Here is a 144179-nt window from a genome sequence, read left to right as displayed (position 1 = left end):
GAAGAATGACTATTCAGTACTTTTTTCACCACTGTACTTAAAGGGGAGAGAAGCCAAATGTGAGTTGGCTTGGGGGTGTGGTTTGATGTGAGTGTTTCTTAGGTGTCCTAGCCACCACCAAGACACGCCCATCTGTCAGAACCTTTCCTGCAGCTGTTTCCCCCCACTCAATGCCAACAAACAAACTTCAATAACTACAGGCAGATGCATGATGAGATGCCAGAGGAAGAGTTGAATAGGTCAGTAGCCTACATAGCAATACGAGAAGAATGCAATTGCTGAATTTATGTAGATATTCTATACTAAGTGTTTTGATAACTTTCAAATGTAGAATAAACAATCCTTCACAAAATACCATAGAAGCAGTGTTCTGCTAATATAGAGTACAAGTGTAATTCCCAGCCGATACAGATACTGTACCTAACAGCATTCTTCTTGTGGTAATGGGGCTACCTTGGAAAATATGTCAGAATGGTCATGCATTCCAGTGTGGTGTCCCGTGTACAACAGGAGTTCCCTGATCCTGGTGCAGAATGCACAGGGTTTCTCCCTCCCCACATTGACTGATACAATCGAATAGAGAAAAATACAATACAAGTAAAAGTTGGGTCTAGTGACATTTTTATGCCGTGTGCCAGGTCTCTCTCCATTCAGAGACATCAGCATCAAGCGTGTCTGTCAGTCTGGACTTCATCACAGCATCTTGCATCAGAGAGTCAATAAAACTCATGAATGCAACTGTTTATGTCAACTTGTTTTGTGTTCTACTTGTAGCCCTGGTTGTCCTGAAATGAAAATGATAAAACATTTCATTGTGAGGCTAAATATAAGGGCTGGGCATGCAGCTAAATTAAAGTCAGATAAATGAATAGCCATTTTTTTCTGGAGTCTTGGGATTGATAGGGTTAACAAAGAGACACACCCTTCCTCCCTTCACCATAAGGTCTTGACGATGCAGCAATCAAATGGTAATCAGTCAAGAAAAAACCCCAGTGAAAATGTGTATCTTAAACAAAAATCAACACGTTTTTTCCCAAACAACTGCCATTTATGCAACTTCATAATGAAGAGACAAAACATTTTAGAGCATAATGAGTCTTCTTAATTTTGTAAGGATTGAAAATCTGAAATCGAATAGTAATACCTTTTACTGTGAATGAGTTACAGCCTTTTTAGTAAAGTGTTATTTTTCTAGAATTCTATGGAATGTTCCGTTATCAGACACTTTCTTATGGGGTTTGTATATTAAACACATATCTGCGTTGGGGGCGGAGCCTCTGGCAGAGTTGATAAGGAGCAATCCAAGTATCATGGGTGTTTCTGCAGGTGGCCTGCAGCACAAGATTTCACTTTACGCTGATGTCTTGCTCTACATATCCAACCCTGAGAAATCCCTCCCATTTTAGACACAATTGCTCATTATGGCAAGTGTTCAGGTTATAAGATCAATTTGAACAAATCCACTGTCTGCCCTCTCATTATTACACTCACCATCTCTATGAAGACACTATGTCCATTCCAATGGAAGACACAGGGGTTTCAATACCTTGGGATCTTCATAACACCAGATCTGAATAGCCTTTTCAAGGAAAATCATCTTCCACTCCTGGATCGAATCAAGAACGATCTCCAAACCTGGATCTCCCAATTAGCTTAGTAGGAAGAATTAATGTCATCCGTATGAACATCCTCAATAGACTGAACTATTTATTTCAGATGCTCCCATGCTATCTCCCAGTTTCCTTTTTCAAAACAACTAACCAAAGCATCACCAAATTGATATGGGACAATAAAAAACCTAGGATCAAGTTCTCCACTCTATCGAAACCTGAATCTAAGGGTGGTCTTGCCCTTCCCTCCCTTAATTGTACTACTGGTCTGCCCAAATCCGTGACATCATCAACATGTGTGGCGTGCACAGCCCTGCCTCCTCCACAATGCAGAAGCTAAATCCTGCCCATCCAGAAAATACAGAATCACTGTGCAATCTGCTTTTCAAGAGGTAGAAACATTTTATTGGCATTTTCCTTCTCCGTATGCTGGCCTTCTAGTCAGAGTTGCAAAGAAAAAGTAATATCTCAGACTGGCCAATTAAAAGAAAATATTAAGATGGGCAAAATAACTCGCCTCTTCACTATTGACGTTGAGACTGGTGTTTTGCGGGTACGATTTAATGAAGCTGCCAGTTGAGGACTTGTGAGGCGTCTGTTTCTCAAACTAGACATTCTAATGTACTTATCCTCTTGCTCAGTTGTGCACCGGGGCCTACCACTCCTCTTTCTATTCTGGTTAGAGACAGTTTGTGCTGTTCTGTGAAGGGAGTAGTACACATCGTTGTGCAAGATCTTCAGTTTCTTGGCAATGTCTCGCATGGAATAGCCTTCATTTCTCAGAACAGGAATAGTCTGATGAGTTTCAGAAGAAAGTTCTCTGTTTCTGGCCATTTTGAGCCTGTAATCAAACCCACAAATTCTGATGCTCCAGATACTCAACTAGTCTAAAGAAATCAGGACAACAGTTTTCAGCTGTGCTATCGTAATTACAAAGGGTTTTCTAATGATCAATTAGCATTTTAAAATTATAAACTTGGATTAGCTAACACAACGTGCCATTGGAACACAGGACTGATGGTTGCTGATAATGGGCATATGTACGCCTATATAGATATTCCATAAAAAATCTGCCGTTTCCAGCTACAATAGTCATTTACAACATTAACAATGTCTGCACTGTATTTCTGATCAATTTAATGTTATTTTAATGAACAAAAAATGGCTTTTCTTTCAAAAACAAGGACATTTCTAAATGACCCCAAACTTTTGAACGGTAGTGTAAGTATTCCTGCCCCTTTGCTGTGAAACTCGAAATTGAGCTCAGGTGCATCCAATTTCCTTTGATCATCCTTGAGATGTCACAACAACGTGATTGGAGTCCACCTGTGGCCAATTCAAATGTTTGGACATACTGTATAAGGTCTCACATTTGACAAAACATGTCAGAGCAGAAACTATAACCACAAAGTCCAAGGAACTGTCCGTAGATCTCCGAGATAGAATTGTGATGAGGCATATATCTGCTGAAGGGTATAAAAACATTTCTAGAATGCACAGTGGTCTCCATCATTGGGAAATGGAAAAATATGGAATTACCCAGCCTGGAGTTGGCCATCTGACCAAACTGACAGCCAACTCTGGGTTGGGCAAGAAGAACCTTGGTCAGGGAGGTGACCAAGAACCGAACGACCACTCTGACAGAACTACAGAGTTCCTTGGCTAAGATGGGAGAACCTGCCAGAAAGACAACAGTCTCTACAGCAGAGTTTTCCAACCTTTTGTTTTTGCACATTTAGTTTTTTTGCCCTAGCACTACACTGCTGATTCAAATAACCAACTCAAGCTTTGATTATTTGAATCAGCTGTGTGAAGGGAAGAGTCGCTGCACAAGACTTGAAAACTGCTGTTTACCCATGCTCCCCAACACCTTGACAGAGCTTAAAATAATTTTAAAATAAATAATTGGCAAATATTGCAAAGCTCTTACGGTGCCAAAGGTGTTTCTAACATGTATTGACTCAGGGGGGTGAATCCTTATCTAATCAAGGTATATTAGTATTTTGATTTTTCATTCATCTTTATTTTTTTGTTCATCAAATGTGTCTTCCAGTTTGAGATTACAGAGTATTTTGTGTAGATCGTTGACAAAAAAAGACAATTAAATCAGTTTTAATCCCACGTTGTAATAATAAAATGAGGAAACACTGTCGAACTGATGACCAAAGTCAGCTTGCAGGCCCCTGCCCGCCACAAGGAGTCGCTAGAGCACGGTGAGACAAGGACATTCCGGCTGGCCAAACCCTCCCCTAACCCAGACAACACTGGGCCAATTGTGTGCAGCCTCATGAGTCTCCCAGTCTCAGCCTGTTGTGACACAGCCTGGGATCAAACCCGGGGCTGCGCGCCTTTGCACTCGCTGTTGAATTTGCGATTTCCAACTTGTTGTGTAATGTTTATGTCCAATGGCCGATGAGCACTGATACGTTTTATCTACAGTTTCTCTTCATATGACAAGGATTGAAAAGGATTTGTCAGTAGATTGCCGACTTGATGCATGATGATGACTGCTTGTCTAGCTTGCTAGCTAAGATTTTGAAAGTATGATGTTGACATGATCTGTCGAATCACAGCTACTGTAGATATAATGTGATTTGATGTAATTTTATCTGTGGCCAATGACCTTTAGCCTTCTTGGATGGGCACTTCTAATGTAAGTCTGTGGCAGCAACCAAGGGGCTTGAATTTTCGAGCTCTCCATGTTGATTTTGTGGTGAAGTACTCCTACGCTCTGTATTTTTCGCTGGCTACCCAACCACCACAGAAAGCACTGAGCTAGGCTGAAACACCTGTATTTTGGAGGTGCCTTACTCAAGAAAACAAAAAAGAGACCATGTTTGTATGCTGCTTTATTAACACAATGATAGCATTTTTTTTCTACATTGTTTGCAAACTGATATGTGATACATATTAATGCCAAAAAAACATGCAAAACAGAAGATAAATAAATAAATATATATATATATATATACATATATATATATACACACAGTACCAGTCAAAAGTTTGGACACATCTACTCATTCAAGGGTTTTTCTTTATTTTTACTGTTTTCATTGTAAAATAATAGTGAAGACATCAAGATTATGAAATCACACATATGGAATCATGTAGTAACCAAAAAAGTGTAATATATATCAAAATATATGTGTGAGTGTGCAAAGCTGTCATCAATGCAAAGGGTGGCTACTTTGATTCCATATGTGTTATTTCATTTTTTTTATATAGCTAAACAGGTGGGGCCCAAACCAGGTGGGGTATGCATGGTTGATAAATAAACCTTGCACATGTACAAAATAGACCCAAAATAGACCCAATGACAAATGTTCATACACCATTTTTCACGCAAAAGTTGGAATTTATCAAAACTGAACTTAATTTGAGTCTCACAGTTTCTAGTGGTTGAAGTTTTGCATTGCAAGAAGGTAAAATCAGCCTAGTAGCCTTGTGCAAAAGGGGAATATATGATGACACTAATATTTCATATATAAACATTATACATATAAGCCTTTAACCATTGCAGAATAAATTCCTCACCTTTTCTGGGCATGATGAGTTCATATTCCTGAAGTAGCCATACAACAAACTACCGTGCATCTCTTATTTAATTGGGCCTATTTGATGGATTATTATCATTTCTAGTTTTTGCTCTATGCATCTGAAAGGGAGCGCGGTTTATAAAATACTGTAGAATTTAACAGATGAACAGACATTTGATATTTTGCATTGAAGTGTGTAGCTGACCACTGTAAGTAGGCCTACTGTAGTTTCATTTCTTTCTGAGTAGACAATGTATCAGTACTCACGGGCAGTCTAACATAATTGAATTCTTTTTACAGGTCCACAACAATTCAGAAACAATCGGATACAGCTAACGTCACTGCAAAATGAAACATTCTGCCAACACCTCCAAAGACATTTGACCAAGTTTGACATTGCTATTTCCTTTAGATACGGTCTAGGCCTAATTCCAATAATTCCAAACTATAAAGCAAATAAGGGCGTTATTGTCACCATAAAAGGTGAAGGATGGGAATTTTATAATGCTCATTCACGTGAGCACCATTTTTCGCTAGGTCTGATTTATAACAGTGTTTTATTTAAAAAAAAATATTTAACCTTATTTCACCAGGTTAAACCAGGTATGGCGTGCGACAAATTGATGAATCTCTATAATTTTGTACATGGCCAGACTTTTCAGGAAATGGCTCAAGCAGATATTAGTGTTAAATTTACCCAATGGTTATGAATGAGGCCCCTGAACTGCCACAATCGTCCTATGGTGATCGAGGGGAGACACACTCCTTTGACGATCCAGGACCGCCACAGTCATGACAATCCAAGACCGCCACGGTCTTATGACGGTCCAGGACCGCCACATTTATATGATGATCCAGCATCACCAGTCATCTAATGATCCAGGACTGCCACAGTCGACCATCCACATTAGGAGAAAATCCGATTCAGGGAAGATTTGCCTCAATGCGTTGATTTCGCACATACTGTAACTTTGTCAACCATGAAACATCTATAAATACAGCACAAGGATGAAGGGGGTTCGTTGCATATAGTACAATCCAGTGAAATACCCTAAAAACACACTTGGCTGGCCATTGCTTTGGAGTTACTGGTCACGCCCGTCAAAAGAAGTGGACCAAAGTACAGGGTGGTGCGCGTACATTTTATTTTATTTTACAATGTCGCCAACAAAACAACAAACGAAACAAACAACTGTGAAGCTTACAGGGCTATAATGCCTCGAACAAAGTTAACTACCCACACTGAAGGAGGGAAAAAGGGCTACCTAAGTATGATTCCCAATCAGAGACAACGATAGACAGCTGTCCCTGATTGAGAACCATACCCCGCTAAAACATAGAAATAAAGAAACATAGAAAACAAAACATAGAATGCCCACCCCACATCACACCCTGACCTAACCAAATAGAGAAATAAAACGTCTCTTTAAGGTCAGTGCGTGACATTACTAGTTTCGGAATGGCATACTCAACTCAATCGTTCTAAAGTCTTTGGGTGCAGGGTTAAATGAAGATGTAGCCTATAAAGAGGAAAATTCCACACTCCCCTTTGTCAGTGTTGTCAACATTACTAAATTGGAAACTATACTGCTATCAAATGTATATTACTGTAAAACAACTTGAAACAACCACTACAATATGAATTAAATAGTGGAAAAATATTTCAAATGACTGCAGGTTGTTTGCTTCTTACAAAGTTTTGGAATGAACATAACATTACGAATTTAGAAAATTATGTTATTAAATGGTGGGATAGGAAACAATGGACGTAGTTTGTGCAGTGCTAGTTCAAGAGTCTCTTGTTTTTCATTACTTGTTATAATGTATACCTCAGGAATTTAATGTCCATAATAATTTCTTACTGCCAATGTAAAAAGTAGAAAGGAGTACTGGTTGACACAGTGGGTGGCATTGTCACATTGATATAAATGATTCGGGAGACAGACACAGGAATGCGTAATATTTTTTATATTGTACCCAATTTATGGCATGCCGCGAGGAGTACCTCGAATAAATAACACAAGCGCATAATGATTAACACAGGGGACGAGACCCGTAAACATTTGCGCAATCCACAATGGCACGAAAGCCAAAACACAGCACAGCTACTCACACAAACCAACGGACATTGTAACAATAATCGACAGCCCAATAGAAACCAAAGGGCACACTTATACAAATATGAATCAGTGGGAATAGGGGGCAGGTGTGCGTAATGAAAGTTCCGGAGGGATCTGTGACAGTACAAGCCCCCCCACCCGACGTGCTACATTAGCAGGGCAGCGACACTGGCCTCGAGAACAATCATAGGAACTCAGTGCGGGTCGATCAGGACCCAATGCAGCTGCCGAAGTTGTGTCTTCATCGCACGGGCCAGTTTCCGGACCGGTTGTGGCGGCGTTGTGGCGGCGTCGGACGGGCCAGTTGTAGATGCTGAAGTTGCGTCGTCAGACAGACATATTGTGGCGACTTCGGACGACCCAGTTGCAACTGCCGAAGTTGCGGAGGCGCCTGACGGACAAGTTGCAGCATCGTTGGATGGGCCATTCCCTCTGTCAACCTTAATGGTTGATTATTCTGTCACGTTGGTAACCATTTTTATTTTTATTGTACCCAAATTACGGCACGCAATCGTTGATCATCCAGGACTGCCACAGTCATGTGATGATCTGGAACCGCCACAGTTTTATGATGATCCAGGACAACCATAGTGATATGACGATCCGGGACGACCAGAGTCATATGAAGATCCAGGACAACCATAGTGATATGAAGATCCAGGACAACCATAGTGATATGACGATCCAGGACAACCATAGTGATATGAAGATCCAGGACAACCATAGTGATATGAAGATCCAGGACGACCATAGTGATATGAAGATCCAGGACAACCATAGTGATATGAAGATCCAGGACAATCATAGTGATATGAAGATCCAGGACAACCATAGTGATATGAAGATCCAGGACAACCATAGTGATATGAAGATCCAGGACAACCATAGTGATATGAAGATCCAGGACAACCATAGTGATATGAAGATCCAGGACAACCATAGTGATATGAAGATCCAGGACGACCATAGTGATATGAAGATCCAGGACAACCATAGTGATATGACGATCCAGGACAACCATAGTGATATGAAGATCCAGGACAACCATAGTGATATGAAGATCCAGGACAACCATAGTGATATGACGATCCGGGACGACCAGAGTCATATGAAGATCCAGGACGACCAGAGTCATATGAAGATCCAGGACAACCAGAGTCATATGAAGATCCAGGACATACATAGTGATATGACCATCCAGAACAGCCACACTCATAATCCAGGCTAATAAGAAGCATGGGATGGCACTTTAGTAATAGTTAGCTAAATGCTAGCAAGTTCACTTTTTGAAATCCATTACTCTTAGCAGGATAGCTCGATGCTAAGCAGTGGTCTATAACACGGCTGTGGTCTACAAGAAGGCTAAAAAAAGAAAAATGTTTAGTAACATCGTACTTGTAATGTTTTGACTTGAGGTTTATGGTAAAGGAAAATGTACCTCTTATGTTGAATAGCAGTGCAGATTTTGGAGCAGCGCACAGCTGGTCAGTCAGATCCACTATAATTATTTTATTTTGGCGGAGACAAGGGGGGCATTGCATATCTTGCGCATGTTGATGAAGTCATAAGTCTGATTGGTTGTTGGACTTGTTGGTCCAGGGACAACTTAATAAAGACGATACAGGAACGTGTCCTGCTTGGTGAAATAATGACGTGCAGCATGCACCAAAACTCACAATTTGTTCAAGCCTGCCATTAATGCATTGATGTCAAACGTTACTATGGCAATTCATGATGGCGCTACCCATACCTCTAATAAACATTGTTCAATACCAAATCCTAAAAATAGAGATGTTTCTATGTTAAATGCACATTTTAGTATTAGTGGTTGGAATACACCTCTTTGCTTAGCTTTGCATCATAAAGTGTTTCCATTCCCCTTTAACATATCTTTACTTTTATTCAAGTATGACAATTGAGTACTTTTTCAACCACTGGAGATATTTTTTATTTCACCTTTATTTAACCAGGTAGGCCATTTGAGAACAAGTTCCCATTTACAACTGCAACCTGGCCAAGATAAAGCAAAGCAGTGCGACACAAACAACAACACAGAGTTACACATGGGATAAACAAACGTACTGTCAATAACACAATAGAAACATCTGTATACAGTGTGTGCAAATGCAGTAAGGAGGTAAGGCAATAAATAGGCCAATAGTGGTGAAGTAAATACAATTTAGCAATTTACACTGGAGTGATATATGTGCAGATGAGGATTTGTAAGTACAAATACTGGTGTGCAAAAGAGGAGAAAAGCCAAAACAAATATGGGGATGGGGTAGATAGTTGGTTGGATGGACTATGTAGAGATGGGCTGTGTATCTGCAGCAATCAGTAAGCTGTTCTGACAACTGACGCTTATTAAAGTTAGTGAGGGAGATATAAGTCTCCAACGTCAGTGATTTTTGCAATTCGTTCCAGTCATTGGCAGCAGAGAACTGGAAGGAAAGGCGGCCAAAGGAGGTATTGGCTTTGGGGGTGACCAGTGAAATATACCTGCTGGAGCGCGTGCTATGGGTGGGTGTTGCTATGGTGACCAGTGAGCTGAGATAAGGCGGAGCTTTACATAGCAAAGACTTATAGATGACCTGGAGCCAGTGGATTTGGCGACGAAGAGCGTACAGGTCAACGTACAGGTCAACGAGAGCATACAGGTCGCAGTGGTGGGTTGTATATGGGGCTTTGGTGACCAAACGGATGGAACTGTGATAGACTGCATCTAATTTGCTGAGTAGAGTGTTGGAGGCTATTTTGTAAATGACATCACCGAAGTCAAGGATTGGTAGGATAGTCAGTTTTACGAGGGTATGTTTGGCAGCATGAGTGAAGGATGCGTTGTTGCGAAATAGGAAACCAATTCTAGATTTAACTTTGGATTGGAGATGCTTAATGTGAGTCTGGAAGGAGAGTTTGTTTACAGTCTAACCAGACAGCTATGTATTTGTAGTTGTCCACATATTCTAAGTCAGAACCGTCCAGAGTAGTGATGCTAGTCAGGCGGGCGGGTGCGGGCAGTGATCGGTTGAAGAGCATGCATTTGGTTTTACTAGCATTTAAGTGCAGTCGGAAGCCATAGAAGGAGTGTTGTATGGTGTTGAAGCTCGTTTGGAGGTTTGTTAACACAGTGTCCAAAGACGAGCCAGATGTATACAGAATGGTGCCATCTGCGTAGAGGTGGATCAATGAATCACCCTGCATGAGCCTTTAGATGTTATTTAATCTGATTATTTGGTGTTACTTAAACTGATTATTATCTGAGTAAATCTGTTGAGTATCTAAATGAGGGAATCAAGCAGCTCATCTTGAAGACTTGTATGGTTGTTCTGTGGGTACAGGTTCCCAGGTTCCCCTGACTCCATTTAATGGCCCAGAATGATTGTCGGGGTATACAATTCTCTTTTTTTCTGCCTGCTGATGGCTGTGGGAAGGGGGTTGGACAGTGTGACAAAGGCCTGATCTCCCCCATACAGACCCCATGCTGGGACTATGCTTCCCACACATGCATACACACACGTACGCCTGTGAACAAACAAACACACACATCGCACGCACACACACACACTCTTACACGAAGAGACACATTGAGTATAGTCAGCTTTAAAGTGCCCGCTCACCCCCAGTAGTAGCTTGAAAGAGGAGCCAGTGATCTGCAGAGGAAGGGAATCACAGCGGCTTTCAGTGGGCTATTAGAGCTAACACCATGTGGATCAATAAGGATCCGTACTACCACTGAGGTCTGACTAATAGGCTTCTGCAGGCTTGCATATAATGACAGCATTAGCACAGATGCCAAGATGTATAGCACGTTGGGAGAGAATGATGAACCAGAGACAGATGGAGATAGAGAGAGGGAGATACAGAGAGGGGAAATAGGTTACTCATATTAGTTGACGTAAGTGTTCTGAAAATAATGTTTTTACAGGAAAAATACCCTTTAGCGTTAAATGATCATATTGGTATAATCATTTACATCATGTTCCTTTAGCTGACATTTTTAGGGAACGGGTCTGGCTCAAGCTACAGAGGAAGTAAGTAGTCCCTTTAAATAAAAAAAGCAGACATCATGTGGTTATAAGAAAATAGCAAATTCACCACAGTGTGTTTTTGCATGAGGAGAAAAATCTGGACTCATATTGTGATGTATCTATCCACCAGGCTGATCCTCCTGCTTGAATAATAAATCATGTTGAGTTTGCCTTGTGGCCACCTGACACCCATTAGCTATATGCCCAGCTGAGGGGCTGGAGTTGGGGGAGCAGCAGCATCTATCTTCTCTCTCTACATATGCACCGTTTTTAATACAGGCTCATGTTGTTGGGAATCTGCAGCCTCAAGTACCAGGATGTTGGCTTGGGTTTCATTTAATTACTGTCTCAATGTATCTTCCTCATTCTCTCCAAGTCACTGCTCGCTTGTCTGACTGTGTCCAACAATATTAATGTAAAAAACATATTTTTATTCTGTAGAGGTACATGCTATTGTATGCTCTGAAATGTGGAGGGGATCTGGCTGTTTTACTTGCTACTCATGATCATATGGCCCTTGAATGAAGTACACGTTTTCCTTCCTGTTTTCTTTTAAAGGCACCACTGAGAAATAGCTTTTAAAAAACGAGGTCATTTCCACATATGAAAAAAGGACCAGGAAAGCACTTTCAGTTCTGTGCCAAAGCGTTAGTAAAGAACACATAGTGTTAGAGTAACCAAGCAATGCAGCTGGGGATGCACAACTATGCAACTTATAGGCAGTCTTTAAATCAAGATGCAAGCAGGGCCTCTACCCCATACGAAAGGTTACACACACAGAGAGTGAGAGTGAGAGAGAGAGAGAGAGAGAGAGAGAGAGAGAGAGAGAGAGAGAGAGTGAGAGAACTAAATACTACAACTGGATTCCTCATGTTAAAATGTCCACACTATGATCCCATCCCCTCAGAACGTCCTGAAACCATGAAAACTTGGCAAACACATGCCGTTGTTTACAAAAGAAATGTCTCCTTTAAATGAGAGAAAAATATGTCCATATTTGATGCAGTGTTTTTTTCTCCAGTTACATAACTATTGGGTTTGGGAGATTTATTTCTCCTCCTTTGAGCAAATATTCAAAAAAGGTTAGCTAGGGGAGCAGGGGAAGTTTTAAACCTCTTGCTCACAATGGAGTTTTTAGAGGTGATATTGACAATAGAGCTGGTCTGTTTTTGTGGAGAAAACACAACCTTGAATAATGCAAAACCAACCAAACCCTGTTGCTTGTCAAGCTTACTTTAATCTCACTGATGATCTTTTGATTGAAGTGTAAGGGGGATTTAGATCATAATAATTTACAGGATGTTTTCTGAGATAAATATTTTATCCTATTTTCATATACACTGTAACCCATTGGCACAGAACACTTCAGAGGGGAGAGAGAAAACAACCCAGCGTGTCCATCCGCCAACCCCCCAGCTCTCAAGAACATTCCTTTCATAAGTCTGAGTATTCTTGAAGAAACCGGAGCGAGAATTCAGGGTTGCTATGTAGAGGAGTTCATTATGGTGCCGATGGAAGATGCTTGGGAACCTTTCATATCTCCATCGAATCTTCTCTCCGATTTTGACCCACGTCTATAAATACTGTGTGAGATTCCATATATAGTACATATGCAATAGACACTCGTGAACACACACACAGATACACACACAAAAATGTGTAATCCACAAACACATACCATTGAACTCTCTTGTGCTAATGCATGTGCTTTGGCACCTACATGACAGATACCCTCTCGCCTCTTTTTAAGATGTAGGTGCAAGCACCATGCTCAGGAGCATTCCCCAAGGGCCGATGAAGTAGGTGTCAAAACCTGTATTTCCTCACTGCCAGTGAAATTCTACTGCCGTTTCATCCATCTCTTCCAACCTCTCCATTCACCTGCCCAATTTCATCCCCTGAAACAATATAAAATGTCTCAAGCCAAAAGAGAGATTAGCTCATTTGTAATGGTTGTGTTCTCCTCTGTATTGCGTCAGAGCTCTTCCTTTCATCCCAGACCCTCATCCCCCACTCACCCCTGCCCACCCCCTTGAAAGTCCCTTCCTCCTCCAAGAATGCACACCCCTCCCCCAACCCCCTCACAATTTCAATCTCTGAAATGTGGGGAGTGTGTGCTGCCCACAGAAATAGAATGAATATAGCAGGCATCCCCATTCAAGTCATTGATGGCATAATGGGTGGACTGGCAGCCATTTTGAGTGTACCCATGCCAGGAAGTAAAAGCAGGAAGTGTACCCTTGAAACTGTGCTGTCATTTGTTGAGTCAACTCACTGACATTACAAAAAATACATTATATTGTATTAGCTACATCAGTTAGCATAATTTGAATGAACATTCTACATCACCATGGCAATCCAGCATCAGTTGACAGAACATTCCAAATTACCATGGAAATGATTGTATCACAATACCAGACAGCCATTGAGAGTGTACTCATGAGTTTACCAGTCAAATGAATGCAATAAAGAGGTCAATGGAACACAGACAGTAGGGGATAGAATAAGGATGCAGGATTGCCGCACATTCAACAAATCTGATATAACAAAGTAGATATTCATCAAATCTGTCATAATTGATGTATTGTAACAGGCCCACAATATGGTTACTAAAGTCCAATTTGGATATATTTGGCTGTTTTTGCTGCATAACATTTAGAAGCTGTTCCTTTTCCAGTTTAGAAGAAGTGACTCCTAAATGCTAACTCCCATTCGCATAAGCTGGTAGCATAGCTAGCATACAGAAATCGGTGGTGGTAGTCAAAGTCGTTTTTTTAACTGCAATGCTGTTGATTGGTGACGATGTCAAAAAATATATTTGGGGTTGACATCTATACAAACATTATATTCAGATTTTTACCTCAACCTAGTGTGAAATACACATATAAACAATAGCCTAAATGCAGGAAAATGTTGCTAGGGGGCAATGAGGAGAATTGGGATCGTTCCCTGACAGCATATTTCCCCCACGTGTTTCCATGGCATTTCCATTGTTTGGGTCAAGTTCCATTGACCTCTTTACTGCATCATTTGCCAAGGTTAGAGCTTCCAAGCCCTCTCTATTCATTATATTTCTATGGTGCTGCCTGCCTATCACAGCTTGAAGTTCCAGTGAGGTGGGTTATTATGATGTAAGAGGTAGAGGAAGAGATGACCTATGAAATGATCTCTGTCTGCATGCATTAACATTGTCATATTTTTCAAAGAAATGCACAGGCAAGCCAAGCTCCACCAAAGAAAATATTTGCAAGGCCGAAGACCTTAGGGACGTTGTTCTAAAGGTAATACAATCAGGCGACCCCTAACCCAAAAGAAACCTGGTCTGTACGCAACTGTAGAAGTTTGAAATGAATGATGTTCTTTAGATACTGTCTCCTACTGCTGATACTGGTGCACTCAATCGATCAGCCAACAACAATAAAGCAATGGACTGATTTCAGTTTTAAAAGATGTCAATTTTTTGCACCTAGGGTTTACTAATGGTTACTTATTATAGTCAATCATAAAGGTGTCTTAAAATACGGTTGAAATAATTGTAACATGTTAAAATTATACAATAAGGCCCTATGTCAAATGACTTTTGCCTAATTGATATAGAAGAACAAAAGAACAATCAGGTATAACAGTCTTTTTTTATTCTCCAAGCCATCAATGAACATTCCTCAATGTTTGCACCACTATAAAAGGCCAAAACTTTTCATCCATTATTTTTTCATATAGTTAAGGAAAGGATATGTGAAAGTCTAAATTAGATCACTATTGAATGCTATTCCAAAAAAACATTTTTAATATTCATCAGCCTCACACACAAAGACAAGACTATTCATTCCATTCAACATTTCCAATGTCACCTTTCTTTGCTCTGTTGTCCAGTTTTCCTATACTCATCCCTCAAATCTGGCTTTCATCTCACCACAAATGCTGCAAACACAGGCTGCCCCTCTACAATGACATGTGGGGCACAAAGACTCAGTGGGGCACACTGCATCCATGTCTCACATCTCTTCCTACATGTATCTCACTCCCCCTCTCTACACTTGAGTGGTTGTATTTCCTTTTGGTTAATCGGAAACTCGTTTGCCACAACAGACATTTTTATATTTATCTTCAGAAGCTTGTGTTGGAGGTTTTTTCGGATCATTAGGTACATCACATTTATATTCGCTTCAGACCAAGTCTACAGCCTGACTTATTGCCTCACCGATTAACTCAGGAATCTGGATGTCGCCAGGCAGGTTCAAGTTCTTTTTTAATTCGCAGTAACTTTGCACCTCAACGGCATCCTCTGGCTTGTCAATGCCATTGACACATTCCTTTTGCTGTGGCTCCGGGGCAGACACGGCAGCCGGCTCGACCGCCTGCTCCTGACACTCCCCATTGACCTCAGGGGCAGAAGGCTCAGCAGTAGCCTCCACTGAGGAAACAACTTCCTTGTTGTCCAGCACAGCCTCCTCTTGCTCAGCGCTGGCCTCCTCTGCAGCAGCAGGTGCAGCAGATTCTGAAATGATGATCTCCGGGATGGGTTCTGCGATGTCGGCAGCGTCTGGCTCTGCTGCTTCAGTTACTGCATCAGCAGCTTCAGATTCAAGCTCTGCTACGGATTCTTCTACAGGTAGGGGGAGCTCTTCAGCGGCTGGTTGTGGGATGGAATCTGCCTCTGGCTCTGCGGCTGCCTCTGTGGCTGACTCTGACACGGCTTCTGCAACTGATGCAGGCTCCTCCTCCAGGGCGGGTGAAGCTGCTTCTGCCTCTACTGGTGCCTCGACCACAGCCTCAGTTTCTGGGGCCTTCCCTGTAACAGTCTCTGTTTCAGGCTCTGGAGCGGCAGGCTCTGGTTCTGTAGAGTCTGTAATCTCGGCTGTCACCTCTGTGGCTTGTTCTGTAGCCTCAGAAGCCTTTTCTGGTGCTGCAGCTAGCTCCACAGAGGCTGCCACAGGCTCTTCTGGTGCAGGCTCTTTTGGTGCTGCCTCAGGCTCCTCTGGTGCAGGTTCTTTTGGTGCTGCCGCAGGCTCTTCTGATGGAGGCTCTTCCACCGCAGGCTCTTTTGGTGCTGCTGCAGGCTCTTCTGGTGCAGGTTGTTTTTGGGCTGCTGCTGGCTCTTCTGGTGCAGGTTCTTTTGGTGCTGTTGCAGGCTCTTCTGGTACAGGCTCTTCTGGTACAGGCTCTTCCACTGCAGGCTCTTTTGGTGCAGCCGCTGGTTCCTTTAGTGCCGCTGGTGCCTCTGTTTTATCTGTTGCTGCTGCAGGTTCCTCTGGTGCTGCCGCAGGTTCCTCTGGTGCTGCCGCAGGTTCCTCTGGTGATGCTGCTGGTTCCTCAGCTGCTGCAGGTTCTTCCGGTGCTGCCACGGGCTCTTCTGGAGCTGCCACGGGCTCTTCTGGAGCTGCGGCTGGTTCCTCTGCTACTGCTGCAGGTTCTTCCGGTGCTGCCACTGGCTCTTCTGAGGCTGCAGGTTCTTCTGGTGCTGCAGCTGGCGCTGGGTCCTCTGGTGCTGCAGCTGGTTCTCTTGAAGCCACCGGTTCTTCTGCTGCTGGCGCAGGTTCTTCCGGTGCCGCCACTGGCTTTTCTGGGGCTGCAGGTTCTTCTGGTGCTGCAGCTGGCGCTGGGTCCTCTGGTGCTGTGGCTGGTTCTTCTGAAGCCGCTGGTTCTTCTGCTGCTGGCGCTGGTTCTGCCGGTGCTGCCACGGGTTCATCTGGTACAGCCGCTGGCTCTGCGGTGGCCCCCTTGGCCACGGCCTCTATAGCTGACAGGGCCTCTTCTGTCGCTTCTGTGATGGCTGCCACTGTCGACTCCACTGCTCCCTCCACCGCAGCAGACACCTTAGGAGCATCCTTCGCTACCAACTCCACTGCTCCCTCCACCGCAGCAGACACCTTAGGAGCAGTCTTCGCTGCCAACTCCACTGCTCCCTCCACCGCAGCAGACACCTTAGGAGCAGTCTTCGCTGCCAACTCAGCGACCGGAGCTGGTGCTTTGCTCTCCACAACATGGGTCACGGCCTCAACGGCACTCACAGCAGCCACAGTAATCTCCTCCTTCTTGTCCTTTGGGTCGCTGACATCGTACCCCTTCTTCCGCTTGCTCAGCTTGCCTCCCATGGTGTCTCCTAAAAGTGAATAATAAAATCAGAATGACTTAACAAGTGTGACAGGTTTTTGCGTTTGAAAATATATGTATAGCATATATTCATTTCCTTTAATTACCCACCACAAACCTCAATACCAAGTTAAAGCTAAAGAAAATACAGGGCATTGCAATCCTGCCTCCTGTCTCCGAGAAATCACTCAGTCAGGCTTTAAAGGGGGAAGGCATTTCAATCTGGAAACCACACTCTGCCAAATACTATTGGCTAAAAGACAAATGACCATTGCATGGGAACTACTCCAAGTTCTAAACTATCCAGTGCTCTTGTATAAACCACAGGACAAGAGACCCTCTCTGGAGTCTTAGGTTATGTTATTATGTGCCAAGTGAGCCTCCCATTCTACTGTTGCCCTATAATGGTCTGTTTTAGTTGTACACTTATTCCCACTGGTATACTTTTAGAATAGCAGGTTAGAGGCACAGTTAGAGGAGGAAGGGGGACTTGAGTTCACAGAATAAAGACAAAAACACAAATGCTTTTAGCTATAGGTTTTGGGAACCTATTGAGCACTTTTTGTCAGGACATCTAAAATGACTGCAAGCAAACCAAAAGAAACAGAGGGAGGGAGAGTAGGAGAGGGGGGGGGTGAATCTATCTAGTGCACTGTAAATAAGTAAGGGATAATCAACGAGGGGTTATTCATTCTGTGGAAAGTAATGAACGACGTGGAATGCCCTTCAAGCCAATCAGGAACGACTATTGAACAATGCCATGGTATTTTGAAAACTACAGGTTGGTGATACATTTTTTGGGGCTATGGTCTGGATTTGGTCTATTGTTTAGTGCAAGGGTTAGATAAGATTCAGGCCAGGGTACATGGATAAGATAACATATTATTTTACAGACCACAAACTCGTTGTCACGCCTTGGTCATTGTATTTTGTGTTTTTTTCATATGTTTGGGTAGGCCAGGGTGTGACATGGGTTTATATGTTATGTTTCGTATTGGGGTTTGTATTATTTGGGATTGCGGCTGATTAGGGGTGTGGTATAGGCTTGGCTGCCTGAGGAGATTCTCAATTAGAGTCAGGTGCTTTCGTTGTCTCTGATTGGGAACCGTATTTAGGCAGCCTGAGTTTCGCTTGGTATTTCGTGGGTGTTTGTTCCTGTCTCTGTGTAGTTCACCAGATAGGCTGTATTTTAGGTTTCACGTTCTGTTTGTAGTTTTCATAGTATGAGTTATTTCATGTACCACGTTTTCTTTCATTAAAGTAACATGAGTAACCAACACGCTGCATTTCGGTCCGACTCTCTTTCCACAAACGAAGAACGCCGTTACAGAAACACCCACCACAAACGGACCGAGCAGTGTGTGAACTGGCAGGAGCGAAAGGAGGACGTTATGGATATCAGAGGCATGGAGTATAAGACGTGGGAAGAAATCGACAGGTGGGCGGCCGACCCAGAGAGAGTGCAGGAGCCCGCCTGGGATTCCCTGCAGCAATGCGAAGAGGGCTATAGACGAATGGAGTCAAAAAGGAAGACACGCCGGCAAAAACGGAGAGACGCTGGTATAAACAGGCAGCGACAGCTGGAGCAGCAAAAGGAGGAAGAATTATTCGAAAAATGGACATGGGAAGACGTGTTGGATGGGAAAGGTTGTTACACTTGGGAGGAGATATTGGCCGGAAGAGATCGCCTCCCATGGGAACAGGTGGAGGCACTAAGGAGAGCAGAGGCAGCCGGAGATAGGAGCCGACGATACGAGGGAACACGGTTGGCAAGGAAGCCCGTAAAGCAGCCCAAAAAAATTATTGGGGGGGGGCTAGAAGGGAGTATAGCTATGCCAGGTAGGAGACCTGCGCAAACTCCCTGTGCTCACTGTTGGGCTAGAGAGACCGGGCAGGCACCGTGTTATGCTATGGAGCGCACAGTGTTTCCAGTGCGGGTGCAGAGCCAGGTGCAGCACATACCAGCCCTTCCTATTGGCCGGGCTAGAGTGGGCATCGAGCCAGGTAAGCTTGGGCAGGCTCGGTGCTCAAGAGCTCCAGTGCGCCTGCACGGTCCGGTCTATCCAGAGCCACCTCCACACACCAGTCCTCCGGTAGCAGCTCCCCGCACCAGGCTTCCTGTGCGTGTCCTCGATCCAATACCACCAGTTCCAGCACCACGCACCAGGCCTTCAGTGCGCCTCGCCTGTTCAACACAGCCAGAGCATTCCTTCCCTCCTACGCTGTCGGAGTCTCCCGCCTGTTCAGCACAGCCAGAGCCTTCCTTCCCTTCTACGCTGTCGGAGTCTCCCGCCTGTTCAGCGCAGCCAGAGCCTGTATCCTCTCCTGCGCTGCCGGAGCCTCCTGCCTGTTCGGAGCAGCCTGAGCTGCCAGTCTGCAGAGATCTGTCAGTCTGCCAAGTGCTGTCAGTCTGCATGAAGCAGCCAGAACTGTTAGTCTGCCCAGCGCCGCCAGTGCTCCCAGTATGCCCAGCGTCGCCAGTCTGCCCAGCGCCGCCAGTGCTCCCCGTCTGCCCAGCGCCGCCAGTGCTCCCAGTCTGCCCAGCGCCGCCAGTGCTCCCAGTCTGCCCAGCGCCGCCAGTGCTCCCCATCTGCCCAGCGCCGCCAGTGCTCCCAGTCGGCCCAGCGCCGCCAGTGCTCCCCGTCTGCCCAGCGCCGCCAGTGCTCCCAGTCTGCCCAGCGCCGCCAGTGCACCCAGTCTGCCCAGCGTCGCCAGTCTGACAGGATCCGCCAGAAGTGCCAGACAACCAGAATCTTCCAGTTCCGCCAGCCAGCCAGGATTTACCGGAGCCTACTACCTGTCTGAGCTTCATCTCAGTACTGAGCTTCCTCTCAGTACTGGGATTCCTCTCAGTCCCGGGCTTCCCCTCAGTCCCGGGCTTCCCCTCAGTCCCGGGCTTCCCCTCAGTCCCGGGCTTCCCCTCGGTCCCGGGCATCCCCTCGGTCCCGGGCATCCCCTCGGTCCCGGGCTTCCCCTCAGTTCCGAGCTGCCTCTGTCCCGAGATGCCCCTCTGTCCCGAGCTGCCCCTCTGTCCCGAGCTGCCCCTCTGTCCCGAGCTGCCCCTCTGTCCCGAGCTGCCCTTCTGTCCCGAGCTGCCCTTCTGTCCCGAGCTGCCCCTCTGTCCCGAGCTGCCCCTCTGTCCCGAGATGCCCCTCTGTCCCGAGATGCCCCTCTGTCCCGAGATGCCCCTCAGTCACGAGCTGCTCCTCAGTTATGTGGGGATCTGGGTGAGGACTATTAGGCCATGGTCGGCGGAGAGGGTGGATTATCCCAGGACGCGAAGGGGAGGAACAAGGACATTAATGGAGTGGGGTCCACGTCCCGAGCCGGAGCCGCCACCATGGACAGACACCCACCCGGGCCCTCCCTATGCTCTTGAGGTGCGTCCGGGAGTCCGCACCTTAGGGGGGGGGGGTTCTGTCACGCCTTGGTCATTGTATTTTGTGTTTTTTTTCATATGTTTGGGTAGGCCAGGGTGTGACATGGGTTTATATGTTATGTTTCGTATTGGGGTTTGTATTATTTGGGATTGCGGCTGATTAGGGGTGTGGTATAGGCTTGGCTGCCTGAGGCGATTCTCAATTAGAGTCAGGTGCTTTCGTTGTCTCTGATTGGGAACCGTATTTAGGCAGCCTGAGTTTCGCTTGGTATTTCGTGGGTGTTTGTTCCTGTCTCTGTGTAGTTCACCAGATAGGCTGTATTTAGGTTTCACGTTCTGTTTGTTGTTTTCATAGTATGAGTTATTTCATGTACCACATTTTCTTTCATTAAAGTAACATCCACAAACGAAGAACGCCGTTACACTCGTGTTCTGCACACTCCTGTTACTTGCAACCACTAAAGTGTGGGAATTAAGTAAGGGATAATCAACGAGGGGCTATGCGTTCTATGTAAAATAATGAATGATGTGGAAGGTGTGTCCACAACGCGCCAACGGAGTGGAACTGACCTTCCACAGAGATGCATTCTTTTCCAGAGTATGCATAGAACCCCGAGTTGATTATCCCTTTCATACCATGCCTTTTATATCATGGCTATACCATGCTACTAGAAAAGTGTTAATTTGCAAGTACAAATGTGTTCAACATCAGTGAATTAGCTAGCTAGCAAGTTTACTAGATAGCTACAGTATGTTGCCATGGTTAAACCATCAGCTAAACCATCAGACCTAGCTTGCTATTATGAAAATCAAATTCAACAATACCAATACTGTTTTAAATGTGACTTTTGCATTCAAAAGCAGCCCAAACAAAACATGTCAAAAATGTATGATAGCCATTGAATTCTACCATGCAAAAATACCTGTGTGTTATTTAAGCAATAATGACTGAGGGGGTGTGGTATATGTCCAATATACCATGATAAGGTCTGTTCCTTTACACAACACAACGCATTGTGCCTGGATACAGCCCTTAGCCATGGTATATTGGCCATGTATCACAAACCCAGAGGTGCCTTACTGCTATTATAAACTGGTCGCCAACATTATTGGAACAGTAAAAATACATGCTTTGTCATACCAATGGTATACAGTCTGATATACCACGGATGTCAGCCAATCAGCATTCAGGGCTCAAACCACCCCGTTTCTAAAGGGAAAAAATGCATGCTCTAGAATGCCCTTCAAGCAAATCACAAAGGACTATTCAACAATGCCATGGTATAATACTGAGTAGTAGTATTCTGAGTTAGTACCATGCATCATCCACTGATGACAAAAACATATAGCTAAACTATTTGCTTAAGTATGTGTGTAGGGTTAAGGTTATCACATTGGTCTCACTCACAAAATAGTGTTTATCTTATTCCATTGCCATGCTTGTAAGTAGAAGAGCTGATTTCAACATACCTCAACTTCCCTTCCCTCTATCAGAAACCCGGAACTGGGAATTAAATGTTATCTGAGAGATATGTTTGGTGATAATAGTACTAAATTAATCCTTAAAATAATAGTAGGCTGGCTGTCAAAGAAATCAATATTTACCATTGGAATGGATATACTAAACAGGCATTATAGGTTACAGGTTCTTCTGCCTGACATACAGTATCAAGTGAAGCCAAAAGGTGGAAAATGCTCAACATGCAGTCGGTTCTCAAAAAATACTATTCTTTGAGGCAAAACTAAGTACGAACGTAGCAATAGACTATGACATTTTCCGCAAGAACTTATTTTGACAATATCCAAAATGTCACAAACATAGTTGAATCTAATTAGGCTTTTTCGTCAGATGGGTGAGAGAGCGACTGCAATATAGCATATTTATTTTAACTGCAGCACACACGGGCGTGATCATAATAGGAGCTGTCCATAGTACTGCATTGGGACAATCAAGAAGGGATGCAGACAGAGGGAGCCATGCGCCAGGCCAGCGCCGGTAGGCTAAACAGCTAAATCCATGCTGATATCAGAGCAGCGATTGTTCCCGTCCACTAAACTATCGGATAAACAGGCTTTCATATTCCTCCCAATCACTGTCCATATTTGAGGGTCGCTATAGCATGCGAATTAAGTTAATTTCGGGGGTTATTTCATGTGTTTGACTCAATTAATTGAATCGGTTTACATGACATTTGCCTATACACACACATTGAAAGAAAAACCTTCAGACATTTCAAAATGAGATTTCAATATACATCTGCCAAAAGCACATGACAATTGTCACATATTGGGGAAGTACATGGGACTTATCGGCGAGGGAATGAAACAGCACCAGTTTAGGGGTGTGAGGGATAAACCAATTACTCAAATCTGACTAAAGACACTTTAATTACGACGAAAGAAAATGCGCAGAGAATTGTACAACTCCTGTTGCCATAGCAAGGCACTGAGAGACGTGCATCCTAGCCTGCTACAGAATGAAGTTTACTGTGAAACCCACCTGATTGTAAAAAGTATAACTTTTATCGTTTGGATGGATGGCAGTCTTTGATGTGTGTCATTATAGAACAAATATAAGTCATTATTTTAAACGATATATTATCGACAGTGAAGGCACAAGCGCAGTGACTCCATCCCCCCAACCACATTACACACCGCTACTCCACTCTATCTACCCTGTTCGTTAATGTAGCCATACCGTCTAGTGGGGCTCCACAGGCGTGTAGAGGCACGATGGAAAATATGTTTGTACTTTTTATATTAAGCTTGAATCTTGATTTGTCATCTTATTCTGCACTTTTTTAAAAATGTATTACATAAATTGATTTGGGCACACAGCCCTGTCACCCTGATGCTTCTGGATATTTTTTTATACGCCTCATAGCGCAGACAAATTGTTAAAATCCCAGCCAGGAGTCCTTGGAACATCCACATAATAAAACGCAAATCATGGCTCGAAGATGTTGAATCTGAAAATCTAGCACGCACCGGTAGGAATGCAAATACATGAACAAAAGAGAACAAAGGATAGCTTATCCAACTCTTTCTCCATTCTCTATTCTTCATTCTCCAATTTACCACAACAGCTCCACAATATGTTCTCTTATTTTCTCCAGAATAACAAAAATAACATACAAAAGCTGAAAAATATAGATACAAAGTTCACCAACCTGGATTTCTGCCTTAAACCCAAACGGCAAGGAGAGTCGAGGAGCTGATGTATTCCCTTGCAAGACTGAGCACGGACTGATAATAGAAAGAATCTTGCGACTGAAAGCTGCACCAAAGTCCTCCTCGTTCCCTGAGGTGCAATCTAGGACTGTGCTTTTTTGAAGAGTGCCCCTATAGGTTTGCTAGACATCATTCGCTATCACAATCTATCCCACCCACTGAGTGCAATCTAGGGGAAAGTGGGGTAAATTGAGCCATTTTTTACATTTAGCATCACTCTGTCAAGGGAAATATAATAATCTTTCTAACAATGATATCTAGGCTACATATATTTCATGATGTATCCCTGGAAATTCAGAATTCATGTAAACGTTACAGTTTGGAAAACATAGCTTGTTTTCTCTTAGCACAACTTACCCCTGGTATTGGGTAAATTGAGCCGCAGGACAGGGTAAATTAAGCCACCTACAAATTGAAAGCCATGTCTATCTCAGAGAAGTCCGGAGGGAGGAGCTATGGGAGGATGGACTAATTGTAATGGCTGGAATGGAACCAATGTCAAACATGCAGTTTCCATATGTTTAATGTGTTTGATACTGTTCCATGTATACCATTCCAGCTTTCACAATGACCCTTCCTCCTATAGCTCCTCCCACCAGCCTCCACTGGTCTATCTTTATTTCCCAAACACAATTCAACACAATCACAATCACTTTTTTGTCTTTCAATAATTTTAAGCATCTTTTAACACACGCTTAACACCTAACAAACAATGTACTTAAAAAAAAAACTTTTAACATAGGCCAGGCACTGTTGTTACCTCATATCCCAGCGACAATGAAACGCTACTAGCGCACACCGCTAACTAGCTGGCCATTTCCCACTGGTTACACTCACCTCCCTTTGACCTCCTCCTTCTCTGCAGCAACCAGTGATCCGGGTCAACAGCATCAATATAACAGTGTTGCTTCCGTCCCTCTCCTTGCCCCAACCTGTGCTCGAACCAAGGACCCTCTGAACACATCGATAACAGTCTCCCTTAAAGCATTGTTACCTATCCCTCCACAAAAGCCTAGCATAGCAAGGAAATCATCTACTTCAAGGTCTCAGAGTAAGTGACTTCACCGATTGAAATGCTGCTAGCCTGCCATTTCACACCAGCTACACAAGGATGCACTTTCACACTAGGTTTAGGACCTCAAATAGAAGCTAATAGATACCCAACTGATGTATAGAATAATCTTAAAATGATCTACTTTGGTGTAGATACAAGCATCATGAAACCTCTTAACACAAAAAAATAATTTTACTTGATGAAAATACATTTTTTGGACCTAACTTCTTACCACTTTTTCCATGTGGTTTCATCCTTCACAGACTCCATAAAACGATGACCTCAATATTTGGTCAAACTATAAATGTTGTGCATGGTTTCCTAGAAACAAGGGTGGCTCAACTTACTCCTTTGCTCAACTTAGCCCCTCTCTTCTATACTCTAGTGCATACTTCTGTAGATTAGATGGGGTTTACACATTTGAATGCACACTCTTATTTCACGTCATAAGTGATCGCTATCACAACTGTCTTTCTTTGACTTAAGTTTGTATTATACTTATGTAGTCTTATTTAGTCTTTATCTGTGTGGTGAGTGGTGACAAAGAGGGCAATAACACTCCCCTTCCTCCCCCAATCAAAGTCGGAAACGGACTATATTAAGGACCTTATTCTAAGGTGGTTCCTGGTGGAATGTTGAAATTACAATATTATGTTTTTTTTAAAATGTCACCTTAATTTAACCAGGTAGGCTAGTTGAGAACAAATCTCATGCATCGGTTCAACTAGAATATATCTATTGCACCACAGTTTCCCTACAAAGAATTGTTGGTAAATTGAATTCAACAGAATGGAAATGTGTTCTTTCCGCTATTGTGTTGGATGATGAAATATTTTGCAGTATTATGTAACTCAGTACCTTTACCCCAGGACCTGTGTAAGTCAATTTAACCACGTGACATCAGGGCCGTAGCTACAGTACATATGAGCAGGGTAGGTGAGTAAAGGATTACATGTAATCTGTTACATGTGTAAGGTTCTGTATTTATTTTCTTAGTCAACCCTGTGTTCTGTTTCGTTGTGTTCTTGAACATAACCCTGTTTCCTTGTGTTCTTGAACGTAGCCCTGTCTTTCATTTTTGTTCATTGATATCACCTGTGTTAGTTACTCACCTGGTCTCATCAGCTCCTTATTTAGATCAGTTCATTCTGTTTGTGCCTTTGTGAGGTATTTTTTGTTTTGACTAAGCCTGTTCTTAGCTTGTTTGTGAGAACCAGTTATAGCCTTCAGTCCTAGTTTTGATTCACCTGCCTGTTTGCCTACATATGACCAAGATTCCTGCTTTCTGCGAAGGTGAAATAATCCTGCCGCGCTCTGTGCATGAATCTACACCTTTTTCTCCCAGAGTATTCATTACAGAATACCTCACCTAAAAACGGAATGGCTTCAGTGGAGCTACAGCAGTGCCTAACCCAGCAAGAGGAGCATATGGAGGAAATCTGCCATCTCCTCCTCCCAGCCTATCCCTACTCCTCCGATGCCAGGTATCGTAACCCATAGTCCTTCATTCATATCCATGCCTGGAAAATATGACGGTTCACCTGGGAAATGTCAGGGATTTCTGACACAATGCAGCAAATACATTGAGCACAACACCACTAACTTTGACACCAACAAGAGCAGGGTGGATTTTGTTGCCTCTACTCACAGGCAAAGCCCTGGATTGGGCCACTGCCATATGGACTGTCAACAGCCCAGAACTTGGATCCGAGACCCATTTCCACACCCTTTTCAAAAAGGTATTCGATCCCTCTCCTTCCGGTCGTCCTATAGGAGACCTCCTCATAGAACTTCAACACAATTCAGCTACCCAGTATGCCCGAGAGCTCCGCACCATGGCTGCAGGGAGTGGAAGGAGTGAGGCTGCTTTACTTAGCGTCTTCCGAAGCGGGCCCAACAGAACTTCAGGCGGAGCTGGCCTGTGGAGGTGACCTTCAGGATTTAAATCAATACATTCGTATTTCACTCTCCATCGACCTCGTCGTCGCTGCCCGCTGAAGAACTCTGCCACCCAGGAATCCGAAACCTTCTCTTTCCATGACTCCGTCATCCCCTCCGAGTCTTCCAGAGCCCATGCAGTTGGGCCATGCTGCTCTCCTGTGTATCGACCGTCAAAGGAGAATCCAAGAAGGGCTCTGCCTATACTGTAGAGGGAAGGATAATCTACTCAGCCCTGTTTGCCCCCCATGGCGAGATGGGGGGCGAACATGGAGGTAAGCATGTTAATTCTAAATGTCTCCCAGAAGCAATTCTCCATCCCAGTATTGATAACCGTGAAGGGGGTTAGTAAGTACGTAGAGGGCTTGATAGATTCGGGAGCAGCAGGTCATTTTATCAATCATCAGCTAGTACAAGAGCTTGACATTGGTCTAACATCTGTCACCCTTTCCTCAAGGATTAACACCCTGGACGGGCCATTGGTCACGGGCTTCATTATACACCTGACAGAGTGTCACCCTCCAGATTGGAGTCTCCCACACCGAAACCATTCAACTCATGGAACTCTCATCCCCCGAACATCCACTCATCCTCGGTCACCCCTGGCTTTGTCGTCACGACCCTGCCATCTCGTGGCAACAAGATTAACTACTCTCCTTGTCTTCTACCTGCTTCACCAGTTGTCTCAGCCTACCCTGCAGAGCCACCACCATTGAGGCCTCTGCAGTGCAGAGGTTCTATAACAAGCGATTGAAAATGCAAACTTTGAAAGGTTAGCCCACGCACCCTGTGTGACCCAGAATCATGAAATTGGTCCCTCTCCTCACAAGGAAAAAAAACTTCCTTCAAGAAACCGTAAAGTCTGCAATTATAGATTTTCCACCATTTACAAATTTGTGAAAATCCCTTAACGCTTTTCCTCTAGCACGGATTGACCGATCTGCACAAAACTTGACATGTGGCATGTACAGTGGGGCAAAAAAGTATTTAGTCAGCCACCAATTGTGCAAGTTCTCCCACTTAAAAAGATGAGAGGCCTGTAATTTTCATCATAGGTACACTTCAAATATGACACAAAATGAGGTGAAAAATGTATTTGCAAATTATGGTGGAAAATAAGTATTTGGTCAATAACAAAAGTTTCTCTCAATACTTTGTTATATACCCTTTGTTGGCAATGACAGAGGTGTAGACTTACAAAAAACGTTTGACAAGGTTTTCACACACTGCTGGTATTTTGGCCCATTCCTCCATGCAGATCTCCTCTAGAACAGTGATGTTTTGGGGCTGTTGCTGGGCAACACGGACTTTCAACTCCCTCCAAAGATTTTCTATGGGGTTGAGATCTGGAGACTGGCTAGGCCACTCCAGGATCTTGAAATGCTTCTTACGAAACCACTCCTCCGTTGCCCGGGCGGTGTGTTTGGGATTATTGTCATGCTGAAAGACCCAGCCACGTTTCATCTTCAATGCCCTTGCTGATGGTAGGCTTTGTTACTTTGGTCCCAGCTCTCTGCAGGTCATTCACTAGGTCCCCCCGTGTGGTTCTGGGATTTTTGCTCACCGTTCTCGCACTTGTGATCATTTTGACCCCACGGGGTGAGATCTTGCGTGGAGCCCCAGATCGAGGGAGATTATCAGTGGTCTTGTATGTCTTCCATTTTCTAATAATTGCTCCCACAGTTGATTTCTTCAAACCAAGCTGCTTACCTATTGCAGATTCTGTCTTCCCAGCCTGGTGCAGGTCTACAATTTTGTTTCTGGTGTCCTTTGACAGCTCTTTGGTCTTGGCCATAGTGGAGTTTGGAGTGTGACTGTTTGAGGTTGTGGACAGGTGTCTTTTATACTGATAACAAGTTCAAACAGGTGCCATTAATACAGGTAACGAGTGGAGGACAGAGGAGCCTCTTAAAAAATAAGTTACGGTCTGTGAGAGCCAGAAATCTTGCTTGTTTGTAGGTGACCAAATACTTATTTTCCACCATAATTTGCAAATAAATTCATTAAAAATCCTACAATGTGATTTTTCTGGATTTTTTTTCTTATTTTGTCTGTCATAGTTGAAGTAACCTATGATGAAAATTACAGGCCTCATCTTTTTAAGTGGGAGAACTTGCTCAATTGGTGGCTAACTAAATACTTTTTTGCCCCACTGTTTGGACCAAGGTCTCTCTTTTTGTTGAATTTTACCCCTTTTTCTCCCCAATTTCGAGGAATCCAATTGTTTAGTAGCTACTATCTTGTCTCATCGCTACAACTCCCGTACGGCCTCGGGAGAGACGAAGGTTGAAAGCCATGCGTCCTCCGATACACAACCCAACCAAGCGTGCATCCAACCCGGAAGCCAGCCGCACCAATGTGTCGGAGGAAACACCGTGCACCTGGCAACCTTGGTTAGCGTGCACTGAGCCCGGCCCGCCACAGAATTCGCTGGTGCGCGATGAGACAAGGACATCCCTACCGGCCAAGCCCTCCCTAACCCGTAAGACGCTAGGCCAATTGTGCATCGCGGCCGGTTACGACAGAGCCTGGGCGCAAACCCAGAGTCTATGGTGGTACAGCTGGCGCTGCAGTACAGCGCCCTTAACCACTGCGCCACCCGGGAGGCCCTGGACCAAGGTCTCTCAACACAACCATTTCCAGACGAGTATCAAAAACGCACCGCTTTTGACCAATAAACATTCACGTGGGTGTGGTCTCGCACATGAATGCATACAAATCAGACAAGGATCTTCTTATTGTGACGACAAATTGGTACACATGTTCCAAACACTGTCAAGACTCAACATATCTACGCACATTTAGATAAACCACACGGTGGCGCTATAATGGGTACATGTCTATATGAAATTTGGCATACACGCTTAAGGAGGTGAGTCTAGCTAACCTGTGGATTATGGTTGTTGAGTTTGGCTGCATGGTGGCGCTGCTGGACAGGAAAAAAAAAACATTAATGCAAGCTCATTGGTTCGTATCAGCCATGTTGTTTTAGATAGACTCTTGGGAAATGTGTTTAAAGACGTGCATCCATAGATGCTACATACAAAATTTGGTTCAGGAGAAGAAGACATTTAAAGTAATCAATATCATTAGAAATAGTCAACAATACAGTACCAGTCAAAAGTTTGGACACAACTTCTCATTCAAGAGTTTTACTTTACTCTTTTCTACATTGTAGAATAATGGCGACGACATCAAAAATGTAAAATAACACATATGGAATCATGTAGTAACCAAAAAGGTGTTAAACAAATATATTATATATTTGGGTCACCACCCTTTGCCTTTGACAGCTTTGCACACTCTTGGCATTCTCTCAAGCAGCTTCATGAGGTAGTCACCTGCAATGCATTTAAATTAACAGGTGTGCCTTGTTAAAAGTTAATTTGTGGAATTTCTTTCCTTAATGCGCTTGAGCCAATAAGTTGTGTTGTGACAAGGTAGGGGTGGTATACAGAAGACAGCCCTATTTGGTAAAAGACCAAGTCCATATTATGTCAAGAACTGCTCAAATAAGCAAAGAGAAACAGCAGTCCATCATTACTTTAAGACATGAAATTTTCCAGTTTGAATGACCTTCAAGAACTTTGAAAGTTTCTTCAAGTGCAGTTGCAAAAACCATCAAGTGCTATGATGAAACTGGCTCTCATGAGGACCACCACAGGAAAGGAAGATCCAGAGTTACCTCTGCTGCAGAGGACAAGTTCATTAGAGTTAGCTGCACCACAGATTGCAGCCCAAATAAATGCTTCACAGAGTTCAAGTAACAGACACATCTCAACATCAACTGTTCAGAGGAGACTGCATGAATCAGGCCTTCATGGTTTAATTGCTGCAAAGAAACCACTACTAAAGGACACCAATAAGAAGAGACTTGCTTGGGCCAACACACACGAGCAATGGACATTAGACCGGTGGAAATCTGTCCATTGGTCTGATGAGTACAAATTTGAGATTTTTGGTTCTAACCGGCGTCTTGGTGAGATGCAGAGTAGTTGAACGGATGATCTGCGAATGTGTGGTTCCCACCGTGAAGCACGGATGAGGAGGTGTGATGGTGCTTTGCTGGTGACACTGTGATCTATTTAGAATTCAAGGCACACTAAACCAGCAGGTCTACCACAGCATTCTGCAGTGACACGCCATCCCACTTGGCTTGCGCTTAGTGGGACTATAATATGTTTTTCAACAGGACAATGACCCAAAACACACTTCCAGACTGTGTAAGCACTATCTGACCAAGAAGGAGAGTGTTGGTGCTGCATCAGATGACCTGGCCTCCACAATCACCCAACCTCAACCAAATTGAGATTGTTTGGGATGAGTTAGACCGCAGAGTGAAGGAAAAGCAGCCAACAAGTGCTCAGCATATGTGGGAGGTCTTTCAAGACTGTTGGAAAAGCATTCCTCATGAAGCTGGATGAGAGAATGCCAAGAGTGTGCAAAGCTGTCATCAAGGCCAAGGGGTGGCTACTTTGAAGAATCTAAAATATTTAAAATATATTTTGATTTGTTTAACACTTTTTTTGGTTACTACATGATTCCATGTGTTATTTTATAGTTTTAATGTCTTCACTTTTATTCTACAATGTAGAAAACAGTAAAAATAAAGAGAATCCCTTGAATCGGTAGGTGTGCCCAAACTTTTGACCGGTACTGTATATCAAAAGTATTTAGAATGATCTGGTTGATTTTTAGTTCTGATATTTGCCATGCGTGGTAAGGAGTACAGACATAGCTCATCCCTTGGCGATGTGTCCAATTTGTCCTGATGGTGGCACAGTGGGCCCACAGCATTAACCCCGCCAATGTTGCTTGCAGCTTAAATGTTTGCTTATTTGTGCTGTTCTCCAAATAGCATTTTAGAGTCTTGAAATGTTATAGAAATGCAGTAAATGAGCTTCAACTTTCCAGACCTCATTAAAACCCCGCACACTGGGCACAGATGTCAGTGCAATGTCTATGTTTGATTTACATTTGGTTGAGTTGTCAACTAACGTGAATTCAACAACAAATGTCACCATGTCATTGGATTTAGGTTAGAAGTGTGCAAAAAATGCGAAACTCCCAGTGCCTTAGACAGAGTGGCTCAGTCTTCCACTTGGGTGGCTACGGACCTTTGTGCCATAAACCCTCAGGAACATGGTGTCTGATTCCCATAGGTTCAACATAATGTTCTTCATGTTAGTTATTGTTCGTAAAGGTGACAGCGGGCCAGGTCACTCACTCTCAATATTACTTTTCCATTTGAAGTTTCCTGACATATGGCACCTTTGTGCTATTTGCCGTCTATGTGTTAATGGGCCCAATATTACGAGTGAGGTTTAATGAAATTCTACAACTTGCTCTTTTTTTGTGCGTACAGTTCCCCCGAGAGATGACACAGTTCTTCATGTACAGTAGGTCTTGTCTTGTTATCATCTGCATCGTTGAAAGACAGGGAACAGGCAAATATTAATCAGGACATGTTGAAACAGTAAACGGCAGAGTATTCCATTTTGTTCTCAAGACAGGAAACATGAGTTTGTGTTCTTGCCCAGGAGTGGATTTTGTTTTGATGGACTGAGGGAAAGGGTCTTTGCAAGTGTAAATCAAAGAAAGAGGGGAATAGGAAAGGAGGAATAGCATGCGTTTGTATTCTTTCAGCTGTAATTGTATATGGAAATTGTTTAGCAACCACAAGGGAAAGATACTACATAATGTGCCTTTAACTTCAAGCACTTGTAATAGCCTACTAGGCTAGACTACAGTCTTTGACCAACCACTACTGAACCAGATATTACATGTGTAATAATGTATTAACACATTAAGGACGTTCTGGATTCCACCTTACAAAACAAGCGAGTGAGACCTGTTATTCTGTCTCTCCTAAGAGTGGACTGAACCAGCTTTAACTTGATCACTCTCATTGGGCAGGAGCCATCAGAGATTAGATCACACAACTCATCAATGAGGAGGAGGCCTCTCATCTCTATGGTGTGGAATGCAATCAAACAAGTATTGAAAAAAGTGCATTCATGAAATTAACATGCTAATGAATAGGGAGAGGTGTGGTAGCAGGGTTACAGTAGGTCAGGGCGTGACTATGGGTTGTTCTAGTATGTCTATTTCTATGTTGGTGCTAATATGGTTCCCAATTAGAGGCAGCTGTTTTTCGTTGCCTGATTGGGGATCATATTTAGGTAGCCATTTCACCACCTGTGTTTTGTGGGATATTGTTTGTGTGCACTTCATGACTTTGTTTTATTTCTTTATTGTTTCGTTTGTTTCACGGAGATTAAAAATATGTGGAACTATACTCACGCTGCGCCTTGGTCTGCTCATTACGACGATCGTGACAAGCCTTTTAAACCTCATACTCTAGGAGTTTTAAATGTCCGAGGGTGAATTTACAGGGTGATCAAATTCAGATCTTACATCTGTATGATTGCCAAGCTTCCTGCCATCCTGGACTTCTATACCAGGCGGTGTCAGAGGAAGGCCCCAAGAATTCCCAAGGACTCTAGCCACTCTAGTCATAAAATGTTCTCTCTGCTACTGCACGGCAAGCAGTACCAGAGCGCAAAGTCTAGGTCAAAAAGGCTTATTAACAACTTCTACCATAAGACTCTTTGAACAGTTAATCAAATGGACTATTTGCACTGTCCACACCCCACCTCCCATTTTTACACTGCTGCTACTCTCTGTTTATTATCCATGCATAGCCACTTTACCTGTACCAACATGTACATATTACCTTAATTACCTCGACTAACCAGTGCCCCTACACATTGACACTGTACCAGAGTATTTAAAAAAAAACGACATTGTTGGTTATGGGCTTGTAAGGGATCATTTCACTGTAAGGTCTACTACAACTGTTGAATTCGGCGCATGTGACAAATACAATTGGATTTGATTGGCACTTAAAAGGGAATGAACTTTTCCAAGACATGAAAACATTAATTTCCATTCAATTATGTAGTCAGTAAACTCAATTGTCACAAGCTCACCCGACGCTGTTCATGTGCCTTAGGGAATAAGCAACCGATTTGTCAGCCTTACTATACCAAAGTTCTTTCCCATGCAGGCAGAGTGTTAAGCGGCATGAAACATGAGGAAATGCTTCCTTTATCACCACTACCAGTCGATTGTTCATTTGTTAGATTTACTTTGGTTGAGGTTAAGTTTATAGACTTCCTATACACCTCAAGTATAACGTTTTATGGTTTGTGTGCTCAGTTCCACTTACTAACTAGGCTCTACAAAGCACATCATATGCATTCAATCACAAGGGTTTTGAAGAACCAAGTTCTGGAAGGCAATATTACTATGAGAACAGTGTCACCTTCTGTCTCTACTATGGAATTACATCGACTGTTTGCTATGAGAGTATCTTTCATGGTAATGTGAACTCATAGCTTACTGTTTGGTAGTAAGCGTTTATTAGTTTGAAGGACACACTATCCAATCTATAATTTTTGTTTGGAATGCTAGGTCTTGTATCAGAACTGATGCCGGATGTATGAGGGGTGCATAAAACCTCTTAGGAATTGCTGAGAAGGTAGTCTAATTGTGTGTGCTAGTGAAAAAATATATAAGGACACTGAGCATGCTGGAATGACAAGTTCAATAAATGTAATATATTGTATTGCAGTGTAGCAAAATTAGTGTAATTGAGCAGAAAAGCAGAACAGGGTCTTGTTTCCCTCAAGCCAAGCCTCTGACAAAAACCTGTTACTAATACAATTGGTAAAAGTATATGATTTCCTTAATCGTTAACACTTTAAAGCTTTTACTTTGAAATCCGCTAGCATACCCGCTAGCAAAATGTATTCACTCACTACTTTAAATCGCCCTGGATAAGAGTGTCTGTTAAATGGCTAAAATTTCAAACGTAAAGGTATCCATCTTCTTGCAGCCCCGCTACGCACACACCGTCTCTGTTCATTAATTCAATCTTGTGGAAGACCTAAGAAAAGTTGAATTTAAGCAGTCGAAATGATTATATGATTAGTTGTTTAAATTCAGACATTGATTGAGCGAACCGTACACGGATCGGATAGTCTAGAAACAGACCTGTTTGGTATGTTAGCTAACTTTAGTCTTTAGTACAATGCTTGGTGGCTTTTAGCATACGCTCCCTGTCTTGTCTGTCAGTATAAAGCCAGTGACGCCAAGCATTGAAGGAAGGCAGCTAGCAAGTTAGCTAGCTAACTAACTAAAGTTACATTTCGCTACACCCTCAATAACATCTGCTAAATATGTGTATGTGATCAATACAATTTGATTTATTAAGTATGCAAATGAATACTGTACCAGCGTGTATTTTATCATAAGTATAAATATAGATAAATTAAAGGCTAAAATACAATATTTTCTCTTCCATCACTCAGTCGCGGGCAGTACCAGAGCATCATGGCAAAAATGGAGACTAGCCAATATAACTTCTACCCCCAGACCGTCAGGTTGCTGAATAGCCACCCAATTAGCTACCCCCTCTTGTAGCTCAGAGTTTAAGATTTTCACTGTACCTTGCATTTACAACTGCAACCATGTGCATGTGACTAAAATACACTCTCTACATCTAAATCTAGATGTTGCCTTCTTATGATTTCACTAGGTGGCATCACTTTACTTGTCTGGTATACGGTCGACTGTCTACTGCTCTATGGTATGTTCTGCTGCTCCAGATAATTTTATTTTGTCTTGCAACTGATGCGCAGTCAGCTCTTTCCACCCCAAACTTACCCAAATGCATTATGGCCTAGCTGCACAACTGATCCTGGACCGGTTATTAAGTGTACAATGCCAATATTTAAAAAAAAGAAGCCTTGCAGGATGACATCATGCAAGCCAACGCGTACTGAGCTCTCTGTTATTATGCCTGATCACAATTAGCCTACACAACACTTTCATGGCAACTTGTTATTTTACTTTGTCTTTTTTCCCCCTTTCATGAATACAGTAAATAATTGATTAAATCATGATGATATAATCAGATGTAGTTTTGGGAGGAGGCTGTCTGAAACCTACAGTTAAGTAGATGCACTCGGTTTAGTATGCGCACAATATTGTACACTAGCCCACTTTAGATTTTTTTTCAGTATTTTTTGGTCCACAGAAAAAGGAGTGAGCTATTATCACCATAAGTTATCATCAGCTTTGACCCATTGTCTGTATCGGGTGCTTGATTGATAGCAAAATGTGGTAGGTATCCTACTTCTCTGTGTTGTTAAACTATAGATTTTGCACCATCAAAGATGAGCCGCGTTCCGGGATTTGTTGCGGTGTAAATCGCGTTCACACAGTTTTGACAAGGTTCTAGGGCGCCCAAGTCGCGCCTCTCTCTTTGTGGCAGTAGAAAGAAGATGGCTCCCGTTCTGGAGAAGAAGCTCCTGGGCGCAGCCGGGGCAGGCGACAATATGGAAAATAGCAACGAAGACGAGGAAGGACAAAACCTATGGCAAGTTCAAGTACTCGTGATTTACAATGTGCTATTTTCTGTAATGGATAAGCTTTTTACTAACTTGTTTAATGTGCTTTGTCACTGCTGGGTGCCCTCATCAACGGTCCCGGATGCCTTCAAAACAGTTAACTTGCTAACTCGTAGTTACAATAGCAAACGTAAGCTAGGCTACAACAACTTCGCTTTAGCTAGTTAGTGTAGCTACATAACTAACCAGTTACAATAACAAACGAGCAAAACTTATAGATAACTAGGCAGACTAACCAATATTCACACTATATCAATCTTACTAACAGGCGCGTTATAGTAACTAGCTAATTAGCCAAGTTATTGTCGTCTGATTGTGCAGGACCAAATAATGTACAGTAGCTAGCTAACGTTAACTCGCGTACTTTCCAGCTTGACCCGAAGCCATAGAATAGTTGTTGGTCCTTGATAGTTATGGCTACACTTGCATAAGTAGCTATGTTTTAATATTGCCAAGCCAGTCAAACTTATTTTATATAATGAAATATACAAAATTAAGAAACGATATAGCTAGCTAGCTATGCTCGGTGACAGCTGACTCACGTTACCTGGGTGACTTGACACCTTGCAAGTTGATGCTGACACTCAAAAGCTCATTTGACAAGGTAGGCTAATTATCATAACAAGTGTTAGCTAGCTAACGGTCTTGGTGGGCAGACAGACACCTACCAGTAGGCTATGTGTTAGGCCTAGGCTACTTAATTTCATCATGTGATAACTAGCAAGCAAACTAATTTCATTGTTATTCCCTTCAGGACTTCAATTCTCAGTGAGGTTTCAACACGTTCAAGTTCTAAGTTGCCATCTGGGAAGAACATATTGGTGTTTGGTAAGTGTACATCCATGGCGTTTTACTTTTAATCACACCGAAAGGGAGAAGTAGCATATTTTCAGGAGAGGTTGCATATAATGTTATACAAATAATAATACATGTTTTCAGTCAAATAAACCAAATCATAAAAATAACATGATAATAACATTTCCATTTCTGCGGAAATGTTTCAGGTGAGGATGGGTCAGGAAAGACAACGATTATGGCAAAACTCCAAGGAGCAGAGCACAATAAGAAAGGAAGAGGCCTGGAGTATCTGTATCTGAATGTCCACGATGAGGACATAGATGGTATGTTCCCTGTTTCAGTGGCAAAAAATACAAGTGTACATGGGTTAGGCTACATGTTCCTAGTTGTAAATGAGAACTTGTTCTCAACTGGCCTACCTGGTTAAATAAAAATGAATTTATTTTTTATTTTTTGCATGACTGTACATCTCTGAATTTTTGCAGACCTTACACGCTGTAACGTGTGGATCCTGGATGGGGATTTATATCACAAAGGCCTGCTAAAGTTTGCAGTGACAGCAGAGTCGCTGAACGACAGCTTGGCAGTGTTTGTGGCAGACATGTCAAGACCCTGGACCATCATGGAGTCGCTCCAGAAGTGGGCCAGCGTGCTGCGTGATCATGTGGATAAGCTCAAGATCCCGCCGGAGGAGATGAGAGAGATGGAGCAGAGGAGTAAGTAGTGCTGAATCATCTACTTCACCTTGGCTGCTGCGACAAAGTGTCTGTGGGGTTGATTGTCCAAGGCCAGTCCTAACATTGAACTGTGTTTGTTTGGCAGTCCGACAGTATAGGTGATGATAATTGCTGTCTTTTATGTTGTGAGATGCGTGGAGCTGATGACATGGTTTTGTTTGGCAAGTGTCTGCAGCATAGTGAACATCCCAGACAGAGCCAATGAGATGGATGCTTACACAACAGATTTAGGCTACAGTTGGATGCTGGCTGGTTTTTCATTTAAACTAAAGGGAACAGCAGTAGAAATATCAGACACTGAAGTATACAATTACAAATGGTCATGGTAGTTTCTAGGTCATCAGAAAGGCCCATGATTATCAGCTGTGTTCAGTCATGATGACCAAAGCCTGCTCTCTTGATCACTGTCTTATACTGAGTGCTCCCTCCTGATAATTTTAGATATGATCATGAAGTGCTCTTTTGTGCACTGGGAAAAAAAAGTTACTCTACTTGGAGATGCTTTCGAGATTGGTTTGATTTTGCAATCAAAACTAAACTAATGCCATGCTTAATGTGCACATATAGACCTAGTAGATAGGTTCACCATTGTTTTTGTCATCAATCCACCGTAGGCCTATGACCTCTCTGGATTTAAGTGTCAGTTTTGTGACTGGAGAACCACTAGGCCTAACTGTTGACAAACTGAAATGTGTGGAAGGGGAAGTGGCAAAAGGATGATGTTTCTGAAGGCAAAAAAAACTTTCAGGTAAGGTAGCACATTACTGCATTCTATGGCAAATATTGTAAATATTTTGCATAACCTGAATGCTTCTACTGGACCAATCTGTGATTAGCTGAATCTATACTGGAGGCTAAATTACATTATTTTGGTAGATGAAGACTTGGTTTGCCTTTCTCAATATAGGGAGGAAAGCATTTGCATAGGAGTCAAGCCTTTTTTTCTCCATTGTGGATTGTGTTGTACTAGTAAATAAATGTAACTTTGTTCAATAGTGTAGGCCTAATTTTGGCGAATGGTGTTTGCTGATATCCAACACAGGTAGCCAGGCTGGCATATGCTCCCTGTCAAACTCTTTTGTTGAATACATGCCCACCCACAAGCAGTTCCAGCTTTCTAACCTAGCAGAGTAGCATATCATCCAGACAGTGCTCATCTTTCAGGATGTCAGTAATGATGTCATCACTGCACATGCCAGACTAGTCCGACATATCCAAAGGGAGGAGGGATGGCTGGTGTCCAGGTCCAGGCGCTCTTACAGCAGTGTTGCATCATGGTTTCTTCTGACACCAGAGTGAGTCTAAGCATAGAAGGGATATCGAGTGGGCAGGACGTTCTGGCTCAGTTGAAACTGGAGCGGCTTGATGGTGTTCTGTAGCAGAACCATTCCTTGCTGTATCATGCACTGAAATAACACAGATCAACAGTTGTTCTATTCACAACTGTCATTATCAGAATTCAGTAATATCTCTCTTATGTTTCTGCATTACAGGCCATTAAGCTGAAGGGTCGTGCAGGAAAAAGAGAGTTATGCTTCACATTGTTCATAAAGTTTTATCAAGGCTAATGCTTACTGTAAAGCAATTTGGCCCCACCTATGTTTGTACTAGAATGGTTAAGTGGGCAAAGTCGAACGATGGATGAGTCACGCTCTTGTCTCTCTGTCCTTCTGATTTAAAGTGGTGTCTGATTTATAACTACAGATAAAGGCTAGAAGTGTGACCACTGCACCTTTCTGACAGGCACTTTACTGTTTTTACCTCAGTAAAGACGTTTTGCCGCTCAGCCGGGTTATGTAAGAAATGTAGGCCATAACTATGTATGTCACTCCCACCAAGACAGTCTACCAAAATATCCAAGGACAAAAAACATGGCTCAATGGCTGAGAAGTGCCTGCCTAAGAATGTTATTCAAGGAAAACCATGTGAGGGGGGCATTTTTCTTTTTGTACAACCAGTTATTTGAGTTCTTTGGAGAAAATTGTTTGTCCAATAGTCTAAATGCCATAGTGTTACACTAGGGAAATTGCACATTTGTATCTTTTGGTTTGTCTTTGTTAGTTGAAACTGTTGTGTCCAGGCTCTGCTGGCCCCCTGCAGCTTTAGCTGGCACAGATCAGCGCCTGAACAGGCAGTCTGATCCCATCCCTGCTCCCAATCAGCTGGAGTTTACATCACAGGGCCGAGGCCAGGCAGCCCAGCACCCTAAGGGTTGTTCTGTTTTGTTCCTGGTGGAGGACAGTCCTGTAGCAACACTGGCTCTCAGGGTCAGCCGTAACCACATTCCTCAGGTTCCTGAGGAAGGGGAACAGCCTTCCCAGACCACTACTCAGTGCTGCTGTGCTGGGATTCATACAGGGGACAGACTGCCAACACAGCTGCCTGCAGCAGTGCCCCATTGGGAGTTATTCTTCTGCTTTATACCAAAATAGACCTAGCCTTTGTGTTTTGCTGTAGCAATATATGCATCCATCATTATCTTACTAATCATGTTAGAAAAGCTCTTTGGAGTGTAAATATATTAGCAAGTTGTACTAAAAGCTTTTGCACTTGTTTACATATCTACAGTCTCTGGGGTTGCGTCCTGTAGCAAGTCTAGGAGAAGCTAATGATAATTTTGATATTCTGTTGAGGTGGAGTCGACAGCACATAGGGGCATGAATATATAAATGATGGATGGGTTGTTGTCTGCTTGACTACAGCAGACGGTTAGTTATTTGTGTGTAAAACACAGTGGGAGTTATTTTCCAGTCTGGTAGTGGAGCAGGCAGGAGAGGAGTTGCTGTCCGATAAGCTCACATCTCTACAGACCTGGTGCAGCGAGTTCTGTAGTTCAGTGAGAATGGTTGGGTCCGGAGAACAGGGAGTGTGAGGGGCTGAGTGCCTTGATAGCCAAGGGTAAGACCCCAGTCCTTCCCTACATAGCCTACAGGACAGGAAAGCAGAAACTCAACATCATCTGTTAAGAATGGGGACTACATTTTTTTTTCTCAATTTCTTGTTACTCGGTCTTTAAAAACTCAGGGCCCTAGTTATGGAGTACCCAATTGTGATGCTGTCCTGCATGCTTTTTTTCAATCAGAAGAAAATATATGCTCTCTATACCACCTGTGTTTAAATCTTGTAAAGATTATTGATCCTCCAAATGAAGAAGGTTCATTGCGAATGGCCTAACCAATGCGGCCATCCCCTGTCTGCCCCACAGTGGTGAAGGCCTTCCAGGAGTACACAGAGCCGGAGGGAGCCGACCCAGCCTCTCCCCAGAGACGGGCTCCCCCTGCAGGGGGGGAAGACGAGGGCGTGGTGCTACCGCTCGGGGAAAACGTTCTCACACACAACTTGGGCATTCCAGTGCTAATAGTTTGCACAAAGGTAAGTTGAGGCTGGTTGAATACAGGTACCTGAAAGAAGTAGCCTTCCATTTTTAGGCACCAGTATTGAAATGAATAGCCAATTTTCGTACTAAAAGATTTTAAATTACACTGAGCCTCAGATTCCCCACGGGCCCACTACTAACTAGTACACCGTTGACTCTCCACTCTGGCAGTCCATTTCATGGTTGGTGCCTGATCATCCCCTGTCTTGGGTTGCTGGTTTTTAGTGTTGCCCGTGAGGCAGCATATTCAGCCCATGAAAGCACCACATTATTCCTTGTCCATGAGCTTCTGGCAAATGGCTGCTTTAAAAGAACACACTGTTGTCAGTCGTCAGCACTTCACATGCTAGTTATGACGAGGACTAGTGAATGTGTTATTTTCACTGCTCACTGTTTTTCTGTTTCTCTTCTACCTTTAGGGAGAAAATGGTTATTTCACTCCTGGGGAATTAATATTGGTCTTTAGTACAGTTTGTTGAATATACTCAGAGCATTAGTGAAGTGTCCTCTCTTCAGGCGCTATACATAGGGAATTTGCGGATTTGAAGTGTGCTATGTCTTCGAAGAAACTGCTGTTCCATATTTTCAGACTATTTGCTGTATTTTCTTTTGATTACATTTTTAGTTTTTGGAATTTTACCCCCTTTTTCTCCCCAATTTTATAATATTACGATCTTGTCTCATCCCTGTAACTCCTTAACGGGCTCAGGAGAGATGAAGGTCGAGACATGCGTGCTCCTAAACATGACCCGTCAAACCGCGCTTCTTAACACCCGCTCGTTTAACCCAGAAGCTAGCCGCACCAACGTGTCGGAGAAAACGCTGTTCAACTGATGACAGAAGTCAGCCTGCTGGTGCCTGGCCTGCCACAAGGAGTCGCTAGAGTGCGATGAGCCAAGTAAATCCCCTCCCGGCCAAACCTTTTTTGTTGTTGAATTTTACCCCTTTTTCTCCCCAATTTCGTGGTATCCAATTGTTTAGTAGCTACTATCTTCGCTACAACTCCCAAACGGGCTCGGTTGGTTGAAAGTCATGCGTCCTCCGATACACAACCCAACCAAGCCGCACTGCTTCTTAACACAGCGCGCATCCAACCCGGAAGCCAGCCGCACCAATGTGTCGGAGGAAACACTGTGCACCTGGAAACCTTGGTTAGCGCGCACTGCGCCCGGCCCGCCACAGGAGTCGCTGGTGCGCGATGAGACAAGGATATCCCTACCGGCCAAACCCTCCCTAACCCGGACGATGCTAGGCCAATTGTGCGTTGCCCCACGGACCTCCCGGCCGCGGCCGATTATGTCAGAGCCTGGGCGTGAACCCAGAGTCTCTGGTGGCACAGCTGGCGCTGCAGTACAGCGCCCTTAACCACTGCGCCACCCGGGAGGCCCCAAACCTTCTTCTATCCCGGACGACGCTGGGCCAATTATGCACCACCCTATGGGGCTCCCGGTCATGGCCGGTTGTGACACAGCTTGGGATCAAACCCCAGGCATTAGTGACGCTGCAATACTGCGATGCAGTGCCTTAGACCGCTGTGCCATTCGGGAGGCCATTTGCTGCATTTTCTAAATCCATTATGTCATTGATTTTGATTGACAGATTGAGTGCAATGTATAGTTCTCACTAACTGCTGCAGTTTACAGAGCTATAAGGAATGTGAATGCCAGTTTACTCGGTGACACAGATACACAGGTTACATTATTAAGCATGCTTGCAGATACCATAGACTTTCAGTCATTGTGCTAATGCTAGTTAGCATTGGCTCGCAAAACTACCTCAAACATCCTTCAGTCTGGACACAGAGACATAAAAAGGGTATCCACTAGTTCATCTGACTCTGGGGAAGTAGATAAAGAACATCATTGCTAAAATCGCAAAATATTCCTATAAGTCCCAAAGATTGTTGCACTTGGGTATGCATATTTAATGATGGGCTACTGCATATTTAACCAGGCCTGCTGTCTTTACTACTGCCATTTTTTTTTTCAGGAAGTAGCTAGCCTGGCATTCCCTGAGTCATGCTCAGCCAGTTAGCCCTGTTGTCAAGGTTACCATCTTGTGGTCACTGTGGGGAAGTTTATCTGTGTGTGAGAGACAGGGTGGTGCCTGCCTGCAGGATTTTACTGCTCCTTCCTAGAGGGAGGGAGGAGGGGAACTTGCAAGCGAGTGGAGGGGAGGAGAGCGGAAGTGAGGGAGGGTCGTGGCTGAGACTGAAAGGGAGGCATGGCGAAGTGAGCAAAGTCATTTTTATGTTCTGCAGGAGGGTATGGTTTTCTTGCTCCAGTTGTTGTTGTGTACTTCACTCTTTCTCGCGATCTCTCTTTCAGTTCAATTCAAAGGGATTTATTGGCATGGGAAACATATGTTTACATTTGCCGAAGCAAGTGAAATAGATAAACAAAGTGGAATAAAAAATTAACAGTGAACATTACACTCACAAGTTTAAAAGGAATAGAGACATTTCAAATATAATTATGGCAATGTAATGTGTTATAACAATGTCTCTCTCCACAGTGTGATGCAGTCAGTGTTTTAGAGAAGGAGCACGACTTCAGAGAGGAGCACTTCGACTTCATCCAGTCCCACATCCGACAATTCTGCTTACAGTGTATCCTTTCTACTCAAACACAACACTCACCCTTAGAATGATCGGCCCCACCATGGATATACAATTTTATGTGTTCTATTTAATTTTGTGCCCTATCATGTCTCTGCATGTTCCTTAACCCCACCTGACAGATGGAGCTGCCTTGATTTACACATCCGTCAAAGAGGAGAAGAACCTGGACCTCCTCTATAAATACATAGTGCACAAAATATACGACTTCCAGTTCACCACGCCTGCCTTAGTGGTGGAGAAGGATGCTATTTTAATGTAAGTGAATGCTTTGTTAGGTGCCCACATATTGGGGTAACAAGACTATATGAAATCATAAATTTCCATCTTGTGATTTGCCCTTTCATTTCCTCAAAAATAAAAAGATCTACATTTTTAAACATTTGTCATTTAGCATAGGGGTTTCCAAACTTTTTCACTCGGGGGGGCCCCCCTTCCAGCATTGGGGAACACCTTGCGCACCCAATGTCTATATGGTCACAAGCACTGTTTATGACACAAACATTCCACACCCCTCTTGTTGGTGGAGAAAATGTTGTAGGTTCAAAGCTTATTTCCTGCAGTTCGACACATTTTTTTTATGTGGTGCAAAGAACATTTTGCTGTTTTTAAAGCAATTTTTTTTTGCAATTCTATACATTTTGCCAATGTAATGTGTATTCGTGATATTTTAGTGACAAAAAAATTACAACCATCTTTGGGATAAAAAAAAACTAATTAAAAGAATGTTGCCTGACATGGGCTAGTTGATCTGGACATTTCTGACAATTATAAATATCTCTAAGATATGCAATAACTAACATGACAAAAGTAATTGATGATGTACTACCCAATTGAAATTCACCTTGTGCATTCTACTATTACAACTTTCAAGAGTAAGCTTAAAGCTGGACTGAGTTCAAACATTTATAAAAGTTTTTTTTTAAATTGGAGGGGGGGGGGCATTGCGTCCCCCCCTGCCAACCCCTCGCACCCCTCCACAGTTTGGGAACCACTGATTTAGCAGACACGCTTATCTAGAGTGAGTTACAGTAGCAATTAGGGTTAAGTGCTTTGCTCAAGGGCACATTGACAGATTTTTCACCTAGTTGGCTCAGAGATTCGAACCAGCTAACTTTCAGTTACTGGCCCAACGCCATTAAAAGCTAGGCTTTTAACTGGTGGACATTTCTGAAGTTATATGAATGTGCACTGTATTGCCTTTGAAAGTTATTGTAACAAACTATTTGTCATTGCTCGAGTACCAAACAAAACTGTTTTCTTTTCCTAGTCCATCTGGATGGGACAATGAGAAGAAGATTGCAATTTTGCATGAAAATTTCACAACGGTGAGACCTGAAGACCCCTTTGAAGACTTCATCATGAAGCCTCCAGTACGGAAGGTATGATCATGAGACTTCTACAGATTACATGTCTTGGACTTTTGGAATTTTACTAATGTTCCTTATGCATCTCCCTTGGTTTGACATTCATGTCTTATCTTTTTAGCTGGTTCATGATAAGGAGGTAAACGCAGAGGACGAGCAGGTTTTCCTTATGAAGCAACAGGTATGTGTATTTGTTTACATTCTAGATCACACAGTTCTGGAATTCCTTTCATGTTTGCAATTTCATGTTATCTCCTCTTCTAAAGATGCACACTAGATGGTAGTGAGTTGAGAAAAAAATAATTGGTTTTGTTCAAAGCTGGGATTGTGGATAGTGGAGCCAGTTTAATTTTATTAGCCTTTCCCAGGCTTCAAAGCCTGGGGTTCCTATTCTGCACTTCCTCACGGGCCAATCAGATGCCTGAGAACTCCCAGTGCTTTAGCGTAATTGGTTGAAAGGGTGTTGTTTCTGAGAGATCACGTGGTTGCCTCAGGGCGAAGCGCACTTCCTCTTTGTAGTGGGCTTTAGTCAGTCCCTGTAAGGTCCAGCTACCTGTATCCATCCATACAATGTTTGTTTCTACTATGCCCATAATCTGTGATGTAAAAAAGTGTTTCTGGGAATGTTATGGGGGTTGGAAAATATAAGATACAAATGCAGAATTCTATGGGCCAAATTATTTCAGGAAAAATGTGAAAATAAAATATTGTCTCACCATTTTTTTTTTTTGTCTGTTCTTAAGTCTTTGCTGGCCAAGCAGCCGGCCACACCAACAAGAGGAGCAACAGTAAGTGTGATAACATCAACCACTTTTTTTCTTTTCATTGCCACATTTTCTTAACATGCGTGTTGGATGACAATTATTTAATCACTAGGAGCCGTGATTAATTTTAATTGCCTCACTACTCCGCTCTTTGTCTTCTGTCTGTGTTTCAGGAATCTCCTGGACGGACTGCTTCTGGCTCTCCTCGACCCACTGGCCGTACAGGCTGTACCAATGTGGCCAGCGTCTCGCCAATGACCGCGGTCAAGAAACCTGACCCCAACATGAAGGGTAAGTTGGACCACTGGAACTTACTGCACAACCTTTATTTGTGTTTTTACAGAGTGTCATTGAAACTGTTGTATGAGAACTGGCAGTCATTTGGGCAACACTTCTTTTGGGTGTTGGAAGTGTGTGACTGCTGTCTAACCACTGCCCCCCTGAGGTAGCTAATGAAATAATTCCATTAACAATAGATTCCTGCACACCTCCCTCCGCTGGTCTTGCTTGGGGAGAAATATTGACATTTTCTCCATTAAGCTCAGTGGGGGAACTGTGCATGCCAGCGTGAATAGATCCGCTTAAATTAAACCAAATTTATTTGAGACCTGCAACCCCCACCCTGTTGTTGGTTGCTGTTGGTAAGGCCATGTGGAGAGGAAAGGATTTGGATACACTACAAAAACGGACAGTTAATCCTCTAGGAATGCATGTGCATTGAATTATGTAAATGGTGTTCCAGTTAAAGTATGATCCTGTATGTGCACTAATGTTTTTTTATGACGAAATTATGAATATCATGATCATACAGTAATAAATGTTACGTGTCTGAATTGTATGGAAGAGAGATCTCTCATTTAAATATCATGGTTCTGCTTGACTCATTTGTTTGTGTCTCAGGAGCAGCAGCAAATGAGGGAGTGCTGGCCAACTTCTTTAACAGCCTTTTGAGTAAAAAGACTGGGTCCCCTGGGAGTCCAGGCACCGGAGCTGCAGGAGCAGGATCTCCAGGATCTGTCAAGAAAACAGGTATGGCCTCCTCTGGCCTGGCCCTCCAGGCTGTCACTGGCTTCTCTCTGGTTTAACTGCCTCTTGTTGCCTTTGGGCCATGCTGTTGTCTGGAGGTTTACCCCTAGAGCCTGAAAGAGAGGGACTTCTTGGCAGGTCCTAGAGGAGAGAAAGAGTTCCACTAAACTCCTCTGCCACTGGAGGAACTAGTGAAAGGCCTGTATGCATGGGACACCACAGCTGTTACCAATGTGTCATTCTCTAGCTGCAAAATGTCACACAACCACCCCAAATGACACCAAGCACATACCACGGCTCACTGCTTATTTCTCTCGTTTTTGTTTGTTCATTCATTATGAAGTTGTATTAACCCTTTATCTCAGCATACTTGCATGGCCTTGTGTCCTAATGGCCTTGTGCAGCTAATGACATAACTGAAAGAATATGCATGGAATGTGTTTTAATGTCTCAGGATTGGTTTTGCATGTGTGCGTGCACCTGTCACGTGATGCAACTGAAGTCATTTAGCATGGGACCACATCTCGTCAGTTTTCATCCGCTTGCTGGCCTGGCCATAACAGTCCATTTCTAGTACAGGCACAGAAGCTACAGGAGATTACTTTCTGTTCTCTCTTTTATTTTCCAAGGGCAGAAGCCGGTTTTGACTGACGTCCAGGCAGAGTTGGATAGAATGACTCGCAAACCGGACTCCATGGTTACAGCTAACAACACACCAACAGAGAACGAAGTGTGAACGCAACAACAGCATTGTCCACTGCAAATACTGGAAAACCAACACACAAGCATAAAAAAAACTAAATAAGACCAAATTCCCAATGTGTATATCAGTCAACAGACAGTAGTTTTGCCAAATGAGTTTGAGATGCTATCAGATATATTGGTTATTTTGGTAATATGGAGAAAGAACGAAAGGTGGAGGTTTGGAGAAGGAGGAAGTTGAAGACTTGGCTGTATCTATCCTTATTACTTCAATTGTAATGTTTTTTTTGCAAGGGATGTCGGGTTAAGTAATGCGTGCACACTCCTTGGGAGGCAGCCATATCCCCTGGTCTGCGAGCCCTCAGTTAGCTAGGGGATACACCATCTCTCACAAGCTTAAAGAGTGGAAAAGTGCTGTGGCCTCTTGTTCAGCTAATATTATGGAAGGAAAGCAGTTGTGATAAGAACAATTAAACCCTAAATATATTCATTAAAAAAATGAAATACTTGCAAGTGTATGTAGTATGTAAAAAAGGTTAGATATGATACTGATGTATTTATATATAAAAAAATCATTATTTTATTTTTTTCTGCACTTTTTGATTAGAAAAGGGTTTAGATAGCTATATCTCATAACATGTTAAACTCCACTGACGTCATGACACTAATGTGACAAATACAGATAGCTGAAAACAAACAGTGGCATCTGCCTACAAAATGACAGGTCCATCTAGTCATCTTTAAGGATTCTGTAAATATCAGCGAAATTGCAATTCAAGCTTTGGTTTTATTTTGTACAAAATGCAATTATTTTACAAAATTATGAAGAAATGTCTGGGATAAATTGAGCACTGTTGGGATTGGCAAGTGTAGAGTTTGCAAGGAATGCTCTTTTGCCTAGAGGTGTTTTGGGGGCAGCATCTTTCCTACTATAACTCCCAAGTGCCTGGCTCAGTAACTGTTTGTGTCATAGTAGAGCTGCTTGTCTGCTTAAAGAGGAAATGCACTGTAGCACCAACGGTAAAATGTTGTCCAGTTCGGTCATTCAAGTAATTTATTTTTTTGTATAACAAGTCTGGTCTTTGCATAAGGTTTCAAAAGAAATGTAGCTTACTTCTGTGGCCTAGATGACATTGTTCACTTGAGCAATAATGAGAATGCCTTTCATTTTATAAACTGTAAAGGTATCTAGATGCAGATTTTTAGAAGTAACCACAAGTTTAGAGTTTGTGTCCCCCAGATGAACACTTGCGTGGTTTAAACCACTCACTTGTGCGGCCAAAGCATTTGGAAATCAATTACTACGGATTTAATGAAATGGGTTATCCTTAAGAAGGAAATTTAGCTCTGTTCTTTTTCAGTTTCAAATGTTTTATACAAGCTATATGGCAGGTCAGGTTAAACATTCCCGATTTCTACATGATGTTGGTGTAGAAATCGTGGCCCAGTAGGAAATTGCATTGTCCACAGATCTTTTGTGTGATCTTCAGTGCCCATTTACAATGTTTGCTTTTTGCCTTCAGTGTACACACAGTTCACAATTTGTCCATCTGTGCACCCTGCCTTCACTCAGTGTAGATCTTAGTCAATATTATCAGCCTTTGCTTGTGTCCTTGTAGGTTTTTAAATTGTCCTAGTTCTGCCAATGTTTTTTGTAAACTTTTGAACAATTACATCCAATCTAATACTGTACCATATCAAATTATTTGTAAAAATCGTAAGATTATTTGATTAATCACAATGAAATAACTAAATGATCACCTTCAAATCTACATACAGTCTAGCTATGGTTAATTTGCAGATCAGCAATTGTAACATGGATTTAATAAACTGTAAGAGCAGCTACTTGGCTTTTAAAACAACGGAAACTACATAGAATTGGAACCTGGAACCAAAGATGCCGCAATTGGTGTGTGTAAATAGTCTCATTTGATTTCCAGGTGACCATCCCCCCCCCTGGCCCTGCATAGAACACCCATCATTCCAAAGTACATTCTAAGGTGGTCCGTGTACATAACCCCTACTTGAGTTGCCATGCTAACACGGTTTTATTTTGCTCTTGGGGGATCACAAGACCAAGAGGTGTGCAGTCTACTTTATTTTGCATGAACCAATCTGTAGTAAGAATAAGATGAGAATGGGCTGGATTTTGATTGTATCAAAATGAAGCGCTTATATTCATTGGGCAGAAATGTGCATCTTAAGTTCAGTTTCTGAAATTCAAGCACAATATTGGGACACCCAGGAGTATTTCCTTATGTTGAAATAAGCATTTTCATTTAGAGAGCTGTAATGAACCCCCAGATGTTATTGTTTAAACTAGAGAATGCATACTCTTCTTCCTGCCGGCTTAGAACGTGTATTGATGAATTACAAGTATGACGCACTTAATATTGCGTTAATATGTTGGGGATTAGCAGTATAACGAACATGGCCCTGGCAGTCAAATCTGCTCCAGACTTTTAAACATCAACCTTTATGGAGGTTTTTAAGAATTCCACATCTAAAATGCATGTCAATGCTCTTTAGTTTTTCAGGTGTATTTCTGTCACACCTGCTCATTGCAGAGCGTCTCAGTATTATTCTGTTCTATTTTTTTCTGCACAACAATGGTTTCTGTTTGCAAGCCTTACTTACTTTGCTTAAATTATATAGGATAGATATCTTTTAGGGTGGTAACAGCCTAGAAATTCATGAACTCGTTCACTTCTCTGATGTTTGTCTCCACATAGTTACTAAACATCAGCATTAGCCAAACAGAAATCTGTATGTTTGGCTAGTACATCAAGGAAAAGTACTCACTCTGCTTGATTTCCAAATTGCAAGTTTTTGATGATTGGATATCCCCAAGATTGAATGAAAAACAAATATTGTAACATATTTTTCAAGCCTAAGTTAAAAGCGACTGCTCTATACATCATCTTAGTGCTATTCCTTCAGCCCTTGAAAATATACACCTATAGGAGATTTTTAAGCTTTTGCTTACAAGTCCATTTTATTCAGGATATAAACACCTTTTAACCACATGGAGTACTGTGTTTGTGCCCTGGACATATTCAAATGAGTGTGATTGTATGCTTTAACATGATGCAGTATGCAGCCATGTGGTATCTCGCTTTTTGTGCCGACAAAGATAAGGAAAAGTGTCTGTCAGTTCTGGCTTTCAATAAAACAAAGAATCCAGACTACTTTTGTATCCCTTTGTCTCAAATCATGATACTGTGTGTAGGTGGCAAGTAAAATCCACATTGAATATTGCTCTGTTTCACTGTTTAATTTACTGGTATTCAGTGTGGATTCTAGAAGTGACACCATTGGGTACATATTAGGTAGTCATTTTATCAAACCCCTCAACCTACCAGTTGTCACTGAGTAGCATGTGAATGGACTATAAGTGGAAGTGAAATAAGAATATCACCCTACTTACTTTTCCCTTGTGAACAAGTGATTGTCAGGGTCAGTACTCTGAAGTACTTAGGATTTCTCATGACCTTGACCATGAGATGGCAGTGCAGTGTTTTTCCAGACACAAGGACAGTAGGACACTTAAGTGCGATTTATTTGTCCTTGCCCTACAACTGAACCCACCCAAAGTAAACTTTGGAGCTGAACAGATGATAGTGATCAGTTTTTATTTTTTATGTTTAAATGTCTGTCATCACTTTTAGTAGACATTACTTACGCTGATGGTCAGAGTAAGTAATGTAGCCTATAGTTATTTTATGAATTATGCCTTTTTGAAAAGTCTCTGGTGAATATTTGTTTTGCTTGTTCTGTGTCATATGTGTTGATTGGCCTATTTGGCGATATGTAGCCTAGTGGTATCTATTGTCTACTGCATAGTCGATTAACATAATACTGTAATGTGTTACAGTAATCGGGGTACTATTGCAAACACTATACCGTAGGCCTAGCCATAGAGATGATGGGCCTACCTGCCAAAGCGTCATCAGTGTACACCTGTGTACACGTCACGATTATAGACCACCACTCTCCGCGCCCTGCATGGCAGGGGAAAACATACGCAGTATCTATCAACGAACGATGTTACACACATCCGGAAAGCCCTTCAGTATTTACAATTAAATCAACGGGGATAATAAAGATTGCCTCTTGGACCTAGGCTACCAGAAGTTACTATATCAAATGGGCGTCTTCAAAATTTTAAATACTTTTGAACGCGTTTGCATACAGGAATGTGCAGTTTTTCGGGCGAAGACTTTACATTTACAGTAACCGTAATATAATTTGTAGCTCAACTTTTGGCTACAAAAGCCATGGTGTAAAAACGGCATGCCTCGTTTCTTCTGGCCATGATGGATTTTTTGTTATTTACATACAAGTATCACAAAGGAGCGGAATGTAGCTCGCCTGTTTCTCCAACTCCCTGAATAGGTGTTTTCGGTGCGTGCAGAACAAACCAGAATAGTCCCCTTACACTGGCGCGCAACTGTAACGCAATTTGTATCACATTCTTTTTGGAAGCAGCATTTGATCAACGAGGAATATTCGCGGAATAAGCATTGTTACCCCCCTTTTTTTTTTAAATCGCCACAACAAAGTAGCTTGTTGTGCGATCGTCGCATCAAAAGAGAGCAGTTTTTATTTTGTCCCTTTCGCTTATTGCAAACAAGTGTTTTTTTTTTGTTTTCAAAGCTACACGGTGAGTAATCCACCACGCTACTCTAATAAAGTGCCGGTGCGTGTAGGAGTGTACAGTCAAATCATCATGAGGAACACCGAGGAGGCGGAGGGGTTTGATGGCGAGGCCTCCAACACTTCCATGATCTCGGGAGCAAGTAGCCCATACCAGCCTACCACCGAGCCCGTACACTCAAGGAATGTTTTGGGTGGCATTAGGTGTGACTTTGAGTACCTGAAGTCACACTTTGGCATATTAAAGGCCGTTGAAGTGGTGAGTTAAATCATTCAAGAGACTGCTTAACTAGGCAACTGAAGAACTGTAAAGATGTGCATATGAAAACGCTTAATTGAATGGTGTGTAGCTTCATTTGTATGTGTGTAGTCTGTACTTGTCTGTTTTTGATAGTTGGCCTGCTTCTTTAGGCACAGTGACATAGTAGTAGCCCATTTTGCATGTTGGTCACCCACGGTCCACTCTGCTACACTTTAAAAAAAAAAATCGAATCAAATTTACTCTCACATGCGCCGAATACAACTGGTTTAAGATTTTACCGTGCAATGCTTGCTGACGAGCCCTTCCCAACAATGCAGAGTTTAAAAATATAATACACAAGAATGGCGTTATATACAGGGAGTAACAGTACCATATCAATGTGCAGAGAGGTACATGAAGATAGTACGCGGTTTTGCAATGGAAGTAGCCCAAATAATGACAAATTCCTCTACTAGAAAGAATTCCTTATCAACCAGTTCCTTACTGTTCAAAAGTTTGGGGTCACTTAGAAATGTCCTTGTTTTTGAAAGAATAGCAACAACAACAAAAAAGGTGTCCATTAAAATAACAACATTGATCAGAAATACAGTGTAGGTATTGTTAATGTTGTAAATGACTATTGTAGCTGGAAACTGCAGATTTTTTAAATGGAATATCTACAAAGGTGTACAGAGGCCCATTATCAGCAACCATCACTCCTGTGTTCCAATGGCATGTTGTGTTAGCTAATACAAGTTGACCATTTTAAAAGGCTAATTGATCATTAGAAAACCATTCTGCAATTATGTTAGCACAGCTGAAAACTGTTGTCCTGATTAAAGAAGCAATAAAACTGTCCTTCTTTAGACTAGTTGAGTATCTGGAGCATCAACATTCGTTTAACAGGCTCCAAATGGCCAGAAACAAAAATCTTTCTTCTGAAAATCGTCAATCTATTCTTGTTCTGAGAAATGAAGGCTTTTCCATGCGAGAAATTGCCAAGAAACTGAAGATCTTGCACAATGATGTGTACTACTCCCTTCACAGAACAGTGCAAACTGTCTCTAACCAGAATAGAAAGAGGAGTGGGAGGCCCCGGTGCACAACTGAGCCAGAGGACAAGTACATTAATTAGTGTCTAGTTTGAGAAACAGAGGCCTCACAAGTCTGGCAGCTTAATTAAATAGTACCCACAAAACACCAGTCTCAACGTCAACAGTGAAGAGGCGACTCCAGGATGCTGGCCTTCTAGGCAGAGTTTCAAAGAAAAATACATATCTCAGACTGGCCAATAAAAATAAAAGATAAAGAGAGGCAAAATAACACAGACACTGGACAGAGGAACTCTGACAATAAAAATGATAAACATGGATTAGCTAACACAACGTGCCATTGGAACACAGGAGTGATGGTTGCTGATAATGGGCCTATGTAGATATTCCATTAAAAATCAGTCCAGCTACAATAGTCATTTACAACATTAACAATGTCTACACTGTATTTCTGATCAGTTTTATGTTATTTTAATGGACAAAAAAATGCTTTTCTTTCAAAAAACAAGGACATTTCTAAGTGACCCCAAACGTTTGAACGGTAGTGTATAACAATTGTATGTATTTTCAAGAAATCAGCAACATTTCTCTCAGCAGTTTACAGGAAGGGGAAACAGCATAGTTTAATGCGGGGCTTGAGCCGGTACACCTAAAACCAGATGTCTAGGAGGGAGAAAACACAACAACAAAGGAAGATGATGCCTCCCAAAGCTATGATAATTCAGTTGCAGAGGAAACGACTCGGCCAGAGTTTTGTCCCTTCTTTTGGTGCCAAACCGCTCAGTCAAAGATGGTGCTCTCACATAGCCTACAGATGAAGCACTGTATCCACAGTGCGGGAAAACCAGTGGAACTAAGGAAGTAATTAAGTGCATACAGTGCCAAGGGAAACAACCTGAGCCCCCTACTCAGAAGATGCCATGTTTGAATATTGCTTCATTAGCAATTATAGAATATTATTTGGCTTCTGTTGTGCTGTACAGAGGTCAAAACACACACCCTCTCGACTCTTTAAGTGAACTCATTGTACAAAGAGTTTTGATGTTCAGAGAATTCACCAGATTCAAAGCCCGAAAAGCCACAGTACCCGTGTGACCAGGAGAACGGTGGGAGAGATGTACCTGGAGAATCACACACACCGGAGATATTTGTCTTTGAGAAAGACATCTGTAGCCTGCGTGTAAAGTCTGTGCTGAGAGCAACTCTCTGTGCCCAGGTGGACGTTCACTGCTTGGTCAGATGAGACTGACAATAAGCATGTGATAACAATGTAATAGTGGGAGAAAGCTGATCATCTAGAGGTTACATAAAAACAAAACAAAACACTGAGGTCAAACAGGAAGTCATGTCTTTCATTACAGTTACCCAGGATAAATTGTTGTGGAGACACCACAACTCCCAAGGACATTACAGGTGTGAATGCGACAGGTATTTCCAGTCTTTCCTGTTCATGCCAGTCTAATTCAATACCTGCACTGGGCAGGATGTCTGAATGTCGTTATCTCACCTTATCTCACCTTTACCATGTCTGCCAACCAAGCCGTGTTGGCGCTATGGACCTAGTCACTGTATTACTTTATTAGCCTTGCTTGCTATTCTTCCTCTGTAAGGGGGTTTCATTTGAACGATAGTACAGAGGAGTTGATAACACATTCCTTACGTTTACTCATGGCAGCTCATTCAGGAAATATGCTCAAGGTTCACCATAATAGTTATACAGTCTCAGAGCTCCCATATGTAGGCTTGGTTTGACTGTCAGTTGACCTTGGAGTGCATGTATGCCACAGCCTTTTCCACTGCCACTGGGCAATGATTGACTGGCTTGAAGGGCCACACAGGGAACTGCTGAGGCCTTGTGTTTTACTATTTAATCCCCCAAACACCGTTCATTGTAACTCATCTGCAAATGTGCCCAGTTTTTCCCTGAACAAGAGCACTCTCAATGTAAATGGATCCAGTTTTTCCCTGAACAAGAGCACTCTCAATGTAAATGGATCATCCCAGTTCAATCCACATTAGTTGATGATTGATATTGTTGAACTAAATTAAACTAGTGATAATGGACTAAAGTCTAGTTTAAAGGGAGGGTTGATGATAAGTTATCCTTCCCTAATAGGCTACTCACTATTCAGTTACATAAAATCACATACGATTTCAGCTATAAATCAAAAAGCATACTTTTTGTGGGGAAGTAAAGTTGAATGTTCGGCGCTAACCTTGCTGGTCAAATCGGGATGGTTTTGTGTGTAGTACAGTATATGTCACATTAGTTAAGTTTAGGTGAAACCCTCCTCCCGTTAGCACGTTTACCTCTCCTAATGACTTTACTATGGGAACTGTTCCTACCGCCACACCCACTTGGTCTCTGGTCCCATAGAGGTTGTTGTAACATAAACACTGAAGGTCTGAGGTTGACCTGGTGTTACTGGGAGAAGCAGTAGCCCCAGGATACTGGTGCTATCACCTTCAGAGAACCTTTCTTTGTGTCGGTCTCTGGTAACTTTACATGGGTGTAAAAAGTCTCGGGACAACAGGCTTTTGTGGATCTCATCTCCTCTAAGCATTTCTACATAGCTCAAGTCATTTTTCCCAATCAGCTCTTACCCAGTCAGCTCTAACCCAATCAGCTCTTACCAATCAGGTTTTGACAGTCCCTCCTTTTTGTACTGTTTATAATGTAATTTACACGGTGGCCTTTATAATACCAAAATAAAGCTCCCGTTTAATCTCATTTGTAGAGTGTTGCCTTTTGGATTAAGTTGTTACATAGCTATTCAGTTGTCAATGGACCTTGTAACCTTGTAATCTTTTTTTGGATGCTTTAACAAGGGAAAAGTTTAATATTATTGAAGGCCCTTTTTGTAGGCTGTGTATGGAGCTAAATGAATTTACCAGATGCTGCTCCATGTCAGCTTGCTCTTCCCATTCTGGAGAGACTGTGTATTCTGTTCTAATGTTTCTCTCTGACTGGTCTTCAACAAACACACATGATAGGTGGAATTTTCTGACTCTACAGACATCTCTGGGGTCAAGAAACAGGAGAGGAATTTATTTTAAATTTTTGCACAGATTACAATGAGCCATTTGGGCCAGGAACGAAATACACAGGACACCACTGATCAAAGGTCGTTGGAGTGCAGTCTGTGTTTTGATGCCTACCTCCCATTCATTTTCTGGGAAGGGCTGCTTTTATCACGACTCAGTGACGACTTCATCCACACTGCATCCACCCCCAGTCTGGACATGTCCATGTTGTAATGTCACGCCGTGTGCACCCAGACAAACACACCTCTAATGGGGTTTCAATTGGCTGCCACAGAGGAAGACATGGGCTCGAAGAATCCCTCACTGAGGTACCTACTGCAAGTGTGAGGTTGACAAAGATTTGCCCGTCTGAAATAATAATAAGTTTGTGTGTGTGTGCGCGTGACTGTGTGTCTGCGTGAGAAAGCGTGTGTTGCGAAGTGTTTGGGCTTCGCAAGGCTGTAATTGCAGCAGATGTGTGAAAGGTGGTGAGCCAGACAGCCTGTCAGGAGTGTAGCCTAAGCGCTCTCCCGCCTCAACAACTCTATGTGTCAGAAATAGAAGAGTGTTGTGATGAGGAGCCCTGTTGCAGTCCCCTGTTCTGTTCATTAACCGGGCTGACAGGTTTAAGAAACAGCCCGGGGCTAGCTAGGGAGGAGAGGAGGGGAGCTGGTCAGAAGGAACACGACCAGCTGCCTCCCTGCTGCTCCCATCAGCATCTGGTTCAATATACTCGTTGATTTACTCACTGCACTTATCATGTCAGTTGTCTCCTATGTCAGCCAACTAAGATGCCAGTTTTACAGCAAATTCTGACTTTGACAATATTGCTCTATGCCCTAGAAAACTGTTGTTGTCAGATGGATGACCATCCCATCCTCAAGGTATCAAAAACTTGTTCTTCAGGATAATATATGACTTAGATGGAGAGGAAAGAGTGGCTACTGATCTGCATTGTGTCTGACCCAGAACAAGACAGGATGGATTGGGCCTCGACACTGCGCCAACATATTTTATGGAAAATGTGTTTTGTTTTTATGAGGAAAAAAATGATATTACAGATGGATTGGTCTTTTTTCCAACTTCATTATGGTAATTCTTTACACATAAATCATAGGCTTCATATAGTCTCCAACGCTATTACAGGTAATTGTACAGAGGTGAGTGTTTTTTCTCTGTCTAAAGATAACATCACGGCTAAAAAGGAGGTGAATCTGCATATTCAAGTCCCACTGTTGCCATGGAAAGCGTTGTCTGTTGATCACCCTTTCCATTTAATGAGTACAAAACAGGAGTTGGCTCTTCACAGAGAGGCCTCGCTCAATCTGCATTTCAGAAGAGCATGGAAAACCGACAAGAAATCTGAGCAGGTCATACATCATACATTATAGAAACAGCATGAAGTGTACGTGTATGCAAATCTGTGTCTCTTTTCATGGCTTCTTGATAAGGTTTGTTAGGGATGGATTCTCGTGGTTAAATCCCAGACTTGGTATTGGTACTTTTAGAGTTCTGGCCGTGAGCAGATCCTCAGACGCTTGGCTGTCCATGTCCCATGTGGGGAGCTGTAGACTGTCAAGAAGTCATGTGAATTCCTCGTCAAAGCTGTGAAACCAAGCGTCTGCTTAAGACATCTGAAGGCTCCCCTTAGGAGGGGGATTTTTGAAAAGTGGTGGGAGGAGAGGGAGGGAAAGAAAGGGATTCCATTACGAGTGTGATGTCACTTTTGATGATGATACCAAAATAGTGATCTCTCTCACTCTCACGCTCTCACTGTGTGATGTGACTAGGGAATGTTCCATTAGTCACCTTATTAGCTTTCTCAAGGTGGTGTGAATGTACATAGTGCACGGGTGCATTAGCATGCTTGTAATTCTCAGACTTCCTATCACAGAGCTCATACATTTTTCATGATAAAAGCTGGACTGGGCCCTTTATCCCAGATGGAACAGATTCTTTATTGAGATCTGTCAGGCAACTAGATCCGGTCTGAGCCGGCCCAGATGGGACAAAGCCCGGAATATGTATGCGTGGTGATGGCGGTGGTTCCGTCTCCCTCAGGCTCGCGCGGACCAACCTGTAATCTGCTGGTCTGAAGTTTGTGGAGAGTCGGGCTGATTGCATCGGAAGCCCTAAATAACACATTAACCTCCCGAGTTCTCCCCCATCACTGTGGTGGAGTAATGATTGGGAGGGAAAATATATCAATTAACTGTTCACAATGAGGTTGTGGGCTCCTCTCACTCACTTCCCAAGGCAATGCCACTCCCATCAGCACCAGTCATCTCAGTCTCATCAAAGATTTGGAATAAGGTGAAAGAAACATGGATCGTGTCACTAGTTGATATATCATTACTAAATTGCTAACCCCTGGCATGCCTCACATGATTACTTAACCATATAAATACGTAATTTGTGGTTTTCACGTTGGTCATACTCCGTCTGACTGAGTTTGTTTGGGTTGATGTGGGTAGTATCATAACTACCTTATTTTAAGGCTCTCCTTGACCTGTCCCTCTTCCTCCTCCCTCTCTGCAGGTCCTGGCCCTCATAGCCTTCATCTGCATAGAGACCATCATGCTGTGCCTACCCTGCGGAGGGGTCTACTTCTTTGAGTTTGTCAGCTGCAGTGCCTTTGTAATCACCGGCGTCCTCCTCCTCATCTTCAGCCTCAGTCTGCACACCAAAGTGCACCACGTCAACTGGAGCCTGACGGTGTGTATACCACCCACACGCACTGGCCAATCACATCCTCTTATACTGGAGGCAAGAGTCTGGTTCAGATGTCGATAAGCCAATAGACACGTCTTCTGGAGGACTTAAAGAGTTGTTCTCTTTGCTTTGAGACTAGGTGACTAGTTTATAAACAGTGTTATTACATAGGTATAAGAGCAACTTCACATAACGTATTAACATATGCGATTGAATAAAAGTTGATTGGTTGAACTGAAGGGTAAACTGAATTTGCTGAATGTGCACTTGCCTATACAATGTGGGTGAGAATGAGTTTTTTAAAAATGCAGTCATAGCAAATGTTAGTGGTGGGTATTCTCCAATCCAACATGGCCCCTTTGACTATTTGCCTACAAACACACATCGTTAGAGCGTTGGGCTCCGGTACAGGATGTGTTGGAAATGGAAACGCTGAACACACTGCATACCAGAAAGAGAAATAGATGGTGAGTTAAAGTGGTTTAAATCCAACCATAACTATCATATTGCATGGTATACTTAGTACTATATGTTTTTACCTCAAACAGGCATATGGGGGTGTGCCTTTGGCTTTTACTGTTGGCCAAGTGAAGCAAAATGAAGCAGGGTTTTTATATATTGTTTTAAATAGGCTTTGTGTGTTTTTCTCCTGAGGCCCACTGGTTTTGGGCTATGCAGGACCCTTCAAAGAGATGGAAACACTGCACCATGTCCACACAACATATGGCGGTCTTTGTATCTCTATAATTCAGTACTTCCATATGAAAAATATCAAATGTCTGTGAATGTGATGTCATAACGTATTTGGGGGGTTTTATCGTCTTATGCACACCGTTTGTGTGAAGAAACAAAAGTAATTTGGTGTGTTTATGCCGGTGGGCAGTTGAAAGGTCTGTAATCTGTATTTATTTGAGTCAGTTAGAGGCTGTTGCGTTTTGTGCATATGTGTGTTTGGTTGTGGCTTAAAGAGAGCTGTTGCCACCTCCAGGGCTCTTATTGGCTCTAGATTGGAGTAGCGGACTTGGCCTCGGCATAGTGGCCCGTTTTCCCTTCATTGTATTTATAACTGTGACATTCAAAGCTTCTCCAATGTGAGTGGGCTCCAGGAATTTTGACATTACACAGCAGTTTTGACTGAGTGTAAACCGAGAAAGTAATTCTCCAAACACTCCAGGGACACTGAAATGACCCCCTTGTGGAGCTGACTTGTAAATGTGGAAAACGTCTAAGGAGGGTCTGTTCTTCCAATTATGTGCTATTTGATACTGTCATGTCAAACCCCTGCTTGATTATATGTTTGGTAATGGTCTATTGCTGTCTTGGGAATACAGGGGAGCTATTCCCTCACCTAAGAAAATGAGACCAGCCATGGGCTTTATCATAAAGCTCTCTGAGGTAACTTGTACAAAAAGTTGTTGAGTGAAAGCTCCTGGAAATATCACATTTGGTTAGAGGTCATTTGGTTATTCAGATACATTGTTGGCGCTAGCTAAGGGGAGTGAGTTCGGTATTATGAGTGTTATTTTTCTTTCCCTGTCCCTGGTGAACTGTGTGATCCCGTGTCTCTGGATTTGGGTGGCAATGTGCCGTTGGTCTGTCTTGTGCTGGCAGAGACTGACTCTCTTTTTGTGGCGTGGCCACAACGATCAGACATTGTCTCAGAGCTGACTGTCTCTCTTGTCTCTCCACACAAAGGCTTTCAAATTACCAACTGCCATGCCAGGGAGTGCCAGCACAGAGAAGGGTGACCACGCACACAGACACTGCCAGTTTTAAATGTGGGCGAGTGCTGGCCCAGTCAATGCTGGGAAAGTTTTTGCTCACAAATGAGGAGGCTGGGAACATAAATCTCACTACATGCTTGACTGGAATGGCAGGCGGTGGAGGACCTGAAGTGGCCTCTAGACTGGATCTTTGACAATGTGCCAGGTAGTCTCCCCTCTGAGTGATAGCATATGCTGATCTGGTTTGCAGGTTATCCCCTCCCACTTTACTGCAGATCCTGCTATGCCAGCTCCTTATCCTTTCTGAACATGGAAATCAGGCAGTGTATTGGCTTGAATGGAGCGAAGGTTTCTGTTTTGATAGATGAACCTGTGGCAAATCACAAGCAACATCTTATTTATTTACTTCGCTGACTAATGATTAAACGTGATACAGTGCATTCCTCTTGCAGATGTATCGGTGTGGTTTATTTTCTTTGGATCTTGGCATCTGTTGAAATAGTGTGCAATGCCATCCTGTTTGTGTATGCATTAGTAGCTTCTGCTGTTTGTTCCAAAGCAGGTCTCTGTCAGACCCCATGCTGTTTTACCTAGCAGGGTCCATTCCCTCCCCCTACACGTTTAATCCACCTGCAAATTATGGCTTGCTATTGTGATTCATCTGTTGTGCTCGCAGAGCCCTCGTCTCTTACATTCTATTCATTTTCACTCGGTTATTTCAGAGGGGAGTCCATGAAACGTTTTTCGCTGCAGTTTTTTAAGCCCTGTATTTTGCCACCCAAGCAGAAGACATAATTATGCTTCTCTTTTTATCGATTTCATCCCCCCCAAAAAGATTGTTGAACTGAATGTTTTCTGCAATGTGATGTCTACTCGCACTTCAGAGAGTTTGTCTGGATATGCATGTGTCCTGTTGCCTTGATCCTTGTCTAAATCAGCATAAACACGCAGCTGAAAACATTTGGTAGAACCATTTGAAGGGGATGTAGCTTCTGGCGCCTCGACAGCCCTCCTCGGTGAAAGACCACTCCTAACGCACTCAAACGTTCTGGCTTCCAGAGAGTCCCTGGCTGCTCTGCCAAATGCTGAGCTTGCTGACATCTCCATCTCCCCCAGAGAAGCCAGTAAGTCTAAGCGGCCTGCCTGCCTCTCTGCCTCGGGGCTCAGGGTGAAGAAGGGGTTGGAGAAGTGTGTCACTCTGCAGAAAGCGCGAGAGTGAGGCAGCGGTTTGACTGGGGTATTTAAAGGCAGGCGCTCCATCTTTTGCTACTGCTTTACAAACCGCAGCTGTGCATGTGGTAATGGTTTCTCCCAGAGAGTAATGTGCTGGGGTGAGCTGGACCTGGGGTGAGCTGGACCTAGTGTGAGCTGGATCTGGGGTGAGCTGGATCTAGGGTGAGCTGGATCTAGGGCGAGCTGGATCTAGGGTGAGCTGGATTTGGGCTGTGTAGTAGAGGGAGCGTGGCAGTATTGACGCTGAGAAATCAGTCCAGTAACACCAGTTGGACCAGTGTATGCTGTGCTGTTACTAAGGTTGTTGGTGATGGTGCGTTCAGTGGGAGATCCAGCTCTAGAAGATAGCCTAGCGCTGCTGTAGGAATGCTTCCATTAAACACATCAGATGGATTAACCCCAGGATAAACAGCACTTTTCACAGTTTTACATCCCTCTGAGCACCGTTTGCCTTCTCTTCACACATCTTGCCAAACAGATCACACACAGACACGCTCTCTATACCTGCCAAACATAGACTGCAAATACAGGGAGTGAGGCATTAGAGTTTATTTGCCTTACATTTGAAGCCAAGTGTGAGGCTCAGGCTTGATTAGTTTCTGATTGACTCCAGCATTTGTGTGGTTTGGTCGTCTGAGCTGTACATGTGTGTTGGTGCAAAAAGGGGAGACTTGAGTCTGGTTTGGCCAGTGTTTGTTTTGAGGGTCTCGCTTGGCTAGTGTTCAGTCTTGAGTCTGGTTTGGCCAGTGAATCTGTGGGGGATAGTTGGTGTTATGTGAGATTATGTGGGTTATGACTACCATTATTCAGCTATTCACATGGGGGGCCATTGCCCCAGTCATGCTGAAACATTTATTAAGCTTACACTGAAGGACTGGTCAGCCAGAACAACACATCCTGAAAGCTCACAGAGACACAGTGTCCGATGTTCGTGCGAATAATCAGATCCTTGTACTAGGACCTTCAGTGACTGCCTTCAGCACCAATTACTATCAACAGGGAACAAGAGAACAGCACAAACAATTCCAAAAATTCAGATTAGAGGTTGACTATGGCTGATTAATTAGAGCCGATTTCAAGTTTTCAGGACAATCGGAAATCGGTATTTTTGGACGCCGATTTTGCAGAATAAATGTATTTTATTTATTTTTACAACTTTATTTAACGAGGCAAGTCAGTTAAGAACACATTCTTATTTTAAATGACGGACGGCCTAGGAACGGTGGGTTAACTGCCTTGTTCAGGAGCAAAATGACAGATTTTTACCTTGTCAGCTCAGGGATTCAATCTTGCAACCTTACGGTTAACTAGTCCAACGCTCTAACCACCTGCCTCACGAGGAGCCTGCCTGTTATGCAAATGCAGTAAGAAGCCAAGGTAAGTTGCTAGCTAGCATTAAACTTATCTTATAAAAGACAATCAATCAATCAATCATAATCACTAGTTATAACTACACATGGTTGATGATATTACTAGTTTATCTAGTGTGTCCTGCGTTGCATATAATCGCTGCGGTGCAGATTCGCGAAAAAGGACTGTCGTTGCTCCAACGTGTACCTAACCATAAACATCAATGCCTTTCTTAAAATCAATACACAGAAGTGTATATTTTTAAACCTGCATATTTAGCTAAAAGAAAGGTTAGCAGGCAATATTAACCAGGTGAAATTGTGTCACTTCTCTTGCATTCATTGCACGCAGAGTCAGGGTATATGCAACAGTTTGGGCCGCATGGCTCATTGCGAACTCATTTACCAGAATTTTACGTAATTATGACATAACATTGAAGGTTGTGCAATGTAACAGCAATATTTAGACTTAGGGATGGTGTAACCGATGTGAAATGGCTAGCTAGTTAGCGGGGTGCGTGCTAATAGCGTTTCAAATGTCACTCACTCTGAGACTTGGAGGAGTTGTTCCACTTGCTCTGCATGGGTAACGCTGCTTCAAGGGTGGCTGTTGTCGATGTGTTCCTGGTTCGAGCCCAGGTAGTGGCGAGGAGAGGGATGGAAGCTATACTGTTACACTGGCAATACTAAAGTGCCTATAAGAACATCCAATAGTCAAAGGTATAGGAAATACAAATCGTATAGAGAAATAGTCCTATAATAACTACAACCTAAAACCTCTTACCTGGGAATATTGAAGACTCATGTTAAAAGGAACCACCAGCTTTCATATGTTCTCATGTTCTGAGCAAGGAACTTTCTTACATCGCACATATTGCACTTTTACTTTCTTCTCCAACACTTTGTTTTTGCATTATTTAAACCAAATTGAACATGTTTCATAATTTATTTGAGACTAAATTGATTTTATTGATGTATTATATTAAGTTAAAATAAGTGTTCATTCAGTATTGTTGTAATTGTCATTATTACAAATACATTTTAAAAATCGTCCGATTAATCGGTATCGGCATTTTTTTGGGTCCTCCAATAATCGGTATCGGCATTGAAAAATCATAATCGGTCAATCTCTAATTCAGATAGCTGAAGGATTGACAAGTATGACAATGATGTTGGTTACAGAGACTCTAAATATGCAACTTTAATATGACAGAAACTCAAATTCTACAGAAACTTTAAATATGCTACTTTAATATGACAGAAACTCTAAATATTTTACTTAAATATTACAATTCTGAAATACAGCATGAGCATACAGTACCAGTCAAATGTTTGGACACACCTACTCATTTAAGGGTTTTTCTTTATTTTTAATATTTTCTACATTGTAGAATAATAATGAAGACATCAAATCTATGAAATAACACATATGGAATCATGTACTAACGAACAAAGTGTTAAAAAAATCTAAATAGATTTTAGATTTTAGATTCTAAAAAAGTAGCCACCCTTTGCCTTGATGACAGCTTTGCACACTCCTGACAAACATTACTCAACAGTGTCTCTGTACAACATGCTTGTACTAACTCCTGGCTACTTACAATATGTACAGTAACGATCAGTCTAAACATGACCTGTTAATTAACATGCATGGTCTGTCTGTCTGTCCCTACAGGACCTGGTCAACACTGCAGCCAGCACCTTCTTCTTCTTCCTGGCTTCTGTGGTCCTGGCTGCTCTCAACCACAAGTCTGGAGCCGAGATCGCAGCAGTGGTGAGTTCCCCCGTCCCGCCCCACGGCATCCTCATCCTGGTCACTCCCTGTGACCCCTGACCTGGGCCTTCTCAGAGTGACCACCCTGTTTATTAGTCTGTCTCAGATGTACACCACTGAAACATGGGCTGAGGTCTGGTCTTTCTCCATTCACCCCCTCATCCTCCCTTCCCTACTCCCCTCTCATTGTGAAAGGGTTCTTTGATCCATTATTGTGCTACGCAATGAACAGTGGCTGGTGTTGCATGACCCACTAGATTTATGTTGTTTGAAGAGTAGCCTATATGCATCTAAAATATACATCAGAGACATTTACTGCAAAATGTTCAGAGATATGTTCAATAATCAAATTCGAATCCAAGACATTTAGCTATTAATTAACTACAATCCTCCCTGAAGTTTTTCTGTTGAATTTCTGTTTATCAGATTATTTGTCTTTCCACATTATACTGTATTTCCTGTTAACTGCTGCCTCCCTGTGGAAGATAGCCTGAACTGCATTTCACCAAGTCAATATCGCATTTTGTCCCCACCTATAGTATAATAAAGCCAAAATAGAATTGCTGCCACATCAAGCTGTCTGACAGTGTGAGAGGTTTGAGGATCAGTTGGCCAGACAGTAATTGGCCAGCCCAGAGGCGAAGTGTTCATGATCAGGGTGTGCTGAGAGCTTGATGATGTGTGAGCAGAGCCACAGTGAATGTTCATGGCTCCATTGGCCACCCTGCTGCTGCCACATCCACACCATTTACTGACTCAGTCCCTCCCTGGAGGTTATGAGCTGATTTCTGATTCATGTCATGTCAGCTCTGAGCCGTGACATGGACGTTTACTCTGGAGTTCAGCCCTAATTCCCTCGTTGGAGAGAGAGAGAGGTAACACCTCATTGGTTTCTCTCTCTCTCTCTCTCTCTCTGTGTTTCGCTTTCTCTTTGACTATCAATCCTCTTTGTAACCCTCAACCTAATTTTGATGTCTCCCTCTCGTTCTTTGTACCGCTTGCTCCATGATCTCTTGCAGATTGTATGCATTTGTCTGGCAAAGCTTGCTTGTTTCCTTACACATAAGAAAGCATGCACGCCCTTGCACACACTGCTGCTCCTTTGATTCCTGTGGTTGTGCATGGGGCTGGATCAGCAGAACTGTGTACTACGGGCGCCCGGTCGGTGGCCTGAGGATTTGTGCTTAGTCGTTTATGGTACAGATGTTCTCAGCAGGAAGTTTCAAATAAACATCCTGGGCTTTTCAAGCCTGAAGGGGGCCAGTTAAATCCCTGGGCTCTCATTCTGGGGAGGGATGGAGGGAGTCGTGGGAGGGGTGTATTTGTTGAATTCCACTCTGTCTATTTCTTTAGGGGCGTATACTGTATAAAGGGCTGCGATTTGGAGACAGATTAGACACTTTGTGTGTTACTGTTTAATCAGCTAAATGTCTTGCTGTAATTATACAGTAGTCCCTGCTTGAGATGTATTTACTACTGGAAATATTAGGAAGGACTGGAGGGAGGTGTCATTTCCTCCTGTACCTCTTAGAAACTCACATTTATTTTAAGTTCATAGTAACAGAAATTCTGTTGTGTTGAATCATGTTTCTGTAACTTCCTGTGCAGATATTTGGCTTCCTGGTGACGTGTGTGTACGCTGTGAACACCTTCCTGGCTGTGAAGAGGTGGCGTATGGGTGACGGGCGCTCAGTGGCGGTCCAGACCAGTGAGTACATGCGAGCCCGCACTGCCTCCCGGGGAGAGATGGAGGCACGGCCTGACCTGGCCTGATGGAGGTGATATTCTGAGACCAAGACTGACATTTAGGGCTTCTATCTTACCATACCCTCTCTCCCACTACCCACTAGTGACATAACCAATCCCTGTACCCACTCCATGGATGAGCACTGCATCCTCTTTACTTGGGGTTTTCCTTTGGCGAGAGTCCCTCAAGGCCTGGACCCAGAGCCCTAGCCCCCTGAGAGTACCAATACACAGACTGGGTCAGAGATCTTCCTCTGTCGACAGTCATCAAGAGAATTTACTTGATGTTAATTAAGTGATTTTCTGGTTTCGAATTCAGTGTGGTTTGAACTCTTGCTCCAGTGTTTTGTAAATGCTCTTAACTGTGTGACTTGGTATCTATGGCCGCCAGCACGTACTGTACAGGGTTTGGTGGTTTATGTTACTTGTAGCACTGTCTGTTTAGATATGGAATGATTTTTTTAACGCTACAGATCTGACACAATGAGAACAACAATTTAATGAATTCAGTTGATTTATATATTTTTTTAACATGAACTTGAAAAAAAAAAGGGACCAAAAGCTTAGGCCTATTCATTAAGGCAGGTCAACCAGTTATTAAGGTTATGAACTCAGATACTCTTGAAACACATTCCCAACACAGTTCAGTTCCATAATGTCATTAAATTTCAGTTGTGTCTCCCTCTGTAGAAGATGTAAAGTAACCATCCTCAGTGTATCTCACTAATACACAACACCGAACCACATGAACTTTTGAAGGAAAGTTGAAGGTATTCGTTTTTTGACTATCTTTATTGAAGGACTTGATTTAGTTTCTTCAGAAAGTATTCATACCCCTTGACTCATTCCACATTTTGTTATTACAGCCTGAATTCAAAATGGATTAAATATATTTTTTTCTCACCCATCTACACAAAATAGCCCCTAATTACAAAGTGAATACATGTTTTTAGAAATGTTTGATACTTTATTGAAATTCAGGCTGTAACATAACTAAATGTGGAAAAAGTCAAGGGGTGTGAATCATTTCTGAAGGCAATGTAGTTGGTATGGGTGCTATTTGTAAATGGTTAAAGAGTATAGTATATCTGGCCTAGTGAGTGACATACAAATTGCACAGTGGTACGTTACTAACATGGTGGTACATTTGGTAATTTAACTTAATACTGATAAACAGGTGCAGGTCGAGGTCAGCGTCCATAGCACATCTCAGGTATTGGCTGATTCATCATTTATTTTTGAAACTTAAATGTGGCATCACATACATTTGTCAAAAGATGTTGCCTTCTTAATAATTGGGTCCATGGCATACTCATTCAGAGAATGGCGCACCAATGGGGTTTTACTTTTTGCCATGAATGTATTTAGTTGAATGTGTGATCTTATTAACCTTATACAGCAAACATTATCACATACCTTATTTCAGAAAACACCCTCGCAACTTCCTGTACTTTTTTTGTTGAGATCACATTTATTGAGATGTAGCCTAAGTCTGTTCATATGTGCAAGTTTGTACTGAATGTGTCTAGGATGAAGGACTTTTAGTTGACTTGTGTTCTGGTCATTGGATTTTCTGTTCTAAATAGTATTGTGCGTTTACATCTACACAACATTGTGATTCCAGGTGTTCTGTATTCCACAGACCCTGCTGGTAATACTGTATGTATATGTGGATTATGGTAAAGATACCATCAGAGGAACTGCTCATGGTGGATGCTTTATATGAAGTGCACCTTGTGGGACATCTTACAAATGTTTTAAAAGATGCCGTCTTTGTCAAAATGATCATATTTTGTGTTTAAGAGTTGATGAACCAATATTCTTTGTGAGAACAGTCTTAAAGCCTAACTAAATGAATGACTTTGTAGGCGAGGGCGGGAACATTGCAAATCTCAAATGAATTTGAATGAATTGACCGTAATAACTGTTGATTATGATTGAAACGTGTGCGAGGGTGGGTTTGTGTGAAGAATAGACAATCAAAATGTTTCTATTTATGTCTCTCTATTCAATGAAGGACTGGGCTGATTGTTTTAAGTGGTGTATTATGCGTCGACTTCACAGTAGTGGATCCATCTCCTTTATCTAGCAATACATTATTCTCTGACATGCAGTAATAGACCATGTGAGTGCATATGTAATCCTTGCTTTAACTAGTAGTGAAATGATGTGACTATAGTGGAACAATACGAGTTAATGCTTCATGAAGGCCTTAACAATCCAGAGCACTTTGTAAATATAACCTAAGATTTTGAACGGGGTGTATTTATATTACAGTATCTTTTAACATGCTTAAAACAACTCCACCAGTGCTTCATGCATAGTTAATGACTTGTGTCAAGGTTTTGAACCACTCACAATCCAAAATGGCCTATCTTAAAATGAAGACTTAACTGCTCTTATCTTTTTAAAGTTTGACCTTGATTTTCTTAAATGCTCTGTAATTGATACAGGTACTTGTACTTGAGGAGGCAGTCATAAAATCTGTATTGTTGTATTTAAATAATTTTCTGTAGATTTAACAAAACTATCGTTTATGGTGACAACTTTGTTTCAAAATAAACGGGTTTGGAAATGTTGTCTTAATATTTTATTAAACAAAGTAAAGCTTACACTGGCTGAAAATCAACTGATTCCTTTCTTCTTTTCTTTACATGACCTGCAAATTGATAAATGTTTGATGTACAAACCTGGTAAGAAAACCTTAATAGGAACCATTTTAAATAGGAAAACATTTTGGTGTACCATTTATCAATGAATGCAGTCCTACCACATTTGCAGTTTACTTTTCAAAACACAATCACAAAAGTCTCAGTGCTTTTCCATTATCAAAAGTTTTCGGAATTGGTAGAAAAGAAAACATTCCGCGGACAAATCCAAATTCAAACAGGAAGTGGCCATTTGGGCAGTCCGGTAAGAGTCGCTAAGTGCCATGCACAGTAAGTCTTTTCAGCTCGGTGAACATGGATCTGTCACAAAATGATTGTAATGCAAGGATATCACATCAGATATAGGAACATTTTCAATAAAGGTTACCAGAAATGGAAAAATCAAGCAAAGCCAGTATGATGATTGGACAGATGGTGTAACCAGCCAACCAGCTGCCAATCTTTTCAATTATGTAAACCTCATAAAAACAGGGAATTTCTCCAGATTCTTCCATTTAAATGTAGTGTCATCTGCCTTTGTTCCCCATGCTCCTCTTGGCATTATGGAGGCTGAGCAACTGTAAACCAATAGCCATCACCAAAACTACCACAGTTCATTCCCAGCTTCAGAAATGTATTTCAGAGTTTGGGCAATTTTAGCGCATTTGGAAAATAATACTGTAACTGATCATTGTATGTGTCAGCATTCCAAAGTGCTAAAAACAGATTGGAAACCTGTTTTCACATCAGTTTCAAATGAAATGTGAATCCTTCAGGAAAATGTTGATGTCTGCAGTATGGCTGTCTTCCTGCCAGGCATGGTAGATTGGACACACACACACGGTCCCTGGGGTAGAATCTCTTCAGTCTGAGTCAGAGTCTGAGTCGTTGTACTCTATAACACAAAACCAGAAATAAAAACTTTTACAGTTATGTTATGAGCTGTGCCTGTCTGTGTATGACACATCCCCCCTGCCTATCCCTTCCAAAGAGGGAAGTGAAGTGAATGCCTTGTCTTGCTGAGTCCTGATAGCTCTGACCTCCTTATGCAATGATCAGGAATTAGAAATGAAGATAAAGCCTATATAATCCTGCAAGCTAATCATGATAGGTAGAAACACATTTGCAGTCACCATGTGGACAGCATCGATGATTAAAGAGCTAATATAAATGTTAATAACAAAGTAACAACTAGGTTGTGCTGAGATATTTTCAGGGCAAATGAGAAATCAGAATTCAGATGTAACCATGTTTTGTTTATTGAATAGATTAGCTACTCAGCATGGTCAGAACGAAGCCAACAATCTGCACAGATTTTCACAGACGATGTGCTGACTCCACAAACACACTCCATGAGTATTCGATCCCCACTGACCTATGTGACCCTTGGCTGAGTAAACTTGAGCCATGTGGTCCACAATGTGGCTAATGATTTCTACTACGCGCTATCAGCAAACCGCAAGTTTGTTGTTTTCCTAAACTATCCAAACACATTTCCTTAGAACTGACAGAAACTAGAAACCCTGAACGGAGAGTCAGCACCAAGTTTTAATTTCTATATTTCCTGTGTCCATTTTGTGAGAAGAAAAGGAAAGGACGGAATGTTTCTGAGGGGTACTGTAGCAGCTACAGTGTGTAGCATTAGGGACAAAATGTAGATTACGTTAATTAGATCATACTATATACTAGACAGGATTTGAAAGAAAGCATTACCTGAGGTTCTTGGTGGGTCGTCACCCGAGTCCCCTCCTTGTTTGAGGAAATTAGCCAGGTCATTAAAGATGAAGTAGAAATCGAGCGCAAAAACAATGGTGGCAATGAACCCGAACACCTGAAGGGGGTGGAGGAAAAGAAAACCTTTGATATCAATGTGAAATTGCTAGTGAATCCAAAAGGGGGTGAAGTGTCTGACAGAAGCTAGCTTATAATATGATATCCAGACACAATGAAGTAATGCAGCGGAATAACCAGACACGACTTCTGAGTTTAATGTTAACTTCAGAGTTCAATGTGTATACAGTCAATTAGGGGGGGGGATCAAAGTAATTCCATGGAGAGCCTAGTGTCTCCCGGTTTTTGTTTTTTCCTTTCAATTAAGTGGAGTTCCTTACTAATTAGTGACCTTAATTCATCCATCAAGGACAAGGGAGGAGCGAAAACCCTCCGTGGAATGAGTTTGACACCTGCGCTGCAAATGGCGAGGGGACACAGCTCTGATAGTGGCATAGGCTAGATTAGAGATGTGTGGATAGTGTCAAAGAGCATTTCTTACCCCTGCTGCTTTAGAGGCCCCGTCGGTGAACTTGGAAACTGATATTATGGAGATGATAAAAAAGATGATGGACGCACTGACACAGCGCAGAAAATCCTAAAAGAGAGAAATAATACAAATGAAAAAGTAGTTTTAACATTTTTTTTAGAATTGTCAGCGGTGGCTACCATCCCTACTGTACCCAAGTGGACTATAAATATACTGAGTGGACAAAACCTTATGAACACCTGTTCTTTCCATGACAGACTGACCAGGTGAAAGATATGATCCCTTATTGAAGACACTCGTTAAATCCACTTCAATCAGTGTAGATAAAGGAAAGGAGACCCGTTAAAGAAGGATTTTCAAGCCTTGAGACAATTGAGACATTGATTGTGTATGTGTGCCATTCAGAGGGTGAATGGGCAAGAAGAAATATTTAAGTGCCTTTGAACAGGGTATAGTAGTAAGTGTGTATCAAGATTGGTCCATCACCCAAAAGGCATTCAGCCAACTTGACACAACTGTGGGAAACAGTTGTAAGAACACCTTGGGAAGGTGTTCTTAATATTTTGTACACTGTGTGTATACTCACCATGAGGGGAAAGTGGAATCCCTTAAATCGCTCATTAAATTTGGTGGAATAGGCAAAAAGGAGGAAGAGGGCAGCCAGGAACTCAATCAGGGGTGCTGTGACAAAGGCTGCTGCCGTGGACGCAACAAAACAGATGAACGCGATGAGGGACAGAGCCTGGCGGAGAAGACAGAGGGAGGGAGAGATGGAGAAATTGACCAATAGAATGCAGTGAAGGCATACTAAAGTTATTTTGGTCCAAAATCTCCCTTTCAAGAAATGTTGCAGTGCCCCGAAGCTATTACATTTCCTGTCTCAAGCTGTAAGGAGATGTAGCTGTTGAATGACAGTTAATATACACAGACACTCACAGATACACTACAAGCCTATACTGTACTACATGAATTTTTGCTTGTTTATACACAATTGTGTTAACGTAATTGTTCACTTTAGCTAATCATGAAACATGTTTGTCTGGTTGAGTACAAATCCTGAAAGATGCAACTGCCTTTGTGATTTAAAGATCGGAATAAGTCTTTGTTATCAGCATGCAGTCTCTCGACGAATCACAAGTTTGTGTTTACTTTGTACAGCATTTCTGGTGATAGTGCTTGTTTTCCTACACCCCCTTGTCCTGAGTTCCCCCGGCCATCATCATTGGACAAGATAAGCCCAGGCACTGTCATTCTACACAGAGAGCCATCTTGTCTTTGTTACACTGGGTCATCAAAACCACAGACATGGCTCGACTTGGGTAGGGAACTCCCCCAAATGCTACTGCAGCTTTCATAGATACAACCCTGAACACACTGTTCACCTATCTTACACTTAGAATGTGTTTCGTCATCGAATAACATTGAGTATCTTCACAAGGCACAGCAGAACTGTGCTTCTGCTTATCAGACATTTTGTCTGACCTTGACATGACTAACGTTTCTCATCTCAAGACACCCACTGCTATGTTTCTGCACAGTTCTTACCAAATATGTCCTTGAATAGATAGTAAAGCAACAAGGTCAATTCTCCAGGAATCTTGGAATCTAACATTTGCTTCTGAGAATTCTGGCACGACACATTTCTTGTAAATTGAATGCTACAAGCGACAAACTAAATTACTTAAGCAGCATTATTGTCATTCCAGCTATTACGATCAGGGAAATCTCTGCATATGTTTTCCAGCTGTCTTGAGCCACTACTAAAACCAGCATATTTCATCGTGAGTGTTTCCATCCATTTCCAATGGTTAAAGTCATAGTAGCACCCGTGTGGTTTCTAGCGCAACAAGGGGAGAGGATCATATTCTAAGTGTGTGTAAAGAGGTTGCATTGTTCTTGGAGACTGATTTCTTTACCTTATAGCGCCAGTCAGCCAGAGCCCTCTATTCCATACAGTATGGCTGTTGGGTTACATGCCCTCCAGCAGAGTCAGTTAAGTAGAGACTGAGAGAGTTGATCATTGCTTTCTGCAGCACATCCATGAACTGAATCTCACATGCCAGAGATAATAACATATTTTGAGTTCATTCGGTTCAAATCCTCGGTGAGGACCCCTTTTACGGTAAAGATATCTAGGCAGACGCACTCTTGCTTCACTTCCTGATATCTGAGATTTGAAATAATCCATCATCATTGAATTATCAAGAATGAATGCAGTTCATTTATTTGCAACCCTTTTGGAATTTGAGCAAACTCTCTCTTTGAAATGAAATTTTACCATGATCATTTTTGTTTAATTGCATGTGCAAACGTGTCCCTACAATGGGCTACTGCACATCATGTCAAAACCTATTAGTAGATATCCAGTATTACAGTAATACACGCAAAAGTGCGACAGTAGACTGACCACATGAAGTATAGAATACATTACAGTTGTATGTAAGGTATATTGCTTGCTTGTGTTAACATGAATTAGCCTACACAAGGCTACATGAATATGAATGATTGTTTACAGGCTATATGTCTCCAAAATGATTCATATGCATTGTCTTTCGTATAACTGGTATACATCTCACCTGAATTAAAAGGTTATCAGTCGTAAACTTAAAACCTTCCAAAGTAAAAAAAAATGTGTGGCTAACTAATTCATAAATCTTTTTTAGCGCCTTTGACGAAAACAAAATGAGAACCGTGTGATGGACACACTGATCTCAATAGAAATGAGCAGAATTCAATGGTTGTGTTTTCCATAGAGTTTACCTAAACAGCTGGTATACAATAGCATAAATTAATCCCAACAAAAACATATTTTTTCAGCATTCAAATGTGTAACACTGAATAGCACAAACCCGTTAAATCGAGTGCACCCCGCCCCAGGCATCTAAACTTCTACGCATCTGCTTGTCTTGGCAGCGTTGAAGAAAAGTATTCGGAAGAAGCAATGGAAATAAATGACACTAATATCTTCTTTGAAATGCTACGTTACCACTTCTGCAATAAGAAGTTGTCCTTTCCTTGAAGATGCGAATTCTTTGGCGATTGGGAGAATAGTTTGAAGGACACTTTGGCTCGGTCCAGTCGTATCGGGAGCTTCGATGTCCCCCATTGCAAAGCTAAAGTTTGAGTTCAGTGATGGTTACAGATCCAGTGGGCTGGAAGAGTTGAGAGAGTGGAAAATGAGAAGCCTCGAAAAAGCGTGCTGCTTCTTGAAGTGGAAACGGAAATAATGACAGTGCGAAAACGTAGTTCACAAAAGCTCAACATCTGCATTCTAGAGATGTTGGACCCTTATGCTGGGCGGACTGGACTATGTGCATGCTAATATGCGCCAAAACTAAAATACTGTAATGTATTTGTTAAAATTGTTGTGCTGTATCCCTCGAGTTTTATAAATAATATGTTTTAACTTTATGGGAACGTCATAAACAGCTCAAAATGCAATGGAAACATTACTTTAGAATAAAGCAGAAATAGACTAGGTAGGCCTACACGTAACCTGACATTGTTCAAAACATTATACAGGCCTAGGTTTCAAAGGTGTACTTATTTTATATACATGATAATTGTGTTGTTGCATGGATTAAGCTATACAAACAAAGGGGCAATCTGCAGTTGATACATCCATTTTTTTATTTAGAAATTAATGATATGTACACATATATAAATTCCCCATGAGCTTAGTTCAACTGTCATACACCATCAGAACCCAAAATATAAGCTTGTTTTACTCCAATAATTGTAAACAAACAAAATGTAAACAAACACTATATAGCCTCGAAACATGGTTAAAACTATCATGTTGATAACATTGATGGTCAGTCCTGTCTATGAATTTGAGAGTGGTTACATTTCTCCATCCACATATCCTTCAGGTTTTTACCAAAACGGGCCGGGGCCAAGCTTTGTTATTGTTTCAACTGCTGATTGCCCCTTTAAACCTACACTATAAATGGAAGGACTGACAGAAGAGAGTGAGCATGGGAGGAGACAATTGTGGTGTCTTCACTTCACAGTGCCAGTTGCTGCTGTTCTTGGTTGATTGAATGTGACCCTCTTGAAAAGCATGTAACCATCCACACACCACAGGCCTGTTGCTATGAAACCCACTATCTGGATAGGGAAAATATACAATACTTAGTGTTAATATCAGATATAGTCTACAAGATAGAATTGTAGCTGACATTTCTGTAATAGTTCATTCATTAGTTGTACTGGGTGCCAAATGTGGGATTACAGTATAGATGAATGTTAGTGGAAATGTTCACAAGGATTGTAATGCCTTTGGGCAGTTTATTATTGACAGGAGGGTGTGTAAGATGAGGCTTCACCCAGAAACCCAGTTCTATAAGGCCCCCAATTAGAAGGTCAACAAGGAATACATTTGTTTTTTTTTTATCTCACCCCTCCACCCAGGGTCCCTGTCACTGTGTAAGTGGACACTGCTATCAGACTCAGGATAAGTATGAAGACTGCTGCAAACAGTGAGTTGAACAAATCCTGAAGAAGAAAAGACAATGGAAGTTACTCAGGAAGCTTGCCTGTCTGACATTTTCACAGCAGTTAATCAATGTAAAAGACCTACTGTAAACTATGTACTGTAATTAAATACTGTAGGTTCCTTACAACGAGAGGCCAGAAGAACAGAGTCAGCTTCTTGTTCAACTTCAGCGTGTACAGCAGAAGCAGGGAGAATGTGATCACAAACTCCATGCATGTAGCTGCAATGTATTTGGGCCTGGATGCTGCCGCAAAACACACAAATGCTACAAACATAGTCCCCTGAAACAGAGAGCATTAGCATTTAGGAGAGAGCATTGGCATATAGGAAATGCTATTTGATTGTTTCCATTCAAAAATATTTAAGAATAGTCTAATCCTACAAATTGAAATGGTTGTTTCACACCAAAAGCTGTGAAAATGCTGGTAGTTTTAATTTATTCAAATGTAATGTCTACTAGAGGGCATGCAGTATCTTGTTTAACATCATCACCAACTACTGGGTTTAACGTTTGAACAGTTCACAGGAACTATAGCTCTGATATTCACTTCCACTTCTGTTTTCTCATAGACAACATATTTAGGAAATAATGTATGTCAATTTAATCTCTCTGTAACAGTAAGCAAGTGTAATATCCTATAATAATACTGTGCAATACATTCTTGCTGTTTTTATCAAGTTTACACCAGATATATGGCTTTATCTGTGGTGATAAGTCTTTCCAAAACCCAGCGGTTTACCAAAGTATGAAATATGCATATGAAAAATGTCTCACCATCTCTACTAATTTAAGGACACCCCTCAAGGATCGGAGAAAAGCAGTATCAACCTCCATTGTTAACGAAGGGATGTTACTGGTTGTTTTGGAACAGTCGTCTGTCATGTTGTTAAATTTCAAAGAACCAGCTAAGAGTTTGTGCTTCCTGAAAAAGCTATTTCCTTTCAGTTGCAGGATATTACAGTCCGTTGCTCAGAATGTGTGCAGTGTTTTCACACCCATCACTGTTAAACACACTAGGCCTTTTCATCCTGCTTGCATGCCACTAAACAAATCAAATGATATTGTTCACATACACATGGTTAGCAGATGTTAATGTGAGTGTAGCGAAATGCTTGTGCTTCTAGTTCCAACTATGCAGTAAAATCTAACAAGTAATCTAACAAATTCACAACAACTACCTTAATACACACAAATGTAAAGGGATGAATGTGTACATATGAATATATGGATGAGCGACGGCGTGCGGCATAGGCAAGATGCAGTAGATGGCGTAGAATACAGTATATACATATGAGATGAGTAATGTAGGATATGTAAACATTATTAAAGTAGCGCATTTAAAGTGACCAGTGATACCTCTATGTGAACATTATTAAAGCGGCGTTATTTAAAGTGACAAGTGATACCTTTATTAAGTCCGTTTATTTAAGTGGCCAGAGATTTGAGTCTGTATGTTAGCAGCAGCCTCTCTATGTTAGTGATGGCTGTTTAACAGTCTGATGGCCTTGAGATAGAAGCTGTTTTTCAGCCTCTCGGTCCCAGCTTTGATGCACCTGTACTGACCTCGCCTTCTGGATGATAGCGGGGTGAACAGGCAGTGGCTCGGGTGATTGTTGTCCTTGATGATCTTTTTGGCGTTCCTGTGACATCGGGTGCTGTAGGTGTCCTGGAGGGCAGGTAGTTTGCCCCCGGTGATGTGTTGTGGGGTCGACCTTACTACCCTCTGGAGAGACTTACGGTTGAGGACGGTGCAATTGCCGTACCAGGCGGTGATACACCCGACAGGATGCTCTCTAGTGTGCATCTGTAAAAGTTTCTGAGTGTTTTAGATGACACGACACATTTATTCAGCCTCCTGAGGTTGAAGAGGCGCTGTTGCGCCTTCTTCACCACGCTGTCTGTGTGGGTGGACCATTTCAGTTTGTCCGTGATGTGTACGCCGAAGAATTTAAAACGTTCCACCTTCTCCACTACTGTCCCGTCTATGTGGATGGGGGAGGGGTGCTCCCTCTGCTGTTTCCTTAAGTCCACGACCATCTCCTTTGTTTTGTTGACTTTGAATGAGAGGATATTTTCCTGACACCACACTCTGAGTGCCCTCACCTCCTCCCTGTAGGCTGTCTCGTCATTGTTGGTAACCAGGCCTACCACTGTAGTGTCATCTGCAAACTTGATGGTGTAGTTGGAAGCGTACATGGCCACGCAGTCATGGGTGAACAAGGAGTACAGGATAGGGCTGAGAACGCACCTTTGCGGGGCCCCAGTGTTGAGGATCAGCAAAGTGGAGATGTTGTTTTCTACCTTCACCACCTGGGAGCGGCCCGTCAGAAAGTCCAGTTCCACAGGGCCCGGTGGAGACCCAAGGTCGTGAGTTTAATGACGAGGGTTCTATGGTGTTAAATGCTGAGCTGAACAGCATTCTTACATAGGTATTCCTCTTGTCCAAATTAATCATGATCTGAAAATGTCAATCAAGCTGCAAAGAATATTACAATTAGAACATATTTGATTGACTTTCTCATATAGGCCTATGCATTTTAATGATCCTCATCATTACTGTACTGATAATCTAGCGTAAAAAAACGATAACAGTAGTTATCTATACAGGAGTCTCTCACTGAACGAGGATCAGTTTCTATCTTTTTTTTGCCCTCAATGGTGATGGTGGTTGGTGGAGGGAACGCACGTCTCAGAACAATTACAGCGCTTCAACCAATAGAAAAAATAGAACAATCTCCATATCATGAACCAGGAAGAGGTTATTTGATACACGGAACTGGAATGCCACGTGACAGTCGAGCCCTGTGTGTTTCAGATAATTATGCGAGATGTCGTTTAACTCTCTTTGTATGAACAATTTGTGGAGATCTGCTATACGACTATCTTCTAACGCTGCTGTCACGTCAACGCGATTAGTGGCTATTCGCTGCAAAAGATTTGGTGATAAGCGCGGTGAACTCTGCCAGACGAGAGCCCATAGTAACAATATACAGCACGTCTCAAGTAGGTGCCCATTCATAAGGTATATTTATTCGCTGGCCTGAAACATTGTTTCAATACAGAGCGGTAGAATGATACACGTTGTAGTACTAATGTTACAATGTCATGTTACAAATGATGTGTTACAATGTTGCATCAGAACAACAGAATATAGTAACAACATAGGCCTACTCATTCTTTTACAACTTGAATAGCCTAGTTTACAATCTAATGTGACAAATGTTGTTTAGAAACAATAAACAATACACTCATATTCTGAGCTCACTTTAGCTACCACCAGTACATGCTGTAAATATCTTTTTTTAATGCAACATTTCCAAAATGCAGATTAGACATGCCCATTCCTGTCGAACCATCCATGAGCAGTGCTATTATCTACCACTACTGTCAGTGAGGCTACATGCTCATCAATTTGTTCGAACCAAACCTGGTTGCATCACCTATATTAACATCCTTATCGGTTTTGCTTTACCATAGCTACTGACTGAAGGTGAAACCAAGAAGTCAGGTTATCTCACAATGTTCTCTTACTTCTCCCAAGGAAAGCTGGTGCGGAATGGGAAGGAGAAGCAGTTAGTGGTATGTACTGATACGTTGTCATTTTAAATCCATGAAAATCTTTGAAATTGATATTAAGACATTTGCTGCCTATATACTTGAGGGAGAAGTCAACACATGTATCTTGTTCTTTTTCTTTAGGTCTTTATAGAGGGGAATATTGCTAGTGGGAAGACAACATGCCTAGAGTATTTCAGCAAAACCAGTAACATTGAGGTAAAAAAAAAACATGCAACACGCTTGTTCAAAATGTAGCAATTATTAATTTTCATTTTATCCTTATGCTGCAATGTGTGTAAAATGAAATCACAATTTTACTTTTGATTTCTCAGGTGCTGACTGAGCCAGTTTCCAAATGGAGGAATGTTCGAGGGTACAACCCCCTGGTACGTGACCATTATAAAGAAGATGGCTCATTTTGATAAATGACATATTGTATGCTGATGTTAGCTCCTCCCCTCCTGCAGGGGTTGATGTACCAGGACCCTACTCGATGGGGCATCACTCTACAGACCTATGTTCAGCTAACCATGCTGGACCGACACCTTTCCACAATGGTAGGTACTCTAAAACGTTGCACTGATATCCGACTGTTTCACTACTGTTGCATGTGTTCTATCAATAGTACAGATTTCTCTTTCACCAAGTACAAAGACGTGTATTTTACATTGCATAATTAACATGGTCTGTTTTGTGTTTGTTGATTCCAGTCAGCCCCAGTGAGAATGATGGAAAGGTCCATCTACAGTGCCAAGTACATCTTTGTGGAAAATCTTTTCAGAAGGTAATGCACATGGTATATTTCACACCACTTTATAGCTGGTTTTCATTTGTGTCCAATCTAGTTCATTTTATGTACTATTTTGCTCTCTGCAGTGGGAAGATGCCAGAGGTGGACTTTGCTGTTCTTAGTGAGTGGTTTGAGTGGATCACACAGAACATTGCCATTCCTGTGGATCTTATTGGTAAGCTGTGTAGAAACACACGCTTTCTACTTTATTCTGACGATGTTGGGTCATTGGTAGAACCTTGTTCACTTAGTTCCTCCTCTGTTTCAGTTTACCTCCAGTCGTCTCCACAGACCTGCCACGAGAGGCTGAAAGAGCGATGCAGGGAGGAGGAGAAGATCATTCCTTTGGTGAGGGTAGAAGAATGACAGACTCTCAATGCTGTTCTTGGTCTCACTTCCGAGGAGTTGTAAGACTCGTCTCTTGCCCTAATCTCTCTCATCCTACTATCCTTCTCGCTTTGTAATTTATTTGTAAAGGAATATTTAGAGGCAATCCATCAGCTGTATGAAGACTGGCTGATAAAGAAGACGTCCTTCAATGTTCCTGCTCCAGTCCTTGTGAGTGATCAATCATTTTCACACGTGCGTTTGGGTGACAATGGTCAATTAATGAACATTATTTACACGTTCTAGTGTCTCCTGTGATAAGCACCAGAGTATTGGTCATCGGTGTTAAGGAATCCTTGTTTTTCATTGTTGGGAAATAGTCAGTTGTTGAATAGAAAGGCAGGTATGCAGGTAAGTGATTGTTAAACAGCTCTGCTTTTGTTCACCTTACTATAATCTGTAAAGGCAGTTTCACAACATTTAATGAGTATACACACTGAGTATACAAAACACCTGACGTGACAGACTGTAACGTGTACGCTGGGAGTCGGGAAGCAAGTTCAGGGAGTAACTTTTTTAATAATAAATAACACATGGAACGAAACACGAGTAGCGTACAGACATGAAACAACAACGCCTAGGGAAAGAACCAAAGGGAGTGATATATATATTAGGGAAGGTAATCAGGCAGGTGATTGAGTCTGATGAGGCGCGTAACGATGGTGACAAGTGTGCTTAATAATGAGCAGCCTGACCACCTTGAGCGCCGGAGAAGGAGTATACGTGACACAGACTGACCAGGTGAAAGTTATGATCTCTTATTGATGTAACTTGTTAAATCCACTTCAGTGTAGATGAAGGAGAGGAGATGGGTAAAGAAGGATTTTTAAGCCTTGAGAATTGAGACATGGATTGTGTATGTGTGCCATTCAGAGGGTGAATGAGCAAGACAAAACATTGAAGTGCCTTTGAACAGGGTATGGTAGTAGGTGCAAGGTGCACCGGATTGTGTCAAGAACTGCAATGCTGCTGTGTTTTTCACGCTCAACAGTTTCCCGTGTGTATCAAGAATGGTCCACCACCCAAAGAACATCCAGCCAACTTGACACAATTGTGGGAAGCATTGGAGTCAACATTGGCCAGCATCCCTGTGGAATGCTTTCAACACCTTGAAGAGTCCATGTGTTGACAAATTGAGGCTGTTCTGAGGGCAAAGGGGGAGGGGTACAACTCAATATTAGGAAGGTGTTCATAATGTTTGGAATACTAAGTGTATTTCAATATTTTCAGGTAATTCCAGCAGACGATGACTTGCAGAAGATGCTCCACCAGTATGAGGAGAACAGAGAGAAGATTTTAGCAGGGAGCAATGTGTGAGTGAAGTACACAGTATTCAGACCCCTAGACTTTTTCCACATTTTGTTAGGTTGCAGCCAAATTCTAAAATGTATTTAATTGTCATCCCCCCCCCCCCCCCCCCCCGGTCAATCGACTCACAATACCCCATAATGACAAAGCAAAAACAGGTTTTTAGAAATGTTTTCAAATGTATAAAAAATTAAACTGATAGGGAACCTTCGACCCAGTCTGAGGTCTTGAGTGCTCTGGAGCAGGTTTTCATCAAGGATCTCTCTGTACTTTGCTTTGTTAATTTTCCCCTCAAACCTGACTAGTCTCCCTGTTCCTGCCGCTAAAAAACATCCCATAGCATAATGCTGCCACCGCCGTGCTTCACCGTAGGGATGGTGCCCTGTTTCTTCCAGAAGTGATGCTTTTGTATTCATGCCAAAGAGTTCAATATTGGTTTCATCAGACCAGAGTCTTGTTTCTCATGGTCTGAGAGTCTTTAGTTGCCTTTTGGCAAACTCCAGGCGTGCTGTCATGTGCCTTTTTACTGAGGAGTGGCTTCCGTCTGGCCACTCTACCATAAAGGCCTGATTGGTGGAGTGCTGCAGAGATGGTTGTCCTTCTGGAATGTTCTCCCATCTCCACAGAAGAACTCGAGAGCTCTGTCAGAGCGAGGATTAGGTTCTTGGTCACCTCCCTGACCAAGACCCTTCTCCCCCGATTGCTCAGTTTGGCTGGGCGGCCAGCTCTAGGAAGAGTATTGGTGGTTCCAAACTTCTTCCATTTACGAATGATGGAGGCCACTGTGTTCTTGGGGACCTTTCAATGCTGCATAAATGTTTTGGTACCCCTCGACACAATCCTGTCTCGGCGCTCTACGGACAATTCCTTCGTCCTCATGCCTTGGTTTTTGCTCTGACATGCACCGTCAACTGTGGGACCTTTATATAGGCAGGAGTGTGCCTTTCCAAATCTTGTCCAATCAATTGAATTTACCACAGGTGGACTCCAATCAAGTTGTAGAAACATCTCAAGTATGATCAATGGAAACAGGATGCACCTGAGCTCAATTTCGAGTCTCATAGCAAAGGGTCTGAATACTTATGTAGATAAGGTATTTGTTATTTTGTATACATTTGCAAACATTTCTTAATCTGTTTTTTTTTCTTTTTCGCTTTGTCATTATGGGGTATTGTGTGAAGGTTGCTGAGGATTTGTATTTATTTAATTCATTTTAGAATAAGGCTGTAACGTAACAAAAGGTGGAAAAAGTCAAAGGGTATGAATACTTTCCGAAGGCACTGTATATATGCTGCACCAACAATGGCAGTAGATATGTTTCTTGTGTGTAAAGCAGGTCATTATAGTCCAAGAGAGAACACCAGAACCAGTTAGTGGAGTTTCTTGTCCACTGTTACACACTGTCTTAGAACAACTCTCTGACCGGTACATTTTCAGACCGCAAGTATTCCATACTGTATATTTACTGCTACAAGTCGCTTTCCAACCTATGTTACATATGTACTTGGTCATTTTTGTTTGTTTCACTGACCATGGTGGATTCTCTCTATACGGGAACATGATGCATTGTTGGTTTCGTAATGTTGATCACGTGGTGACAGCCCTACAATAATACCTACATTTTACAACTGCTGGGACATAGCGGTACCACCTCTGTAATACAAAGCATATATTTTAAGGGGCTGCTGACTAACATAGCTATGTGTTTTGTTCTTATTTTATTTACTGCTAATATATAGAGGAGCATGTTGTCAGGCTGGAATTGCACTTAGTTGTAAAGTTATCCTATCGGGTTCAAATATTGTACTTTTGTCGCTGAGTTCGTTTTAATAAATGCCTAAAAGTGATTTTTGTACAATAACATGTTAATTTATGCAATATTGCTGAATAAAGTTAGTGTAACTGTCTTTTGTATGATCCACTTGAACTTCTGAAGACCATGAAAGTTTTTCAAATTTTTATGAGTTAAAAAAGGTCATAACATTCTGAATAGAATTGGACTAACATTTTCATAAACATTACAAAGCATTCAGTAGTCTCAATGACAATGAGGAAGGAAAGTAAGTGCAGGATTGGCATAGAATACATTTCAGTAAGGCACTGTCACTGTAAGAGGACACAGTGGAAACATTACCTCCACCTCATAAATTAGGTCAAGCATAATTAACATTGTATTAAAAGTCTATCACCTGAGAAACAGTACAAAGCAAATGCCAGAAAATACAGAAGACGCATTAAATTCAACGAGGTCATTCTTGTCCCCTTCATACATTGAATCCACAGGAGGTTGGTTGCACCTTTAATTGGAAGATGACGGGCTTGTGGTAATGGCTGGAGCAGAACGATTGGAATGGTATCGAAACATGGATTGATGCCATTCCATTTACTCCATTCCAGACATTTATGAGCCATTCTCCCCTCAGCAGCCTCCACTGATTGAATCGCCACAGACCAAAACAACTTAGTGGCAAGTGATGTTTCAGACCTGTCAATCAATTTCCCTCTGTGTTCTGATCATGACCTTACTTCCTCTAAGGCTCGTCCACCATGACATAGGTCTGAAGCAGCTCGTCCTCTGTGGTTTGAGGGATGGGGCCCTCCATGTCCTGGTGCTGAAGGCCTGTGGAGGGCTGGTGGTCAGCAGCAGTAGGGTCAAACACTGAGGGGTCCAGGTGGCTGGTTGGGACATAGATGGAGTGAGGTGGCTCTTTGATGGTGTCCCTACTAAGAATGTGTTTGTGGGGACCGTCTGCTACTTCACAGGTGCTACAGCCTGGGATGTTACAAACCGGCACCAGAGAGGGATGGCACATTAGGGGCTGGCTCTGGTCCCCTGCAGAATCCTGTTGAGGGGAACCATCATGGTCATTGCAACTGGCATGTGGTGGTGCTGTCTCTTCTACAGGGTATTTCAGGTTCTCCTTCACCTTGTTGTCATCCATCTCGTGCTCATGGACATGCAGTTGGCCAATCCTCTCAGCCAGCTTGGTCAGCTCATCTGCATCATCGGCCTCCTGACCCTCTTTGGTCACTTCTACCTGTGGAGGAGTTGGTCCGTGGAGCGTGGCAGTAGTCTTGTAGGCCTTATCTTCTGGAGGCTGGAGTTTTGGGACTGCTTCTGTGAGATGGGGTTTTGGTGCTGCTGTGGTGTGAATGGAGATGGACTGGGGACCACTTACATCACTGCCAGCTAAATTTGCTGCACTGCCACCTTCCTCGGGTGCGTTCTCTTTGATAAGTCGCCTTCGCGATACAGTAGGTCCACCTAGTGGCTTACTGAATATTGGCTTCTGCCTTATGGCAAGGTCTGGGTAATTCTGCTGAATCTCCAGGATAGATCTGTCATCGTTCAAGAATGCCCTGGGTGGTCTGATTCCTGGAGAGTGTGTCGTCTCAATGGACTGAACCTCCAGGTTGAGGGGTATCTGTCCATCATCCTGTTGCCTGCCTGGTGTGCTAGCGGTGACAGGGTTCTCCTCAGTTAAGTCTCCCTCATCTGTCTCCACTGGTCCTGGGTCTACCAGGGAACAACCATTTGATGGACCCTTATCCTCGTTCTCCTCTTCTTTCTGCATTTGTAAGGGCTCTGTTTCAGACTCCTTTGCTGTCTCCTCGGCAGCCCTCTGGGTGTGAGGTAGTCGTGCAGCTCTCCTCTGTAGAATCTCCAGACACTCATGCTGTGACCGCTGACCCATGAGCTCCAACAGGTACTCACACTCTGTTCGCGCCAGAAAAAGCTCAAAACCCATTTTCATGGCTGTTTCAGGGTCTGCATTGTTTGTGAGTCGGTACTCTGTGTCAGTTTCCAGATGATATCCTATCGTTTCAAGGATACTTTTCGTGGCACTCTTTGTCAGGACCGGCTGGATGCAGTAGACAAAGGGGCCAGTGAAAGTCTGAGTGGGAGATGAGTGTTAATTATCACATAATTTCACAAGCCTGGCAAATAATATAGCCTCATACAGTTTACTTTCACTTCCTGACATGTGACAGCTGCACCTTTGAATATGTGGCTTGTGATTAGAGATGGCATTTCAATGTAAAATCATAGTCATATATTATCCCTCTAATTACTTCTTACTCTGATAATAATAATTTGTGCATGTGCATTAGGCTAGCCTAAGTCTAGACATCTCTGCACCCCATTTTCTTGGGTGCATTGCGCAAGACAAAATAAGCCTACTTGTCGAAATATGAATACCATACTATTTATATTTTTACCTTGACAATCTTGATTTCCTTCTTCCACGGGTAAAGAAACAGATTTACACAGAACATCTCCAACACCTCTGTGGCTTTAATGAGCGCGCTGAAGAATGTTCGACAATCTTTGAAGCCTTGTTTTACGCATTCGGATGCAGTAAAGTAGAAGTCAAAATGAGAAAATCTTTCTCCAGGGTCTGTTTCTAATAGCAAAAATCGTCTAGCTTCCACGCTAACCTGTTTCTCTTGGCATAGTTTCAGGTTACTCTTACTCCAAATCTGATCATAGTAATTTAGGTAATCGTCGAAAGCCTCTTTACGTGCTATAGGCGTTTGGTCACCGTCACCACCCTGCATATTTGTTGTTGTTGTTGTTGTTGAAAAAGACTGTTTAGTTAGGCTACACGCTTCTTATCTGATTTAGAAACAACATAGGAACAAGGAAGTATGACGAGTGAAAGAGGCAGCACACTATTGATCTGAAAGGCTAGTCAAATGGGTAAAAAAAATGACAATATGCGGAAGCATGACTGTTTCGCTACAGTTACGGTGACATTAGATTTGCCCATGTATCAATTAAGTTTCTTCTCCAGTATCGGTTTTGTGCTGCATAGTACGACTGACATCTAGAGGATAAAATATAACATCCGTTATAGACTGAAGACATGCGTCTTCCAACAGATGGTGCTACAGGAAAGAAAAATATATAATATTCTAGTCATGCCACAAACCTGAGATGATGCTGAAAAGGCTGTATCAGTTCTTCTCTGTAATGCTAATTAATCAACTTCCAGTGTATCTCTCTCCATCGGGTTGTTTTTCTGTGTTTCTACAGGTGATATATGTTACATGTCCTACCAAAAACAATGAGATAAAGAATGATGATAAACCCTTGAATTATGAATGCATAGCGGCATCTCCTCCCTACCTTGGAGCCTGATTTAGAGAATATTTCAGTTGAATAGTGATAATGTTAAACCTATTTTGCAATGGCATGGTGATTGTTCAGACATTTAGATGATTGGGTACCTTGGAGGCATCGTTGTAAGACACATCAATGAGGTTCTATCCCAGATGATGTCTGCCTTACCAATGGTAACCTCCCTCACCTCTAACTCACTACAGAGACCAGAGCTGCTCCAGAGAGCTCTCTTCTGCTTTGTCAGTCTCGCCAGGAAGGAAAACACAGTTTAAATGATTCCCCTCCTAAGTCAATAAGATCCGGGTGAGTGCAGTATTCACAAAGCCCCATAATGGACGCTGTGGACTTATTATCTCGAGTGCAGTGGCACTAGATGAAATTAGCTTTCTGCTGGCACGCCCTAATAAGAGCCTTGCACTGGGCAACGAGGGTAATTAGGAGCAGAGCAACCGCACAGACCATCTGCTCAGTCGGATTTACATTAGCTAGCTAGCCCACCACCCAAACACAACAGTCAGAGCAGATCAGAGGGGAATGAATGGCTGTCAACAGACAGGATGTCACAACATATTCCCATGCATTATACATAGCAAGATTCGATTTGGAAAAACGTTTAGGGAAACATTTTGCCAATGTAGATAATTGCGCTACACTGTTTCTGCACTTTTGGATGCCATACAAACACTCATCTCCAGCTCCCTCCTCTGTCATCCCTATGTTTATTAATAGTAATGCTCCTCCTCCTATTTATATTACAGCTACTCCTGTAGTGTAACCTACACGTAAAACAGGAAGGCGATTTCAATGCCCAGAGTCGCAAAACCAGAACGAACAGTCACACCGACTCAAATCATAGAGGTCAAATTTATTTACTTTCCCCAATATAAGAAATTAATAAAAGCTCTAATACAAAACATGGATTTACGTTGATGACTGTGATTATAGGAAACAAGAATTTTTGTCACACAGGACAGTTGTGCACAACAGTGGTACTTATAGGGAAACTATACATTGGAAGTGTACATGTACAGTATTACACATTATTTCACATTTATGTTGAACATGTACTTATTGTGCTACCAAAAGGAAGTAAACAACAAAGACAAAACAGCATGTAAGACCAGAGTGAACCGCATTGCAGTTTTACCTCAACAGGTATTGGACTAGGTCTTCCAACACAGTTACATAGCATTTCTACTGACTTGTAAAGGCAGGTAAAGTTGCATTTCTAGATACCTCTGTGTGTGTCACAATGCACACAATCTAATACGTTGTACTATTCACTGCATTGCACTTTTAGATTTCAGTTGGTGAAACACAAGCCCATCATTATTATTGTATAGCATCGCTAGATTTGCAGTAGCTACATAATAATAAGCACAAATGCTCATTGTCAAGTTATTAACACATCATTTTTAGCCCAAACATTGCTTTATTTATAGGGCTTGACATGACAATTCTGACCACAAATAGACTATGTATTAACACGTGCCGAGAACAGCATTTGGTTTTAAAAGCCATTTAACAAACTCTCTCAAAGTCAAATCCACTCGATGATGATTGGCACAAGAATGTAACGCAATAAAAATAACCTGTTGATCTTTAATCTTTAGACGTTTCTGTCTAGTGCGAAGCATCTGTGTTGTAGTACATCTACATTCTGGTGAATCTCACAACAACTATTTTAATAGTAGTCTTTCCACAGTTATACACATTATTGTTAAAGCTATTCTAAATAAATACTCATCTCTTTATAACTTTTATCCACAATGCCAGCAATGCAATCATGCGACTAAGTCATATATAAAATATTCTTTAAGGGTTCATCAGTGAGGATATCACTTCACAATAAGGGATTTGGTAAGATAAATGAGGGAGACTATGAGAAAGAGTTGGCTGGAACAGAGATACCAAGTTCTGGGGCCAAATGCAAAGGTGACAGGGGGTCACTGACTCCACAAATACGGTTGTATACACAAAATATGGACATTATGTCACATTTTCCGACTGTGTGCTTTTTCTGGGGTTTCAATGATGAACATAGACTTATCTGAATAACAACAAAGTAACACAAGCCTTGAAAAATAGCAAGCTATTTGGAAAAGGAAAGCTCTTGATGTGTTAATCAGTTGTAAGTTATTGTGGCTACAATGTTAAGCAGTCTAACAGTCTTAGACGTAGTGCTTGGCAGGCACAGACATTTCTATACCATTTATACATGGATGACAGACATGCAAAAACATTTCAACTGAAGAGTTTATCTGTACAATGAATACTCACAACCAAAAACAACATATTGAATAATCATTTGGAAGCATTAAAAATATTCCAGCATATTGAAAAATACAATGTGTTTAGGCGGAATAATATTTTTGGAGAAAAAAAATGGATTATTTATTATAACGTCAAAGATGTCAGTACTAAAGTATAGTAAATCCCTCATCCCTCATCACAGTAAACTATGCACAAATCAAATTTTTCCTTCCCACCAATTGTCAAATACCATTGTATCTCTGCTACAAGCTATGTTGTACTTTGATGTTAGCTGGCGAATGGGTCACGTTCATAGTCATTTCACTTGTGAACTCCCCAAAAAGCTCTTCACAAAAAGAGGAGTAGTGAGAGAGAGAAGAGGAATGTGTGGCAGTGCACGTTCGGAGACTGAAACAGAGCAGTTGGGATCTAAATGGACCTCAGCCCCCAGAGGGGAAACCTAATTGTGGAGAATAGACAGTATTTCCAGCTCATATAAACGTGTTTATATCCAGAAACCATATAAAACCGTATACCACAAAAATAATTTATTTAAAAAATACCAACACTCTTAGAAAAAAGGGTTCCAAAGGGTTTCTTTGGCTGTCCCCATAGGCAAATCCTTCTTGGTTCTAGGTAGAACATTTTTGGGTTCCAGGTAGAACCCTCTGTGGAAAGGGTCCGACATGGAACCAAAAGTGTTCTACCTGGAACCAAAAAGGGTTCTTCAAATGGTTCTCCTATGGGGACAGCCAAAAAAAACGTTTAGGTTCTATATAGCACCTTTTTTTCTAAGAGTGTATAACACTGGGGTATATTTATCAGTTGAAATTACTGGACATTTTACAGACTGTGGGAGTCCTAAAGTCAGCTAAATATAAATCAAATATTATTTTCATGTAGAAAATATTAATAAAACCATATGGATATGTGATGGAATGTGAAATTAGTCATTCTTTCTATTGTGTTTTTTATCAAGAGCAATTCCATTACAACATAACAAAATCCAACAGTACATACAAAATATCTATGTGAAACCACTTCAGGTTACCTCTAGTGTTTTTGTGCTAAAAACAGACTTTGATAATGCTTCCTAAATGCTTGAATGCCTCCTAACCTGAGACCAATTTACAGTATGAAGTGAATTCCCTCTGGACAGAAAGACAATACTCCCCCAGCCCCAGTTTACCAGTAGTAGCCCTGTGATTTCATGGCAGTGCCCCAGTAGTAAAGGGAGATCGAGTGAGGAGTGGTGCGGGTAACATCTTAGAGTTTGGGGACACAGCTTATCCAAGAGGTAGGGGAAGGAGAGGAAGGCGCAGACTGAGTTTAGGTTCAACCCAAACTTTCAGCTTCGGTCCAGAAAGTAATTCTCTTTTGATACTGCCTGTCATGCACAAAGGGACACTGGAAGAAGCAGAAGAGAGTTAGGCTGGGAGGTGTGTGTGTGTGTGTGTGTGTGTGGTGTGTGTGTGTGTGTGTGTGGCTGTCTGCACAAAGAGCATTGGAGAGGACTAGCCCAGTCAGCTCTACAGGATCCTGTGTGCAACAGCCCGGGCTCTCTGGGGACTATGGCTGTCTTCTGATGGGTGTTTGAGCAGGTCCATGGGCATCAGAGGGATGGGCTGGTTCTGCCTGCTCACCACCACCTCGTACGGGGGCGCTTCCTCCAGGGGGAACGCTGACAGGGAGATGGAGGATATTGGCTGCTGCCTGAGCTCGTGCAGTCCAATTGCGTAGTGGGAGGCGGCGGCGCTGCTGGCGGACACCCAAGAGGCTCCAGCTCCAGCAGACGGCTCCTCCATCTCCAGGCTGGTGTAGGTGGCCTGCTGGTGGCCCCGCTGACAGGGGTCTGTGAGGGAATACGGAGGGGGGTCGTCTGTGGGGACGTATATCTGTGTCGCACCTGGTCCGACACATTCATCATAGCTGGAATAAAGAAGAGTATATCAGGTAAATAGGTATAACATTTTAAAAGAGGATATCTCCAGCCTTCAAACAATGGTAGGCCTAGTGTTCATTTAGCCTATGCTGATGAACCTGGATTCTATGTTTGTAGTTAGCAACATGAACACAAATGAAATGTTTAGCATAAGAAGACTAAATGGTGAAACAGGCCTGTTAGAGGAGACTCTTGTCATCTACTGTGAGCTCTTTTCCTGTGTGGCGGCTGCTAGTCTTGGTTTGGTGCTTTCCATGGCAGAGCCTGCCAATGGACAATTGTTTCAGCTCTCACATATCCCACAATCCCACAGTGCACTGGAAGTCTGTCTAGCACATACAACCACCCTACTAGAGCTGCTGGGCTTTATAGAGGCCCTGTAACACAAAGAGAATAACAACACATCCGCCACGCTGATCCTCAACACGGGGGCCCCTCAGGTGTGCGTGCTCAGTCCCTTCCTGTACTCATTGTTCACTCATGACTGCATGGCCAGGCACGACTCCAACAGCATCATCAAGTTTGCAGATGACACATCAGTGATATGCCTGATCATCAACAATGATGAGACAGCCTATTGGGAGGAGGTCAGAGACCTGGCCCTGTGATACCTGGACAGCAACCTCTCCCTCAATGTGATCAAGACAAATGTGATGATTGTGGACTACAGGAAAATTCTCATTGACGGGGCTGCAGAGGAGCAGGTTGAGAGCTTCAAGTTCCTTGGTGTCCACATCACCAACAAACTATCATGGTCCAAACACTAAGACAGTTGTGAAGAGGCGACGACAAAGCCTTTCCCCCCTCAGTAGACTGAAAAGATTTGGCATGGGTCCTCAGATCCTCAAAAGATTCTACAGCTGCACCATCGAGAGCATACTGACTGGTTGCATCACTGCCTGGTATGGCAACTGCTCAGCCTCCGACTGCAAGCCACTACAGAGGGTAGTGCGTACGGCCCAGCACATCACTGGGGCCAAGCTTCCTGCCATCCAGTACCCCTATGGCAGGCAATGTCAGAGGAAGGCCCTGAAAATTGCCAAAGACTCCAGACACCCTAGTGATGGACTGTTCTCTCTGCTACCGCACGGCAAGTGGTACCAGAGCGCCAAGTCTAGGTCCAAATGGCTTCTTAGCTGCTTCTACTCCTAAGCCATAAGACTCCGAACAGCTAATCAAAGGGCTACCCAGACCCCTCTTTTACGATGCTGCTACTCTCTGTTTATTATCTATGCATAGTCACTTTAACTCTACCTACGTGTACATATTACCTCAATTACCTCGACCCCACAGGTGCCCCCGCACATTGACTGTGTACCGGTACCCCCTGTATATAGCCTCCACATTGACTGTGTACCGGTACCCCCTGTATATAGCCTCCACATTGACTGTGTACCGGTACCCCCTGTATATACTGTGTACTCCCCCTGTATATGGCCTCCACATTGACTCTGTACCGGTACCTCCTGTATATAGCCTCCACATTGACTGTGTACCGGTACCTCCTGTATATAGCCTCCACATTGACTGTGTACCGGTACCTCCTGTATATAGCCTCCACATTGACTGTGTACCGGTACCCCCTGTATATGGCCTCCACATTGACTGTGTACCGGTACCCCCTGTATATAGCCTCCACATTGACTGTGTACCGGTACCTCCTGTATATAGCCTCCACATTGACTCTGTACCGGTACCCCCTGTATATGGCCTCCACATTGACTGTGTACCGGTACCCCCTGTATATGGCCTCGCTATTGTTATTTTACTGCTGCTGTTTAATTCTTTGTTACTTTTATTTTATATTTTCTATTCATCTATTTTTTACTCAACACTTTTTCCCCCCTTAACTTCTTAAAGCATTGTTGGTTAAAGGGCTTGTAAGTAAGCATTTCACAGTAAGGTCTACAACGGTTGTATTTGGCGCATGTGACAAATAACATTTGATTTGATTTGATAAGCGGTGAGAGAGAAAGCGAGAAAGAGGCGAACATGTTGTCAGTCAGGCCGACTGGCTTGGATAACATTATGTGAGATACGTTTGCCACGGCCCATCATCATATGTGTAAACCAACCGCTAAATCGCTCTCTACCACCCCGACACTGACCCCAGGGGATATCTGGGAATAGAGAAAATACAGCAGGATAATTCAATCGGTGGAATTGTAAACAGTATCACCCTCTCAGAGAGCGGGTGTGGAGGAAGCAAGGCAAATGGCACTGTGGCTGTGGATTACTTAAGCCTGTCACCTCCGGGTTGGGCCGGGTGATACACAGAGATTTAATGATGAGAGAAGGTATTGGGAGCCGGAGTAAATGAGATCTTTATTAATGATAGACTGGATGAGAGTTCTACTTCCTCTACACAGGGCTTCCAGTAAAAAGTTTAGCTAAGCTGAACAGTAGGAACATTCACAATTGACCTCAAATCAGTCCAGCTATAAAGTGTATTAGATATACACTGAGTGTACAAAACATTAGGAATAACAGCTCTTTCCAACACAGACATAGACTGACCAGGTGACCTGCGGGCTCTCCTTCACTGTAGCCAACGTGAGTAAAACATTCATACAGTCAGGTATCTGCTCCTCATAGAGACATACAGTCAGGTATCTGCTCCTCATAGAGACTCATACAGTCAGGTATCTGCTCCTCATAGAAACCCATAAAGAGTCAGGTAGCGGGTCCTCTCCTCTGCTGGTGCTCTGTGCTCAGTGGGACAGTAAAAGGTGCTGTCCAGGAACCTCAGTAATGACTGCTTGATTTCAAATGAGTCGCGGAGCTGACTAACTCCCTGGCCACTGCTCCCTCCACCCTCCATCACTGTGCTGCAGAGTGCTGCCTGTCTGCCTGCGTGCAGAGCTATTTTAGACTCTGGCCGCGCTCCGGCTCATTCAGATAGACTTAATGTCCCCAGAACACAGCAGGACAGAAACATTTGACATGATCCGGGGTTACAGACAAAAACAGGACTTGCCATTAGCCAGTGCTGTAGTACAAAAATGGTTCATAAGGGCCATTTTCTATGCAAGACTACAGTGGGCCATTCATTTGCCATATAGCAGTACAAATCCAGAGTGAAACCTGACGGACAACATTGACTTTATTCTAAAACGTTTCACCTTTTTTTCCTATTCTACTTGGATCGAGACATTGAAAGAGACTGGCTAACGATTTTGAGTAAAAAGGTGAGAGTGATCTGAGATACTTTGTAAAAAAAAAGGTGAGAGCATTTGAGATACTTTGTAACTGTGTAACCAAAGCAACAAGAAAACATCCTCCTCCTGGTTCTGCATGTGTAACATGCTCTGTTATGTAATTACTGCATAACACAACAACATTAAAGCAGTGGGCACAGAAACGCCAACTTACTATTGAGAGGTGAAGACACAAATGGCAGTCGGTGGTGATGCATACAGTATCTCTCAATTACTTTATTATCTCAAATATTTTCTTCTAAGAGTTGAAGAGGAGGATGATGCCCTACTTCTTATTAGTAAATGTTGCATTATCTTATTAGTTCAAATTCTCTCTGGTAACTTTCTGTTATTGAGTAGATTGTATTCCATACTCTTATGCATCATTGGGTACAGCTGTGCAGACAGCTGGGCAGTATCAGAACAAACTGACCAGGGGTCATCTGACTACTTGGAGTATCCTGATGTTGTGGGTAGAGAAGGATTTGTTTAGCTAGTAATCACTGTCGAGCACTGGGGCCCTTCAAAAGCACTAAATCAGGAGTTCCCCAACATTTTGGGGCCGCGACACCCCCATGTAAAAAAAAGGTGATGGAATCAACAGCCAATGTTTACCTTTTTAATTAGGAATATGACAGTCTATTACAAATCAGTCTGACACTATTTATGACAGTATTTCAATCTGAAGGAAGTATGGTTTGAAGTGACATCAAAAACGTATTGAGAAGTTCAGAAGAACATCAGGGAATAATGTTGTCTGATCTTCTGTGTAGAAAATAACATAATCATTGATAATGTTTTTCCCATCCCTGTCTGATTTAGTGCCTGGTCTTGTCCACTCTGTCCTATTGAGACCAATAGAGGTGATGGGGTGGGGTCATAATATTGTGTAGTTTAAACCGTTCTAAAGATAGAACAACATTTGTAGGAAGAAAACAGAAACCGCTCTGTTTATTACAACCACATATAACGGCGGAGGTTACTTACTTAACCGTGGTTCTATGAACCAAGCACCCCCCCCCAGTTAATCTCGCAACCCCATTTTCAAATCAGGTGACCCCACATGAGGCTGCGACCCCTAGTTTGGGAAACGCTGCACTAAATACTGTGCATAATACCCACATACCTCTTAACTTTTCTAACCCATATTGTTAGTCAGCTCTAGTCAGAAGGAATGTAAGTCGCTCTGGATAAGAGCGTCTGCTAAATGACTTAAATGTAAATGTAAATGTAAAGTTATCAGCTGTTGCCCTGGATACTTTCAGCTGGGTTTTTTCCTACTCGTTTTTATGAATAAATTATGATCATGCTGATCCAGGAAAGAGGGTGAGAGTCTCAGCTTGCAGAAGTGTGTGTATGTGTGTGTTTGTTTACGTGTGTCTGATATTCATCACACAGCTCAGCAATGTTATTAATCCCTTCAGGGTGCAATAAACTACCAGCACCACATAAACATTGAAAATAGGGCTTTTTCGCTCGAAATAAACACGCTGATACAGACGTTTGTCGAGAGTCACTCCAGAATTTCTTTGCCAGGTATGGTAGCGCTGTGGACACCTGAGGGCCTAGCTGTTTTCATGCCAGGGTTTCATGAGTGTTACACCAAGCTGAGAATCCCCTCTCTGATTCGGGTGAGAATACTTTGCACGTTGCAGTCACCCCCCTTATGGGAACTATAAGTCCCCTAGGATGCTAACACAAGGTGTTGCATCCTAAAAATCATTAATGGTTAGCTAGCAAAATCAGATATACAGTAACACTGCTACAGCCTAGCCCTGTTTAGATTGTCTAATCAATCCTGCCTGCAGTCTACTGCTGTTTTCAATCATCTACATGCTGTATGGGGTGGTAGGTAGTCTAGCGGTTATGAGCATTGGCCCAGTAATCGAAAGGTTACTGGTTTGAATCCCTGAGCTGACTAGGTGAAAATCTGTTGATGTGCCCTTCAGCAAGTCACTTAATCCTAATTGATCCTAATTGCTCCTAATTGCTCCTTAAGTCTCTTTGCTAAATTAGGTAAATGTATGTTTGCATACACATTCATTTCCCTGAGCACAGTTGTATAATTGAGCATAATTTGTCATAAGATGAAACTACAGTATGGAGAATCATGGGACTTCTCCAGAAACACCTGTGGCGCATATGACACAGAATGTGTTACATTCCAACGCATAGAGAGACGTTCAAAACTATGATACATGAATGCAGGTGCGTTAGGCTGTCAAAAAGTTGGACGTAAAGGGCTGTATACATCTTTATATGTATACAATGTACTCCAAAGCCCAAGGACAGGTGTGGGTCACTAGAGGAGGACCTCTGGCTTCCGGCCTATAGCTCTAGAGAGATGACAGCACTGACTGGAGCATATGGCCCAGGCTGTCCACTGCACTGCAGGGCTGGCACAGGGAGCTCACTCTTTCAGCTCCCTGGCTCTGTCAGAGGCCCATGCCTGTAGAGCTACGTGCAAGAGCAACAGTGTGTGGTTATGAATGTGCTGTACATACCTTATTGTGCATATACCTGTAGATGTTAGTGTGAGTTTTTGCATGTGTGTGAATGCATGCATGTGTGTTGATGTCACTTGTTAAATCCACTTCAATCAGTGTAGATGAAGGGGAGGAGACAGGTTAAAGAAGGATTTTTAAGCCTTGAGACAATTGAGACATGGATTGTGTATGTGTGCCATTCAGAGGGTGAATGGGCCAGACAAAATATTTAAGAACCTTTCAACGGGGTATGGTAGTAGGTGCACCGGTTTGTGCCAAGAACTTCAACGCTGCTGTTTTCACTCTCAACAGTTTCCCATGTGAATCAAGAATGGTCCACCATCCAAAGGACATCCAGCCAACTTGACACAACTGTGGGAAGCATTAGAGTCAAAATCCGCCAGCATCCCTGTGGAACGCTTTCGACACCTTGTAGAGTCTATGCTCTGACGAATTGAAGCTGTGTTCTTAATGTTTTATACACTCAGTGTATACAGTACCAGTCCAAAGTTTGGACACACCTACTCATTCAAGGGGTTTTCTTTATTTCTACTATTTTCTACATTGTAGAATAATAGTGAAGACATCAAAACTATGAATTAACACATGGAATCATGTAGTAACCAAAAAAGTGATTTATATTTGAGATTCTTCAAAGTAGCCACCCTTTGCCTTGATGACAGCTTTGCACACTCTTGGCATTCTCTCAACCAGCTTCACCTGGAATGCTTTTCCAACAGTCTTGAAGGGGTTCTCACATATGCTGAGCACTTGTTGGCTGCTTTTCCTTCACTCTGCCGTCCAACTCATCCCAAACCATCTCAATTGGGTTGAGGTCAGGTGATTGTGGAGGCCAGGTCATCTGATGCAGCACTCCATCACTCTCCTTCTTGGTCAAATAGCCACAAACAAGGTTTGTTTTTGGTTATTGTCCTGTTGAAAAAGCCATGCTGGTTAAGTATGCCTTGAATACTAAATAAATCACTAACAGTGTCACCAGCAAAGCACCCAGAAACATCACACCTCCTCCTCCATGCTTCACGGTGGGAACCACACATGTGGAGATCATCCGCTCACCTACTCTGCGTCTCACAAAGACTGCGGTTGGAACCTAAAATCTCATATGTGGACTCATCAGACCAAAGGACAGATTTCCACCGGTCTTATGTCCATTGCTCGTATTTCTTGGCCCAAGCAAGTCTCTTCTTATTATTGGGGTCCTTTAGCAGTGGTTTCTTTGCAGCAATTTGACCATGAAGGACTGAGTTCTTTAAATTTTCCGTATTGACTGACCTTCATGTCTTACAGTAATGATGGATTGTATTTCTCTTTGCTTATTTTAGCTGTTCTTGCCATAATATGGACTTGGTATTTTACCAAATAGGGCTATCTTCTGTATACCAACCCAACACAACTGATTGGCTCAAATATATTAAGATGGAAAGACATTCCACAAATTAACTTTTAACAAGGCTCACCTGTTAATTGAAATGCATTCCAGGTGACTACCTCAGGAAGCTGGTTGAGAGAATGCCAAGAGTGTGCAAAGCTGTCATCAAGGCAAAGGGTGGATACTTTGAAGAATCTCAAATATAAAATATATTTTGATTTGTTTCACACTTTTTTGGTTACTACTTGATTCCATGTGTTATTTCATTGTTTTTTTTCTACAATATAGAAAATAGTAAAAATAAAGAAAAACCCTGGAATGAGTAGGTGTGTCCAAACCTTTGACTGTTACTCTATGTAAATAATATAACAGTGTGGTGGGCGTGTGTATTTGTGCTGGGTTGTGCCCAGTTCTCTCTCTGCGGAAGCAAGTTCCTTCACAGGCTCCACAGGTGAGCTGCTGATCTAGGTGGTGTAAGCTCTGTAGTTTCCCTCAGCCATCTGTGGCAATGGCAGCACTGCCCAGCATCACATGCCTTTCCCTTCATCCATCCACTCCACTCCGCTGCCTCCTATCCCTGACTATGCACACAATGTACACTACAAAACACACTCTCTCTCTTATCCTCTCCAATGCACTGGTTCCTCAGCCAACATATTTAGATATTTCTATTTTTCACTGGATATTCTTCATGATCTAAATCTACCTCAATCGAAATTCAGGCATAAGAAAACAGTCCTGTGGTGTGGTTGATGTTTCCCACGTTAATTGGAACAGCAATGAAGAATACGTAATAAGAATACGAGTGATTTCCCTCCCTCCCTCCACAGCATAGCAGAGATGGATGGAGGCTATGAGAGGCAGAGGCATTGACAGAGTGGCTTGTTCAGCATCAACAATCAAGCCCACCACCACCACCACCACCACTAAACCCACCTGACAGTGGAGCCTAACATCCAAACCAATAATAACACAAGCTCTCTAAAGGCTTGAAAGCACTACTTGACAATTTTCCAATAAGAAGCTAGTAATCCTGTCTGGTTTTATCATCAAATACGTTGTGTTAGCATAGGACTTCCTTAGATGTAGCTGTGACAATGCAAAGATCAATACCGTTTTTGACAATCTGTTGGTCATTAGCATATCTGTCTCATTAAAGGACAAGCTATCAACAACCAGGTGTTGGCATATAGCGCAGAACAAAGACTTGTGTTTTCCATGTGAAGAGACACGATTGGCTAAACCTCCTCTTCCACTTCCTCTCACTCGTGCCCACTCAATCTCTCTCTTGTAAGCCTTGTTTATACCTGGCGCTAACATGCATCCTGTGTCCTGATCTTGTCCACATTCTGACTGTGCCCACATTTTCAGATATACATCTACACATGGTATTTAAATGTCTCTTATCCATCCACTGTGTCCAAATTCTGACCAGATTTCTTGGTCCCTCCCTGTATGCAAATTATTTGACAGATGTTATTTAAAAAAAAATATATGTATTTATTGATTTTAAGACACATTGATATCATCAGTCAATGTTGCCACCTGACTGATGATTTTAGAAGGCAGGATAATGGTGATTTAAATTATTTCACTGTCCAGATCCGTCTACACTAAGATATCGAGACACAATGCGTGCCTGACTATCTCTGGAGTTGGTCAGGAAGACCTGATCACAATCCGTCTTTTAATGTTCTACACCTGTCTAAAAATGTGGGCACAATCAGAATGTGGACAAGATCAGGACAAAAGACGAATGTTAGAACCAGTTATAAATGGGGCTTTAGCCTACGTTTACATACTGTATGTAACCTACAGGTTTATCTGATGGAAAATTAGGCAGGACATTACTATCTATACAGAAATTGAGCAGATTGATATAACGCCAAACTGACTTACACACTATTCAGTGACATTAATAGCCCTGTCTATGGCATGTTATATTCCATATTTTTCATAATTTGTTGTTGAACAGGAAAGGGCCTGATGTTTCAGATGGCTCCTCTGGAGGGAGAGGTAATTTCACCCTCTTTAGAGGCCCCTTACAGGGCCGTACACAGGGGCCGCCACACTAATGGAACTGTCATATAAATGCAAATAACATTGTGACTCTGTGAAACAAACCTTGAAGGGCAAGCAGGCAGAATTGAGCCGGATAAACAAACCACGCACGCACGCACGCACGCACGCACGCACGCACGCACGCACACACACACACACACACACACACACGGAGTCCTGGGTGGCAGGTAGCCTAGCATTTAGGAGTGTTGGGCCTGTAGCCGACAAGGTAAAACATCTATCTATGTGTCCTTGAGCAAGGCACTTAACCCTAATTGTTTCAGGGTCAAAAATTGAAGCTGAAATTGGGATTCTATTTCAGGAATAAGGCCTGTTTTTCTTTTGAAACCAGAAGGAGGCTAGTATCAGCTACATTTATGCCTTTACTAGACTATAGGGATATTTTATATATGAATGCTTCCGCATTCCGCAGTGTTTGAGATCATGACACCCTATTGACACCCTTTACCATGGCAATTTATTTTAAACTGCAAAACCCTTACGCACCACTGCACTTTGTATACCAGGGTTGGCTGGCCTTCTCTAGTCACTCATAGGCTCAGGCACTGGTATACATTTATTTACAAAGCCATTTTGGGTTTACTACCTTTTTATTTGGGCATTTGTATTGTTCAGAAATGTGGTGGGTACTCTCTTCGTTCGCTGGACTTTATCCTGCTAACTGTTCCAAATGTCCGAACTGAATTTGGTAAAAGTGCTTTTATTTACTCTGCGCCATTGTCTTGGAACACCTTACAAAATACTTTTAAACTGGAAGAACTTGTCCCGATTGGTGTTTTTAAATCCCTGACCTTTCAATGTTTTTAATTTGCTGTTTTTGATTTTGTTATACTCATGTGAATTCTTTGGTTTTTACTAGATTACTTTTTACTTTTTACTAGATTTGTTTTTCATGTTGTTTGTAATTTTTGTAATGACTTGGTGCTGCCTATCTTGGCCAGGACACTCTTAAAATATATTTAAAATCTCAATGAGCCCTTCCTGGTTAAATAAAAAAATAAAAAATAAGGGTTCCGGTCCATAATGACTGACCTGTGCTCTGACCCCACTCTCCGAGGGTGTTTAAGTGTGATATGAAACAAATGTATTTCCAATTCACATGTGTGAAATAGGACAAAAGTAAGCACCCACCTAATTATCTTATCTCATCTTTATACCTGAGGGAGGGGAGGGAAAGGTGGGTGGCTTCAAACCAAACCCACAGAGTAGTCTGTCCATCTACAATAGTTACAGAAAGGTTGCATTTCCTCTCAGGTTTGTTTTCTATCTTCATTCTGAAATACATGGGGTCATTCCAAGATAGTGAAATCATCAGGAGCAGTTTAGGATGTAATCACAGCCCAGTAGTCAGTAAGCAGGTGTAGTGTCAGCCAGGGATCAGAGTGGAGATGATGTGGTGGAGGCTGGCAGGATGTCTATAGACCTGCAGATTGAGCATGTGGAGGTTTAGAGGACTGCCAGGATTAAGCCTCCTCCTCCTTCTATGTAATCCAACCACAGTGAGGAAAGAGTGCATTAACTAGACTCTAGCACACTGAACCTAAACAGGGAATAAAGAACTGCTTCGTAGCCTACCCTCTCTCTGTGAGGAAACAACCTTTTGTTTATTTTATTTGTTATTTTATCTTTATTTTATCAGGGAGTCATACTGAGACCAAGGTCTCTTTTACAAATGAGCCCTGAATTACAGAAATGACAGAAAATACACACATCAAAATATAAATCCAATATGCAAGTAGAAAGAAAAACACATTCATCAGTAGTACGGTCCTCAATCAGCTTTCTAAATTGCACTAGAGGCACCAAAACATCAAATTTAAGAACATTTGGTAGATTGTTCTACCTATAAGGTGCAAGAAAACTAAAAGCTGATTTATCTAACTCAATAGAGACCAAAGGAATTTCCAGAGTTAGCCATCCCTGAGACCGGGTGTCTAAAGTTTAGTAATCATGTTAGGTACAGTGGGAGATTTTGTAAAAGGGCTTTATATATGAAAACATAGCAATGTATAAACCTACGGGACATCAAAGAGCCAACCAACTTTCTGGTTAGAGAATGCAGTGATGAGTACTAAAACTGTACATGGTTGCAAAGGGCATCAGTGTCTTAACAGCGCGATTTGCCAAGGCAGGATACTCTGAGCGCAGCCCAATCCAGCTATCTGGCAGTGGCTTCTGATTAAATTAAATTTTCACAGAACCACTTGTTGCAATTTCGATGAGACTCTCTTGTTCAGATATCGGTAAGTGGACTGGAGGCAGGGCATGAAAAGGATAACGAATCCAGTTGTTTGTGTCATCCATTTCGGGAAAATACCTGCGTAATTGTGCACCCAACTCACTGAGGTGCTTCGCTATATCATATATTGTCCGTAAGCTTGAGCTCACATGCACAAAAAAAATCATACAATGATGGAAAGACCTGTGTGTTGTCCTTGTTAATACAGATAGAGAAGAGCTCCAACTTCTTAATCATAGCCTCAATTTTGTCCCGCACATTGAATATACTTGAAAAAGCCCATCTTTATTCTCAGTTTCTTAACTAAGTCATCAATATACTTTTAAAATACAGCTTTTCATCTATTAAAATGCCCAGATATTTGTAAGCAGGGACATGATCAACACTTGACACCATCCAAAGTACATATGTTTAAATCATCAGAATTGTTTTTATGCACCCTAGAGAACAACATTTACTTAGTTTTACCTGCATTCAATACTCACTTCATAAAGTTATTGTAATACAATGAAGGTAGACTGTAGTTCAGATAGAGCCTGGTCAACCGTGGGGCAATAGCATACACAACAGTATCATTGGCATACAAGTGCAAGTTAATTTTTTTTACAGACAAGTCAATATTATTAATGTAAACAGAAAAAGTACAGGACCCAGAATTCATCCCTGCGGGACACCTTTCGTATGTCCAGAAAACCTGATTTAACACCATCAGTACCCCCAACACATTGAGTTCTATCTGTCAAGTAATATTTAAACCAACTGTCAAGACTGGTTCTCAGGTTGAGCTTGCTTCCATTTGGTTACACTAACCTAAGGCGATCCTCTCCTCTCATTGAGAGAGGTAGTGAGAAACAGTGTTTATTGTGTCATATATTACAATCAATGTATTCTAGACTCTCATTTCTTTAACCTTCTTTTATCAGCTGGCATCATCACAAGTGTCTTTTGAAAGGATGGCAGACCAAACTGCAAGCGAGAGGAATACGGCTGAATTATTAAAGACGCCAATTAGCTGGGCTGTCATTTAGATCAAACACACCGGGTGTCTTTCACCGCAAAGCAGTGGCATTTACCAGCAGCACCAGAAGCTTGTTCAGGGAGCGAAGCAGGCTGTGCACCGGGCGGTGAGTTTAGAGTTGAGGCGGAGCACCCAGCCATGAAAGAGTTGAGCTGTGCAACAGTGCTCTAATGAACGACTTGACACAACAGCATGGTTCAACTCAACCTCAGAGAGGTTACCGAGGCCTGACCTAACTCATCAAGCATGCAGGAGAACTGAATTGTAAGGTTGGTGTGTAAATGGAGTCTTCTTTCCCCTCTCTTTCTCTTCCTCTCTTTCTCATATCTCTCCTACTCTTTCTGTCTTTCTTACTGTAGGTCTTCAAAGACCACACTAGAAGGGTAGAGGACAGCCATCTTGGCAAATTGAAACTAAAAAGGCTTTCAAAAGCATCTTCAAGCACAATCCCTAGTCCCCACAACTGTTTGCTGCTGATAAGGTGAGCATGGCTTACAGCAGTTATGATATATACATTATCATTTAGCAGATGCTTTTATCCAAAGTGACTGAGTCATGTGGGCATACATTTTACATACGGAAGGTCCCAGGAATTGAATCCACTATCCTGGCATTGCAAGCACTGTGCTCTACTAATTGAGCTAGGGAACCACAGTTATCGCATGGAAACTGGAAGGCAAATGAAATACATATTTTATATATTCCAAAACCCTTTACATTTCAATCATATAACCATAAGAGTGCACTAGGTACAGAAAGCCCATCATAGCAACTATGGCTCTCCACTATGGTGGATGATAATGTGATCTTCAGATTGATTAGAGAGCTCTTAACAACTTCTCACATCTACTCCTTACTACAGCTCTCCATTCCTCAGCCCATCCCTCCATTCCGTTACCTTGTCCCTTCACAATGGTCCTGCTTCATTATCATAGTCAGATCCTAACACACACGCACACACACGCACCCTGGGGATCACCCAGAGGTAACCCTCCATAGTGGTGATTATGATCATTACTCATCCATCATTTTTCACAACATATAAAGATAACAGTAAATACACCATCAAACAAATTCCCTGTATCTAGCCATAATGGTGACCAAAGGAATGAATAGGATCGTAATGCCATTTGGGTGGTAATACAGTAGAGTTAAATGACTTACTGAGGCGGGGAGTCTGGATACATCACATTCACTTGTGATAGAGTCTCCACGTAGGAGTCAAAGTCAAACGCTGGAGGGAACTCCTCGACACACGTCGACCTCAGCTCCCCGATGGAGCCGCCGTACGAAAAGCCATCCGGAGCTGTGGAGAGGCAGGGCAGTCTAATACAACACTAACGAACACAATAGCTTTTTTTTCTCAGTGAACTATAGCAGAGTCAGGATTGTAAATATGCTCTGTGCTCAGTTCAACTGAATTATATATCTCATGGTTTAGGGATCCTACATTGAACTGAATAAGCAGATCTACAGTAAATATTTATTTTTTGCAATCTATCTGCACTGTTATTACACTGGAGCAGTCGGAATCTGTTATGAAACATAAGGCTAAGGGCATGTGGCTCCTTGAAGATAGAGGGGCTGTGATTGAAGCCAGTGTGATATAATCTGGGTATATCAGCCTTTGGCCAGGCAGAGGGAGAATGGGGCGGCGTCCTAACACAAAGGATGCTCTTTGAGCTTTTTGTGCCGTCTCTGTGTGGACTGACAATGGGACCCAGTCCATTGGGCCAAGTGGCCTTCCACAGACATGGCTTTGGCTGTGTGTGTGTGTGCGATTCAGTTTGGTGCAATATTTTGTTACTTTCCCATTCCGTTATCAACCCCACAGGCAGAGTGTGGTCCCTTTAGATGAGGTTTCAGGAGAAGAGCACTGGTTGGTTTAAATGCCAGCTCTGGAGAATGCCAAATGTGGCATATTAATGCCATGAGGGTGAAATGTGTTCATTGGAAGACTGAACTGGATATCTTCTACTGATTCAGCTCTGGGAAAAGTAGCATAAAACATTCATGGCCATACATTTTGTCCCAGGGATTTGTAAATAAGACCTATGAAACCACTTGCAACTGAAAACGGATAACCTAAATCTTATAAATGAACGGGCCTCTAACACACCTGCTGGCCTCATCGATGGACAACTCTCTGTAACTCACCATAGCTGGCCCGCAGGTGGGGGTTGCGCAGACGGCTGTCTTTGCGCAGGCTGCCCACGATGATGGTAACGCAGGACAGGAAGAGCACCAGGCCGATGACGATGCCAGCCACCACCAGCGGTGACACCAGCAGGCTGGCCTCGCTGCCCCCATCACGGCAGTCTGGGTACTCATGGGCACTGCTCTGGTTCGAGCTCACTGCACAGTTCACAGACCACAGGTGGGGCCCAGCCACAGAAAAGAGAAAGCAGGGACGAATGGAATAAAAGAGGGACAGTGTGGAGAGAAGGAAGAGGGGGAAGAGGGAGGTGATAGAGAGAAGAGAGTGGTGAGGGAATTAGAGAAAGTAGAGGGGAAAAAAACACATTCAAACCCTTTGTGGCAATGTCAATGTGAGACGTTGCCTCCATGACCCTATGGAGAGAAACATGTAAGCTGATATTTCTCATCACACACATACCTCTCTGTGGACCGCAGGTCAGGAACACTCCCAAGATTTTCATTCCTCAGCGGAGGAATAGATTCTCAAGTCTGCAGTGTTTAATATTTAATCCTCAACCCGTTAGAATTTTTAAATACACGGGGTGGAACTCTTTCATGTCAGCTCAGGAGGCAGAAACTTCAGCCATTAGTGGCTCATCTCAAATCCCCTTCACCCTATTCAACAGAACTAGAGGGAAACCAAAATAAGCGCACACAACATAAATCAGATGTACTCAAATAACACCACACATATAGTCACACAGACAGATTCGATATCCAAGTGCAGGCCGAGATAATACAAGCTGCCGTGTTATCTTTGCCACATTTGGCATCTGAAAATCTTTTTGGGGGCCATCAACAGGAGACAAGAAATCTAATCAATTTATTTATGAGGAGGCCGTTGTCTAAATGCTAATCGTATTAGTCTCTATTCATCTCTTCCCTGCTGAGGAATTCCTGCCATAATTGAGGTTATAAAATATTTGTGTTGATCACAATCAATGTTAATCTTTTAATCCACAGTGAGCATTGTGTGTTGATTTGAAGATCTGGCAGAGTAGTCTACTCTGTTTATGTGTTGGCATACAGTGCCTTCGGAAAGTATTCAGATATGTTGACTTTTCCCACATTTGTTAGGTTACAGCCTTATTCCAAAATTGATTCAATTGTTTTTTTCCCCTCATCAAGCTACACACAATATCCCATAATGACAAAGCAAAAACAGTTTCTTTTTTATTTTTGCTCATTTATTTATTTTTAAAAAAAGAAGGAAAAAATGAAATATTACATTTACATAAGTATTCAGACCCTTTACTCAGTACTTTGCTTAAGCACCTTTGGCAGCGATTACAGCCTTGAGTCTTCTTGGGTATGACACTACAAGCTTGGCACACCTGTATTTGTAGAGTTTCTCCCATTCTTCTCTGCAGATCCTCTCAAGCTCTGTCAGGTTGGATGGGGAGAGTTGCTGCACAGCTATTTTCAGGTCCCTTCAGAGATGTTCAATCGGGTTCAAGTTTGGGCTCTGACTGGGCCACTCAAGGTCATTCAGAGACTTGTCCCGAAGCCACTCCTGCGTTGTCTTGGCTGTGTGCTTAGGGTCGTTGTCCTGATGGAAGGTGAACCATCGCCCCAGTCTGAGGTTCTGAGCACTCTGGAGCAGGTTTTCATCAAGGATCTCTCTGTATTTTGCTCCGTTCATCTTTGCCTCGATCCTGACTAGTCTCCCAGTCCCTGCCGCTGAAAAACCTCTGCACAGCATGATGCTGCCACCACCATGCTTCACCGTAGGGATGGTGCCAGGTTTCTTCCAGACGTGACACTTACATTCAGGCCAAAGAGTTCAATCTGGATTTCATCAGACCAGAGAATCTTGTTTCTCATGGTCTGAGTCTTTGGGTGTCTTCTGGCAAACTCTAAGCGGGCTGTCATGTGCCTATTTTCTGAGGAGTGTCGTCCGTCTGGCCACTCTACCATAAAGGCCTGATTGGTGGAGTGCTGCAGAGATCTGCAGAGATGGTTGTACTTCTGGAGGGTTCTCCCATCTCCACAGAGGAACTCTAGAGCTCTGTCAGAGTGACCATTTGGGTTCTTGGTCACCTCCCTGACCAAGGTCCTTCTCCCCTGACTGCTCAGTTTGGGTAGGTGGCCAGCCTTAGGAAGAATCTTGGTGGTTCCAAACTTCTTCCATTTAAAAATGATGGAGGCCACTGTGTTCTTGGGGACCTTCAATGCTGCAGACATTTTTTGGTACCCTTCCCCAGATCTGTGCCTTGACACAAGCCTGTTTCGGAGCTCTACGGACAATTCCTTCGACCTCATGGCTTGGTTTTTGCTCTGGCATGCACTGTCAACTGTGGGACCTTATACAGATGTGTGACCTTCCAAATCATGTTCAATCAAATGAATTTACCACAGGTGGACTCAAGGATGATCAATGGAAACAGGATGCACCTGAGCTCAATTTCGAGTCTGATAGCAAAGGGTCTGAATACTTATGTAAATAAGGTATTTTTGTTTTTGCTTTGTCATTATCGGGTATGGTGTGTAGATTGCTGAGGATTTTAATTTGATTTAATCCATTTTCCCTCTTGAAGCATGTGGGAACAGCAGACTGGGGTAAGGATGAATTGAATATGTCTGTAAACACAACAGCCAGCTGGCCTGCGCATGCTCTGAGGACGCGGCTGGGGATGCCGTCTGGGCCTGCAGCCTTGCGAGTGTTAACACGTTTAAATGTTTTACTCACGCCGGCTGCAGTGAAAGAGAGTCCGCAGGTTTTGGTAGCGGGCCGTGTCAGTGGCCCTCTGTATTGTCCTCAAAGCGAGCAAAGAAGTTGTTTAGTCTGTCTGGGAGCAAGACATCCTGGTCCGCGACGGGGCTGGTTTTCTTTTTGTAATCCGTGATTGACTGTAGACCCTGCCACATACCTCTTGTGTCTGAGCCGTTGAATTGCGACTCTACTTTGTGTCTATACTGACGCTTAGCTTGTTTGATTGCCTTGCGGAGGGAATAGCTACACTGTTTGTATTCGGTCATGTTTCCGGTCACCTTGCCCTGGTTAAAAGCAGTGGTTCGCGCTGTCAGTTTTGCGTGAATGCTGCCATCAATCCACAGTTTCTGGTTTGGGAATGTTCTAACAGTTGCTGTGGGTACGACATCGCCGATGCATTTGCTAATAAACTCGCTCACCGAATCAGCGTATTCGTCAATGTTGTTGTTTGTTGCAATGCGGAACATATCCCAATCCACGTGATCGAAGCAATCTTGAAGCGTGGAATCAGATTGATCGGACCAGCATTGAACAGACCTGAGCGCGGGAGCTTCCTGTTTTAGTTTCTGTCTATAGGCAGGGAGCAACAAAATGGAGTCTTGGTCAGCTTTTCCGAAAGGAGGGCGGGGGAGGGCCTTATATGCGTCGCAGAAGTTAGAATAACAATGATCCAGGGTTTTACCAGCCCCCTAGAATTTAGGGGGTCTTGATGTGGGGGACCGGGAGTTGTTGGCTGTGGTTAAAGCGTTGAAGGCATGGAGACATTGGCTTGAGGGGGCTAAACACCCTTTCCTCATCTGGACTGACCACCGCAACCTGGAGTACATCCGGGCAGCGAGGAGACTGAATCCTCGTCAGGCAAGGTGGGCCATGTTCTTTACCCGTTTTGTGTTTACCCTATCCTACAGACCAGGTTCCCAGAATAAGAAAGAAGGCAGACGCACTGTGAGTAAACAGGGCTTCTGCAGTCTGTTGTGCCGTAGGAAGACTGGGCAGAGTCCATGCCTATGACACAGAGGAGCGGCCCATGGATCAGACTCCAATACTCCCGGCCTCCTGCCTGGTAGTGCCGGTCGTGTGGGGGCTCACACATCTCCCTCCTCTGGTCATCCGGGGATCCGTTGGACAGTGCGCTGTTTGACTGGGATGTACTGGCGGCCCACCTTGGCAAAGGACGTGAGGGTTTGTTTCCTCCTGCTCAGTGTAAGGCTCCGAGACACCTGCCCAGAGGTAAGCTACATCCCTTACCCGTTCCACAACGACCTTGGTCACACCTGTCAGTGGATTCTCTAACCGATCTTCCTCTTTCACAGGGAAACACTACGATCGTGGTCGTTGTGGATAGTTTCTCTACGTCCTGCCGTCTCCTCCCTCTGCCCAGTCTTCCTACGGCCCTACAGACTGCAGAAGCCCTGTTACCTCACGTCTTCCAGCACTACGGGGTGCCTGAGGATATAGTGTCGGATCGGGGTCCCCAGTTCACGTCAAGAGTTTGGACGGCGTTCATGGAACGTCTGGGGGTCTCGATCAGCCTTACCTCAGGTTTTCACGCCGAGAGTAACGGGCAGGTAGAGAGAGTCAACCAGGATGTGGGCAGGTTCTGCGGTCCTATAGCCAGGACCGGCCGGGGGAGTGGGCGGTGTTCGTGCCTTGGGCCGAGATGGCACAGAACTCGCTTAGCCACTCCTCCACTAACCTCTCCCCCTTTCAGTGTGTATTGGGGTACCAGCCGGTTCTGGCACCGTGCCATCAGGGTCAGACCGAAGCTCCTGTGGTGTACGACTGGTTTAGGCGCATGGAGGACACACGTGTACACCTCCAGCGAGCCGTGCGCCACCAGAAAACCAGCGAGGACCGTCACTGCTGCTCCACTCCTGTTGCTCTGGGAGTGAACTAGCTATGCAAATATAATGATTCCACAGGCTGTGTCTTACACTACAGAACCATAAATGAACAGATTTCTTAAATTGATTAATACATTGATAGATTGATTTGGGGGAAATTCCATCCGAGGGTTTCTCCTCCTAATTGAAAGGAGAGGTGAAGTTATCCTACTGGTAATAGATATACAGTGGTGTGTCAAAATAAAGTCCAGTCTTCCATTAATACTGATCTGGAACAAGTCTGAGGTCAGTGTTAATGCAGAGAAAGGTCTGAGGGCAATAAAGGGCGATATCACAGTGTAGGTTAATTGGATTATTCTACAGGGCAACTCATTATGGTTATATATGATTCACAGGACTGCTTACACAATGCTTTCTCAGGACTCTTTTCCCCGAGCTGATGGTTTATAAAGATTGGTTTAATCTAAAAGACGGTAGCCGGGAAAATAAATGAGCAGAGAGTAGAGACATCAAAATCAATCACTAGATCAGTGATGCATTGAAATCACACACTATTGAATAATAACTGTATTATTTGATATGATATCTGATTGAGAGAGAGAGGGTGAGAGATACATATATATACAGCCTGATATTTCTAAAGGCATCAAGTCAAAGCCTCACTCTAAAAAAAAGGCAACTCTCGTTGTGTATCAAGCATCTGGGCACGGTTAGCATTTTTCTTAATTTAGTGTGATTCTTCTCTGCCCAAAACAGTGATGCTAATTAGCCTTTGCTCTGTCATTAAGAGGCCTTTTAGAAACATAATTTGAGCAAACTTCCGCTGTTGCTCTTCATGAATCTCACATACTGGAGAGGGCCATGACTGCGCCAAATAGTTAAAGAGTCGGATTATAGTTTGTTGTTTAAGTAATTCACCTGCTAAACTCCTAGTTGACACCATGTACCTACCAATTGGTAGTAGTGATTGGTAGTCCTGATACAGTATGTGCTGAATTCAGCAGTATGGGTTCAGTCCTACTATCCAGTAAGTGATGCATTTTGCAGTGCTGTGCCTGTAAAGACAACAGCATCAGCAGAGTGCCACATGGCCATGTTTCCAGGGGCCAGTGCTGTAGCCAATGCACCATGGATGCCTTGGGTCATCCAGCTGGCTGTGCTTCACATTGGGAGACACATGTCTGGGACGTCATATTGCCCATGTGCATGATACAGGATGTACTGTGGAGGATTCTCCAGAGAATGTCTTAGGTGAAGCTGGGTTTGTTTGTATGTGTGTGTGAGAGTGAGTGAGTGAGAGCAAGAAAGAAAGAGAAAGAAAGAGAGCAAATGTGTACGTAAGTGCGCGTGTCTACTGTTGAGCTGAGTGAATGGCATATTGTCAGGGCCTGGGTCTATGGAGCACTTTGATTGTATTTGATTGCTGCTCCTCCATGCAGCAGTACGTCTTGTTGACCTTCTCCAAACCTGCCCTTGGGCCCCTGACACAGGACCTCACAGAGAGAACACAGCCAGCCCGCTCGACGCAGAGGGTCACACCAGTCCAGAACACCAGGACTACGTACCATATATAATCAATGTACCCTCCTCTCTCCCTCACTCTCTTAATCTCTTTCTCAATTTCTCATATTTTTATGAAAGATCATATCCTCCCCTTTTCTCGATCACTCCCGTTTCATCCTTATTTCTTCAACTTTGCATTGGTGTTGAACACACAATTCCATGTCCATTCGCTTTCTCATCGACCCTCCCTTTCTCCCACAGGACTTCATTCCAGTTTTGTACCACAGATTACAATAATTATAGCCCACATTTAGTCCAAATGTCTTTTCCTCATGCTCAGATAATGCTGCTAACAGTGGTAGTCTGTCCCCTTGTGCCTTTGTGTTTATATGACAGCTGTGTACTCCCTGGTCAAGATTCATAAGATTAGAAGGCATTTCTCACTGTCTTTGTGTTTGCTCCCATAAGACTCCACTCCTATCCTGCCAACCCTGCCCTGTCTTTCTGTTGAACATTAAACAGGACCCATCGATAAAGCTCCCTGTGATTTAAATTCACAATATCATTCCGCTCCTCCTCAAGTGCTTTGTAATCCAGACAGAGCCAAGTAGTACACCCACACACTATATATTTCTCATAGGACTTTGGTGTTCTCAAACAGTGGAACTGTCTACTGTACGATGGTATCAACCTCAATATGATAACTCCGGGAATATGAACGGTAGTGCGTGAGTGTGATTGTGCGAGAGAGAGGAACAGACAGAGAGAAAAAGAGAGAGCGAGAGAGAGAGAGAGAGAGAGAGAGAGAGTGCGTGTGTGTGAGGACAGGCACAGGGAGCGAGAGAGAGCGGGAGAGGTGATTGTTATAAATTGTGTCTGTGTGATGTTTGTGCGCCCTGTGGGGTTAGCAGGCCTGGCCCCAGCTGCAGAGAGAGTGGGAGAAGAAAACCGAGCGAGGGCATCTTTCCTGGCACATTATTCTGGTTAGACAGAGGAACTCAGAGGCTTTACTCTCAGGAGATGCTAGAATAAAGAAGTTTTGAACAGCATCACTGCTATAGGAGCATAATATAAAACAGTGGGATACGAACCGAACATTATTAAATGACACATAACCAGCATCTCTATCTCTCTCAGAAGAGAGATCGGATAACACAAACAAACAAGTCTATAAAATCTTAAGAAGTTCATTTTCCCCCCTCGAATGACAGATTTAAGATATGATAACCACAACTTCGGTGTGAATTCAGTGTGATTTTTTATGTTTTTAACACAGAAGACGAACCATAGCTAATTAACACGTCTTCAGCACCAACCCAAGCAGGTGCTGATCATTTTTTAACACATGGCAATTGGTCAATTCTTTATACGCCAATTCACACTTTACCGGGTAGCCATTTTAACATATTTATCACACATTGGTATGTACAACCTTGTGAGAAGAAGTCCACTGCAGTTCCTCGTGTTCAATATGTTGACACTATAGGCTGATTCAGTGGGACATGACAAATACACAGTACCGCAGTACACACAGGAAGTTCCTGTATGACCTCAATACAAGACAATCGCTCTAATGCCTGTGTTGTCCTGACATGTACAGTACATACCAAGGCCACATCTAGTGCATCGGTTGGCCACATGCTTGTTTACCCATGTGAAACCTTGTTGGATCTAAGGTGACTATTACGATTCGGATAGATGATGACAGGGTCTGCTTTAAATAGTCTATTTACATTTACATTTACATTTAAGTCATTTAGCAGACATAGACTCTATACAAGCTAGAGGGACCATGCCATTGAGACATCAGTCTGATCCTGAGAGGATGTCTGGATGTGTTTTGGTAACCGTTAAATAAAGGTTAAAAACGTTTTTAAAAATATATATAAGATTGTACTGAAGATGGCTGCACTATGAATATGTTTAAGGGACATCCATCACTGAGTACATTGTGCAGGTGACAACCTGTGTCATCTATGGTGATGGTCACTGGGCCAGTAGGGAATGCAGAGTGAGGAGAAGATGAAGGCTGTCGTAGTACATGTGTATTACCCAGTATGAGAGGTACATGGTTATGTGGAGAGAGAGTAAAACACATTGATATGGCCCTATAGAATGAGGGGTGATAAGGACTCCTCTCCCTGCATTCAACGATAACAGTCCTCCCTGACGTTGTGGGCATTCTCTCAAGGTGACGAGGAAAACAAATGTCACCTTGCATGCCTCTAGAAGATGAACCTATTGTATGCCAGAGAAGAGCAGAGATATTTTGCAGATGCCTGATTTCTGCTCTGACCTCAAGGACATCTATATTTATTTATTTCAATTCTGAAATATAACAGCGTTAAAAAGAAGAAAATATCTAGCTCTACATCCACCTTTAACAATATGTATTGGTATTATGAATTAAAAGGACTATGAGAGTATTTTTGACTTAAATCAGCAATCCCCATAGGCTTCAATAACAGCAAAATCCCAACTTCAACTCCAAAGACGAAGGTATCCTCTGAGCAGGAAATAAACAACTCTGGGACTGGAAGACAGGCTGATATCCCAGGTCAGAACAATGACTACCACTAGGTGGCAGTTCCGTGTCTTACGTCACACAAGCCTTGCTACCTCCTACAAGCAACACATGATCCACCATGGGACTCCCACTCACACAGATTTGTTACTTGATTTAATAGGTGACACAACTCTTTTGCTTATTTCCCCGAGTGTGTCCCGTGTGGCACGGGTAGGGTTGCGAAGATAGCGGTAGTTTACCAAAGCTACCAGAATCTTCAGTAATTTCGGTAATTAACAGAAAATCTATGACAATCTATCGTAACTTTGGTAATTTATAGTTCAATAGCTTAAAAAATGTTTTTATTCATATTTAGTATACATTTTTTTAGTTCCATATTGTCCATGAGTTTCTAGTTGATAGACCACATGGTCCAAGAGAAAATAGCGAGAAAATAACTAATGAAAAAAAGCATTGAATCAACAATGGCATTATTTTCAATTAACTCTGCAACTCTTCCAACTGTTGATGCAACTGCCACCAGTTTGAAGGCAAAACAGTGACAACAAACGGACATAGTAAAATAAAAAAAGTGTGTGAAGAAAAATATAAAGGATATTTCATGCTGAAACCCTCATCTTTAACACCAATTATATTTAGGATAATGTTTAACAGCTTTGTCATCCCACCCCCCAAAAAAAAAATATTTAATACATTTTGCAGGTGATAAGGTCATACAGAGAGCCAAAAATAATTACAGACACCTGTACAAATCTGAAGTACCAAAAAGGGCCACTAGATGTCTCGCGATAGATTACATAAAATCCTTGAAAGATAACACAATTCTGGTAGTTTACTTGTAAAATTAGAAAGTTTGCAGTAATATAACTTCCCGTTGCAACCCGGGGGATAACAGAAGCGACAGGCAGGGACACACACACACAATTTCCCTCTTCGATTAACAAGAAAACATGTCAGATGTCCACAGCGCTTACCAAAAGACTGCAACATATGAGAAGAATAAGAGGAGAAAAAAGAGAGGCAAATAAAGAAGAGTGAGAGAAGACGAGAGGACTGCGGAGGGGACGAGTGAAAGGACTGCCCTGTCTCTGCCGGGTGACAGCTATTCTCCTCTCATCACAAATGTGTTCCTTCAATGCCACAAGGGGGGTGAGCGGAAGTCTTATGAGGACAGACACAGGGAAGAAATGGCCGTCTATGACGAGTCTGGGGGATGGACAGCACTGCGTGGAAAAGCACCACAGACTGTTAGAAATGCTTCCCCCGCAATCTATTCTTCTAATGTAAGGTAGAGCCTGCTTCATTGAGCAGAAATCGATCTTAGCCACACTACAAAGCACACACTGCAGTAGCTCGCGCTTCAAAAAGCCAACGTGTAGTTTACTTACAAAACATCCAATAGTAAAGGGAGTGCCACTGGTACACCTTGAAGTGTTGCTAAGTGGCACCGGGGATAATTGGAAACACAATACAGGTGTACTAGTAACATTCCATGCCCTTTTTTGAAAAGTACAAACTAGACCAAAGACATAGCAGTTCACTCATGGTGCATTTCCAAAAAGGTTTTACCCCAATGTTTTACACAAAAAAGGCTCAGACTTCTCTGTTTCCATCTATGCGGGCCGGCACCTGTGTCTCACTGGGCCGTGGCTCCGGCAGACCTGCTCTCACCTGGGGCCAAAGCCAGGCCACTGGTACTTTTCTGCTGGCATTTACTTAACAATGGCTGACTGTGAACTTGAACACTTTCTCACAAAGCAACTGTTTGGTTTATGCAGAGGTTGTTGATTCTGCTCTTCCTACTGTCAGCCCTAGCTATGGAAACACAATGTCCCTAGTATAACATAATAGGGCTGCTATTGCCAGGGACCTCACGATACGATATTGTCACAATGCTTAAGTGCTGATACGATATTTATTGCGATACTGTGATTTTATTGCGATTCGATACTGTCATTTTATTGCGATTCGATGTTCCAAACATGTTGCTCACCATATGTCTGCTGCAGACGGACAAGAGAGAGACATGGGAAAACACGTTTTGATCAGTCATGGAGTGTTGAAAACAAATTGGCTCCCTATTTAAAAAGAAGATGAAGAACAAGTTATGAAGGAGAAATACTAGAGTTTTTGTGCAGCCAGCTAGGGCAAAAAATAATATTGCGATATTGTCAAAAAGATACGATATGATATATCTTAAAAAATAATATCTCCAAACATGTAACGGTGCAGATTATTTTCCCCCCATCACTATAACATAAGGGTGTATGACTAATGTAACATTGGGGTTACAGTCGAAAAGCAGAAGCATTGGCTCCCAAGTGGCTCGCGGTCTAAGGCACTGCATCTCGGTGCTTGAGGCGTCACTACACACATCCTGGTTTGATTCCAGGCTGTATCACAACTGGATGTGATTGGGAGTCCCATAGGGTGGTGCACAATTGGCCCAGCGTCGTCTGGATTTAGCTGGTGTAGGCCATCATTGTAAATAAGAATTTGATCTTAACTGACTTGCCTAGTTAAATAAAGGTAAATATATCAAATTAAGGGAACAAATGTTGGCTGCTTCTCCCCACAAAGTGTTTTTCTTCAGGATGTGGTTCTGTTGATGACAAAGGAAGGGCTGTACATGTAGTACTGTCTCTGTCTCTCTGCTCTGTTTGTGAGTTAGCAGCAGCAGATCAGTTCAGTCGACAAGCAGAGCGGCTTCCGGTTGTATTGAGCAAACGTCAGGTCTGATTCTGGGCCCTTGGTTGAGGTAGTCATTAAGCAGTCATGTCAAATCACCAGTGGAGTGAGGAAGGATGTCCGGATCCCAGGCCTGACACGAAGCCTCTCGCTCCTCTACCGTTCACCTACTGCCAGACCAGGCAGCCAGGAGGTGGGTATGATACTCACACAGGGGCTCATGGGTCATTTATGAGCAGGGCACTGCAGGCTTTGACACATGAACGCAGGAATTCAGGAGACTTTTCTCAATTTACATCAACAACATAGCTCAGGCAGTAGGAATTTTTCTCATAAAATGTATATGCAGATGATACAGTCTTATACTCAGCTGGCCCCTCCCCGGATTTTGTGTTAAACGCTCTACAACAAAGCTTCCTTAGAGTCCAGCAAGCTTTCTCTGCCCTAAACCTTGTTCGGAACACCTCCAAAACAAAGGTCATGTGGTTTGGTAAGAAGAATGCCCCTCTCCCCACAGGTGCGATTACTACCTCGGAGGGTTTAGAGCTCATACGAGTACTTGGGAGTATGGCTTGATGGTACACTGTCCTTCTCTCAGCAAATATCAAAGCTGCAGGCTAAGGTTCAAATCTGGTTTCCTCTATTGTAATCACTCCTCTTTTACCCCAGCTGCCAAGCTAACCCTGATTCAGATGACCATCCTACCCATGCTAGATTTTGGAGACGTAATTTATAGATTGGTTAGATGTTCTTTACCATTCGGCCAACAGATTTGCAACTAATGCTCCTTATAGGACACATCACTGCACTCTATACTCCTCTGTAAACTGGTCATCTCTGTATACCCGTCGCAAGACCCACTGGTTGATGCTTATTTATAAAACCCTCTTAGACCTCACTCCCCCCTATCTGAGATATCTACTGCAGCCCTCATCCTCCACATACAACACCCGTTCTGCCAGTCACTTTCATTAAGGTCCCCAAAGCACACACATCCCTGGGTCGCTCCTCTTTTCAGTTTGCTGCAGCTAGCGACTGGAACAAGCTGCAACAAACACTCAAACTGGACAGTTTTATCTCCATCTCTTCATTCAAAGACTCAATCATGGACACTCTTACTGACGGTTGTGGCTGCTTCGTGTGATGTATTGTTGTCTCTACCTTCTTGCCCTTGTGCTGTTGTCTGTGTCCAATAATGTTTGTACCATGTTTTGTGCTGCTACCATGTTGTGGTGCTGCCATGTTGTTGCCATGTTGTGTTTCTACCATGCTGTGTTGTCATGTGTTGCTGCCATGCTATGTTGTTGTATTTAGGTCTCTCTTTACTGTATGTAGTGTTGTGGTGTCTATCTTGTCGTGATGTGTGTCTTGTCCTATAATCATATTTTATATTTTATTTTGTCCCCGCAGGAGGCCTTTTGCCTTTTGGTAGGCAGTCATTGTAAAAAAATAATTTGTTCTTAACTGACTAGACTTTTTATTTTATTTTTATGCTTCTTACCAGATACCGTATCTACAGTGGAAAGCACACTCACAGTTCAGTTCACAAAAGCTTATTGTGATTCAATGTTCCAAACATATTGCTCCAAAAACAATAATAAAGAAAGTCGTAACTCTCATATTCACAGAGATGTCGGATCTTAATTTGACCAGTTTCGCCGCAGGAGTAAAATGATCCTGCAGGAGGATTTGATTATTCTCAAAAAAGTTAAACGTTCTAACATTCTATTTTCATAGGCTACTTTAGGCTATAGTTTAGGTGCAGCCTACAGCTGCATTTTGGATACACTTCTATGTCGTAGACCAATATCTATCTTGTGTTATTATTAAGTTACACTGAACAAAAATATGAACGCAACATGTAAAGTGTTTCATGAGCTGGAATAAAACATACCAGAATTGTTCCAGTCACACAAAAAGCTTATATCTCTCAAATTCTGTGCACAAATTTGTTTACGTCCCTGATAGTGAGCATTTCTCCTTTGCCAAGATAATCCATCCACCTGATAGGTGTGGCATATCAAGAAGCTGATTAAACAGCATGATCATAACACATGTGCATTTGACTGGGGACAATAAAAGGCCACTCTAAAATGTCTGAAGTTTTGAATGTCTGAAGTTTTGAGGGTGTGTGCAATTGCCAGATAATTTAATGTTCATTTCTCTACTATAAGCCGCCTCCAACGTAGTTTTAGAGAATTTGACAGTAAGTCCAACTGGCCTCGCAACCGCAGACCACGTGTATGGAGTTGTGTGGGCGAGCGGTTTGCTGATGTCAACGTTGTGAACAGAGTGCCCCATGTTCATGGTGGCGGTGGGGTTATGGTATGGGCAGGCCTAAGCTACAGACAACGAGCACAATTTCATTTTATCGATGGCAATTTGAATGCACAGAGATGCCGTGACAAGATCCTGAGGCCCATTGTCGTGGCATTCATCTGCTGTCATCACCTCATGTTTCAGCATGATAATGAACGGCCCCATGTCAGAAGGATCTGTACACAATTCGTGGAAGCTGAAAATGTTCCAGTTCTTCCATGGCCTGCATACTCACCAGACATGTCACGCATTGAGCAAGTTTGGGATGCTCTGGATCGATGTGTGCAACTGCGTGTTCCTGATCCTGCCAATATCCAGCAACTTCGCAGAGCCATTGAAGAGGAGTGGGACAACATTCTGGGTTTCCTTATATGAGCTCAGGAAAATCATTGAAATTGTTGTATGTTGCGTCTTTTTGTTCAGGATATATAAAACTATGGTTGTTGATGTACTGTATATGGCTGAATTTCAGATACATTGTTGTACATTTGAATGTCGTAGTAGCAGGACCTACAGTAGTAGGGCATTTATTCTGTCTGGTGCGTTTGAGCGAGTGAGAAAGAAAGAGAACTGCTGGTTTTCAGTGAATGTATTTATCACGAGGCTCATTTGAAAACACTCAGCCACAACAGAGTGATCAAATTAAGATACTATATCTTTACTACACCTGTTTATACAGAGCATACCACACATACTAGCCAAGCCATGCCAGGTCCATATAACAGCTTCTGTGTGTGATAATATCTTATAATTTCACCCGTTGGCTGCATGTTACTAGTGGGTGGTAGGATGTATTTCGCACACCCTGTGGTAGACAGACTCAGTTGGCTGGCTGGCTGGTTGATGGATGGGTTATAATGGATCTGATAGTCGCAGTGATGTTCCATCCTTTCACATTCAGTGTTAAAAGGAGCCTCCAGGGCTGAGATGTCACTGTTGCTCCCTGACTGTGACTTGGGATGGGACTGCTGTTACTGGGCAGTCTGTCAGCCATGCAGCCATCTCCACAGCAACCCTCCCAAATCAATTTAGCATGAGACTGATTCAGCGGCTCAAGGTCATCCTGCAGCACAGCCATCAGAATCAGGCTTGAGTCTGGATGACACGACAGCTGCTGACCAGGCCAGAGCACACTGTGACTGCACAGAGCAACAGCTCCAGGGGGACAAATACTAACACACACTCCCTCTCCCTATCCCCCTCCTTTACACTCTCTTTCTCATCTCTCTCCCTCCCCCATCTCGCTCTCTCTTTCATCTCTCTTTCTCATCTCTCTCCCTTCCCCATCTCTCTCTCTCTTTCTCCCCCTCTCTTTTTCATCTCTCTCTCTCTCTCTCTCTCTCTCTATAATTTTCTCTCGCTCACACACAAACTCAATCAAATACGACCCAGAGACAAATGAACAGTACACAAAAACAGACCTATGAAGAAATAGGAACAAACACACGTGTACCCAGCTCTGTTATCGTCAGCCCCTGTATTCAATGTGACAAAGACAGCAAACCACAGTGTGCTCTATGTTTTACACAATACATGGTGTGACCCATTTCCTGCCTACAGCATGGTCTTGGCTGTTTTTCTGGCTGTAAGACAAAGCATCAGAGATCTGATTCTAAAACCCAGAGGCTGGTGTAAAAAGGAGAGCAAGCAATCCACAGAACAGCAAAAACCCAATAGACATCAGTCTCTTCCACTCCGGCCCTGTCACACCTTCAATCATACGATATCCCAACCACAGGAGGCCGGTGGAACCTTAATTGGATAGGATGGGCTCAGAGTAATGGCTGGAACGGAATCAATGGAATGGTATTGAACATATCAGACACGTGGTTTCCATGTGTTGGATACCATTCCATTCACTCCATTCCAGCCATTATTATGAGTCGTCCTCCCCTCAGCAGCCTCCTGTGATCCCAACTGATATGCATGAAAGAGATAGATAGCAGTGGCCCCTATTTTGCAAAGACACATTAACTATTCAGTTTATTCTATTGAAACAGTTCATTGAGATTACAGGTGATACAAAACAGTAACATCTGCATGGAACAACAAATGAACTGTATCTGTCTCAGAGATGCGACCTAATACTGTATCTGGGCACAATGCCCTTTATAAGACAGCCTCCTTCACAGCGTAACACCATACACAATATTATACATGAAGGGAAGTTGGATATGACTGGATGTGGGTCACAGAGCCATGGAGGGGGAATGAATATCTGGGTCAAACTGGATCATAGAGGCTTAAGTCTCTATGCATTCTAGCTCACCTATTAATACACCACAGAACGGTTGGCACAGATGATCACTGTTATACCAGTGTTCTGCCACATCCAACCCTACTCCTTTACCAGGAGGTCCGTGGTTGTTGTGTACGGTGTGCATGCGTATGTGTGTGATGTCGCGGCATCACCATAGTTCACTATTCTAGATCCATTAACCCAATCCGATCAGTCAACATCAACGCAACAGAATTAGAGTCAGAGGAATTAGGTCTTTGCATATTTCACATTAGATATCATGACGAATCCTAAAATATATATTTTTGCTCATCTGCCTGGCAGCAGTTTGAAATTACTCAAAATCCCTACCCCATTTCTGCTGGACTGGACACTTTTCAGAAGCATAGTGTTTGAAAAAGGGGAAAATCCCCTTTAACAGACAATAATACATAGAGCCATCACAGATACATGTTGAGCACTGAGCCATTGAAACAGTGGAGACCTGTAGATCTGCCATTGATTCGACAATTCAGACATTAACGGTGTGGAAAATAAAGCGTCTGACCAATCCCTTGAGGCTGCCATGGTGAAAACAAGAAAATGAAATGTGATTCGTTTGTCTCCCATTGAGGTGGAGGTGTGACAGTGCTCCTATCCCAGAAGTCCAGACACCATCAGTCTAAAGTGGCTTAATGGGGTTAGGTATGAATGAGTCATTTCCTGTACAAATCTAGGGCCAAACCTGTCTGGAACTGTCTGTCCCTCTTGCAACAGTAACATCACAGGAGCAGCAGCATGACACAACAGCTACAGGAAATGATTCTAACTCAAAGTAGAGGAAGAGCTAGGTCATGTCATAAAATGGAAGACTTCAATTCAGAACAAATTGTTATCATTACAAGTGGGTTATCTAACAGTGGCAGGTATTGGCTCACCAAAACACAGCGACCAGGGAAGAACTTGCAGAATGAAAGTTGATGCCTTTTGATTATATTAATTCAAAAGAAGATTACGAGATTAAATCATTGACTGGCTGTGCCTCCCTCCAGCGTGCCTGGCTTTACAAGAACAAGGGGATATTGAAGAAGAAAATGCACTGTCCTCTTAGAGTTTGGTTAGCCTCTGACTTTATTTCCATTCATATTGTGGATTATTCAGCCTCTGTGGATTTAGGCAAAGGAAGCTGCTTCACTCCAAGCTGTTGTGGAAAGTGTCAGAAAGATATGAAATGGTGAAAAGTGCATAAGTCTGTCAAAACTGACATCCGCTACGCCATAATTGGCTGAGACTTAGAGGTGTCTGAGAGCACAGGCATCCTGTCCTTATCCAGCTCTGCCAGAGGCTCCAGCTGGTGGGAAACTTCATACGGAGACCCTTCTAAGGGGGATCCATGGAAAGACGAATTAGACAACCGAACCCCGAAAGGGAGTGAGTGAATAATTGAGCTGCACTCATTCTGGATCAAACCAGTTTGGATTGCCCGTGGCGGCCAGCAAGCTACACATCTGCAGAGTTCCTCAGGGGACCAGGTTTACTGTGATGCCATGCTAGAGACAGAAAGGGGCGGGGCGGGTCGGGGGACAGGTTTTGGTTATCATGATTATCCATGTGATTCAAGTGAGCTCTGAAGAACAGTTGATTACTCCAGGCACACAAAGCCTCTTTGAAAGGTTTTCAGAGTGAATGACCTCCAGCGGTAGTGCTCAAGGTCATACGACATTCAACATTGCATTAGCCGATTAGATACAACATCGTTTCTTGATCAGGACTACAGTATATTTTAAATTCACTGTTATTAAAGTATGTGTGTATAGTCAGCTTTTCCCCAAATTCGACGACCACGGTCCTAAAACACTGTCAATGACAATAAACAGCCCGTGACTTCACTGCACTTTATCCCTCTAAGATAATTATACACTTTGGGAGGAGGGGCGGCCATTTAAAGAGAGCTCTCCCCAAGTCAGTTAACCCAGATTAGAGGAGTACCTGGGATAAACCTGCATGTATGGACCATGTCTGCTGGCCCTCCCAAACACACAGACAGCCAGAGTATGGGGCGGCAGGTAGCCTAGTGGTTAGAGCATTGGGCCAGTAACCGAAAGGCTGCTAGATTGAATCCCTGATCTGACAAGGTAAAAATATGACGTTCTGCCCCTGAACAAGGCAGTTAACCCACTGTTCCCAGGCCGTCATTGTAAATAAGAATATGTTCTTAACTGACTTGCCTAGTTAAACAAAGGTTAAATATAAATAAATAAATAAGGCCTGGCCCTGCATTATCCAGACCTCTGAGTTTAGTGGGTCAGGAGGGCCCATTTCAGTGGGATTTGGCTGTTTTGATTCCACTCACTGTCATGGCTGGCACACTGAGCCCACGGGATGAAGCTACACTGCAGCCTCTTAATCTGGTTAAAGCGGCTCCAATAACCCCAGCTTCTAGTTGATGTAATAACCCCTGATCCCTCCTACTGTATCTGCCCTGACTTTTCAACTGACGGGAAGACGGATGTCCATACCTAACCTACTGCACACTACAGGCCTTCATCTGAAACCCTGGGGAATTTAAAACATACATGGGTGACACAATACAAGGGTAAATTATAACCTGGGCCCTAGGGTACAGCTGGGTATAGGGAGAAGCAGGCTTGCCATAGGGCACTACTGACCTTTGCGTATTGTATCCACAGCTGTGAATTGGGTATGGCATGTGTAAGCACATTTCCCGCTTTGAGAAATCCCATTGCTTTTGCAATGTGTGGAGGAACAGATGCTTGGGGTGTTAAGACCAGAACACAATAATGTTTCTTCTGCCGACAGTGTTCTGGAGCCATTTTCCAGCCATCGTATTCACAGACACATTCGTTCTCATCATGTTTGCTGTAAATGGTGAGGCCTAGACAAAGTGATAGATTAAAGGAATATGTCTAAAGCAAGTAATGTGAATAGAGGCACTCATAGAGGACAACTTGTCTCCATCCTCCTCCTGTCTCACTCACTCCACCCCACAGCAGTTTGCCATTGCAATTATTAGATGCTATTAAGAAATCTTGGCCACTAATTGCAAAGAAAATAGCTTTCTTCCAAAAGGCACAGGGAGAATTCACCTGACATCTGCCACCACTATCTGGCCACCTGCAATGCCTTTAATAGTTGTTTTTTTCTACTGTGACAAGGGAACTGAAGCAGAACCATCTTGGTATTTTATCCCCACCCTCAATATTCTAAAATCTCACCACATATCCTAATATGCATATAGATGGTCATACCTGGACCAAGTGAAAATGCAACAGAAATGTGCAAATGTGCCAATTTCTGACATTTTCATAATTCATCAAATATGGGGTTCTTTCTGATGGATAAGCAAAGGATCATGGGTACCATTGTACTCGTAGATCATGTGCACTGAACTGGAACAGACCGTTTAAAATCCGGTCCCGTTTTTTACTGACACGAGTGCTTTTTTCTGAGGACTTGATTTGCTAGGATAAACAATCATACTTATTAAGATGCAAAGGGTGCAAAAGGATTGGCTCTTTGATCAAAAGATAAAAAGGAAATACAGTATATCAAATATTAGGAACCCGCCATTCTTGATACACATGTGAAACTGTTGAGTGTGAAAAACCCAGCAGCGTTGCAGGTCTTGACACCTACTACCATACCCCGTTCAAAGGCACTTACTTTTTTGTTTTGCCAATTCACCCTCTGAATGACACACATACACAATCCTTGTCTCAACTGTCTCAATACTTAAAAATCCTTATTAACCTGTCTCCTCTCCTTCATCTACACTGATTGAAGTGGATTTAACAGGTGACATCAATAAGGGATCATAGCTTTCACCTGGATTCACCTGGTCAGTCTGTCATGGAAAGAGCAGGTGTTCTTAATATTTTGTACACTCAGTGTACATCATTGAATACATTCTGACGTACAGATAATTGAAATTGTTTAAGGAGAGAATAACTCAAGTGGCCATAGATCTCCCTATGAAATATGAAGGCACCGAAATAAGGTTTGGAAAGACGACGTGCCTCAACTTTTGTCTGTGAAAAGGCTTCATAATAGGTGTTGCTCAAATGTATGTTTACATAGCATTACATCCTGTGGCCAAACACATTGTAATTACAGTGTAGGATATGATTGGTGTGATTGCACATTGACGTTTGGGTGTTGTACGTTGACATTTACATGCATTGTATTTCCAAACAAACTCAAAATGATTGTGTTGCAACCTCCCCTCAGCATAGAATCATCATCCCAGCTTGCACATCTCTGAAACTGTACAAGTTGCAAACAGGTATTCACAACACAAACAAATGACAGTACACACAGACTAGATAACACAGATGACACGATCTGGTGTTTTCCTGGTAGAGAGGAGCTGGCGGTGTTTTGTAGATGTTAAGGAACCGTACATTACAGTGGTGATGGATGTGGTCTGGGGAGTGCAGCCACAGCGTAGAGCCTGTCTGTTCCTGTATGTCCCTACTCTGACAGACAGCCAGCAGGGCATGAGCAGGGTGAGCTGGATCACTCCAGGGGGATCCAGAGCCACCGTCACAGTCCCTAGGTCTGCCTTGGCAGCGGTGAGGAGAAGGTCAAATCAGGAAAGGGGCATGATGGCAAAGTGGCAGGATTAGTCAGCCACTTGCTACTCTTTACATTATTTATTTACCCACTCAGCAGATGCCCTGATCCACCGGGAGATGGATAGATTTACATATTATCCACTTCTACAGCTGGATATTTAGAAAAACAATTTGGGCTAAGTGTCCTTCTCAAGGATAGAGCCCCGATGTCCCATCTGTATCCTTTATCCTTCAGCGAGCTATCCTTCACTGAGGCCCCTTTTCTCAATCAGAACGCTGAAATAAAAGACCAACTTAATACAGTGTCGCTGCCACACTAGTGTGGGGTGAAGATACTTCTTGGAAGTGAATGACTATGACAAAGAATACACGGAACAAAGTGAAGAGGTTAGTGCTGTATCCATGAAAACCACTCCACTATTTAATTTGACATGGGAGCACAGAGCCGGTGCTTTCATTTGAGAGCTGAAGCAGATATCTGCACTGTGACTAATGGAAGGTTAACAGGAGATTCAGGATGCTGGAGGTTATCTATTCACCGCAAACAATGCAAATAGTATGCTTGGGCATACAGTATGAAGCAGGTAATATCTGAATTAATATATTATACAATTAATACACATATATTTGATCAAGATGCGAGGATTCATCCATTGAATGTATTGAAGTGTATTCATTTAATCAAATTGTATTATTAACACGTGTATTATATTATAGGTCCTCAAAAGGAAAGGCATTAAGAAATAAAGATCGCTTAGATAGTATCTGCTATCATGACAATCAGATTACAAAGACATTTTTAAGACGGCAAATTCATTAATCGAAGACATTCTCAGTGATCTGTTTGTGGAAAGTGAAGTTCTACACCCAACACTGAGGTACTGAAATAGTAGCAACACACTTGGCTAGCCACATGTTGATGGGTGATCCCCAACAAAATATCAAAGAAAGTCCTCAGCTACAGTGTCAACATAGAGGACTGTGCTGGGCTTAGTGGCATGTCCACAGAGGAACCTAAAAAAAGATCCTGCCTTTCCATTCTCTTTATCTATTTATTTTCTCTATTCATTTTTTACAGCTTGCCCGAGAGCGGGGAGTCTGTCCGCTGAAAGTCATTCCACAGCCTAGGGGGCTGGTGACATTTCAGGTGTGAGGGGGATGAGCTGTGAATTATAGATTAGAAGGAGAGCAGGGATTGGTGAGTATTACTTTGAGAGGCGCTATGATTGTCAGAGCAGCCAGCAAGGCTGTATAGGTTTAGCCACCCTTCATCACTGGGAAAACTCCCATTACAGCTTAGTTTATTGATACCAACACAACAGTCTGTGTGCAGTCTAAACATGCTAAATACTTTGAAAAGAGTTTAAACATTTCCTCTCATCTTGATATTACTTCATTCAGATTTCAATGGTTATGTATGTAGAATACGGATGCCATAAAATCACACAAGGGCCAGCTTTAACGGGAACAATTTCCTCCCTGATCCCAGCCCTCTCCCAATAGTCAGTCAGGAGATAGATGTTGTGGCTGGTTGAGGAGCCCTCGGTGACTCATTAGAGCTCTTCTGAAGAGTGCCAGGGACCACATGACGTATCGAGGTTCCACTGACTGACTGCAGCCGTTTGTGGGCACAATTTTCTCTCTCTGCAAACAGTTTAGTGAAAGGTCAGGCTGCATTAGTGGCGGGTGTAAACACACCGTGGCCGAGGGGACAAGCTGTTCACTGGAAAGGTACTTATAAAGGACCGAGGCTACCTAGCAGCCAATAGATCATATTTCAGAGATGGTGTTATACAAAAGGCAAAATGGCAAAGTCTGAGGCCGATTTGTAACACAAAAAGGCAACACGTGGTCACCACTGATGTACAAACCATGTTTGTGTCACTGTATTAGGACTGGAACATCACATTTTGAGGATGGATGACAACCCGTGTTGGTAATATCAATTTATTTATCAGTTAATTTTTTTAAGCAGGAACCGGCATTTTGTGTCATTTTGACAGCATGGGATGTGTGTTCCCATAGCGCTGTACGTACAGTGATATAATAAAATCATGACAATCAACACTGCAACACTAATGGCTACCACCTCAGGAAGTCAATATAGATTTGAGACACCTGAGGTCGTTATTTAAGTGGTTCAGTTCTCTGGACATTGGCCTTGGGGTCTGCATTTCTGTCAGGGAAATTGATCTGAAGAGGAGTGCCTGAGGCAGCTTACAACTACACTATTTAATCAACTAAAGACAGAAACAGATGTTCTCAATCACATCCCAGACATATGTTGCCATGGTTATTATTATCTCTCTAAAGAGGCAGAGTTACATGTTCTTAGTCATTACACATATAATATTATGTGGATAATCAGTCTAGTATACACCGTGACAAGTACCATTAAGAAAATTCCCATAAAACATTTGCAGTAAACATGTAAGGATATGTCCCTTACCTGAGCAGATTAGTTTCATCAACATGTACTCCCTTCCACAGTCCTTCTTATAGTAACATTTCAGCCGGTTAATGAGGCAGGTGCCGAACTTGAGCTCCTCTCTTCTGCACAGAAGGGCGATGTCCTCATCTGCAAGGGCAGGCAGAAGGGAGGGAGATTGTGAGGGGGGAGGGAGACAGAGAGAGAGAGAGAGAGAGAGAGAGGGGGGTGATGTGAGTGACAGGCTCCCTGTTGTTTATAGAGCCTGAGGCACATGCATGTGTGTGCGTGTGTATTTGTGTGTAGTGTGCAGCCAAGGGGCCACCCACACTGCCCTGTGTTCATTAGTTGTTCCTGTACATAACCACAGGGTCTGAGGTATCCGATCAATACCAGGACCCCTCTACATGCAATATTAAAGGAATACTTCAGGATTTTGGCAATGAATCTATCTACTTCCCCAGAGTCCGATGAACTCGTGGATACCATTTTTATGTCTCTGTGTGCAGTTTGAAGGAAGTTACTAACTAGAGCTAGCGCAATTGCTAACTAGTGTGTAGTGCAATGATTGGAAGTCTATGGGTATCTAGCAGATACCCATAGACTTCCAGTCATTGCGCTAATGCTAATTAGCATTGGCTCACAAAACGACCTCTAACTTTCCTCATACTAGAGACAGAGGCATTAAAAATGGTATCCACGAGTTCATCTGACTCTGGGGAAGTAGAAAAATGGCCTCATTGACAAAATCCCAAAGTATCCCGTTAAGGCGTTTGGAGATTGGATTTGTAACTTGGTGGAAATTATTAACACTGAAATCTGCTTCAGATTGGTTATCTTGAAATGCACGTTGTCATTTTCTTGTTTAGAATAAATCAATATGTAAATTAATCAAGCACTGTATTATACGTGTGTTATTACTTTTGTGTATTGTGCATGTGTGTGTTTATTATTTAAATGAGGTGAGTCATATATGAAGACGTTTACTCTGTGCACACTGTATGAAGGATGACTGTACTGCCTGCCATCACAAAGCCCTGCCATTCATGTCCTGTTTAAAGCAGAGTGTATAATGTCACGCTAACCAAAGGTGCATAGTGCTCTTACATAACACTGCATCTTCCAGGCGACAGCTAAAATCTCTTAGATTCTAGTACACTCCATTCACGGACCATGAGTCCTGTATCATACATTAGACACACCATACATTCATATACCAACACTCATGTATGATATAACCTGTGCATTCCTTGTATAAGAAGCCATGGTGAAATACTGTACTGAGCATTGGAACATCATGTAAAACACAGAGAAAACTCACAGGCTTTGGAGTAGTTCCTGACAACTTCAATGGCGTTTGAGGTGCCACAGACAAGGGGAGTGTGCAGTGCTAGAGCTGTCGAGGTACAGGGCAAAAATGAAACAGAGAGAGAGGAAGCATTAATCTCATTTTGTAGCCCTGTCAACTTTGTTTTATGGTGACTGAGGTGTTATTCCCTCTTGGCTGACTCTGACATCACATCATGCCTCTTTGGCATTTCTGCCGAGGCCCGGTGAGGCTAATGCAGAGCTTGGACAAGCCATGGCTTGGCTTGGTATTTCAGGTCCAAAGGAGAATGTGGGACAAAGCCAGTAATGCATATTGGCTTTGGTCAACAAGCTGCCATGACCATTACTGTCTGAGGCAAAACTACATCAGAGCTGACTACAGATCAGATATTCAGACAGTCATGCCAGTTATCTCACAACATCAAAGCCCAACCTTTATGGTGATGTGACAGTATTATTGACAAGCTAAAATGTGAAGATCAAGATAAGACTTTAATATCCCCCGTAGAAAAATCTATAGTTCTTTATTCATTCATTTGGCACTGTCAGCTCCGTCTTTTTTGTATTTATCAAAGGCAGAAAACAAGTTGATTAGTTGTGTAACCAACCCGGTATCAGACAGTTTCTGGATACCCAGATCAATATGTTGAAAAAGAACCCAAAAAAGGAATATGGAAATGATGACAATTAATGGAATTGTAATAACTTCTCATGAACATTATGTAACATAGTCAGTGGGTTGGCATCTTCCTCTACATCTACTAATAGAGCACTATGATGGATACTTAGATTTGATATGAAACCAGATGGGCCTCTAAACTGGCTGTCCTACTGTACAGTAACATGGACATATCAAATGCAAATAGTCCCTTTAAATTGGACAAGTATAGTTCCAAGCAGAGCTCTGTTTCCATGTACTGTACCATATATATTCTGGGGATGTTTGGAAGATAAATGCAATGCTCTCTAGCTAGATTCTACATACTCCTCAGGGGTAGGTGCATAGCACTTGGTGCCTGTATACACTATGTTCATCAATCTTGGGCTAGCCCTATGTGACAGCCCAATTTGGCCTATTTTGGGTCAGTCATCAATTCATGGCCTTCCTTGGACAAGAACCAAACTAATAACGTAATAATGAGAAAATATGAATGACTTCAATACATTTTTTTGTAAACATTCTATGAAAGCGCAAGCATGGCGCATGGATGCCATGTTCTCAATGGTGAAACATCTTTAAAGGTGTACTGACAACACAGCATAACTAAAAAAAGCAACTGCTCAACCTGGAATACTCTACGCAGACCACAGGTCTATAAACCAAAATTCAACAGTTTATCGGACAAGAGGAAAGAGTGATACAGTACGTACCCACCGACCGGTATAAAAATATCCCCATGTGATGCAGGTGTTTTCTTGTCGTTCGATTTCGGATAGCCTACCTACCAGCAGAAATATGACTTGTTTAATTCGAAGAAAACATCATGATTAAAAGGGTTACGATATCTTACGGTGCCACATAATATCTGGTGTGAAAACCCTCAGAACACCTTCCCTGGTCCAAATTCCAACTCAAACACGCGTGCCGTAGACCGGAGACGTTGCCCACCTGGCCAAAATAGCATGTATATCACTCATTAAACTTCTGTTAGATACTCGATAATACTCGTTTTTTTTCTTCTCAAATTCACAGTGTAACCATCGAGCATGTAAACCAAATGCCTTCAAAAGCCGTCAAATCAAACACTCTGCAGCAAGAAGCATCTTCTATGTCCCGCCATGGCTGCGAACGTAGTAGCTCGTTTGCAGCGCTCAGTTATCCAACATACAGTATTATAATGCCATGATATTTAATTTAGATGACAAGCGGGTAGCGACAGTCATGTGCCAACACTGGCGATTGTTTACAAATGACATAAGGGTAGTTGGATGGATACCATATTGCTGATTACTGGGCAAATACAATATGAATGTCCCAGGATGTAAGAGCACCAAATTTTTCTGTTTTAATGTTAAGTTTACAGTATTTGTATTCATTTGATTTCTTCCGTTTTCTCAAGCAGACAAAGGCTATTATGTTGTGAACTGTCTTCTGACATCCACACATTTCGACTGTTATCCACTTTATTCACTGTTTATTCATGTATTACTACATAGGAGGATACTGAAAAAGAGGAGATTGGGGTCAATACCACTTCAATTGAATCAATTAGTGAAATTCCAATTCTAGAATTTAATACATTTCATTGAATATAATGGACATTTTTAATTTTTAGCTTAAATAATAACTTCAGAAAAGACACTAGACCTACACTTAGTATACAAAACATCAAGAGCACCTGCTCTTTCCATGACATAGACTGACCAAGTGAACCCAGGTGAAATCTATTATCCTTTATTGATGTCACTTATTAAATCCACTTCAATGGGTGTAGATGAAGGGGAGGAGACACGTTAAAGAAGGATTTTTAAGCCTTGAGACAATTGAGACATGGGATGGTGTATGTGCCATTCAGAGGGTGAATGGGCAAGACAAAAAATATTAGGAATGTGTTACATTTTTGAGTGGTACAGCGGTCTAAGGCACTACATCTCAGTGGTAGAGGCGTCACTACAGATCCTGGTTCGATTCAAGGCTGTATCACAACCGGCCGTGAGATCCATAGGGCGGCGCACAATTGGCCCAGCGTCGTCCGGATTAGGGTTTGGCCGGGGAAGGCCGTCATTGTAAATAAGAATTTGTTCTTAACTGACTTGCCTAATTAAATAAATGTTAAATGTAAAAATAATATTTAAAAAACAATTCATCAAGTTGATGTGTGGTATTACAAATATTCCATGATAGGTGTGTTGGCCACCCCTACTGGTGATACAATGCATTGCCAGAAAGGTTTGCTGATGATGTATATTATGATACGTTCTTCCCATTATGTGTGTCTGCTGAAAGAAATTGTAATTATGTGTACATCATAAGGACAATGTATCCATACCCATAAACTTGATAGCATTTGGATTTGTAAATTAATGCACTGTAAACCCAAAGACATTTTTAACTCAAATATTTATAGTAAGCAGAACTGTCAATGAAAATGTGGCATTGACTCAAAAGTAAATGAGAAGTCACATATATATATTTTTTAATGATATGATAACAAATTAACTTTTTTTCCCAGCATGCTCTACTGCAGGTAGATTCTTTAGAATTGTTTTGAATATCTCTGTTTTTGCATGTATATTGATTTGTCCAATAATTTAGTTTTTTTTTTTTTTTGATTTTTTTGCACTTGTTACTGAAATGGTTGTTCCAGATTAGATAGCTTAGGGCTCCTCACACTGTTTCTGACCCTGGCAGTTATTATGAATGCAGGTTGTGGGTGAATAAAAATGCCAACTGTTGGATATAACTGTGGCTGGATTCCAATAGGAATTACATATCACTTTGCAAGCCAGCATAATATGACTTGCAAGCAGGGTTGCAAAATTCTAGAAAACTTCCCAGGTTTTCCAGAAATCCCAGTTGGAAGATTCCTGGAAATCTTTCAACCAGGATTTTAAAAAACTGAATCTGTGATTTTTGGGAAAGTTTGTGCCAAGTGTGTGCAAAGCTGTCATCAAGGCAAATGGTGGCTATTTGAAAAATCTCAAGTACAAAACACATTTTGATTTGTTTAACACTTTTGTTGGTTTCTACATGATTAAAGATGTGTTATTTCATAGTTTTGATGTCTTCACTATTATTATACAATGTAGGAAATTGTAAAAAATAAAGAAAAACCCTTGAATGAGTAGGTGTTCTAAAACACTACCTTCCTAAAGAAAATAATGTACCTTTTACCTACTGGTTACATTTTGAATGCTTAGCAGGACAGGAAAATGGTTCAATTCATAATGAATGTGAAATGATTTAAACTTTTACTTTTGATACTTAAGTATATTTTAGGAATTCAATTTACTTTACATACTTATATAAGTATATTTAAAACCAAATACTTTTAGACTTTTTTAAAGTAGTATTTTACTGGGTGACTTTCACTTTTACTAGACTTCTATTGTGGTATCTTTACTGTCACTCAAGTATGACAATTGGGTACTTTTTCACAACTGGGCAGAGGTAGTCTGTTAGAGGAGAACATATCCATTGTGTTACCATATAACGGGATCTGCCAGTCCAGTTAGGAGGGTTCGAGAACACAGAGAAGCCAGAGAATACAAATATGGTGCAAATACAGCCAGTTTCAGTTAGAGTGCAGCCCGGTGATGATAGGTCTAGTGCAAAAAAGTGATTTACCAAAATGTTCAATGATATTTACAAGAAGCTAAATACAATACAAACCAATCTACTGAACTCAAAAAGGCAAAATGCTTAATAGCTTTTAAACAGGCCTGCCACTCACTCAACTGAGCAATGAGTATAACAAGCGTTCTAGCAGTTATGAGCGTTGGGTCAGTAACCAAAAGGGCGCTGATTCGAATCCCCAAGCCAACTAGGTGAACTATCTGTCGAAGTGCCCTTGAGCAAGGCACTTAACCCCGTTAGCTCATTTAAGTCACTCTGGATAAGAGCAACTGCTAAATGAGTAAAATGTAAACAATGACTAGAGGATGGTGTATAGCCTGAAAATACAAATCAAATCAAATCAAATCAAATTGTATTTGTCACATACACATGGTTAGCAGATGTTAATGCGAGTGTAGCGAAACGCTTGTGCTTCTAGTTCCGATAATGCAGTAATAACCAACGAGTAATCTGTGTGTAAAGGGATGAAGAATATGTACATAAAAACATATGAATGGAGATGGTACAGAACGGCATAAGCAAGATGCAGTAGATGGTATAGAGTACAGTATATACATATGAGATGAGTAATGTAGGGTATGTAAACATAAAGGTGGCATTGTTTAAAGTGGCTAGTGATACATGCATTACATCAATTTTTCCATTATTAAAGTGGCTGGAGTTGAGTCAGTATGTTGGCCTTGAGATAGAAGCTGTTTTTCCAGTGTCTCGGTCCCTGCTTTGATGCACCTGTACTGACCTCACCTTCTGGATGATAGCGGGGTGAGCAGGCAGTGGCTCGGGTGGTTGTTGTCCTTGATGATCTTCATGTAGGTGTCCTGGAGGGTAGGTAGTTTGCCCCCAGTGATACGTTGTGCAGACCTCACTACCCTCTGGAGAGCCTTATGGTTGTGGGCGGAGCAGTTGCCTTACCAGGCGGTGATAGAGCCCAAACAGGATGCTCTCGATTGTGCATCTGTAAAAGTTTGTGGGTGCTTTTGGTGACAAGACAAATTTCTGCTACACCTTCTTCACCACGCTGTCTGTGTGGGTGGACCAATTTAGTTTGTCTGTGATGTGTACGCCGAGGAACATAAAACTTACTACCCTCTCCACTACTGTCCCGTCGATGTGGATAGGGGGGTGCTCCCTCTGCTGTTTCCTGAAGTCCACGATCATCTCCTTTGTTTTGTTGACGTTGAGTGTGAGGTTATTTTCCTGACACCACACTCCGAGGGCCCTCACCTCCTCCCTGCAGGCCGTCTCGTCGTTGTTGGGAATCAAGCCTACCCCTGTAGTGTCATCTGCAAACTTGATGATTGAGTTGGAGGCGTGCATGGCCACACAGTCATGGGTGAACAGGGAGTACAGGAGAGGGCTGAGAACGCACCCTTGTGGGGCCCCAGTGTTGAGGACAGCAGGGTGGAGATGTTGTTACCTACCCTCACCACCTGGGGGGTGGCCCGTCAGGGAGTCCAGTACCCAGTTGCACAGGGCGGGGTTGAGACCCAGGGTCTCGAGCTTGCTGAGGAGTTTGGAGGGTACTATGGTGTTAAATGCTGAGCTGTAGTCGATGAACAGCATTCTCACATAGGTATTGTCTAGATGGGTTAGGGCAGTGTGCAGTGTGGTTGCGATTGCGTCGTCTGTGGACCTATTGGGGCGGTAAGCAAATTGGAGTGGGTCTAGGGTGTCAGGTAGGGTGGAGGTGATATGGTCCTTGACTAGTCTCTCAAAGCACTTCATGATGACGGAAGTGAGTGCTACGGGGCGGTAGTCGTTTAGCTCAGTTACCATAGCTTTCTTGGGAACAGGAACAATGGTGGCCCTCTTGAAGCATGTGGGAACAACAGACTGGGATAGGGATTGATTGAATATGTCCGTAAACACACCAGCCAGCTGGTCTGTGCATGCTCTGAGGGCGCGGCTGGGGATGCCGTCTGGGCCTGCAGCCTTGCGAGGGTTAACACGTTTAAATGTTTTCCTCACGTCGGCTGCAGTGAAGGAGAGTCCGCATGTTTTGGTTGCGGGCCGTGTCAGTGGCACTGTATTGTCCTCAAAGCGAGCAAAGAAGTTGTTTAGTCTATCTGGGAGCAAGACATCCTAGTCCGTGACGGGGCTGGTGTTCTTTTTGTAATCCGTGATTGACTGTAGACCGTGCCACATACCTCTTGTGTCTGAGCCATTGAATTACGACTCTACTTTGTCTCTATACTGACGCTTAGCTTGTTTGATTGCCTTGCGGAGGGAATAGCTACACTGTTTGTATTCGGTCATGTTTCTGGTCACCTTGCCCTGGTTAAAAGCAGTGGTTCGGTCACCTTGCCCTGGTTAAAAGCAGAAACTCCCAAAACGGGCTAAACCATAAACACAGAAAGAGTTAGGTTTTTCAAAGACGGTCAAAATGGGCACAATAAAGAAGCCTAAAAAACAGGTTTACTGTACATCCAACTTTTTATGCAAGTAAAGTACATGCCCAATAAAAGTATGTCATGACAGGCCGGTAAACTTTCCAAATGTAGACAGAACAAAATATGCTAGACAAGGTGGGATCTTTTTGTGTCTGTAAAATTAATTATGCAAGAAATGGCAGTGGAAACACCTTTATGCGCAAGTATTGATATGATAACAATCATATCTAAGTAAACTAGGAGTCACGCAATGATATGTTGTCCTCCCACAGTTTATTAGAGATGGGTGAAACTGGGGCTCCCAAGTGGCACAGCAGTATATTTATTTAGGCAAGTAAATTCAGGACAAATTCTTAATTACATTGACAGCCTACCTCAGCAACACTTGGCCAATTGAGCACCACCTAATCACAGCCAGATGTGATGCAGCCTGGATTTGAACCAGATACTGTGGTGACACCTTGCCCTGAGATGCAGTGTCTTAGACCACTGCGGCACTTTTTTGTATAATGCACCTCCCTGTCAGCCACTGTTTTCCCACAGTTCTGTTAAAACAACTAAGATAATACTTTTATTTCCTTTTTGATGTGTTTAATGTGACCATGTGTTTAATGTGTTTAATACCGTTCAACTGATTCCACTCCAGCCATTGCCATGAGACCGTCCTCCCCAATTAAGGTGCCACCATTTCCTGTGGTGTTCAGGTAACGGTCTGACGTTTTTGTGTTGGATGTCACAGTGTCACAGCCTGGACAAGCTTGAATTAACACTGACACATTCTGAGTAGAAGGATAGGATCAATGGTGGAGGTCAAGGTAATGATCTCGCATTTAGTTGGTGACTACTGTCACCTTGTTCAGTGTTTTGGCTGTGACAGACAGGCAGTAGCCTATACAGCGGACTGTGATAAGGGAATTGTAAGGCGGTGACTGGGGGCTTGATGGGCATGCCGCTCAGTCATTGCTAGTCCTTTTTCATCTTCACAGCAGCATCAGCAAGCACACACAGCTATAAATATTTCAGCCTGTAAAACTACTGCTGGCGTCCGGAAAAGTCTCCCCACTTAGCACTGAAAGGATACCTTCACCAAAGCATGCTATTGTAAAGGCAAAAAAAGGTGCACTATGTTTACTTGGCATTTACAAAATGTCATCATGGATTATGTCGTTGTAGATTTGAAAAGTAAGGAGAAAGAGGTATACTGTAAGTGGAAGAAGGAGTGAGGGTATTTAATTTGATTTTTTTTAAAGGAATAGGCCTACTGTATTTTCAGATGCATCCCATAGGCTTATGTCTCTGTGGTGACATAGAAATGTGATAATTGTGTAGTTAGTTGTTGATGTCAACTGGCCCGTCTGTGGTTTTAAAGTATATTTTCTGTCCTTTATTCTTTGTCGGCAGAAAAAGACGAGTGTATGACTCGTTGCTTCACGTCAACAATGAACGTTCACACCGATGGGGAGATAGAACAAAACAGATATCCAGATGGTGTGTTGCTGTACACTGTAGATGTGAGCAGGCAGACATTACTTACTGAGGTGTCAGGCAGGGATATATACGTAAACAAAAGCTATTGCTTTAACAACAATTCACCAGGTCCCTTTAAATCAGACAAAGTGAAGGATTAGTCAGATTTCAGCGCCATAAACTCAGATGCCTGTTCTCTGACAGTCATATCAGGACATTGTTATCCCTTAGCCAGGACAGCGGAATAACCTATAGCATACAGTCTTCATATTTATTAATCCCACTATGAAGGCTATGTTCTACAGGGGTCCGTACCATGGGACCTTTCCACAACGGCAGTTTACATAACACAGAAAGATTTTGATTTAGCTTTTGGAATCAGACACACTCTCTCTTTCCTCCCCAGAGACTCAGAGCTGGGGCCATATGGTGAGAGGAGTATGGCTAGCGATGACATGCCCTGCCCTCCCTGGAGCTGGACTGCTGCTGATGTGGACAGACGCCATATGGAGTGACACGTGAGAGAGACAGGTAGGACACAGACTGCTCAAGGCACACACAGGCCATCTGATCTGTAATCTCTGTTCAGTCACCACATCACATTGTTAACTTTGTATGTGGAAAATTATACAAAGTACAGGAGGGATTTTACTGTGTGTGTGGGAGGGAGAATAAATAAGATTTTTGAGGCAGAGGATTTATTTCTTAGTAGTAATATGGGAGATTTGGTACATTTGGATGACAGAGTATGTGTGTCTTAGCACTGTATGTGTACACTATTTGAGAGTCTGTGTGAGTAAGGAGAAGGTGAAAGACTAGAAAACAGGAGGCCATCTGATTGCACTCTGGGAAGGCATTGAGGTGGAAGATACATTCCGGTTGGCGAGAGGGAGGAAAGTTTATGTTACACTCCTTCCCATGTAGGACTGCCATCCAATATGGAAAAGCTCTATCGTCATTTGAAAGACGGCAGGTAGCCTAGTGATTAAAGCGTTGGACTAATAACCGGAAGGTTGCAAGATTGAATCCCAGAGCTGACAAGGTAAAAATCTGTCGTTCTGCCCCTGAACAAGGCAGTTAACCCACTGTTCCTAGGCTGTCATTGAAATAAGAATTTGTTCTTAACTGACTTGCCTAGTTAAATAAAGGTTAAAAAGTAAAAATGAATAGCGTTGTCTAAGTAACATTGTTGTGTTGTGGATGAAAGATGAGCATAATATGTTTCGCGTGAGAGGATGTGGGATAAGGAGGGAGATCAAATCTGAAACAAAGAGAGGATGTAACAAGGGAACAAAATTCCTTCGCTTGCATGACCTTCACTTGTCATTTTGCTTCAGTCCACCTCCTCCTCCTTGGAGAGATGAAATCAAATCAATTCTAATCAGGAGCCATTTGCAAGCATGTAACGTTATGTAAGGAAGGGCTAGCCCTTAAATAAATCGAGACAGATGACATATGCATGCACATGGGATGGCTTCAGCATGTACAGTGCATTCGGAAAGTATTCAGACCCCTTGATTTTTTCCACATTTGTTACGCTACAGCCTTATTCTAAAATAATGCAATACCCCATAATGACAAAGTGAAAACAGGTTTTTACAAATGTATTTACATAAGTATTCAGACCCTTTGTTATGAGACTTGAAATTGAGCTCAGGTGCATCTTTTTTCCATTGATCATCCTTGAGATGTTTCTACAACTTGGTTGGAGTCCACCTGTGGTAAATTCAATTGATTGGACATTATTTGGAAAGGCACACACCTGTCTATATGAAGCCCCACAGTTGACAGTGCATGTCAGAGCAAAAACCAAACCATGAGGTCGAAGGAATTGTCCGTAGAGCTCTGAGACAGGATTGAGTTGAAGCACAGATCTGGGGAAGGATACGTCAACAATTCTGCAGCATTGAAGGTCCCAAGTACACAGTGGCCTCCATCATTCTTAAATTAAAGAAGTTTGGAACCACCAAGACTCTTCCTAGAGCTGGCCGCGAGGCCAAACTGAGCAATTGGGGGAGAAGGGCCTGATGGTTACTCAGACAGAGCTCCAGACTTCCTCTGTGGAGATGGGAGAAACATCCAGAAGGACAACCATCTCTACAGCATTCCACCGATCAGGCCTTTATGGTAGAGTGGCCAGACGGAAGCCATTCCTCAGTAAAAGGCACATAACAGCCTGCTTGAAGTTTGCCAAAAGGCACCTAAAGGAATCTCAGACCATGAGAAACAAGATTCTCTGGTCTGATGAATCCAAGATGAAACTCTTTGGCCTGAATGCAAAGCGTCACATCTGGAGGAAACCTGGCACCATCCCTACGGTGAGGTATGGTGGTGACAGCAACATGCTGTGGGGATGTTATTCAGCGACTAGTCAGGATTGAGGGAAAGATGAACGGAGTTAAGTACAGAGAGATTCTTGATTTAAACCTGCTCCAGAGTGCTCAGGACCTCAGACTGGGGCGAAGGTTCACTTTCCAACAGGACAACAACCCTAAGCACACAGCCAAGACAATGAATAGTGGCTTCGGGACAAGTCTTTGAATGTCCTTGAGTGGCCCAGCCGGACTTGAACCCGATCAAACATCTCTGGAGAGACCTGAAAATAGCTGTGCAGTGACACTCCCCATCCAACCTGACAGAGCTTGAGAGGATCTGCAGATAACAATGGGAAAAACTCCCCAAATACAGGTGTGCCAAGCTTGTAGCGTCATACCCAAGAAGACTTGAGGCTATAATTGCTGTCAAAGGTGCCTCAACAAGGTGTTGAGTAAAGGGTCTGAATACTTATGTAAATGTTATATTTCAGTTTATTTTATTTTATACATTTTGCTTCATCATTAAGGGGTATTTTGTGTAGATTGATGACAGAAACAAACAATTTAATCAATTTTAGAAAAAGGCTGTAATGTAACAAAAAATGGAAAAAGTCAAGGGGTCTGAATACTTTCCGAATGCACTGTATGTATGCGCAGTCATTTTAGATCCCATCCAATCCAGCTTCATTATGTTACACCCAGCAGGAAATGTAAGATGCTGCAAATGGACTGAAGATCTGCGCATACATACAGTGCATTCAATTCGAGTTGCCTAAAAACAGAGGAAGAACCATTGTATCTTTGTTCGAGTATCTCTACCAACCTCAATCCCGGTAGGTATTGAAATCTGCTAATTGACCATGGGTCAATGCGCTCTACAAATGTATTATTATTGATATTATTAAATTGGGGCACCACTGGAGCACATGAGTATTGTGGAACTAGTTGCAACTAGCTGGATAAATAAAGGACAAGATGAATGATTCATAGTGATGTATGCTGTGATGCATAGACCGTGGTGTATACATTACAGTATGTATGAATGGGCTATGGTCTTGGGGTCTAGCTAGTCCATTGCCCCCTGGTGGTGTTTATTGGGTAATGGGACTTCTCCATTACTCCCCCTAGTTCCTCATCTCAGCCATTAGAACTCCTTTAGTCCACTGAGGCTGAAACAACCATGTATGGCAGTACTAGGGCTTCTTCCCTCAGGTGATTGTCTCCACATCTCCAGATCAGATGCTGGTGTCATCTCAGTTCACACTGTGTCTGTTTGATCTGTCAATCCAAAGGGCTGGGGCGCGGGTCGGGCGGATGGGCGTTGGCCCCGGGGTGTTGCTGACGTGACAACAAATTTAGAGGTGCTGATGCTGTCGTGGCCTGATAGTTAATAATGGATACCCCTGTCTCATTAATCCGACAGGAACCACAGCAGTGTCAGTGTGTTTATGTTGCACGCGCTCCTAAGTGAGGAATTTGTCTTGCAGGGGTAATTAGAAGAGGGATAATTTAAGCCATCCAGCTGTCTATTTAAAACAATGCAGACATGTACAAATGGGACTGCCATATTGGATATTTCCTCAGCCATGTTTATCTATGTAGTTGTAGTGACAATGAGAAGAAGACCTGGGTTCCTTTATCCTCATTCCTCCGTAGCACAAAATACCCCCAAAACAACATAACTATTAAAACCATGAATATAGGGATAGATAATTACATTTAGCATTAAATTGTGTTTTTATCTCGTTGTCATTGTGTGTGTGCGCGTGTGTGTGTGCGCGCGTGTGTGTGCGCGTGTATGTGTATTGGTGCCCTGGCTGCTTCCCTCAGTAACAGGCCATTCATTCCCAGCTGTTGTATTTATCTTTGTGTCTGCTAGGCAGCAAACACAGAAAGGTTGTCTGAGGTGTAGGAAACAGGTGGAGTGGTTAGATAGTCTGTGGGTATGAATGGGCAGCGTGGTCACGTACCGTAACTAACTCTGTATTATTGCATTCCGTAGCTGTATGGACTGGACAGGAAAAGGTATATCCCCTGAGAGATTTTATCACATTGTCCTGGCTTTTGTTATTATTGACTGTTTGAAGGCAGTGGCTCATCATTGTTCTATGATTTAGGCACGACATAGTTCCAGCATGTCTCGGAATTAGTTTGTTTAGAATTTGAGTTGTGTATGTTTTTATGTTGGACGGCAAACACTGAAACGATGTCAGGCTAAAAAGCAACATTTTCCTCCACTGACAATAGAGAGAGTAAATCTATTCTCTGTGAAAGCATTGCCATTGATCTAAAATGTTACCTCCTGCACTGCAACATTTTACTGTCCCCTAGTGTTCACTTGGGCATACTACACCTGTCTGCCAGTTATTCAGTTCAGCACTGTTGAAACATATTTATTTTTTATTTTACTTTTTTTTAAACTACGTGAGTCAGTTAAGAACAAATCCTTATTTTCAATGATGGCCTATCCCGGCCAAACCCATATGACACTGGGCCAATAGTGCGCCGCCCTATGGCACTCCCAATCACGGCTGGATGTGATACAGCCTGGATTTGAACCAGGGACTGTAGTGACTCCTTTTGCACTGAGATGCAGTGCCTTGGACTGCTGCGCCACTCGGGAGCCGAAACTGACCCATAGCTGAGTGTAACTAACTAATAGTTTTTTTTTGCCAAATTGTGGCCTCTTCAAACATTCAAAATTACACATTTTCCCTCTAATTTGCCCCTTTGGACTTCCTGTGCTGTAAATGAAGAGATTTTTGCTCAAGGTTCACAATCCTCAGTTCACAGTGTAAA

At 42.6% G+C, this 144179-nt stretch overlaps 8 protein-coding genes across 11 annotated transcripts; 3 read left to right on the top strand and 5 right to left on the bottom strand.

The window, feature by feature from the left end:
- Positions 1-14915: 14915 nt before the first annotated feature.
- Positions 14916-24084, bottom strand: LOC115112144 (microtubule-actin cross-linking factor 1, isoforms 6/7-like). The gene is made up of 2 exons (XM_029638973.2): positions 23940-24084; positions 14916-17400 (listed from the first exon to the last, which is right to left on the bottom strand). The coding sequence occupies exon 2, from the start codon at positions 17390-17392 to the stop codon at positions 15464-15466; it is 1929 nt and encodes a 642-aa protein (XP_029494833.2). The 5' UTR covers positions 17393-17400; positions 23940-24084; the 3' UTR covers positions 14916-15463.
- A 12215-nt stretch (positions 24085-36299) lies between these two features.
- Positions 36300-51043, top strand: LOC115112143 (cytoplasmic dynein 1 light intermediate chain 2-like). Of its 2 annotated transcripts, none has more exons than XM_029638972.2 (13): positions 36300-36437; positions 37223-37296; positions 37473-37589; positions 37752-37982; positions 41209-41375; positions 43894-43987; positions 44119-44254; positions 45267-45378; positions 45485-45544; positions 46107-46151; positions 46301-46418; positions 47028-47156; positions 47788-51043. In XM_029638972.2, the coding sequence occupies exons 1-13, from the start codon at positions 36343-36345 to the stop codon at positions 47802-47804; spliced, it is 1395 nt and encodes a 464-aa protein (XP_029494832.1). In that variant the 5' UTR covers positions 36300-36342; the 3' UTR covers positions 47805-51043. The 2 variants fall into 2 exon arrangements, with proteins under 2 accessions (XP_029494832.1, XP_029494831.1); XM_029638971.2 differs by having other exon boundaries at positions 36303-36437; positions 47783-51043.
- An 816-nt stretch (positions 51044-51859) lies between these two features.
- On the top strand, positions 51860-69995 carry LOC115112140 (CKLF-like MARVEL transmembrane domain-containing protein 4). The gene is made up of 4 exons (XM_029638968.2): positions 51860-52770; positions 59367-59543; positions 65522-65620; positions 67229-69995. Exons 1-4 carry the CDS (start codon positions 52585-52587, stop codon positions 67391-67393), a joined length of 627 nt encoding a protein of 208 aa, XP_029494828.1. The 5' UTR covers positions 51860-52584; the 3' UTR covers positions 67394-69995.
- Positions 69942-75783, bottom strand: LOC115112141 (CKLF-like MARVEL transmembrane domain-containing protein 3). Its single transcript, XM_029638969.2, has 5 exons — positions 75261-75783; positions 72861-73016; positions 72287-72382; positions 71728-71845; positions 69942-70909 (listed from the first exon to the last, which is right to left on the bottom strand). The coding sequence occupies exons 1-5, from the start codon at positions 75378-75380 to the stop codon at positions 70878-70880; spliced, it is 522 nt and encodes a 173-aa protein (XP_029494829.1). The 5' UTR covers positions 75381-75783; the 3' UTR covers positions 69942-70877.
- Positions 75784-75881: 98 nt separating this feature from the next.
- On the bottom strand, positions 75882-77847 carry LOC115112142 (chemokine-like factor). Its single transcript, XM_029638970.2, has 4 exons — positions 77548-77847; positions 76898-77053; positions 76676-76771; positions 75882-76384 (listed from the first exon to the last, which is right to left on the bottom strand). The coding sequence occupies exons 1-4, from the start codon at positions 77653-77655 to the stop codon at positions 76277-76279; spliced, it is 468 nt and encodes a 155-aa protein (XP_029494830.1). The 5' UTR covers positions 77656-77847; the 3' UTR covers positions 75882-76276.
- An 866-nt stretch (positions 77848-78713) lies between these two features.
- Positions 78714-84723, top strand: LOC115112139 (thymidine kinase 2, mitochondrial-like). Of its 2 annotated transcripts, none has more exons than XM_065011877.1 (10): positions 78714-79776; positions 80315-80352; positions 80473-80547; positions 80664-80717; positions 80799-80888; positions 81042-81115; positions 81208-81296; positions 81390-81469; positions 81599-81679; positions 82500-82721. In XM_065011877.1, exons 1-10 carry the CDS (start codon positions 79602-79604, stop codon positions 82635-82637), a joined length of 894 nt encoding a protein of 297 aa, XP_064867949.1. In that variant the 5' UTR covers positions 78714-79601; the 3' UTR covers positions 82638-82721. The 2 variants fall into 2 exon arrangements, with proteins under 2 accessions (XP_064867949.1, XP_029494826.2); XM_029638966.2 differs by lacking the exon at positions 82500-82721 and adding an exon at positions 82739-84723 and having other exon boundaries at positions 78725-79776.
- Positions 84724-84758: 35 nt separating this feature from the next.
- On the bottom strand, positions 84759-87623 carry LOC115112138 (uncharacterized). The gene is made up of 2 exons (XM_029638965.2): positions 87038-87623; positions 84759-86712 (listed from the first exon to the last, which is right to left on the bottom strand). Exons 1-2 carry the CDS (start codon positions 87374-87376, stop codon positions 85348-85350), a joined length of 1704 nt encoding a protein of 567 aa, XP_029494825.1. The 5' UTR covers positions 87377-87623; the 3' UTR covers positions 84759-85347.
- Positions 87624-88786: 1163 nt separating this feature from the next.
- LOC115112136 (protein BEAN1-like) lies at positions 88787-132700 on the bottom strand. Of its 2 annotated transcripts, XM_029638963.2 has the most exons (6): positions 132283-132700; positions 130904-130978; positions 129604-129732; positions 106706-106903; positions 105713-105854; positions 88787-92123 (listed from the first exon to the last, which is right to left on the bottom strand). In XM_029638963.2, the coding sequence occupies exons 1-6, from the start codon at positions 132308-132310 to the stop codon at positions 91724-91726; spliced, it is 972 nt and encodes a 323-aa protein (XP_029494823.1). In that variant the 5' UTR covers positions 132311-132700; the 3' UTR covers positions 88787-91723. The 2 variants fall into 2 exon arrangements, with proteins under 2 accessions (XP_029494823.1, XP_029494824.1); XM_029638964.2 differs by lacking the exons at positions 130904-130978; positions 132283-132700 and adding an exon at positions 107166-107375 and having other exon boundaries at positions 129604-129690.
- Between the last annotated feature and the right edge of the window lie 11479 nt (positions 132701-144179).

Source organism: Oncorhynchus nerka, linkage group LG27 (genome assembly GCF_034236695.1).
Source record: "Oncorhynchus nerka isolate Pitt River linkage group LG27, Oner_Uvic_2.0, whole genome shotgun sequence".
Lineage (NCBI taxonomy): Eukaryota > Metazoa > Chordata > Actinopteri > Salmoniformes > Salmonidae > Oncorhynchus > Oncorhynchus nerka.
The sequence above is the reverse complement of the archived record's forward strand: the minus strand, read 5'-3'. Positions and strand labels throughout refer to the sequence as shown.

Excerpts from the sequence above, each read along its gene's own strand:
- LOC115112138 (XM_029638965.2), bottom strand. The coding sequence starts at position 87,376 with ATGCAGGGTGGTGACGGTGACCAAACGCCTATAGCACGTAAAGAGGCT. Across the intron at positions 86,713-87,037 it reads AGGAAATCAAGATTGTCAAG|ACTTTCACTGGCCCCTTTGT; the intron begins GTAAAAATATAA and ends TCTCCCACTCAG.
- LOC115112139 (XM_065011877.1), top strand. The coding sequence starts at position 79,602 with ATGTCGTTTAACTCTCTTTGTATGAACAATTTGTGGAGATCTGCTATA. Across the intron at positions 81,116-81,207 it reads GTGGAAAATCTTTTCAGAAG|TGGGAAGATGCCAGAGGTGG; the intron begins GTAATGCACATG and ends TGCTCTCTGCAG. Across the intron at positions 81,680-82,499 it reads ATGTTCCTGCTCCAGTCCTT|TTTCCCGTGTGTATCAAGAA; the intron begins GTGAGTGATCAA and ends CACGCTCAACAG.
- LOC115112140 (XM_029638968.2), top strand. The coding sequence starts at position 52,585 with ATGAGGAACACCGAGGAGGCGGAGGGGTTTGATGGCGAGGCCTCCAAC. Across the intron at positions 52,771-59,366 it reads TATTAAAGGCCGTTGAAGTG|GTCCTGGCCCTCATAGCCTT; the intron begins GTGAGTTAAATC and ends CCCTCTCTGCAG. Across the intron at positions 65,621-67,228 it reads GAGCCGAGATCGCAGCAGTG|ATATTTGGCTTCCTGGTGAC; the intron begins GTGAGTTCCCCC and ends CTTCCTGTGCAG.
- LOC115112142 (XM_029638970.2), bottom strand. The coding sequence starts at position 77,655 with ATGACAGACGACTGTTCCAAAACAACCAGTAACATCCCTTCGTTAACA. Across the intron at positions 77,054-77,547 it reads TCCTTAAATTAGTAGAGATG|GGGACTATGTTTGTAGCATT; the intron begins GTGAGACATTTT and ends TCTCTGTTTCAG. Across the intron at positions 76,772-76,897 it reads TGTTCTTCTGGCCTCTCGTT|GATTTGTTCAACTCACTGTT; the intron begins GTAAGGAACCTA and ends TTTCTTCTTCAG.
- LOC115112141 (XM_029638969.2), bottom strand. The coding sequence starts at position 75,380 with ATGGGGGACATCGAAGCTCCCGATACGACTGGACCGAGCCAAAGTGTC. Across the intron at positions 71,846-72,286 it reads GGGCCTCTAAAGCAGCAGGG|GTGTTCGGGTTCATTGCCAC; the intron begins GTAAGAAATGCT and ends CACCCCCTTCAG. Across the intron at positions 70,910-71,727 it reads CGACCCACCAAGAACCTCAG|AGTACAACGACTCAGACTCT; the intron begins GTAATGCTTTCT and ends TTTGTGTTATAG.
- LOC115112136 (XM_029638963.2), bottom strand. The coding sequence starts at position 132,310 with ATGGGGATATTTTTATACCGGTCGGTGG. Across the intron at positions 129,733-130,903 it reads CAGGAACTACTCCAAAGCCT|ATGAGGACATCGCCCTTCTG; the intron begins GTGAGTTTTCTC and ends CTGCCCTTGCAG. Across the intron at positions 92,124-105,712 it reads TATCCAGACTCCCCGCCTCA|CTATGATGAATGTGTCGGAC; the intron begins GTAAGTCATTTA and ends TCTTTATTCCAG.
- LOC115112143 (XM_029638971.2), top strand. The coding sequence starts at position 36,343 with ATGGCTCCCGTTCTGGAGAAGAAGCTCCTGGGCGCAGCCGGGGCAGGC. Across the intron at positions 43,988-44,118 it reads CCGACAATTCTGCTTACAGT|ATGGAGCTGCCTTGATTTAC; the intron begins GTATCCTTTCTA and ends CCCACCTGACAG. Across the intron at positions 47,157-47,782 it reads AGGATCTGTCAAGAAAACAG|GGCAGAAGCCGGTTTTGACT; the intron begins GTATGGCCTCCT and ends TTATTTTCCAAG.
- LOC115112144 (XM_029638973.2), bottom strand. The coding sequence starts at position 17,392 with ATGGGAGGCAAGCTGAGCAAGCGGAAGAAGGGGTACGATGTCAGCGAC.